Below are 144,179 nucleotides of genomic sequence, written 5' to 3' on the forward strand. Positions count from 1 at the left end.
TTTCTGAGAGCAATGATGATTATGCCACTACACTGCTCATTGATGGATCTGTTTGATCCATTAACGAGCAAATTCCATAGAATAATCCACCATTCTGTATTAAAGTCCGACTCACAATTTCCTCAATTATCACTTCATTACACAAAAAACTCAAGCTATGATCGTTTGAGAGCATTACACCTTATCACACAAAAATACTAAGAATGGATAATTTTGGGATAGACTCACATACAAAAGGGGAGGGGGAGGACATACTTCACTGAATAGCCAAGGGTCCCGTCTTACAAAGAGATATGATTGATCCAATCAACCTCAACTACATGTATATGGAAATTCACCAACGTCATAATTTTTTCTACAGGAAATTTACACAATGTCCTTTGTGAACAAAGAGAAGCACACTGAATTTTCATGAAAACTATCAATGCATAAAAATCTAGAAAATATTTTGAACAAGCATGTGTTTTAGATGTTGAAGTTGCTGGCTTTCCATAGTTGTGGTTGATTGGATCATTATAACTCTTTGTAAGATGGGGCCAAGATCTTTCCATTCTACTTGTGTAATTAGATCATATGGTCCCATCTATTTTCTATTTCATTCGACATCAAATGGTACGAGGTTGAACAAAACATCATCATTATCATGCTTACATTCACCTCCATATCCTCATACTTATCTTCTATACTGGCCAAGATGTAAAAAAAGAGTGTTCATAGTTGTGTCCAAAGTCGGTTGGATTACTCTCATTGGTTTGGCTCCAAGGTCTCGGTGCTAATGACAAAAATGTTCATGACAAATATCTAAGCATGACACTTATACTAGAGCTTGCCAGTTGGGAAGAGGTTGTAATGTCGTTCCACAGTACAAGTGTATCAACTCAATCCAGAGTTACACTTGCGTAACCCCACTTTGCCTTCAATATGAAAATGGCTTGAAGTCACACTTCACTCTTGTGGAAACACACCCCAACATACAGTCTTCTGGATAACATCCTTGATTGCTTCAGTCATACTGGATTGCCCACACCATTCTGTAGATCAAAGCAATCTAGATAAACCCAGTGTTGTCTTCTCGATTAGATCGCTCAAGCCATTCACACATCCACCGGGCTGCCCCCCTCCCCCTCCCTCAACCATCCAGACTGATCTTTCAAGGATCAAGCCCGCTCAAGAAAAGGACACTGAACCGAGCCTGAGACATTCCATTGCATTGATACCCTGTTTTTAACCAGGGCCTTTGGAGTGAAACTTACCAACCATCACAGTAACTTGGCTATAGAGTGGTCATGACCAACGCTTCACATCAGCCAAGCCAAACCAAAGGATATCACTGAAGTAATATACACTGGATGGTGAAGGATTTCTATGCAACCAGGGTGAGATGGATCTGAGAACTAAGAGCTGTTTCAGTATCATTATGCATTGAAGACTACGGATGCATTGGAAGGGACTGCACTTCCTGAGAGTGGATGATGGTGTTGATGATGATGATGATGATGATGTGGGTGGTTAGAGTGTGGAGGGTTGTAGCTGCTCTCTCCTCTTCTGCTACCAGGGACCTGGAAAATGAGAGTAACAAAGATTTTGATATTAAAGGACAAGTCCACCCCAACCTAAAGTACATGTATATTTGAATAAAAAGAGAAAAATCCAACAAGTACAACACTGAAAATTTTATCAAAATCGGATGTCATATACAAGAAAGTGATGACATTTTAAAATATTGCTGAATTTAAAAAAACAATTGATGTCATCCACTCTGTATTTCTTTTGTATTTTAGTATATGAAATATTCTAATTTTCTTCTCATTATCAAGTGAAACAACATTAATTCCTCCCTGAACATGTGGAATTAGCTTAGTTTTATACTATACAATACAATCAAGTTGGTCCTTATTGTCAAATCAGTAAAAAATGAAATATTTTGTATTTCAAACAATAAAAACAAAAGGAATTGTGAGTGAGTGATATCACAGATTGTCTCATTTGCATATCACTGTTTTGTGAAAAATAAGCAAAACTTTAAAACTTCATAACTTTCTTATTTTATGTCCGATTTTGATGAAATTTTCAGCGATATGCTAGTTTGATTTTTCTTTTTCTATTCAAATCTACATTTTTCTGGGGTGGACTTGAGGGGACTGTTTCATACAGGACTTGCAACTGTTGTAACTTTGCCATTACAGCAATTACCATGGAAACCTTGATTATGATTGGCTGCTGAGCCCTGTTACCATGGTAGTTGCCATAATGGCAAAGTTAAAATAGTTGCAAGTCCTTTATGAAACGGGCCCCTGGTGTGTCAGTTTTCATGGGGATTTTGATTTCTATTTACCACTCCACACATTTAAGCGCCAAATGTGCATAAAAATCGAAATGTCAATAATAGAGCTTTGTGTCACATTTGGCTTACTATAGCTTAACCAAAACTTATGAGTGTATGATAAACAAAACTTCACAATACAGGCCAAAGCATCTTAGTAAACATATCCCCAGATTTGAAATTAAAATCGATTTAAAAATAATATAATTCTTATGATAAACTCATAAAATACAAAAAAACACAGCATGAAAACCCCCATGTTCATCATATGATGCAGGTAATGAGGAATTCATCTCACAAATAAAATTTAATGGGTCACCTTGGCATATCATTACTAATTTTTGTAAAACAAGTACTTATACCGGTATTATGGTAATTGACTTGAATATAATTGATACTATTTTGATATGTAATTTTAATTTCAAAGTGATATGGAATAACTTGAATTTAATCATATATCAAAGATGCAATATAGACTATATATCAATGAAACCATATTAAGACAATTGATATAATGAAAAAAATAAATAATAATTGGATTTATATAGTGCTTTTTCTAGAGGATACAAAGCGATGTTGATGGCATAAGACAAGCTAAGGTTTATGGTTATATAAGAGTGTTTTGAGCTGTTTTTTTGAAGAGGTCAAGAGAAGAGAGGTTTCGGAGAGATGGAGGGAGTTTGTTCCAAAGACGGGGCAAGAGATTGAAAAGAGTTGAAACCGGCATGATTTACTTACTTTCCATATATAGTCTCTGATTGTTTGGAAGTAGTTCTCACAATGCCACGTCTCGTTGTGTGTCCCTCCGGTAAAACAATACATTGACTTCTTTGGAGCTCTACATCGCTGTACAACAAAAGAGAAGGGTTTCAGGTCAGATGATCAAGGTCAGAGGTCATTCAAAATATTGTAACTACACTGCTGGGATCTGCTAAATGACATTTGGTGGAAGGGTTGGGATCAATTACGTAATTACATTTTTGGGGTACATGTAATTGTATTTGAAATTTTAAAAGGGAAAGTAATCACAATTGAAAAAAATGATTTCAATTACTGTAAATTACTTTCAATTCCATTACTTTACAATACTCTTAACTGATTTATGATTCATAAATTTCATGACTTTTTTCATGTCAACTGCTTCAGCATCAAAGAGTGTAGGCAGAATCTGTGCTCTTTAACATAAACATTCATCTTATCGGTTTCTATGTAACTTAGAATTATGTTGAAAAAGGTGGTGCTAGTATATACAGAATACTAATTGATTTCATTTAAAGGACAAGTCCACCCCAACAAAAACTTGATTTGAATAAAAAGAGAAAAATTCAACAAGCATAACACTGAAAATTTCATCAAAATCGGATGTAAAATAAGAAAGTTATGACATTTCGAAGTTTCGCTTCATTTCACAAAACAGTTATATGCACATCTCGGTCGGTATGCAAATGAGGGAACTGATGACATCACTCACTCACTATTTCTTTTGTATTTTATTATATGAAATATTTTGATTTTCTCGTCATTATGTGAAATGAGGTTTCATTCCTCCCTGAACACATGGAATTCCATTATTTTAACATTTTGTGCTTCAGGCAAGGAGGTCCTAATCGTCAAATTCGTAAAAATTGAAATATTGTGTAATTCAAACAATAAAAAACAAAAGAAATAGTGAGTGACATCATTGACTCTCTCATTTGGATGTAACTGGCTTGTTCATATCACTATTCTGTTAAAAATAAGCGAAACTTTGAAATGTCATAACTTTCTTATTTTACATCCGATTGTGATGAAATTTTCAGCATTGTGCTTGTCTGATTTTTCTCTATTGATTCAAATCAACATTTTTCTGAGGTGGACTTGACCTTTAAGACTTTTTAAAGTAATTGTAATTGATAAAAGTAATTGGTAATTGTAATTGAAAAATGTAATTTTATTGAAAAGCAATTGTAATTGAAAATTTCTTCAATTATGTAATTGTAATTGAAGAAATTAATTGAGCTGACATTGGACACCAGTACTGCAATTACAATATAAAAATTTGCTAATAAAGTTAGAAACCATGTATAGTATTGAGTTATGCTGAAGTGTCATGATTTGAGTCAAAACTTGACCCAGGACCGAACTGCCGGTCATTTCAAATAGCTTCGGCCCATCTCAATTTTTCCCTGGTTCTTGTTTCATCAAGAACTTTGTCAGTTACGGATCACTTTACGTACAACCCGTGGCCCGTTGTACCGAAAGAAATACATGTACCTCATTCTGTTTGTGGGAGTGGATTTCCTATACCAAAGTGAGATGTCATCAATGTTGATTTTCCGAATTTCAGCATTTTTCTGACCATATTATTTTTATAGCATGATAAAAAATCTCCATCGCAGCTTTGAGACTGTGAGTGACCACAATATACATGTGTAGCTGAAACAGCAAAAGGAGCTACATGTATATAGTTATGTATAAAGTACTAAAAAAAAAACTGAAAATAGCTGAAAAAAATCCATATACCAAATATTACATTAATTGATTCATGGTGGTCCAAGAGATGGCCTAATGAATAATAGCTTTGCATCTTCAAATTTTGATGGTATGAAGAAGATGTAGCCTACTCTTTCAGATTAATTCAATTATTAGTTCTTGAAAACCAAAGCTATTATTTTAGCTATCTACAGATAACCTTCCCTGGTGACTTATTCAGGCCTGTGAGTGGGGTTTCAAATAAATAGCGGAAAAATCTGAAAATTTATCTTACTACCGCCAAGCCGCTGCATTTGCCCATCACGATTCACGGTGTATTCTAGACCAAAAGCTTCAGTCTCTGTATTTTGGTTGTTCCGCTGAACTGCGTTGGCTCACTCACCAATACATAGACTGAAGAGCTTGGAGGCCCGTACGTACAGACAACGTATTTTAGCAGTAACGTTAGATCTAACAGTGGAAACCCGATTTTCCGATCGTTTTTTTGTACATAAAATGTCACATTATGAAAAAGAAATCACATCCATATTTACGAAAAAATGTTTTAAATTAAGAAATATCGTACCTTAGACCGCAGTTACCGCTAATTCCTTTGAAATAATGATCGAAACATCGTCATCTTCGATCCTTTCGTTGGTCAACGTAAGTTGCCATCTTGGATGACGTCATCATCCTTACAGACGTATTTACCAGTCGCAAAATATCGCGATTTGAGCCGCTGCTTTGCGCTTGTATGCCAACAACGGCAACGGTGTGATCCGCAGCAGTTTCATATACTAAAAATTCGAAACTTCGCGAAGGCAAAATACAAGGCCCCGTAACGTGTATATTCACAACACACACATTCTGCTCGCATCCATTTACCTAGACTTGTTTTCCAGCCGTTTTGGATAAAATAGCGGAATTTTGACTAAGAAAAAACGGAAATGGAACACAGGAAAAAAGCGGAAATTGAAATCGGTCTTAAAAATGAAAATAGCGGATTTCCGCTAAATAGCGGAGATTTCACAGGCCTGTTTATTGTTGGTTTAAGGGTGGCAGGTTACATGTCTAGATTAAAGAAACATGAAAACAACAAACTGAGAATAATTTCTCTATAAATCATACACAATTTTCTTACCATAAATAATTCTTTCATCATTTTAGGGGGTACTAGCTCATCCACAGTACCGGCTAAGAACATGGTTGATGTGTGTATAGATGCTACTTTCCTATTTGATAAAAACTGGGAAGGAAATAGGTTGAAATTAGTTGACTTAAAATAACAGTCGAGACGGCTGTTCATATACACAACAATAATGCACACGGGGGAAGGGGGAGGGGGGCGTTTCACAAAGATTCAAGTGTGACTTGCGATTGATTGTAAGTCTATTTTCGTTCCTCAAATCAAGCAAATGCCGTGCAATAAGTTGCAAATTTTCGATTGATTGCTAATCTGCTTCATGAAACAAGGAGTGTAATCTGATTTGCGATAGCTAGAAGTGATCAATCAATTGTAAAATTGCAACAGAATATTTGCAATTGATTGCAAATATTTTCTTGCAACACCCCCTTAGAGTCACACTCAATTTCATAGTTGCGTGCAGTATAAAATGATGACGGGTGTTGCGAAGGGGGTGTGGTGTGTATGTGTTTGTGTGTATGGGTGTGATAGTGTGTAAATGTGCAGTGTCATAATACAGGGATTATCTCAGCAATTCAAATTAATCAATTCATAAAAAGTATCTGAGTAATATCTTACTCTACAATAATGTTATTTTCTGCATTATGCATTCATAATCAAGATATTTTGTATATTTTTATTTAGCATTTAATTAGAATTTGTAATTAATTATTTGTATTAACTTACCCATTTGTAATATTACCTAGTAAGATTTATGATTGTTATGTATTATCTATCTATCTATCTAGTTAGCTAGCTATCAAACATCACAATTTTGGTCAGATCATGCTCAGAGGGAAATGCGGTCCTGCATATTAATAATCTTACTAAAACAAAATCGAAAATCTGATTGGGGCAATTACACAATAATATGGGATATTTGATTTTGGTGCTTGGCGCAATAGGCTCTCATACTACACAGGCAATCACGACATTATCACATAGACCAAAACACACATTTTTTATACATTTCTAAACACAACCTATCAAGACATAAAGATAGTAATTTGAAATATCAACTTTGGTAAAAGAAGGTCAAAATATAGCACCATTGTTGTCTTTGTAAATACTATATTCCAGGCTCACTGAAACAGACATTTGCCATGTAGTATGAAGTATGGGTATGAAGTACAGGCGATTCTACAAGCCAACACTCTTTGGGACCACAATAATGTTTGACTAAGATGATTCAACATAGAAGATACAAAATAACACATTTTGCATATTCTGGTCTGAAATGAATTGTTGATAGAATGCAATACCTGGTAATTCAACTTATGAAGAGTTTATTGTATTGCAATTTAAAGGGCATCAAACATTGGTCATGAAATATTGTGTGAGAGAGGAGAAAAATAAGTAAAACAGAATGTGAAAGTTTGAAAGAATTCAGAAAGGCAATAAGAAAGTTATGGCTGTTTTAATATTGGGATCCCTAAGACTATGAAAATTTCAAATTGGCAACTGGATTATGACAAGTGGAAATCAATTATCAGGGTTTGCGGTATTCTCCTATTCTCCTGGGGCAATAATCAAAATATGATGAGGTAGCATATTGTTTAATATTCTCATGAGAGAAAAATATAATTTGAAGTAAACTATTGAAAAAAATAAAAAATCTATTTTAGCCATTTTATTTATGGGAGTAAATATACATCACAAATTTGACCAAGTTTGAAGTCTCCCTAGGTATCTCCCTGATTACCAATTCTTACAACTTTAGAATATTCATAAGTTTCTTATTGTTTGTTCAATATGGTTCAAACTTTCATCTATCTGCTTATCCCATTTTTCTCCTTTTCCTAAAAACAACTTTTAATTTGGATTAAATTCCCCTATAGTTATTGCAAAACTAGCCACTCTTTCTGACACCTGGAGCTGAGCATGCAGAAGCTCCTACTATGTTAACCAACCCACGGAACAAGAGGTAGAGGAAGGCCCACAGATGGACGTGCTGAAGAGGGACATGGGAGTGGCAAGCACCAGCTAGCTGGTGACCTAGATGGGGGACAAGGATGTGTGTAGGACCTATGTGAGATCCTGGCAGAAGCCGCCTTAAGCAAGCAAGTAAGCAAACCCTACCTTATTCTTGACTAAACAAAGCGGGATCCAGCTGACTGCTCCTGCAAATAAGTGGCTACCCATCTCTTGTATTGAGGTGAAGGTGTTTTCTATGATAAGCCCCTTTAACCTCCCCATGTTCATCTTCTGTGATGCTATATGGATTGCAACAGCGCCCCCTAGTGATCGTCCAAAGATGAAGAGTTGTGTTGGGTCAATGTCTCTTCTCGTGTGAAGGTAGTCCAATGCCGACTGGGCGTCTGTGTACAGACCTATAAAAAGAGATTAAAGTTCCAGTTATTAATTCATAGCCCATCAATAAAAAGATCGTAAAAACAATAATACACATATTTAACTCCCATAAAGTACATGTAGAATGAAAGAGTACTTTAGATCCCTAATTGATTTATTTTCTATAAAGGCTTTTCATACAGTAATATGTATGCTAAACATTTCAAGAAAGGGGTATTTGCAAACATTGAAAAATTAAAGGGCTTAATTTCACTATTCTGTAATCAGGGATTCCCAGTTTTGATTTTTCCATTACCATAATACACACACATTGAAGGAGGACATTAGGGTGGATCGGCACTTGATATTGAATAGAAAAACCCCCTGCAGATAGAAAGTATTGATGTGTTTTTTTCCATACCTGATTCTGATGGAGTTCCTTCACTTCTACCATACCCTCTGTAGTCAAGTAATAGGATATTACAATGGCACACTGTATAGAGCATCTTAGCATTAAATAATCTGTCAACAAAAATGAGAGAATTAAAATCAGTGACTTTAGTGTGATCCGCTACAAATATCAGCACACTATATTACCAGGGGGCCGTTTCATAAAGCTGTTCGTAGGCTAAGAGTGACTTTAAGAATGACTAGTGATCCTTTCTTGTGTAAATGGTATAACACCAAAACATTCATTGGCAAGGGTTTTGCACGTAAGAAAGGATCACCAGTCGTTCTTAAAGTCACTCTTAACTTACGAACAGCTTAATGAAACACCCACCTGGCATACTTTACAAATGTTATCAAAACATATAATTATTTTTTGGTGTGTCAAATGTCTGTGTTTCATTCCAGCGAAAGTATCGATTGTCACCAAGCACAGATACAGTGCATTCATGATATCTTACAAGGAATAATTTTCCTGGTATCGCATCGCCATTTGCTAAACATTTTTTAAAGTCTGCTATGCATTAAGTCTTTTGTATAGCATATTTTTTTTTACATAGAGGACTGTATATTACTTAGTTGAGAGCTTATGACCAAAATGCTATTCAAATTTGTAAAGAATTATTCCCTGTTGTATTGTCCAAACAAACCTCTGACAACACTGTACAAGATACCTAGACAAAAAAAATATAGTTGAGACAATGCATTGTGATGTTTTTGTAAACATTAAACTTATAAATTTCTAAACAAGCTGTCCAAATTGATGTGAATAAATGTCTAAAGTTCATAATTTTTTTTTCATTAAAGTTTAAAGCTTATTAAAGGTCAAGTCCACCTCAGAAAAATGTTGATTTGAATCAATAGAGAAAAATCAGACAAGCACAATGCTGAAGATTTCATCAAAATCGGATGTAAAATAAGAAAGTTATGACATTTCAAAGTTTCGCTTATTTTTAACAAAATAGTTATATGAACGAGCCAGTTACATCCAAATTAGAGAGTTGATGATGTCACTCACTCACTCACTATTTCTTTTGTTTTTTATTGTTTGAATTATACAATATTTCAATTTCTACGAATTTGACGATTAGGACCTCCTTGCCTGAAGCACAAAATGTTAAAATAATGGAATTCCACGTGTTCAGGGAGGAATGAAACTTCATTTCACATGACAATGACGAGAAAATCAAAATATTTAATATTTCAAACAATAAAAAACAAAAGAAATAGTGAGTGAATGACATCATCGACTCTCTCATTTGGATGTAGCTGGCTCGTTCATATAACTGTTTTTGTGAAATGAAGCGAAATTTTGAAATGTCATAACTTTACATCCGATTTTGATGAAATTTTCAGTGTCATGCTTGTTGAATTTTTCTCTTTTCATTCAAATCAATTTTTTGTTGGGGTGGACTTGTCATCATCAAATAAGGAAAGTTTCTGATGTAACAATGATATTGAAGGATTGATTTTGTCAATGTACATATTTTCAATAAAATCCTGAGCTTGAAAGTAGGCCTAACGAGGATTGCGGGCTGCACACAAGGCATCATCATATGCCGTGTACCCATCAATCAGACATTGTGTTAAATAACATGTGCTTATTGGCGTTAAACAGGGACTCGGTTTTATAATTATGAGGGGAGCAATAAAAAGCTCTCTTAGAACTTTTAAGGAGAGCAGTAGAGGAGCACTGCAAAAACCTCTTCTTCAACATACAAGGGGAGCATTTTGTCTAATTAACAAAACCAATGGAGGAAATATACTTACTAAGTTACAATAAACTATTCTTGAAATATAATTGTTTTACAATGTATTGTAATTAGATTGTGTGTTATAAAACCTGTTTGAGTGAGGTTTTGACTTTGGCTAAAGTCATTGACAAAATATTTTATTTTTCAGGGGCTTAATTTTAAATTTTTTGTCAAATTTTGGGGGCTCCTTTTTGCATTTGGGGGCTCTTTTAAATGCTACTTTTTTATATTTTAAGGAATACCTGTTCACTTATTAATGAATTGATACTTTTTGTTTAATATTGTATGATTTTTTAAATTATTTTTTTCATGCTTAGAATCTTGGATGTGGGTGTGTGTGTGTGACTATGAGTTGGACTTGGATAGAAATGAATTCAATATCTAATTTCTACTCCGTCTATTCCAGTACAATACCCTGTACTCGGCCATGTACATGTAATAAAGGCCCACATACCCAACTTTTCCTGAAGTTCTTTGAAAACGCAGATCTCCATGAAAATTGCATCTCTCTAAGAGGGAGTCTAAATTCGGTGAGAATGTATTCATTAAGAACTTAAATACATGACAATGAAGAAATTATCAAACTTTATTGGCAGTTTTGAATAATATACCTGAAATGTAAACTCTGTCTGAAACAGAAAATCACCATCATTGAGGCCTTTACTGAGCAAATTGTCCCCCAGAGCTCTGGCAGAGAGACAGAGCTCAGACTGGCTAGCTAGTACAAGCGCCAATGCGTGCGTGCGTGCGTGAGCCTGCCGCCGGCCTTGTAAAATACATGGACCTTTGTTTGATGATTTATTGTCTGATATTTACCTCATCCCCTAGAAAAAGAAAGCAAATGATTTTTTAATTATAATTAATAAATAAGGTAACATATTTTGGATGTTAATAGGCCGTTTTGAAAAGCAAAGCCGAATGACAACCTACCAATGCTAGGTTACTAGACTCTGGGATTTACAACATGTATTTTCTATGTAATTCGAAATAGTAAATGGTGATAGTCATAATGGACCCCTATACATGCAACTTGATTTTTTTTCTATACCTGGTAATATGTGTATGGAAATACGTGGTACAGAAAAAAAGAGTCAACTTCGGAATTTAAAACTGCGCTCCTCGCTATTTTCAAGGCTTATTCGTGATTTTGAATGTGGATTTTGCATGATTTGAAATGGTATGCGGAGTCAAGCATATGGCGCTAGAGGGCCGTTGAGTGGTTATCACTCGGCAATAATTTCGGGGGCGACATTATGATTTTACGTCGCCCCGGAAGCATGATTTGGGTGATTTCCAGGGCAACTTTAGGATTTCCGCTCAGCGATCGCGAGGCGCGCTATTAATCACGCTACCTCAGATGGATTAAGGCAAGCATGTAGCACGCAATCGCTCTCGTGCCCCTTAAAATTGAGTCCCTGGTTTAAGCGTTTGAGAAACCACCCCCAGGTCTGAGTTTGTACCAAACTTTCCTTTGGACTCTGAAACACCAGACTAATTATGAAGCATTTGTTCCACTATTAGCATTACCTATGTCCAAGGTTTCCAGCATTGCCATGGAGAAACAGAATTGTAGGTGATCTCGCCGCTCTGTCTGGAGGCTGCTTGAGTAAAACTCCACTAATTTTGACCCAGTCCGATGTCTTTATAGTTAGATTCTCGTATGGAAGTTCCAAGATGGCTGCTGATGGGACGAAGACAGTTGACATCTTGGGGTTGTCAGGGAAGTACAGGAGGAAGTCTTGCATATTGTATACCACAGCTGTAAATGGGAGAGAAGTTGGTAGCCACTATCAATGTGTTCTGAATCGGAACTCAATTCCAGGGAATGAGAAATTTAAGAGTTTTCTATTTATCATAATTTTTACCCACCCCCCCAAAAAAAAGGAGAAAAGCTAACAATTTAATCATCAAAGGTTGCCCTGAAAACTTTGGGCATTTTAAAAAAGGATTTTTTATCAAGAATCTTATAGAATTTAATGAAAAGATTACCAAAAATTTGATTGTACCAATTAAATGAATTGTTTTGGCAAAAACCAGTCATGAGAATGAACACAAATAACCAAGAAACAGTCACAATGGAAGGGTCATGGCTAAGTTCTTCACAACTGTATGCATGACTGGTGACTCTTTTTCTGTACATGTACTAGATAAAATTCTCAACAATTTGAAATTTGACCTTTTGCAATCATTTTTTTTTATTTTAAGGATTTGATTACAAAGTTTATTATTTGTCAATATTTGACAATAATTATAGAAAGTTGACTTTCATTACATTAAAACGGGAAAATTTGATGCACCCTTTTCACCATACCTACAATGTAAAGGGTCATCAGTCATAAATAAAGTCATGCATAACTTATGAATGGCCCCATGAAACTGTTCCCTGGACTTACAATTTCATGGAAAGGAGATGATGGTCCCGTAACACAAAGGTTAGCGATTAATCATACGCTTGATTTCTACGATTTATTGTACAATGTAACCAATGGAATCAATCATAGAAAAATGTTCTACGATCATAAGCTAAGCTTTGTGTTACGGGCCACAAAATATGATTATGAGATATTTTTATCTCTTGAACTTAGAATCACTAATCCTGAAGACTGTCAGGTCAAAAACGATTTTCTTTCCATTTTTCAAAGGCAATTTCTGGTCGGAATCCACAATTTCCAATTGAAGTAATCATTGAGGAAGAAGACTTACTAAGAAGAGCTGCAATCATAAGGAAGAAAACAATGATCCCTCCATACATCCAGAAGACCAAGACTACAATCAAGAGTTCAGCGACACACACCTTCCAGAAACGGAGACACACTCTCAGCAGCAACAAGATAAAAAAACGCAGGATGGAGGCAGCGTTAGACATTGCACTAGAGCGTCTTGACGATGCCACTGGTTGATGCGTGGTGGTGTTGCCGTTGGCTTCGGTCTGAGTATCTTCCAGCAGAGTACTGGTGGGATCCTCGCTACCGTTGATTTCTACTTCTTCATACCTGCCTCCATCATTCTCAGTCATAATGCACAGCCAAGTTCTGTGGTCTCTTTCTTATCATGGCCTCTTTTAATAGATTTGAACGCTGGGATGTCGAAAGATGCCAGTTAAATCCACAATGATTGCCTCTGCTCAAGTACAATTCTATTGAAACTGTTCCTGCACAAAAATTAAAACCTGTAATATATAATAAATATGTACATTTGAGAAAAAGGGAGAGTAATTTTCTTAGTAACAGTAAATTGGAAATCTACCAACTGTACAGCAGTATTTGGTAATTCCATCAGGGTAAGTCCAAAAATTACAAGATTTCCATGTTACATAAGTATCAGCTATTCTTTCTCACATTGAAGATGCGGCTAAGCATGCTAAGTTTTTTTTTTACTTCTCATATTTCAATGTAAGGTTTTTTCAAATAATAATTATTTACAATCAATATTTATCTTTTTTAATAAAAATTATTTTTAATATACAAATTTTTCTTCAAAACAGCACTTTGTAATACAGCTCATCGAAGCTACGTACATGTATGTCATATCAAAGCAGGTTCAAGGGTCAAGCCTATTGTATTGTTTACATTATGGATACTTGACATTGGTCTGGCAAGAAACCTCTCATATTTTTTTTTTCTTTTTGGGGGGGAAGTATCATATCTTTATACGCATTAGTTGTATAAAGGTACGCAATTTAATAAAATTTTTGATCTATATATGGACCGCTAGTTCTAATGTTAAATATGAAGGGAATTCCCTTCTGGACTACGATCTTCTCCACAGTGGCATTGGCTGCCTTGTCGAGGATCCGTGATCAAATGACAATATAAAAATCATTAAAAAATATGATCAGAGTCCTCTAGCCTAGGCGAGGTTGTTCTGCTGAACTCTGTTGGCTCCACTCACCAAATACAGAGACCGAAGTTCTAGCTCGATCTGTACAAGGACTCAATGGCCATATGTTTATGTATTAAGTTCGGATAAAACAGGGAAGTGAAGTTACGCGACAGCTGAAGTACATCACCGTTCTTTTCATATATTTTCATGAAATAAAGACAAAAGTCGATGAGACCCGTTGAGGGGATTTTGCATTGTTTACCCCCTAACGCAGGCCGGCGCCCAGGAGCTCACCGTGTATTTACCAATACTCAAGGGACAAAGGTAGATTATGGTCAAAATATGTAGCAAGATAAATTATGAAAACAGAAATTATGCACTTACCACGATTATATGGATGATGGTCTCACGAGTGGTAGTATCCTGACATCAAGGCACAGACTGGAACCTCAAAAAAATGAAAAGTTCTCTCCTTTTACCCGAGTCTCAATCGGCCATTTTTGTTATGAATCATAACAAAATGGCCGATCGAGACTGGGGTAGGAGAACTTTTCATTTTTTTGAGGTTCCAGTCTGTGCCTTAATGTCGGAATAGTACCACTCGTTAGACCATCATCCATAAGTGCATAATTTCTGTTTTCATAACTTATCTTGCTAGATATTTTGACCATAATCTACCCTTGTCCTGTGAGTATGGGTAAATACACGGTGACCTCCTGGGCACGGGCGGGCCGGTGCTCCCTGGGTTAACCTTAATGTAGTCTTATTCAATTGACTTAATTTTCATGACAGAAATGACTTTATAAACCCTTCCTTGTGGGGAGGGAGCTGAAATCATTTCTGCCCGATATTTATGCACTTTATCTAAGTCTAACATTGCCATGGGGCGAGTCTCTATTAATGATTATCGTAGGCCTATGTCAGAGTCCCCGGGGAGTATTTCTGCTCGTTCCCCCTTTTGAGATTTATAGTAAATATTTTGGCATTAAAATATGTTATTCATACTAGTTATGTGCCCCACCCCCCTCCTAATGAGAATCACAGCATTATTTGTAATGGGGATATTTCGTTCACATTCTTGTCTCTTTTTTGCCTTTTTCTTTTGTTTGTCAAATTTTCCTGGGAACAAATTAACAATATGACTTTCTATGCATCACTTTTAGGGACAAACTTTTTTTGGGTTGGGGGCTTGCCAAATATAACGGTGGAAACAAATGACCTTCTTTTTTTTAGTGACAACTTAAAAAAAAATTGTCAAATTTTATGCGAGACAAAATGACCTTTGATCATTATTAGTTAAAAACCATTTTCCGTTTTTTTTTTTTGGGGGGGCCTGGCAAAATTTTACGTTGGAGAAAACGACCTTCATTTTCAGCCCAGCTACTAAAGCCGGGGTAATAATTGCAGGGCCCGCTGGGAGAACAGTTTTCGGAACTGAGTGGTATACCCTGGGTTAATATACCTCTATTTGTTAATATTATTACAATTTTTCAGTGACAACCTTTTTTTTCTTTGTCATATTTTATGCAAGACAAAATGACCTTCGATCCTTATAACAGTTAAAACATTTTTAAATTTTTTTTTTTTGGGGGGGGGCTTGCCATATTTTATGCGGGACAACTTAATGGAATTCATTTTTTTGTGACAACCTTTTTTTTATTTGTCAAATTTTCACCTTTGATCATTATTTGTTAAAAGCCATTTTCCTTTTTTTCGGAGGGGAGGGGTTTGCCAAATTTTACGTGGAAAAAAATTACCTTCATTTTTTTTTTAGTGACAATCTTTTTTTTTTCATTTGTCAAATTTTACGCGAGACAAAATTACCTTCCATCATTTCTATAATTAAAACCTTTTTTTGGGGGGGGGTTAACAAATATCACTTACACAAACTGGCTTTCCCTTTTCTTATTTTATTTAATTTTTTTTTTTTTGGGGGGGGCTTGCCGAATATTACGCGAACAAAATGACTTTCATTTTGAGTGACCATTTTTTTTTTACTTGCCAAACTTTACGTGAGACAAAATGACCGTTTTTTTTTTTTTTTAGTGAGAACCTTTTTTGGGAGTTGTCAAATTTTACTTGAGAAAATTCACCCCGGCCCCCCTAATTTGGAAAATCATGGATTCACCTCTAGTTTGAATCATAATGAAAATTAAGATCATACCACGGCAGAGGCGTAAACCGCCGCAGGGGCATGCAGGCCCATGCAGGCTGGCCCTTGATCCCCAGTGGATTTCACCGGAAAAAAAATCAGGATAAGAGAAATGGAAGAAAGGAAGGAAGGAAGGGAGGAAGGAAGGAAGGAAGGAAGAAAGAAAGAAAGAAAGAAATAGAGAGGGGGAGAAAAAGGGAAGACTGGGAAATAACCGGCCATAAAAAAGCAAAGGAAAAAAAATCATGTGAGAATCATCCCGAATGTTTTGTCAAAATCTATCACAAAATTGATATTTGTATTAAGTGACAAAAGTTTTGCTCGCTCGCATCTTTATTTGGTAGGCGCGTAGCTAGGGTGGTTCTTCCCCCCGAAAGCCCCCCCCCAAAAAAAAAGGAGGAAAAAGAGAGAAGAAAAAGCGAAATCAGTAAATGGGGTGTATATTATAACTTAGTTTATAATTGTTTTTCCTTCTTTTTTTTGGGGGGGGTCAAAACAATAAAAATCTTACCGAAATGTTTTTCGATAATTATAGCTCTTCCCTCGCGATTTAATAAAAAATGGTAGCCATCTATAAGTTTTAAAATTGCTAAATATCCAGAGATATCAATACCCACCTGCTGATATAGCACTGGGGGTACACGATCAGGGTTAGGCCCAGTGCATGGCCCCCGATGTACAACCAAGATAAAAAAGAAATGAAGGGAATTAAAGAAACCAAAATTAGGAAAAGTGTAAGGTAAGATATCTGTCTCGAATTTAGATTTGCACGAAGGTTTTTTCTCGCTTGCTTCACTCGCTTGGAACATATAAAGTAACTTTATCCCGCATGCCATATGCTGTACATTAATTGGAACTCTTTCTTTCTATTATTTTTTTACTCGTCACGCTCCTGCCACACAGGGGTTTGCCCATGTAACTGGGAATCTTTTTTACTCTACCCCCCCCGCCTCGATCCCTGTATCGATTTTGACTTGACAGGGGCCTATGCCTGAATTTGCTGGTATTTGCTTCAATATAAAATCATAGCGGATAGAACGCCTTGAATACAGGCCACAAAGCCTAACGACATTTCTTTTTCTGTCATCTCCATCCCGCTTGCATACTAGTAGGCCTATATAGCAAATTGTTAGCAATAGCCCTGGTTTTAATTTGTGAGACACACCTACTCGACTTTAAATCCTAGTATCCTAAAAAAAAAAAAAAAGAAAGAAATTAAAAAAAAAAAAGCATAGAAAAGAAAAAGAAAAAAGAAAGGAAAAAGAAATATTTGAATTTTACTTTTTTCCATTTTAAGAAAGCAAACGTTAAAAATATGATATATACTATGGCGAAAATAGTCAAATTGACTGGTTGCCAAATAAAAATAAGAACCCCCCCATTCAGTATAAGACGAGGATGTGTACAACCCTATGGCGACAAATTTTGCCGCAGAATTTGAGCAAGTTCCGGACAAAAAGGCTTCAATACCCCAAGAAAAGAACATGCGAGTACTATTTATACATTATATCCTACAAGTAGTATCTAGGGACCAATTATATATTAAATTTATTAATGGAGTTCCATGTTAGATCTAGTAATTTAAATCCAACTTCTAATTCGCGTGCACTCACTTTTTCTACACAGGAATTAATATAATAGGCACGGTGCCTAGAGTCACTTGTTCACTGCTACCATCCTGCCTGTGGGGAATCTACAGGTAGGACTAAGGTATGGCAATGTTGTACACAGCACACACTTTAAAAATCATTAAAATATCACTTTTGTGACCGAAATTACTAATTTCCATAGTTTCAATTTATTTTTAATTAGTAACTTGGGAATAATTTTTGTATTCACAAGAGCGCTCAAAAACTTGAATTTTGGGCATATTTTTTTGTACGCCCTCTAGTGGTGGAAAGTAATATGGCAAGAAAATTTTCATTTTTTGATCTCTATTTTTGATTACGAAAAAATAATTTAAAGAATTAAATTTAAATAAGAGTAAAGTTGTATGAATAATAGGTGTAATGGAAACTGTCAGTGTAAAAAAAATCAAGCATTTTCCCCAAAGAAAAAGAGAAAATAAGCCAAACATTGCCACCCTTATTTTGCCACACATGGAGATACAAGTGAGAACAAGGTTATATCATAACCTTGTTCATTGAATGAGTGCCTAGGCTAGAGTGTTGTTTTCCAGCCGTTTTGGATATAGGCCTAGCGGAATTTTGAGTAAGAAAAACCGGAAATGGAACACAGGATAAAGCGGAAATTGAAATCGGTCTAAAAAATGAAAATAGCGGAGATTTCACAGGCCTGTTAACGTTTCTGAACTTTCTCCTTTGAAATTCTTCCAGCACGACACAGAAGACAATATGTGGGGCAACGTTATGAAAGTGCCATTGGCACAGTCACAGAGCTGGAGTGGAGAGGAACATAATCATGATAATCACAAGCATAGGCTTATCCTAAGTTATTTTGATGTAATACTCCAGTATAAGATATTTAATGGAAATTTGAATTACTTACGAAAACGGAGGAAGCTGCTGATCAACGACAATCGGTGATTTACAACCAACATAACCAAGTCCAAGAGAACTTGTTTCTGATCATCCAATTGCTGTCCACGGAAATCCTCAGATTAAAGGTTGTCTCCCTCTCTAGCTCGAGTAGCGTAAGGATTTGGCCAAAATCGTACAGCACTCACTCGAAATAAATTAAAGCTAGTCACAGATCCAATCCCGGGGGGCCACTTCCATTCACGAGTGGATACCATGCGCGACCATGGGGTCTCGAAAAGCACCCTAAACACGTAATTTCCATATTCTGAAAATGCACCCCTTAACAAGTATTGGCGTGTGAAACCCTACCCTTACCAAGTATTGGAAACAAAACGATACTCTTGGCAAATATTCCCTGAAATGAACCCCTAAACAAGTACAGGAATGTTTTATTGTTACAGGTCCTTCGATCGTCGGCTTAATCTTATTTGGTTTAGTACGACCCCAACCTTCTACACCTCGCGCAAATCGAACTCTAAACACGTAGTGTTGGGGCAAAAAGGACATCCTTTATAAAAACATTTAATTTTGTATTATCATCCACCCAAATTTGACCCTAAACACGTAATTTTCCTAGCGAAATAGATACCCTTTTTTCATTATTTTTGTGTTTTTGACACCCTTATCACGTTACGTACGTAACGTGCCCTATCATGAAAAGATATCATTTTTACGTGTTTTTTTGGTCGCGCATGGTATCCACTCGTCAATGTAAGTGGCCCCCCGGGTCTTTTTGATACTTATATTTCTGTGTCTGACAAGTGTAAGCACTGTGACATTTTTGTGTAAAGCGCATATATAAATAACAATTATTATTGTTATTAAAATTAGGAACAAATTTACGAGATCGACCGTCCTCATCTGTACATTCGTAAAAATTACATTTCCTCTTAATTAACTATAGTGGCACATTTTGTATCACACACATTTGTTTTTTTAATTTGAACTCAGGAATATTTCTATGATATGAAGCATAGGCGTATGGGGGGGGGGGGGTTAGCTCGGGGTGAGGCCGGGTAGGCCAAAAAGGGGGCGCCAAAAGAGGAGGGAAAGAATAGGGGGAGAAAAAAAAGGAAAGAAGAGAAAGAGGAAAAAAGGGGGAAAGAAAGAGAGATGGGTTAAAAATGAAGATGGAAGGGGGAGGGGCGCCTGAACCCATGTTTGACATAGGGAGGGCCGGGGCGCCGAATTGATGTTCAACCGGGGGGGGGGGAGGGCACCGTATTGATGTTCAACTGGGGGAGGGGAGGGCGCCGAATTGATGTTATAACAAGCAGCGACGAATTGATGTTAGACATAAGTGGCGCCGTTCGAATGTTTGTTCGATTTATGGGCGCCGTTCATTGATTTCACATGACCTTTGACCTTGATCATGTGACCTGAAACTTGCACAGTGATACTTGATTACTCTTATGTCCAAGTTTCAAAAGTCAGATCAATACACCTGCAAAGTTATGATGGTAATTCAACAGATACCCCCATTATGGCCAAAGTTCATTGACCTTTGACCTTGGTCATGTGACCTAAAATGCGCACAGGATGTTCAGTGATACTTGATTACTCTTATGTCCAAGTTTTATGAACTAGACCAACATATTTCAAAAGTTATGATGGTAATTTAACAAATGCCCCCAATTCGGCCATTGACCCTAAATGACCTTTGACCTTGATCATGTGACCTGAAACTTGCACAGGATGTTCAGTGATACTTGATTACTATTATGTCCAAGTTTCATTAATCAGATCCAAAAACTTTTAAAGTTTTGATTGTAATTCAACAGATACCCCCAAATCGGCCAAAGTTCATTGACCCTAAATGACCTTTGACCTTGGTCATGTGACGTGAAACTCATGCAGGATGTTTTGTGATACTTGATTAACCTTATGTCCAAGTTTAATGAACTTGGTCCATATATTTTCTAAGTTATGATGACATTTCAAAAACTTAACCTCAGGTTAAGATTTTGATGTTGATTCCCCCAACATGGTCTAAGTTCATTGACCCTAAATGAGCTTTGACCTTGGTCATGTGACATAAAACTCATGCAGGATGTTCAGTAATACTTGATTAAGCTTATAGCCAAGTTTCATGAACTAGGTCCATATACTTTCTATGTTAATGATGTCATTTCAAAAACTTAACCTTAGGTTAAGATTTGATGTCGACGCCGCCGCCGCCGTCGGAAAGCGGCGCCTATAGTCTCACTCTGCTATGCATGTGAGACAAAAATTGTCAGCTCGCCCTTCGCGCTCGCATAAATGTTGAAACAGATGCCCATCCTTTTCATGGTTAAAAAAATTTCTTAGAATGTCAATTTTGTTAGTCGGAATATCAACAAGTGGAATGCCTCTGGCCGTCTCACCTGCATCACGCAGTTCAATATAGCAGCAGTGCTGACTTTGAAAACTACTCTAACTCGCACAAGATGTTCAGTGATACATGGTTACTATTATGTCCACTTTTTATGAACTAGACCAATAAACTTACAGAGATATGATGGTTATTCAACAAAAACCCCAACATGGCCAAAGTTCATTGACCTTACATGACCTTTGACCTTGATCATGTGACCTGAAACTCGCACAGGATGTTCAGTGATACTTGATTACTCTTATGTCCAAGTTTCATGAATCAGATCCATAAACTTTCAAAGTTATGATGGTAATTTAACAGATACACCCAATTCGGCCATAGTTCATTGACCTTTGACCTTGGTCATGTGACCTGAAATGCGCACAGGATGTTCAGTGATACTTGATTACTCTAATGTCTAAGTTTCATGAATCAGATCCATAAACTTTCAAAGTTATGATGGTAATTCAACAGATACCCCCAATTCGGCCAAAGTTCATTGACCCTAAATGACCTTTGACCTTAATCATGAGACCTGAAACTTGCACAAAATGTTCAGTGATGCTTGATTACTAATATGTCCAAGTTTCATGAATCAGATCCATAAACTTTCAAAGTTATGATGGGAATCCAACAGATACCCCCAATTCGGCCAAAGTTCATTGACCCTAAATGACCTTTGACCTTGGTCATGTGACATAAAACTCATGCAGGATGTTCAGTAATACTTGATTAACCTTATGGCCAAGTTTTATGAACTAGGTCCATATACTTTCTAAGTTATGATGTCATTTCAAAAACTTAACCTCAGGTTAAGATTTGATGTTGACGCCGCCGCCGCCGTCGGAAAAGCGGCGCCTATAGTCTCACTCTGCTATGCAGGTGAGACAAAAATGTTAAGCTAGCACTTTGCGCTCGCATAAACATTATAAAGTTATTTGTTATATACCCATCATGTTAATGATTACCAATAGCGCTCAGAATATGTCAAAATTTAGGTCAGAATATCAAAAGTTTTCAGCTCGCATTTCGCGCCTGCATCAATTATTTAGGTAGAATCCCATCCTGTTCATGGTTATAAAAAGTGCTTAAAATGTCAGGTTTTGGGTCGGAAATTCGAAAATTGTCAGCTAGCTTGCCCTTTGCGCTCTCATAAAATGTTGAGATAGATACCCATCTTTTTCATGATTACAAAATGTGCTTAGAATGTCAAGTTTTTTGGTCGGAATATCGAACACTTTTTTTTGAGCACACGGTTTGCGCTCGCATAAGGTTATTTGTTAGATACCCATCCGGTTCATTTAGTGTTTAGAATGTCAAAATTTTCACAGGGACCCCAAAATTAGGTCCGGCCCACCGGGTTGCAAAATCTTGGATATGCGTCTATGAAGGATAGGCCTAGGCCTATATGGCACAGGGCCCAGCTATCATTCACTCCTATTTAATTTCTTGAATTTAAAACTCGGGAAACAAGCATCTTTATCATCATTCATTATTGCACTGTATATAGTCTGGTTTTCTTTCCCTTTTCTTACGAAGCCTCCATCAATTTCAAGCTATACAAGCTTAAGAGTTTGTATACATGTTTCATTTTTTTAAAGAGAAAATTGTCCATGTATGATTCATATCTGATTTAGAACGATGCTATGTTTATCCTTATGTTATTATTATGTTTGTTGTTTTGAAAAGATGTTAAATCATAATATATTATTAAAATGTGGAAATCAACTCAAATTATTCTTCATAATCAGCATTTTATAAAAATACTAAAAAACTCGTTTTTATGGTTAGAGAAAGCTTAGACCCAAAGTTATAAGCCATATAATTTATACATTTTTTTAAAATAAAAAGCAGGCCCAAATAACTTTCGCGGCGCCTGCAAACAACCGAATCAAATTTAAGAGATTGCTTAGAAAAACAGCCAGAAAAAGAGGTTGATAAAACCAAATCATAAAAGATTTTGAATGTAAGTATATAACATTCAAATTTTGTATATAGGTAATTAGTGTAAGACAGAAAATCATAAATTTCAGATCCTTGTATTACAGGCCTAAATGATACATAGACATATTTCTATAAAAGGGGAGGCTTGATTGCATGTTGTTTGGGCCTAGCATTACAAGTTAGGCATTTTTTGTAAACCTAGAAAGGGAACGCTGTTGCGATGAAAACATTGGCGTATATGGGTCATGGGGTGGGGGGGGGGGTAGGTGATTAGGAAAAAAAGAAAGGTCTCTTACTTATTTACTAAGCGCTTTGAGAATTTCATTTTGTTATGACGGTGAATCGTTTATTAATAGCCTATCTTTATTATTGTTGTCATCAGGAGTATTATCTTTATCATTATTGATCATTGTTATTGTTTTTGTCATTATTGTTATTATTATGATTATGATTATGTGTATTATTTTGTTATTGAAATTTCTATTATCATCATCGACATCATCGTCATCATCGTCATCATCATCATCATCATCAACATCATCATCATCTTCATCATCATCATCATGAATTTTGATTATTGTGCAAAATGTAATAACTAGGTTTTCCATCATATATCTTTCCAATAATGGACATGTCCGTGAGACTAAGACAAATCTATGACTTGATCGCATTGGGATTATACAAGACGAAATCTCTCACATTTTATAAACCAACCCGAACAGTCACTAGCGTAAATTTGATCGGAGCAGGGGGGCGGGGGTGATGAAAACAATATATTGACCTGAAAATTATAAATTTGGGGGACACCCCCACTCCTAAGGCTATGTATACGCAGGAGCGGCGGAACGTATTTTCGTTCGGGGGGAGGGGTAAAGCCAAAAAAGGGTACTTATATTATATGCCAAAAAGGGCATTATGGTGCAAACAGATATTTTTACTGTGAGATCATCTGTTTGAAGAAGTTGTGTGTTTTGTAGTAATTAAGTTAAGCAAAGATTTCTTTGAAGTATTTCTGATTGATAACGGATATATATATTTAAGCTTTACTTCTTTGCGAGCGAGCGGTTTAAAGGTTTCAAATCTGAAGTTGTAAAACTCACTTTTTGGTCAATTATGGACCTAATTACTTGCGAGCGAGAATCACGAACTCAAACTTTCGGAAATTTAATGTAATAAAGCATAAAATTTAACATTTCAAGCAGTTTTTGTTTTCCTAAAAAAAGTGATATTTCAACCTGAAAACTGGACATTCTAAGCATTTTTTTTTATGAACAGGATGGGTATCTTACTAAACAATGATTAATGCGAGCGCGAAGCGCGAGCCAGAAAATAGTGATTTTCTCACCTGAAAACTGGATATTCTAAGCACTGTTTGTTACCAGGAACAGAATAATAATAAACAATAATAGATGCGAGCGCGAAACAGGAGCCAAAATGTATGATATTCCAACCTGTAAATTGGACTTTCTATGCATTCTTGTAACCATGAACAGGACGAATAATTTTTGTGATTTTAAACCTGAAATGGATTATGTTTTACTTAAAAACGGGTAATACATTTTGAAAAAGGGCATATTTCATTTTGAAAAAAAAGGCATTTGCCATTTTGAAAAAAGACATTTTTTCCTAGGGGATTATTATCGTAATGATTATCATTATTCTTATTACTTATTTTTTTTAATCTTTTATTTATTTATTTATTTATTCATTTATTTATTTATTTAGTTACTTACGATTTATTATCATTTTTTTAGGGGGGCACTTGCCCCCTACCCCCCCGTTTCGCCACCCCTGTGTATAAGGGGGAATATAAACGTGTACACAATCCTTTATCTTTCAATTAAAGGCCTCTTAGGATTTTTTAATGGCTATAATAATGGCTTTGTTGTGTTATACTGAACTACAGTTAATATCCAAATGCGAGCGATTAAATTTTAAGTAGTTGGAAGACATGATAACAAAAATCGTCTTTCATGAGGTGTGATTGTCGGATAATGTGGCGAGTGAGCATTTTTTCAGTAGGTGGAAGAAAGAAAGTTGCCCCCAAACCTCTTTCAAGTGGTGTGTGATTATCACATCACGGGTTACATGTACAGGGATACATCACTGTGAGCATTATACTATTATCTTTCACTTGAAGGACTATCACAATGATGGTTATATTGTAATGGATTTGTTGTGACATAAACTACTGGATTACAGTTAGCATCCAAATGAAATTTTCTATAGTTGGAAGAAACATTACTAAAAAGTGAAGTATACGCTCAAACCAGTGGGGGGGGGGGCTCTAATTATGTATTATGATTATGGCTTTTGTATATACTAAACTCCCGTGATGCAGGGGATGTAATCTTTGCAATAAGCTTGTACATAGGGATTTGTCACGGCCAAATTCACAGTAGTATTGTCCATTTGATGATTAAAAACAATATTTTAAGCGATTTAGAATGGGGGGGGGGGGGGTCTCCTCCTATCCCCCGGGATTCACGCCCGTGCGAACAATGACCCTTGACCAACCCGAACAAAGACCCTTGGATATGCAGTCATCAATTTAAGTTTTATGATTCAATAAAATTATATTGTGTGTATTGCCCGAGTACATCAAGTAGAAATGCCGTGGCGGAGTGGTCTAGGCCATTTAATCGAAAATGAATTTGTATCCTACATTCAAATAAATGAAACATGCTATACGCTTTCTTGGTAATAATGTGTTCGCTTGTTTGAAAGAAATAATTGGTTGCTTCGCGTACATGTACTGCATGAGTTGAATGCCCTCTCTCGGCTTGTTTACATTGACCTCCTTTATTGAATGAATAATTGATTGTAACAGAGCAGAAAAAAGAAGGTAGAGGCGCCGGAAGCTGGGGCTGTCACCTTTTTCTAAAAGGTTGGAAGTGCAAACGGCACTTTATTCCCGACTCTTAAACAGGGAGGAGAAAGAGAAATGAAGGAAAATACGAAGAAAAAGAAGGAATATAAGAAGAAGAATGGAGTGGAAATGAGTATCTTTCACTCACGTCGCGCTTCGCGCACGAGTAAATCATCAAATGGGCTCTTCACAGGGAGAATTAAATTCAGTTCCACATCCGAGACACAGAATAAATCTTCTAAACAGATCCTCCTTCGACTGCACATCCATCTGCGTTTGCGTATAATTTTTAATTTATGAAATTTTTATTGATTAATTTATTGATTTATTCATTTATTAATGTATGCATGTACTTATGTATATATTTATTAATTCATATATTTATTTATTTATCTATTTATTCATTTATTTATGGGTATATGCATATACATAAACATATAAAAATTGACCAGCAGCAAGGGGGCATTTTACAAATTAATGAATTACAAAGCAAACAATAATAAAAAACATTACAGTACTGAATCAAAACTTAAAAGCTACTTGCAAGATAATTTTCATGACATGGGAGAAAGTAGTGAAAGAGTGATAATAACGGCCACGCGGCCACGTTCCAACCATAATTATTCTTATAACCTCAATTAGCAAACGACACCCCCTTTCATGGGCGGAAATCCCAGGGGGACAGGGGGGACGTGTCCCCCAACTCAAAATAATAGGGGGGACACGATATCAAATGTCCCCCTACTATTTTTATGATAGTAAGAAATACATCATTCAAAATCGAAATAAAACATGCATTTTTGGACGATAATACCTTACTTTTGGGGCGATAACCCTTTTTTTTGCTTGTCAAATTTATTTTCGTCGAAATGACCTTAAATTTTGGATGAATAAACCTTTTTTTTGCTTGTCAATTTTTCCACCCCCTTGTCCCTCCTTCCTTTTGGGAGAGATTTCCGCCCCTGCCCCCTTTAAACTCCATCCAATCTTGTGCTACTGCCCATCCCGCCCTTCCAACTTTTTCGTACACACGTCCGAAGTTCGCCTTAATATCGTGGTTATTCTAAATTTAGTTGCTTGTTTATTACGTTGATGTTCAACTCTCGGGTAAGAAATCTAAACCTTTTAATTGTTTCGAGTGAAAAGTTTGATTAAATTTTTTCTTTCCAGTTGATTATTTAGTAAGAATCAAATTATGTTTTATTTCTTGCTATGTTGAAGTATAATTGTAATGTATATACAGTATGATGAGAATTTTAGAAATGTGATTTATTATGTATGTATTTATTTTATACAAGTTTTCTGATATAGGTGTGAAACGTGTACGGCAGCTTTGTTCGGAACAGAGAACAGTAGCCCAAATCAAAGTTCCCCATAGGTCTCCGTTAAAAAAAGAGAAAGAGAGAAAGGGATAGCTGTGAGGGACTTTGAATTTAGCTATATATACGCCTGCCATTTTTCTATTGATGATCTTACAGAATAACTAAACACAAAATCTATAGACTTTTCAGAATAAAAATTTGAAATAGAAATGATGAAAACTGTAAAATTGGAATAGAATAAATATACAGGAAACTTATACAGTATTACGAATTACGAGGACGGATAGTCATAAACAACATATTCCCGCTGCATTGTGGTTAATAAATTGATTTATGGACCATTCAGTCAAAATCACACCAGCTCTATTCCAATGATTCCTGTATGATAATGTTCATCCAGGGTTAGAGTATACTCTATTCGGAAAATTAAATCGGAAACTGAGGCGAAAATGGCACATTTAGGACTGTAAATGTGCACATGACTGATCTGTACGTAGGCAAAAATAGGGGATGCCCAATATTGCCGTAAGCCTATATATTGACATGATTGGCATAGAAGAATAGATTTTGGAAATCAACCACTTTACGACGTCATTGTAAAATACCTACTGTCCATATCATTTGACGCCGACTGTACTTCGATCATGTATTATGTTTATATATTTCCTACCACGTGGTTTATAGCATCTCCTGACTCTCCTCAGTCTAGAAGGGCAAATCTTGTACTAAAAATGTTGGCACTTATAAAAGGCAACACAGTAACCGTAATAGCTGTAATAACAAAACTGAATATCAAAGTGTTTACGACTTCTGATAAAAAAAACTAAAAATCAAATCAAAGTTACTTTACACATAGCGAGCCATGTTATGGAACTGCTCTATCATTGGGCCCCGATTATGTGGTGCCATTGGGACTGGGCCACCCCCCCAAAAAAAGGAGGAATGAAACATGATATTATTTTGTAAAAATCTATAAGAAAAGGCCATCATTGATTTTCAGAAATTTTTGCCCCATACGTCATAGTCAGGAAGCATATGTCATGATTTACCGGCTACTTCGAAAAATTGGCTAAGTCTGATTTTTCACTTTTATGTGATTAGTTACATCACAAGGAACAACTTTCAACTTGGTGACAAATTTCTAATGGTCATCTTGACCATGTTAGGGGTCAATTTTTTATATTGCCCCAATTCTGTCAAATGACACATCAAATTGTTTGTCTTCTTATACTGAACAAAAAAGTGTACACAACCATATACTCTTGACCCCCCGTTTAAAAGTTATGACCGGAAATGTCAAAGGTCAACGAACTTTCGTTAAATGGCAAATTACACTGAAGGTGTTAAGAAAGCTATTTTTTTCCCGTGTTTTTATGCATGTGTAATTTTTTTTCATTTTCGATTTTGATAATTCCATCGTCAGAAGTCCTTATCCAGAAGATATAAAGGGTCAAGACAAGGTCAGGGAAAGGTCAACAAACTTTGATTGGAAGCCAGAATACACGTCTAATAGAGGTTAGAAGTTTAGAAGTCTTATTTTTCGTGGGTTCTTTATTTTGAGTCTATATCTAAGAAGACATTTTATATATGAAGGGGTCAAATGTGCTTATTTAGGAAAAAAATAGATAAACAGAGATAGACGTCGTATGCATTCAGTGTGGTATTGCGAGAATACCTTGAAAAGACTTGACAAACCCTTACGCCCTTAAAATCTTATCATCTTCAAGATGTGATCAGTGCAACCAGGGAGTTTTTTTTATTTAGGAATTCAATTCAAGTTCAGTTCATTTTCAATTTACTCATCTTTGATATGTAAAGAAGTATTTCCTTCATTTGCTTTGTCAGAATATCTTAATTACCAGAAATTATTGTAATGTATTGGGGTACAAGTATAATACTATGTTAACAGAATAAACACATCGATTGATCAGTGCTCCCAGCTCCTAAGAAAGATGCCTAATATTTTCATTTGGATTATCTTGCAAATAAGATAATGAGGTTACGATTGAGGGTGATAAGTTGGGCTCCAATTGCTCCTCAATTAATTCTAATGTATGACGGTTATATTATTTCTGACAAAGAAGCAACATCGTGTAGGCATGCTCATTGTAATCATGGATGTCCATTATGCTGATGTGATATATTCTGACCATTACTCGATCTCTGGAGTCGAGAAGGACTACACATTTATGGTTCATGTGCTGTTCTAAGCTTATCATTGGGCCCTTTTGCATTTTGTAAAGTGAAAATTTATAAGGATTTCGTGCATACTTTTGGTCAATTATATTTATTTTTTGTAAAAATGCAAGTCTTCACAATTTCTGGGGGCAGCTGCCCCCCCCTTCCCGCTGCGGTATGGCCGTGGTTTACTTCAATTATATAATTATTCTTTTTAGTAACATCCAGGTAATTCAGCAAGTAGGAAAAAGCAAGAACGACAAAAGAACAAAAACAAAATCTGCATCTGGTATTAAATTTAGTTTCACGTTGTATGCTCTGGAAAAGCACACTTGATAAAATAGTACAAGCCGTGTTAATGTCAGCACATAATCAGGAATGTGTAGTCGTTGGCTCCAGAGATCGAGTAATGGTCAGAACATATCACATCAGCATGATGGACACCAATGACTGACTACAATGAGCATGCATGAACGATGTTGCCTCTTTGTCAGAAATAAATAACAGTCACACATTAGAATTAATAGCAATTTGAGTCCAACTTATCATATCATCCTCATTCCTTACCTCATCTTATTCGTAAGTTAATCCAAATAAGATGTTAGGCATCTTTTTTAGGAGCTGGGAGCACTGATCAAGCGATGTGTCTGTTAACATACATGTAGTGCACATAATTATATACCCCAATACATTACAATACTTTCTGTTGATTAAAATATTATGTACAAAGCAAACGGACTAAATGTATCTTTACATATCAAAGACTAGTAAATTGACAATGAATTGAACTTGAATTGAATTCCTAAATCAAGAAAATCAAGAAACTCGGAAAGAGCTGGTTGCATTTATAAGTACATCATGAAGATGATACGACTTTTAAGGGCATTATAGGGTTTGTCAAGTGGTTTCAAAGTATTCCTGCAGTACCATACCACACTGAATGTATTCGACGTCTATCTCTGTTGATCTATCTTGTTCCTAAATAAGCATATTTGACCCCTTTATATATAAAATATCTTCTGAGATATAGACTCAAAATAAAGAACCCACGAAAAATAAGATTTCTAAACTTCTAACCGCTATTAGACGTGTATTTTTGGCCTCCAATGAAAGTTTGTTGACCTTTTGACCTTTCCCTGACCTTGTCTTGACCCTTTATATCTTCTGGATAAGGACTTCTGACGATGGACTTATCAAAATCGAAAATAAAAAAGTACACACATGCATAAAAACACGGAATAAATGAGCTTTCTTAAGACCTTCGGTGTAATTTGCCATTTAACGAAAGTTCGTTGACCTTTGACATTTCTGGTCATAACTTTTTAACGGGAGGTCAAGAGTATATAATTGTGTACACTTTTTTGTTCAGTATAACAAGACAAACAATTTGATGTGTCATTTGAGAGAATTGGGGCAATTTAAAAAATTGACCCCCATTGACCTTATTTTGACCCCCAACATGGTCAAGATGACCATTAGAAATTTGTCACCAAGTTGGAAGTTGTTCCTTGTGATGTCACCAATCACATAAAAGTGAAAAATCAGACTTAGCCAATTTGTCGAAGTAAATGACATATGCTGCCTGACTATCGTGTCTGCCCCTAAATAATTATGCTACTACGCTTAAGAAATAGGTTGTCTCTACTTAAAATACTGAACACAAAGCTATAAGACAGGAGGTCTTATTTTTACAAGTGAATAAAGCAATAGATGAATGACATTTTTCTCCTTTTTTCATTTTCATAGAATTACAAAAATGGAAATTCTTCACCTGATCGTAATCGTTTGCATAGCACTGTCCTGCGGGATCGGTACTGGAGTTCTGATCGGGTGGTTTTCGGGTCCCGAAAGAGTTCCGGATGTCTACGAGTATTCCCGACGTGAAGCCGATTCCGGAGTATCAACCCAACTGATTAATGAAATGAAAGCTGATAATGTCCGAGATTTTTTGTGGTATGAGAGAATCATTTCACCATGGCATCGACAGATCATGTCTAGAATTTGTAGGCCAAACACCATCACCTTTTTAATCTTTCGCTTCCATATTTAAACCCCCATTCCACAGAGAGCAAAAAAGACCTTTGAAAGACCTTTGAAAGACCATGAATTTTGGTCGATCTTACAGAGGTCTCTCAATGAACCTACAATGGTCTTGGAGGTCTACATGAGTCCTGACCGATCTTTCAGTGGTCTTCGTGGTCTTCATGGGCTCCAAAACATTTTGAAACGGTTCAAAACAGTCTTACAACGGTCTTACAGGAAAATGGTCTTTCAGTGGTCTTTCAGCAGTCTTTCAGCGGTCTTTCGATGAACTTTCAAAGGTCTTCATAGTCTTTTAATGATCTTTCGGCAGTCTCTCAAGATTTTTGCGGAGATCACTGTAAGACTCATGAGAGATCATTGAAAGATCATTGAAAGACCAGGCAAAGTCCATCGAAAGAATTCTGAAAGATCACTTGTTGCATAAAAGATCTCTGAAAGACCATTGAAAGATCTATATAGGACTACTCTACGACCAGTAAGACAAGAAATGTCCATCAGTTTTTCAGAGTTCTTTGAGGAGTGTTTCTGAGCCATTCCATAGAGATGACAAATTTCAGTGATCTTGAAGACCGCTGTAAGACCTCACCAATTTTAAGTCTTTCAGTGGTCTTACAATGGTCTCCGTTCTGTGGAATGGGGGCCTTACGGATAATGATGATAGTTTTGTTGTAGTAAAAGTAATGATAGTAGTAAAGTAGTAGCAGTAGCAGTAGTAGTAGTAGTAGTAGTAAAAGTAGTAAAAGTAGTAGTAGTAGAAGTAGTAGTAGTATTAATAGTAGTAGTAGTAGTAGTAGTAGTGGTAGTAGTACTATTAGTAGAAGTATAGTAGTAGTAATAGTAGTAGTAAAGTAGTAGTAGAAGTAGAAGTAGTAGCAAAGGTGGGATGATGGTGGCTGTGGTAACAATGATAGTAACAGTGGTGGTGGTGGTGGTAGTACTACAGTAGTAGTAGTAGAAGTAGTAGTAGTAGTAGTAGTAGAACTAGAATGGTAGGAGTGTGATAGTAATAGCAGCAGTAGTAGCATAGTAGTAGAAGTAGTAGTAGTAGTAATATTAGTGGTGACGGAGATGGCAGTATAGTAGAAATGGCAATAGTATTACTAGTAGTAACAGAACTATAGTAGTAGTAATGTTGTTACTGTGGTGGTATACGGCCTTGATGGTGCTATCATAGTAATGTTGTTACAGTGGTAATTCGTGGTGGTGCAGGTGATGGTAATAGTAGCAGTAGTAGTGGTGGTGGTTTTGGTTATATTAATGGTGATTAAGGTACGTGGTGGTGGTGGTAGTAGTAGTAGAAGTAGTAGCAGCAGCAGCAGTAGCAGCAGCAGTAGTAGTAATAGCAGCAACAGTAGTAATAGCAGCAGCAGCAGAAGTAGTAGTAGCAGCAGCAGTAGCAGCAGAAGAAGGCAGTTTATTTCAGTATTCTCCCGACCCACTTTTTTTCAGGGAACTCACCCAGAACCCACATGTTGCTGGCACACAGCAGAACAAGGATCTGGCAGATCAGATTCATGGAAACTGGACCGAATATGGTTTCCAATCATCCATGCATTCCTACAAAGTACTACTGTCCTTCCCATCTAAAGAAGCAGGAGAAGATAATAAGGTATATCACAGTTTACTACCAATAAGATCATCTCTTCATTGTGTCCGTCTAGAAATCTATCTTGTGTCAAATGGGATATAATGTATCCATGGCCCTGGGAAGCAGGGATGTTGGTTCATCAACATTTTTGTCCGAAAAGTTGTCAGGTCCGACATCTTTCCTGGATTTTGATTGGCTGGGAGGCACTGTTCCTGTGGCAAGTGTCGGATAAAAGAGGACTTGTAGGATGAAACGTCCGTCTTTTCATGAAACACTCCCCGGATTGACAAGCAAAAAGAAAAAAGGGGGTTATTCCTTCCAAATGCAAGGGCGGAAATCTCTCCCCATAGGTAGGGTGGAGCACAGAGGCTGGAAATTTGACAAGGAAAAAAAAGATGGTAATCACCTAAATAGTAAGGTCATTTCGACCAAAATAAATTAGAAAAAGAAAAAAAAGGTAAAAAAGTAACGTCATCTCGTTAAAAATATCTGTTTTATTTCGATTTTGAATGATGTATCTATTTCTACCAAAAATAGTCGGGGGACATTTGATATTGTGTCCCACTACTATTTTGGGAAGGGGGACGCTTCCCACGCCCCCTGAGATTTCCGCTCATGCCCAAGTGACGGTGAATTGGGCAATATCTTCCAGTCAATAACCTAGACCTAGATTTAAAAATGTAAAAACAATTGTGAATATAATATAATGCAAGGTGATGGTGTAAATCACTGCTAATGTACACCTACATGTTAATGCAATGTGTCATTACAAACATTTGTGATGAAGCCTTTCACATTTCCCTTACGAAGCGGCGGCCGTACGGCGAGTCGAAAGCAGCTGTTTTTATCAATATTTATTCAAACCACCTATAATTGTAGCTGGTTAAAAAATGTCGAAACGTCCGTTTTCAACTCGCCGTTCGGGCGCCGAAGGGGAAATGTGACTGTGTACCAAAAGATACGAAATATCAACTACGAGAGACGGTATCCTGCATTATTCCTTTGTTATGTCTCCGTCATTGAAATTGACGCAAATCTATGCAAATTTACGCAGAATTTTCCTCTAATGAATGAAAACAGGTGGAAATACTGAACGGCGATGGCTCAGTAAATTTTACGTCTCAGCTAAAAGAAAAACCTCTGGATAATCACTCGAAGGAAAAGGAAGACCTTGTCCTACCACCTTTCAATGCCTACTCCGCTCAGGGGGTTATAACAGTAAGTGCTATCATAGTCATACTTCAGCTTTCCCAAACTCCTACCTGAAAAAGGGGATTACATTTGTAGAAAGCTTTGTATGTCGGGGGCCGTTTCATAAAGCTGTTCGTAAGTTAAGAGCGACTTTAAGAACGACTGGTGGATCTTTCTTACGCGCTAAACCATCGCCAATGTATATACCATTTACAACAAGAAAGGATCACCATTCGTTCTTAAAGTCACTCTTTAACTTTAACGAACAGCTTTATGAAACAGAAACACCCACCTGACTTGTCAACTTGAGGTGTGCTGCTTGGCTCGGGTTACGACTCGACTTGCTAAATGCTCAAATGGCACTCGACTTGGACTTGCAAAAAATGACTTGGGAGGTGACTTGGACTCGCAAGAAAATAAATCGCATATAACTCTGTTGGATATTATAAGCAGTATAAATATTTCGACTAATAATTGATAAAAATAAAAAAATCTAAAGATAGAGTAACCTAGAACGTGCCAAAAAGAGCATAAATGCGTCCAAAATACAAACCTCATGAATCGGGTGTGTCTTAAAAAGTTTAAAACAAAAAAGTAAATCAGTGATTAGATGAGGTATCTGAAAGTATCACAAATTAATATTAAATATTATAAAGAAATTCGTACATTATTAATGAAGATAAACAGAATAATCACTGCGATGTTTAAGCCTACAGGAGGAAGTTAATCAAATTGCAAAGAAAGTTTATAACTTTTTTATAATTACATTACTTTTCTTTTACAATTTCATATTTTTTGTAGAACGACTTGGTGTACGTTAACTACGCGAGGGTGGAAGACTTTCAGTTTCTCGAAGAAAAAGGAATAAACCTCACTGGCAAAATAGCAATCGCACGATATGGAGTCATCTTTCGAGGGGATAAGGTTTGGATAATCAGAAATATTTTAGAGGGAACCAACTCAGAAATTATTGGGTTCAAAATACGAGTCCCCATGGGTTGGTACAATAGCAGCACCCTAAGGGTGCCAATGAGTGTAATTTTGCCTAAAGGGTGCAATCACTATGTACATTAAGCACCCTAAAGAATGCAGAGATGAACCATTTAATGGAGTTTCAAATTTGAACCCTTTCTAAACGCAGAATATCACGTACCCTAAAAGGGGCAAAGTTGTACGTTTCAGGATGGAACCAAGCATTTTGTGGTGCAAATGATAGTCAAAAAGTGCATTTCAGAGCCTTTTACCAATTAGGGTGCAATGTTACACCCTAAACAGTGCCGTTGGTGTTTTATAGGGTGCAAACGTTAATCTTTGCTGAATGTTTCTCTAAGTACACCTCACAAAACAGGAATTGAAGAAAGTTTTGTAAGGTTGGGATAAGAGACAAACGTTATTATTCTCGGCCTCGTGGGAAGACCCCATTTTCGATATGAGAAATGGAAAAGTAAATAGTGATCGTTGCTATGGAAACGTATTTGCGGAATATTGATCGTGGCGATGAAAAGCCTATAAGGGACTGAGGCGTGAACAACGACGATAGTGATTTTGTAGATAAGTGATGATATTGACAAGATGATTATGCTGATGATAATAGTAATAATAGTAATAATGATAATGATAATAATGATGATGATTATGATTATATAATGACATTAGGACTACAATTACAGTGATGACATGAACCACCTTTTCACAATATCTTTCATTAGTCTTCGTAAGAAAAATCAATCATATTTTCTCTTAATGTATGCCTACTGTTTCTGCATTTTATGCGCTCACCGAACATTCCTAATAAGACTATATACAATGCCAAGAAAATAAAATCCTCAGAGGTGAATTAACAAAAGTGACTTCTCACGCTTTTCAGGCTAAATTTGCTGTTCAAGCCGGTGTTGCGGGGCTGATTCTGTATTCCGATCCAAAGGATTATGCAATACCAGGGGGCCAAACTTACCCTGATGGGTACTTTCTACCAGGCACTGGGGTGCAGAGAGGTACCTGCATGTTTGCTAATGGGGATCCTGAAACACCGGGTTATCCCTCGGTTGGTAAGTGTCTTTTACGTCATACCATCCGTTGTTTTAAAATTATAAATATTCAATTTATTGTCACAAGTATCATTCTTCGGCACGTAGAGAGTTAACGGGCCGAACAAAGAATTGAATGTTGAAAAAAGTTGAAAAAAGTCATGATTCGATTCACACGTTTTGATCTTAAAGGAAACCAAAACACAAGGAGAAAACCTATCTAATCAGAAAGAATAAAACGAGAGGAGCAATCTAAAACTTGTTTTTTTTTATCAAAATCGTTTATAGAATAGGCGAGCTAAGGAAGTTTGAAAACTATATTGTTGTAATTTTTATGGGGATCTTCAAATTGGCAAACATGTTTCAAAATGGCTGATTTGTGGACAACTCTCCCTTTGTTTTGTACAAAATTCTTCAGATTTTCCTCATTATCTTTCAAATTGCATCTTGACTCCTTCTGAGCATAGCATATGTCATGGGAAAATAGCATGCACACCAGATATGTCAAGGTCAGGAGGATATGATGTAAAATATGTAAAATAAAGGGGAAAATCTAAAAATTTGTGTACAAAACAAATGGATAGTTGTTTACAAAATCAGCTATTTTGAAGCACGTTTGCCAATTTGAGGATCCATAAAGATAATACAACAAGACTTTTAAACGTCCATAACTTGCTTATTTCATAACCGATTTTAATGAAACTTGTTTTAAATTGTTCGTCTCATTTTATTCTTTCCACGAAGATTGCTTCACTTCTTGGGTTTTAGTTCCCTTTAAGGATGGTTAATGGGTGTGGGAGTGAAACGTAACCATTCTCAAGGATGTTCATAAAGACTTGACAATCATTATTAGTAATAATACAATTATGAGGCGCCGATTATCTAGTTGCTATTCGATGGCGTCAGTAGCCCCAGCTGCTGATGACGCTTTCACAATCACCTCAAGTTGGTTGAGTGCAGTACAATGCGGGTATATCTCATAAAAGTTATGGTTAATTTAGATATATGTACAATAATGAATTTGTGATCAAATAATAATTGATAGAATATCTGTTTATGTATTTACTCCCCTGTCTCCCCATGCAGAACAATATTCACTTTGACAAAGTGTAGGCCTCGTGTGACATTTGCAGATGATAATACATTGTAGGAACTATGAATAAATGAAATGAAATTGAATTAAATAACTGGCACTCCATAAAATAATGACTAGAAAAGTTTTATGATCCACCATTAAAACACGGGGAAAGAGCATGTTAACAACAACAATTTTTTGATATAAAACCTTTGACATTTTCGCCTTCCCAAAATTTTAGCACAGGTAGCACATAACAGATCGTCCATAGAGTTCAAATAGACTTCAGATTATGCTTATATATACAGCATTAACATTTAGGAAAGACGAGCAACTTTTTAAGTGGGGGGGGGGGGGAAAAAAAAGCAGACACCCTGGCTTCGTCCTTTGAATACAGGTGGGTGTTTAAAGCTGTTGGTAAGTTAAGGGCGACTTTAAGAACGTCATGTGATCCTTTCATCATATTCATAATTGTTCATTGGTCACTATCTAGAGAGTTAAGAAAGGTTCACCAGTCGTTTTGAAAGTCGCTCTTAACTTACGAACAGCTTTATTAAACGGCATCAGGTGGGTGTTTCATAAACCTACTCATAAAGTTACGGACAACTTTAATTACGAACGACTGGAACATGTTATTATGTCCTAGACAAATGACATAGGGATGTATCATTTATTACAAGAAGGGTCAACAATCATGCGTTAAGTCATTCGTATCTTGCGATCAGCTTTATGAAACGCCAACAGGAATGTTTGAACAAAATACAATTGATCACATATCTAATGTTCGGTTAAACTGCTCTCCAATTATGGGAGAGATCATGAGGAAGAATACAATCGCATCGACCGCTGCGATGAACATAAATGAAGCGTTGAAGGACCCCGTCACGTCTGCCACGTAACCTGAATAAAAAACAAAGAATATTTAAAATCATGTATATGACTGATCAATTATCTTTTCACGAATTGTTATAATCAGTAAAGGAAAGCCTCCACCAAATAAGTGTGATAGACATGAATTTCGTTAATAGGTTAAGTTATAGTCTGAAGGGGATCGAGTATATCGTGTGTCTGTTGTATAAAACCATCGAAATGAAATAAATAGGATATAATATAGCTACAACGAACTCTTTTGAGGCAACCGAAAACAATAAAAAGTACCCAAAATGTCAAGCGCGCACAAAGTTTTACACTTTTTTGTTTTTGATATGGCTCCATATACTGTTATTTGTGTCATGGAGTTCATTTCTTGTATCTATAGTGTTTGCGGAAGCATACAGCGAAATCATCTATCCATTTCCTAAATATCAATGTTAAAGAATACGAGAGGGATATCTTACCACATAAGAAAGATCCGAGGAAAGTTCCCACCCCATACACAATCTCATATGAAGCAAGTATGACGGGAAACTTGGACTGAGGAGCCCGATCCTTGCAAATGACCAATACCAGAATGTTCCTCTCGGCAATCGTTAGTGACGTTGTAAAAGAAGTTACGATCTTTATCGCAAAACTAGCGACACAGATATCCACAAGAAGTGACGCTATGTTGAGAAATGTCAGGAAAAGAAACAAGAATTGCCCTGATAGGCGTTTATATTTTAAAAGTACTCCGCTGAAGCAGCGTCCTATAAAGGCTGCGACGGCCGCCGAGTAAGCTATGCATAAAGCCTTTGAGGTAGGAATACCGAGTGCCACCGCGCGTGGGATGAGAAAGGAGTACCAACCACCATTCAAAATGGCGTACACCATGGCAACTAGCATTAAAAGGATCATCCAACGATCCTGATTGTAAATGGAGTCGGTAAAGATTTGGCATCCGGCAGTGTACAATTTGGAGCAATCTATTCGACCAATGACGTGGAGACCGGCCCCCGACTCATCACCTATTGAAATAATCTGCTGTTCAGAAGTGGATTCCAGCATTAAAGCTGTTTCGTCATGTGCCTTTTCGTTGATGTCTTCCTGCTTGTAGCTCGTGCTTCCATCTGCACTTTTATCACTTATTGGCCAAACGTTGGTATAAACGTTGTTTGCTGGCTCCCTATCCATTTGTCGACGCGATGCTCTCTGATATCTCGATTCACCACACGTCGATTCTTCACTGTTTGTATCCAAGAGCTCGTCCGTCCTCCGATCATGGCTATGTGGGTTTCCATGATTAACCATTTCGTCGTTCACTTCCTTGAAGTCCACTATCAAGGTCAGTGGTATCAGATGCCCCATGATACCTCCAATGATCATCAAGGAACCTCTCCAACCATATATGTCCCTCAGGTAATCAGTCAGCAGTGGCACAAGGGCCATGCCGAAGGCATATCCTGATTTACCAATGCCGTAGAAGATTCCAAAATCATCGCCAGACTGGTTGTTCAGGTTTATTACCATAGAAATTGACAGGATGTTGGAACCTAGACCTGCCAAAAAATACACACACAATGAGACAACTAGCCTAAACACAGAATAGGATGCCAGAGATATTGAAAAAGCGAGAGGTAATATTTTACAAATCAAAGATCGTAATATTGGTCCTATCGAGTGGAATATGTCTGGTTTTCCATGAATAAAGATATCCAATATGATTATTACTATCCGCCCCCAAAATAATTGAACAAGTTATGTCTCTTGCCACAGTCAATTTACATAGCCTCACTTCAGAGGATCAATTTGATCATAGAAGTTCGAGTTACGCCATTTATTATCATTGCGCTCTATGTTTCGCATCGCAAGGCATTGATTATAATTGATCACGTGATATGGGTCACGAATTCGGGGCGCACAAAAAAGAAGAGAAAAACAGGTAAAAAATATTTTGACCCAACACCAAGGAAGCAAATTGTGAAAGGGTGTAAATACAGCGCTCGCCTGTCGTTAGACATTCAAAGATGTAGTCTTAAAATAGAAATAAATATTATTCCATTTCTTCTCGAAACTAATAGCGCGGATTAGATTACGGTAAATGATACTCCATTTTATCAAGAATCATGAACATACCGACAGCCGAAAGGCAGAGAGATAACTGAACAGCATTATTAACCATTGATACCAGAAGGAGTCCTAACGTTGCGAACAATGCACCTGTCGCCAAAAGATATCTTCGTTTGGTCCCATGGAGTCGCTGATACAGGTACGTCACAACTGGACCTGTAAGTTTATGGAAAATTAAGAATTGCCTTGAAAGTCAGGTTCATACAGCATGACTTTTTCTCCCCCACCCCAAACAATGTCACCATGGCTGTGTTCCACCTGTCGGAATCGACGAGGATCATCCATGTCAGGTCAATCCGCATTAGGAAGATTATGACACATGGGTTGGCAGAATGAAGGCATCTCGGGTCCGTTTCATAAATAACTTGCAAGTGTTGTAACTTTGCCATTATGGTAACCTTGATCCTGATCGGCTGCTGAGCCCTGTTACCATGGTAGTTGCCATTATGGCAAAGTTACCAAAGTTGCAAGTTCTTTATGAAACGGACCCCTGGCAAAGTTTCTCCGGATGGCATAGCACGGCGTTGACCTCACTATAATTAACAGCAGTACGAAAGTGCATACTGTCCATACATATGATCGTGTCCAATGCATTCCGTCGGTGCCCATCGAAAATGATACTGTTTCAACATCTTATGGGGCAGGTTGGTGCATAATGTAGTCTAGTGGCTTACCGGCCTTTGAAACAGAAGAAATATGTACTGGGCGACAGAAAGTAATGTTTCAAAAAGCTGTGAGCACCGAAATCAGCATATGGTTTAAATGGGTCTCCATCAAACACTGGATGCAGGGGGGGGGGGGGTTCTTGGGGGCTATGCCCCTATCCCCACAGGAAATGGGAGAGGGTGAAACATGGCATTCTTTTCAGAAATTCAGATTTTCGTATAAAATATTTTCATGCTCAATTCGCTCGCTCGCAACTTTTCAAAATATTGCCCCATATATTTGGCCATATCTTACATCATCATTGAAAATATTTCAATAATCACGCTCCAAAGAAGATACGTTCAGTGGTACTGAGACTCCATACTCCGTGGTTTACGAGCAGCATTCATGTTACCATGCAGAAAATACGTCGCTTGTGGAGAAACTCTGGACTTGAGACTCATCGGTAGAAGTATACATCTCAGAAGCAGAAGTTCAATTGATTGTAACTTGTCGGTTTTTTTAAGAGGAGGATGAGATACGACTCATTGTATTGTCTTTAACACAAAAATCATGTGATCTTGATCCGGTCCCAACTGTAATCCCCAAATCCTGTTCTACCTTGATCCCTTCTGTGACATCGGTCATTACATTCTCTACAATCTGGAGATGTTTGAAAGTTGCACAAGTTCATCCAGTGCTGAAGATGTCGAAACTTGATCCATGAGCAACTATCGTCCGCTCTCCAACCTTAACTTCTTGAGCAAGACATTCAAACGCGTCGTGATGAACCGGCTGAGTCCCTAAATCATAGATAATTCTCTCCATGGTACATTTCAGGTCGCATATTGTGCTAACCATAGTGTCGAGACAGCAGTCCAGAATGCTCTCCTGTCTGCCAAGGATCAAAAGAAGATATCTCTCCTAGTCCTACTGGATCTTTCAGCAGCTTTCGACACTGTGGACCATGACATTCATTACTATCGACTTAGTGACCAATATGGAATCAGAGGAGTTGAACCACAGTGGTTTCGATCATACTTGACAGATGAGCTGTGTTTCTGTTGACGGTGCCAGATCAACACCGAGGTGTGGTGTTCCTCAAGGCTCCGTCAAAGGCCCGAAGTTGTTCTGCATCTATATTTACTTCACCAATATCTCACATCATCAAGAGTCATGGAATCCAGTACCATCAATATGCAGATGTACGCAGATCTAATGTACCGTCAACTCATCTCAAACTGAGGTCAATTTAAGACAGATCAAAGGCAACAGAGAATTGCCAATAAACTTGGCGTTCTCGTATTTAAAGCGCTTAACGATAAATCTCTAACCTACAGAGCTGCTATCTCAGAGCAAGCCAACAAGCAGTCTCCAAATTTAACTTTAAGTCTTACATGAAGACCTTTCTCTTCCTACTCCAACATCATTGCAAGAATAACATTACTGTAATACTACTAAGACAATATTTGAACTGAATGAAGATTGTAAGCACTGTTTGAAGACACTGAAATTTGTGAAACAGTTCCTATTTTCGAGCAAGCGCCAAAGCTCCCAGCAGAGGCGGATACCGGTGCTATACAAAAACCCTCCACCATCATCATTATTATCATCATCGTCATCATCATCATCATCATCACCACCACCATCTTCATCACCAACATCCTCTTAAAATTTATGTTAGGTGAAGTATCTCAAAATAACAGGATACCACGGGTTTAAGGGACTGATAAAATTATAGGACAGTTTCTTACTTTGTATTAATTTTTTGTTCAGTTTTGTCAATTTTGTCAGATTTGTATAATGCTGATTTTTTTTCCTCTGAGTCTCCGTGATGGCTTTTAATGAACGGTAAGAAGGAAAGTCAAGTTCACACAGGCCCAATGTTGTCATGCAGAGTGATCCAGGTGCGGCGGAGCCAAGTTGAAAGTGGGGGGGGGACACAAGAAAAAAGGGCACCTTTTCTTTTGAAAAGGGCACAATCTTAAAGGAAAGAAAAAATGACTAGAGTGGCGTAATGGGGCAACAATTTTGAGCTGGCTAGATTTGTCGTATCACGTAAATTTATAAGAAGCTGCGAGTGAAGCGATCGAGCAAAAATTTTGACATTTTCATAACGAAAATCAATTTTTTTTCTTGGTCATGAAAAATTTGGGGAGGGGGCAAAAGCACCCAATCTATACGCCTCTGTTTATCCACTCAAATCACAAGACTCATGAAGCTTAAGGCACGTATGATCATCCTTACAGGTTTTGTAGTAATATATATAAATGAGAATAATTTATTCTTGTTTCAAAGGGGCACTCCTTTACACTTAAAATGGGTCCTTCACAAGTGGAAGGTGTTCAGAGCACGTTCGTGAGGGGGCACTTTTCTTGGGTAAAGGGGGGGGGGGTGGGGACTGATACGAGATAGGGCCCTTACAACAAGGCAAGGGGTCACTTTTTCACACATAAAACGGGTCCATCTCAAGGGGCACAGAACACGTTCTTGTGGGCACCTTTTGGGGGCACTGATTCGAGAAAAGGCACATGCAAAAGGGAAGGGGCACTTGCTTACACATAAGCAGGGTCCTTCTGATTAGAGAGGGGCACAGAACAAGATCGAGGGGGAACATTTTTGCTTAACAAATATAAGCACTTATGCGAGAAAGGACACTTGGTGTACGGGTCCTCCTCAGGTGAAAAGGGCACTTTTTCAGTCCTTCAGAAAGTGTGTGTGTGTCCGGTGTGTGTGTGGGGGGGATGGCAATGTGGCACCCTGGGGCCCGTTTCTCAACACCTGGACAAGTTAATTATATCTTTATCTACCAACCACAGAGCTAGTTCCAATCTTAAAAAACTTATTTAACGAAAGGCTTCCTAACTAGTATACCTTGATATTGATATTATCGGTAAGAAGAGCAGACGAGACGTAGCCTTAGTCACAAAAAAGCATAATTTTCAAAAAGAAATATTATGAAAAAATTTGAAATATTGTGATGAATTGGGAAATACATCATTTCAAAATAATAGCACAGGTAAATTATGCATTATACATACATGTACTTTGAAGACTGGAGCATTTAATTGCTGAGAAAATGGAATTATGAATTATTTATTTCATGACTAAAAAATCACATGTGGACGTTGAGATAGGTACCCCTGGGATATCTAATTTTAATAGTTTACGAAAGTAAACCATCACGGTTTTCTTAGTAAAATTATAATAATTAGGCGGTCTTGTACGATTCCAAACATCCTTGAAATAAAGTTTAACAATTTTAAAAAAAATCTAAATTAGAGATAGAATTTATCCAAATGTTAATAGGGGTCAGAAAACGACAAATACGAATCTAGTTATGGATGGCCTGACGTGGTAGAATCTTCATCGATTAAATTATTTTACTATTTCAAAATGAATGGTTTTTGTGGCGTTTTACCGACAGCTTTTACAGTTTCTTTGTAAATGATCATTGAATGCATTACCCCACTTGTTTGAGATGTAATTTCAACCTCTATGATTGATTACGTAAGATTATAATTTTCAAATTTCTAGGCACTTTTGCATGTCATAGTCTACCGACGTGATGCTACTACGTGAAGTTATGACAGGTTTGGAGGTGTCCTAAATATTTAGTGAGGTTGATGTACCCGATCTTGGTAAAGAAGGCTTCGTGAAACGGTTAGCGGACAAGTAGCTCACTATCTCCGATTTAGTCAAGAAGACTTCTAACGGTGTTGAGAAACGGGCCCCAGGATCGCCGCCCCTGCAGTGATCAATTTATCAAGATATGTTTTCCCACATAAGATGAACTTTACGTTAACAAAGCACAGGGCCTGAGGCTATATGATGCATGATTTCGCAGTCAAATATCATTAGACACCTAATATAAGTTATTCACACCGTGTATTTGTCAATCATCATGCACCCAAACAAATATAAATTACATCCCGTGGCCGAAGTGCATCAATGGCTCTGTGAAATCAAAGTTAACTGAATATGTTTAGAAATAGAATTGAATAGGCAATACATATAATGTCGCGAGTATGTATTGGAATGCAAATCATTATAAAGGTGAGCATTGAATGAGACTTTTGACAATATAGAATTCATGAGATAAAAAGATTTGCTGCGCCCCTTGAATGGTTGTGTACGCCTTTTTGATTCGGAGGTTAGGGGGTAGCGGGGTAGTGATAATTATAATAGATAGGATATCATTTGGCTGCAGAGACGACCCGCCATTGAACTACACCAATTTATTTATTTATCTATATATTTATCTATTATTTATTTATTCATTCATTCATTTATTCATTTCTGATATTTATACAGGGTAGCACATATCACAAACTTGTTGGTCTTTCACTTGGCATTGTTAATGAAGTACACAAAAAACAAAAGCAAAGAATAGTAATTTAAGTAATAATAGGCATGTAATAAACTAGACATAATACAGTACTAAACAAGTTATACAAATATGTAAAGAAGGATTATTGGTATCCTTGTGAATTATAATCATATAATAATAATCTACTTTGTGTTTTGAATTTGAATTAACAACAGAAAATAACAGAGAAATTATATAAAGTAAATTTGAATAAAAAACATATAGACTGGGAGAAGTACTACCAGTCAACACGGGATACCAACAATTTGAATATACATATTTACCCTATTTTCACTAAACATTGATTGCTCATAAAACCGATGAAAATTGATATATTGACGTGGAACGTGTCTGAAAATAAGATATGTTAAGTAGTTTCCATTAAAATTTAATATGTACTTGGAATTAATTTACACCTCATGTGCAATGACAACAGCGCCTGTGTGAATATGCTCATGATGATTTGATTTTGGCGGATGGGTTAAAATTGTGTAGTAAAAAAAGGAGAAAAACAAGAGGAAGAAAGGAAAGAAAGAAGAGCAGAAGCAGAGTCAGTGTATTGTTCTTCTTGATTTCTACGAGTTATAAATATGATTGGGGCCCAGTTACATTAAGGGTTAAAACTATGATACCTTTGACATTATTTATTTATTTATGTTTTCTTTAGACAGGGTGGTCTCTTCAGAACATAAAAACTGCTTTTCGAGAGAGCCCTGTACATATAAAAACTACATGTAACAATTACAATACAGTAGCGAACAATTACATAATTAATTAAAAAGAAAATCTACATGCAATATAAAAGAAAAGAAATTGAAAAGCATACATATCGAACTAACAATACATAATATATACATAGAGTGATCGAAATGTAACAATAAAATGGCGAACTACATAAAATGAAAATAAAAGGAAATAACAATTTAGGATTATATACAGTAAACATGTGTATTATGCTTACCGGGGCCAAATGCAAAGGCATCGAATAAACCCAGTGATAGACCAGCGCTGGTTGGGTTCATTTTTAAATTCTGTTCCATGTCTGGTAAACAGACACCAATGGCTTTGATCGTTCCAAGGAGATAGCACGTTTGCAGAAAGAGAACCGGGATGGATTTTAGGGATCTTGTATTGTGTAAAATCGAACAAATTTCCATGATAAATTTCCGCTAGTTAACCACATAGAAACAAGGATTTTGAGGGCTGAGCCTTGGAAATGCACTTAACATATAAATCTTAATGTGTCTTGTAAGATTTTTGCCCGCGTAGTAATATACAAATAATGCACGTATATAAGCGCGTGCATACAGGGCCACATAATGAACGATGTGCGAGAAGAGCCAATGGATATCCCGCACCGAGGTCCGCAGAACCGAGTGCGGTATATCCATTTGGCGAGTCAATCACAGAGTTCATTATTTAGGTCCTCTCTTCACAAGAATGCGTACATTTTTTGTTTTTTACAACCCCTCCCAAATGTTACATGGTTGCCCCGAATGCTATTTTTGATCTAAATTCTACATAATTATAGACCTCGCACTATCCTGCACTCTGACGTCAGAGTGAAGGATAGAGCATTTAGTATGACGTCAGAGTGCAGGATATTTAATTTAGTATGATATCAGAGTGCAGGATAGTGCATTTTTAGTGCCATAGTGCAATTCGCTGAATATCATGTGATCCGATTTGGACCAATCAGATTACAGAACATTCTTGGGAGTTATATAATGGCCCGAATGCGTTCGGCTTATACTTTAAGGGTGGGTGACGGCGCATCGCGTCGCAGTAAGGGGATCCCACCCTTCGTACACCCCCACCGGTTTTGCCGAGAATATGCGCTGGGACTTTATGTTTAAAATACGCCCCTTCCCTTTAAGCTTCACCCGGTTTGAATTTAATTTTCAAGTACGTTTTTAGTTTTGTTAAATACCCAATGATTTATCTATTACTATCACCACTGGTTATTAGACCAACGGGTTATTAGACCAACGGTTATTAGACTGAATAATGTTGGAATGACAAGACCAACTGGCTGTATACGAAGGGATTATAAACGATAGCCTCTTTGAGATTGCTGCGTGAAGGTTAAATACAAATTAAAACTCGGTGTAACTGCTTGGAATTGCTGGCGGATCTTAAAAATAAAATCCCAAGCATCCTTTCAGCAAAACCGGGGATCGAGGGGGGGGGGGGGAGGGGCTTTGGACCACAGGCGGCGGAAGCAGGGGGACCTGTCCCTCTCTAAATTCACGTGGCCCCCCTAAAATGTTTGTGGTCCCCCATAAAATTTAGGTTGTTGACCTTTTTTTTGCTTGCTTGTCAAAAAATTTCACGATCCCCTCCTATTATTTAGGTTGATAACCTTTTTTTTTTTTTTTTGGGGGGGGGGGTTGTCAAATTTGTTCCCTGTGTCCATCCAAAAAATTCAGGTGGGCCCCCCAAAAATTTTTCGGCTCCCGCCGCCAATGCTCTGGACAAAGGTAGAGTTCCCCTTTAAACGACGCGACATACCGTCACCTATCAAGCCGAATCACTTATACCTTAATGTTATTGTTTAATGACTTGGCAACTTGATCACAGACAAAAATGTAACATAAATAATCTTAGGCATTTCCAACTCGGTGATACAACCGAGCATTAAAACAAATATTCTAATTGAGTGAAAAATCTTACACAAAAAAAGAACATGAAAAATGCCTACATTACCTTATAACTCATTGTTAAAGTTGTTTTTAAATCGATTAATATTAGGCTACTACTCAAAATAGAATACATTACCATCGTCAAGTGTATATCTCCTTGACATAGCCCACCTTAATTTTACATTGTATTTCTCTCCCAATTGATCTCTACTCAACATCCGCAATGTTTAGAGGGTGCATATCGCATAGACGTGAGCAAGACTGTAGATATTCTCCCATCCATTCCAATACATCCAATCGGTTACGATGACGCTTCACAGCTCCTCAGGTGAGTGCAAAGGCGAAGATTTCTTGACATTTTAGTCTATCAAAGGGCTTATTATTATTTTTATAAATAAGCAGACTACACAGTAAAATATCACGCTGTTTAAACCATGCAGTCACTCTAAAAAGTTGATTAACCTTTTACACAATTGTAAATTGAAGGGGGGGGGGGAGACGCCCTCTGTCGTACTTATAGGCTGCTGTTTAAAATCTGAAAATCAGAGAGGAGGAAGGGGGGGGGGGGGGTACACGTCCCCCATCTCAAGAGATCGCCTCCAATGGATGAGTGGTATCTTTGGAATACCAACATAACAAACAATGGTTGAAGATTCCTGGCGAAAGCCAGGATATATTTACAAGGCGATACTAAGGTGCTGTCATCATTCTTAATGGATAACGAGTAATAATATATATAATAAAATAGATGTATATGTATATTTGATATCGTCTCCTTTTCTTTTTCTTCACCTTTTAATTCAATAAGTGATCTTTTAAAAACACTACATTATAACACGGATGGGGGCAGTCATCCATGTCTCCCTGTAGCACCGCGCGCCCGTGTATGCTCACATATTAGGTAGATTTCATACATCTAGTGCAGTCGACAGTGTATTTAAAACGCCGTATTTGTAGATGTAACTCACTAATCTTAATCGCATTGGATACAATACGTTTATTTCGATTACAGAGTGAGCCCTTGTGTAGACTAATTTCTTCTAATATCAGGCGTTTCATATATCTTGCTATTCGTGTTCTGTAATTTTCTGTTAACATATTGGGCTATGCTATTTGAGTTCGTTATGACTATTTATTATGCACTTTTGTATGTGTTCGATTATTTTTTTTTTTTGGCTGGCCAGACTACTCTTTAGCGGAGAAATAATAATGAATGGATAAATAACTGAATAGATATAAAAGTTAATGCTTTGCGCACTGACGGAAAGTACGATTTCGCCATGATCCCATACACTCTATTGGTTGAATGTTACTTGTATCTTTTGTATCACCCCCTTTTTTTCAAATTTACTACACTTTTATGGTAACAGTAACTATATATTTTTTAAAGACGTATGGGAGGAGAGGAGGTACAGAGTGACTGGGCAGGGAGTCTTCCTCTAGAGAATGGTTATCGATACGGACCTGGATTTGCTGATCAGCATTCTAACATGTAAGAATGGTTTCAATTTAAGAAGCTGATTAACCGTTGTTGTTTTCATAAAACAGATATGAAGCGTTTAAAGCGTGTGAGTGTTGGTATGGATTATATATATATATATATATATGTGTGTGTGTGTGTAAATACATAGATACATGTACTTACAAATTCAAAGGGGAAAAAACACTTTTTGTTGAATACGTGTGTGCCAGTCAGGAAGTTGAATATACATGTATTTGGAAGGGAAATGGGATGGTCGGGGTCGGGGCGCTGTCCCATAAAGTTTGTCGCCATTAAGTAGTTGCAATTCTCCTATAGTTACCATAGTAGCAGCCGGAAACGAGTGCTTCCCAGCTTATCAAAACCACGGATGTCAAAACTTACAACTTTCATTGAAAATGCTTGGATGCATCATATTTCAATACCTGTTTTTTTTAATTCTGATATAGGTCTGTTAAGATATCTGTGTTCACAAAGAATGTTCAAGGTTATGCATGGAATGTTATCGGTGTTATTCCCGGAAGTATCGAACCGGGTAAGTAATTTTCGACCTATTTGAGTGTATTTTACTTATATGCAGTCCATGCTGTTCCCATGATGACACGACATTTGCACCGACGACAATTGATTCGGGCTTTATTTTATTTTATTTTTTATTATACATGGTTAGTATTTTGGTTGCAATAGGGTTTTATGTTATGGTTAGGTTTAGGTGTAAAATAGGGACGTGTAAACACCCCCAGTTCGCAGCACCCCTGAAAAGTCTTGGTGGGTGCTGCAGCACCCCCGCTTTCCAGGGCCATGCCGTTTTCTCAGACTTTAGAACAAATTACGATGCTTGGTCACGAAGTGTGTGTGTATAAATATATATATATGCATGGATATATCCCACTTATCAAAGAAGTTTGGGTCCCGTGATGATTGTCATCCCCCAATGTAATATGCATTCTAAATTCAAGAGATTTAAAATAAATTAACATTGGTTGTGAATAGTGACAAGTAGAGTGAGATTTAGATTCAAAGCTTGTGGATTCTTAATATAAATCTACAAGATTTGAAGGAAAATCTCTTGAGATTTGAGAGTTTATCAGTTAATCATTGTTAAGATTAAAAGTAAAAAAAAATATTTCAAATCCTTGGAATTTAGAGTGTATACATGAATTTATCATGAATGATTGTTTCGTTGTAGATCGCTACGTGTTGGTTGGTAACCATCGTGACGCGTGGGCGTTCGGTGCCCTAGATCCGTCTAGCGGTACCGCTTGCATGCTAGAACTCAGTAGAGCTGTTGGCGTCCTCGTCAACAACGGTGAGATTACTTTCATGCGTATTTACTTTTAAACTCTTGTTTTATGATAAAAATGATGAATGGATTAACTGCAGGAAGGGGGGGGGGGGGTACAGGGGGCACACGCCTCCATCGGCTGGTTGGAAACTTAGGGGGAAAAAGAGAAGAAGGGGAACGAAAGAAAAATACACATTGTGAGAAAAGGGGAAAATTGATTTTCCAAAATTAATAAGAATGAATAGAGAAATGATAATGAAAAACGAAAATAAGAATAAAATAGGAAGGAAAAGTTTGAAATTGAATAAAAGTTCACTCGCACTCTGCAGTCTTATATGACGTTAAACGTCGTAATAATGTGATATTATTCAAATAATTCATTTTTATTCATGTGAATGTTTGGTAGGATGGAAGCCTCGTCGTAGTATCATGTTCTGTAGCTGGGGTGCGGAGGAACAAGGATTGATTGGATCTCATGAATGGGTTGAGGTATGACCGCCATCATGATTTTAGAAAATAGTATTTCTGAGAGAAAACGGACCGTCACTGTGTAAAAAAGCTACCTTTATAGTCTAACAAGTGGAATGCCTCTGGCCGTCTCACCTGCATCACGCGGTTCAATATAGCAGCAGTGCTGACTTTGAATACTACTCTAACTCGCACAAGATGTTCAGTGATACATGGTTACTCTTATGTCCACTTTTTATGAACTAGACCAATAAACTTACAGAGATATGATGGTTATTCTACAAAAAACCCCAACATGGCCAAAGTTCATTGACCTTACATGACCTTTGACCTTGATCATGTGACCTGAAACTCGAACAGGATATTCAGTGATACTTGATTACTCTTATGTACAAGTTTCATGAATCAGATCCATAAACTTTCAAAGTTATGATGGTAATTCAACAGATACACCCAATTCAGCCAAAGTTCATTGACCTTTGACCTTGGTCATGTGACCTGAAACGCGCACAGGATGTTCAGTGATACTTGATTACTCTAATGTCCAAGTTTAATGAACTAGACCAATAAACTTTCAAAGTTATGATGGTAATTCAACAGATACCCTCGATTCGGCCAAAGTTCATTGACCCTAAGTGACCTTTGACCTTAATCATGAGACCTGAAACTTGCACAAAATTTTCAGTGATGCTTGATTACTATTATGTCCAAGTTACATGAATCAGATCCATAAACTTTTAAAGTTATGATGGGAATTCAACAGATATCCCCAATTCGGCCAAAGTTCATTGACCCTAAATGACCTTTGACCTTGGTCATGTGACGTGAAACTCATGCAGGATGTTCAGTGATACTTGATTAATCTTATGTCCAAGTTTCATGAACTAGGTCCATATATTTTCTAAGTTATGATGACATTTCAAAAACTTAACCTCAGGTTAAGATTTCGATATTGATTCCTCCAACATGGTCTAAGTTCATTGACCCTAAATGACCTTTGACCTTGGTCATGTGACATGAAACTCTAATAGGATGTTTAGTAATACTTGATTAACCTTATGGCCAAGTTTTATTAACTAGGTCCATATACTTTCTAAGTTATGACGTCATTTCAAAAACTTAACCTCAGGTTAAGATTTGATGTTGACGCCGCCGCCGCCGCCGCCGTCGGAAAGCGGCGCCTATAGTCTCACTTTGCTTCGCAGGTGAGACAAAAATATACTTTTTGAGTTAACTGAAATTCATAAATGAATTTGAATAAATGAATAAAAGATGATACATTGAGAAATAGACGATGTGCTAAAGTGAAATTATATAATTCAAACCAATACATGTATATGATGATGATGGTTATAACAATAATATATATATATATGTATATATAATAGATTATATACAAGTATATCCATATAAATAACATCCCCGTGACTCTATGTTTTTACATTGTCATCTTTTCAGGAGTTTACCAAGACACTTGGTATACGAGTTGTTGCTTACATTAACGTGGATGTATCTTTGTATGGTGAGTTGTTAAAGACTGGTTGCAATAATGTATACTGTGATTGAGAGGTAATGCACTTTATTTTATTTTGAATGCTCCATTACACAATATAGTATACATTGAGGATGTACTAGTTGCAAATGAAGTCAACGCAGTGAAGTCATTGTAAGCGACAGGCATTCAAAATAACATCTATATGATTGCCATAAAACAACCATTGGTTGTTTAATAAAGAGGAGTGGTTTTAATGTCGATCATCTAGATCTATAAAAACAATTCAATCAAATTGACTACATCAGTACATCAGCTGGGTGTTACTGATATGTCGAGTCACATTTCTGACGTACATTCTAGTCAGAAAAAAACTCTTTTCTTGTACAATACAACTAGAAATTAGTGAAATATGACTAGAATAACAATTGCACCCAGCTGATTCGATTAACTAGTCATTTTTGACTGATTTATTTAAAGAGTAATACATGTACACGGGCGACATTCATAGTAGGTTAGTATTCAATTCCCCTCGATATGCTCCCAGTCCTAGATTACTGTATATTATTATTCAGATGTAGGGTTTTAGAGGCGCAGATATCTTTGACGTCTTGCGAGGGTGTTTTAAAGAGACAAAATATTAAAACTGATTTTTAACTTGCATGCCTATGAAAACCATCCAATATTGAAAATATTGGATGAAATGACTATATTGCAACGCCTACAAAATTCAAATGCGCATGCACTTTACACTAGCGCATCTTTATATGCTCATGCTTTACAGGATTGACAATACTGAGAAAAATACATTTTTTTCTTTATTGTTTAACTTACTTTGTGGAGGTATCTTCGTGGGATGCGTATGAATATTTATCTAGAGGAATATCTTCCGATTATGATCTTACCATATCCTTTCCCACCCTCATTTTCACATTCTTCTGATCATAGGGACCTGGGTACCTGACATTGTTGCTACACCCAATCTTGCCCGTCTGATACGAGAAGCATCTAAAGTGGTATAACATCTTTTTTCTCCAGGAAACGCTTAGAGTTGTATTAAAAGATCAAAAGAAGAGCTTAACTTCAACGGGAGCTAAATCGATTTTCACCCGAACAGATTTATATATATATACATACAGTGCGTATCAAAAAAGTTTACACTCCTGTAAAATTATACATTTGTATTATCTTGAAGATATTTCCACATTTTAATATTGGTACAGATCCATTAAAGCAAATGACGATAACTGTCGAAAAATATTTCCGATTGAGTGAGCACCACTTACTTTTGAATAGTTAGTGAAAAATGATTTGTGCAGAACTTTCAAATAGTTATGCGAATAAAAAAAGACCTTAATCAAGAAAAACACGTGGAATTTAGCTAGTAAAATTGATTTGAAGATATTTTTTTTTACATTATTTAACCTGTTTCATTGTCCAAAACACTTTGAAGAGTTCATCGCACCCCACCCCACTCCCCAACACACCGAGGCCATAGTGATGATATTTGCTTAACACTGAACTGTGATTCACGTTAAATGGCTTAGGCTTGATTTTCATTTCGTTAATCATTGTCAAGCTTGGAAAAGTGTGGAGAAACAAGTATTGAATAAATATGAAATGTAAACCCACTTGAAATGATAAAAAGTTAGTGAAAAAATGCTGAAGATGTCTGATATAAACTTTTGTTCAGACGTGGAAATCTAAATGTACCATATTGCATTTCAAAATATTTGGGAGAAGGATAGCAAAAATTGATTTCAAATTTGAATTTATCTTCAAAAGGAGATGAATCCAAAAGGTATTATTCCAAAAATGAGCTAAATCCACTATATTGTAATTTAAGGACTAATAGAATGCTATCCTCGACGTATTCATGCACCTGAAAAAAAAAGCTTGTTACCAGACATCAAGTTAAAACTAATTTGCTCTTGGTCTAGGATAAGTTTTAGTGGGGTCCATAATTGCTCTTTTGCATTTAGGGAGTATTAAGCAACAATTTCCCGAATTAAATTCCAATTAGCCAAGAGTCGGACTTGGGCCATTCTTATATTTATTTGTGTCTAGATACCTGATCCTGATCCTGAAGGCAATCGTCAAACTGTTTATGATACCTGGAAAGCACGAGGTACACTGAATGAGGACGATGAGCCATAGTGAGTATCAACCCCGAATTCTGGGCCCCGTCTAACAAAGAATTACGATTGATCCAATAAACCACAACTATGGAAAGTCAGCAATGTCATAATCTTAAAAGCGTGTTTGTTCAACACATTTTCTAGATACAGATGTTGATGTCCATTCATAGATTTATGGTTGTTTGAATATTCAATGTGCTTATCTTTGATTACATAGGGCAAGTGCAATTTTCCTGAGGAAAAATTATGACCCTCCGCCTTCTTGAGGTGTTTACAATATGGTATCAACATGATAGTTCCTTGTAAAATTCGAAATTCCTCACTTTGCCAAAACTCCATAGAGATGCGTGTTGTAAGATAGATTTCAGTGGAAAATCAATATGATATTTCTTAAGTAAAATTCGAAATTCCTAATGTCTCCTGGGTAAAATTCAAACTTTGAAAAAACAAACAAACTCATAGACATACGTGTTATAAGACAGATTTTGGTTTGAAAAAACTGAAGTCAGAACCTTTGTACACGATTCAATTAGAAAACGATTGAGTATGTGAAAAAGACGTACATAAACTCTATGCCTGTCCCGAGAGTCACTGCTATTACTACTACTTGTATGTGTGTATTAATACTTTCAGTATCGGTACTCCCGGGTCAGGATCAGACCATGGTTCTCTCTTGCACATGCTTGGAGTATCTGCATTGGATGCTTTGTATGACTTTAATCGTGTGAGTATATCTACTCTAGGTCCGATTCCATAACATTTTCTCCGGCGACAATTGCTCTGATGGAAAATCTGCACGTTTATAATTTCAAACATAAAATCTAACTAAACCAACGCTGTTCCTTTACATTATCTTTATATTATTCTGAACCAGAAACTCTATTACATTCCAACACTTTGCCGTCTGGGATATTAAGACCGGAGCAAAATCGCAGGAGCAAATGTCGTTTCACCTTTGGTCCTCACAATGTGACTATCATATTAGTTTTACCAATAAACGAAATCTTTCAAACAAAAATAATAAATATTGTTGTTTGTGTACACGAAGTTTCATTCCCCAACCAAAAAAGACTACATTGTTGATTGATGTACGTAATATATATAGAGGAAAATACAAGAAATTTTACCCCGGGGTAAAATTTTGGGTGTACACCTTTGTTGGTAATTTTCCACTCTTTAATGTTACTTGTGTTTTTGTCTCACCTGCGAAGCAAAGTGAGACTATAGGCGCCGTTTTTCCGACGGCGGCGGCGACGGCGGCGGCGGCGGCGGCGGCGTCAACATCAAATTTTAACCTGAGGTTAAGTTTTTGAAATGACATCATAACTTAGAAAGTATATGGACCTAGTTCATGAAACTTGGCCATAAGGTTAATCAAGTATTACTGAACATCCTATTAGAGTTTCATGTCACATGACCAAGGTCAAAGGTCATTTAGGGTCAATGAACTTAGACCATGTTGGAGGAATCAACATCGAAATCTTAACCTGTGGTTAAGTTTTTGAAATGTCATCATAACTTAGAAAATATATGGACCTAGTTCATGAAACTTGGACATAAGGTTAATCAAGTATCACTGAACATCCTGCATGAGTTTCACGTCACATGACCAAGGTCAAAGGTCATTTAGGGTCAATGAACTTTGGCCGAATTGGGGATATCTGTTGAATTCCCATCATAACTTTGAAAGTTTATGGATCTGATTCATGAAACTTGGACATAATAGTAATCAAGCATCACTGAAAATTTTGTGCAAGTTTCAGGTCTCATGACCAAGGTCAAAGGTCAATGAACTTTGGCCGAATTGGGTGTATCTGTTGAATTACCATCATAACTTTGAAAGTTTATGGATCTGATTCATGAAACTTGTACATAAGAGTAATCAAGTATCACTGAATATCCTGTTTGAGTTTCAGGTCACATGATCAAGGTCAAAGGTCATGTAAGGTCAATGAACTTTGGCCATGTTGGGTTTTTTTTGGTGAATAACCATCATATCTCTGTAAGTTTATTGGTCTAGTTCATAAAAAGTGGACATAAGAGTAACCATGTATCACTGAACATCTTGTGCGAGTTAGAGTAGTATTCAAAGTCAGCACTGCTGCTATATTGAACCGCGTGATGCAGGTGAGACGGCCAGAGGCATTCCACTTGTTGTTCAATGAATGCCCTCAGGGATAACTTAATTGCTTCTTATTACGGGCAAAAAAAAACCATACACAAAACACCAAACAAACCGACAACCTCTGAGAAAGAAAACATATACATATATTATTACTTTGTGGTTTAATAGTATATTGAAATAAGTGGCGCGTGTATACAATATTTTTAGAAATCTATGCGCTTTTTTATATGTATATTTTATCGAATCACAAAGTCATAATCAAGGTAAAATCAGCACTTGGTATGAAGTCATCAGCATGATCAGACTATTAAGTGTTTTGTCTGTTTTGCTTGTTATATTTTACCCCGATTTCTCTTCTATCATATCCATGGTGGACTGGTGATAGGTGACATTTGACATCTAATTTTTGCTTTGCACATCCCCCCCTGGATCCGCCCTGCATATGACCATGATAAAGGCCCATCTCATTTTCTTATTTTCTCATTTTCTCAATATCTTAGGAAGAAGTCCCTATTCGAGGGTATCCTATGTACCACTCTGTGTATGAGACGTTCGACCTCGTATCGAAGTATTACGACCCATCGTTCAAGTACATGCTCGCTGTTGGTCAACTCATCGGCGAGGTCATGAGGCAACTCGCCGATACCGTCATCATACCCATGGACGTCGCCGACTACGCCAGCGCGGTGGAGAAATATTTCATCCAGCTAAGAGATGGGGATATTGGATCAAGGATGACTCAACAAGGGTTATCCTTTGGTAAATCTAATGATGGGTTATTTCATGAAATATGATTGTCAAACGTCTGATTTGTATGACGGGCTGTTCATGCCATAAGCCGTCATTCATTCATTCATTCATTCATTCAATCACTCAAGCAAGTAAAAGCTTTGTACGTATTTTACCATCACTCACTCGCTAGAGTGAATGATTACACAGTTTTATCCAATCATAGAGCCGGCATTGGTTTTGCGGCCCCCGTCACTCGAGTGGATGTGCAACCACTTCAGTGAATGGGGTCTCGATAACGATTCTAGTTCTCTGATTGGATAAAACTATTCAATCAACTACTCTCTCGAGTGAGTGATGGTAAAACACGTACAGATCATTCACTCACTCGACATGCTCGAATGAGTGAATGAATGCGGATTATGGCGTGAACGGCCCGTCATAGATTTGCAGATAGCACTTTTCGTAAGTTCACTTGGCGAGATATATCGTCGCTATGTTCATATACCACATTTCTTAAGTTGACTTGGCGAGATATAATATATCTTGCTACGTTCACATACCACTTTTTTAAAGTTGACTTGTGAAGATAATAATGTATGTCGCCATGTTGACGTAAGAGTTTTCTTAAGTTGACTTGGTGAGATAACGTATTTTGCCACCGCGGCATGTCGATCGATGACACTTTAAAGCTTCCGTGGTGGCGGGACCGTCCTGGAGTTATGATTATTTTTTTTCTCTATTTTATAGTTCTTATATCATGATAATTTGTATTAGGGCCTACTTTCGAACGATCATGACCTGAGCAGTTCATGAACTATTACTAGGATGGAGTTATATGCGGATCAGACGTATAAAAAAATGATTATTTTATTCAATTGCCCTTTTATGACTGGAAAATACACCATGAATGAGGCCAGTATACGGGCGGACATATTTTTCTTCGGAAAAGAAAATTATATAATTCGACAGAAAGAGAAAATTTGGAAATTAGCTAATGTTCTCATGTTTCACCACTATTAATCAAGAAGGCATTAGTTCGATATAAGTTGAGTTTATAGTTATTATACACAAGACAGGTAACAAATTTATCTCTACAATATATTATATAAAATATAAATAAGGTTAAACAGTTTTTTGGCTCAGCCTCTATTGAAGTGCATGGCTCCATTCGCGCCGGAATTTTTGTCACCTCTCTTTGTTCGCTATTCAAATTGAAAAGGAGAAAAAACAAGAAAATGGATATAGTCTTATGCCAACTACAAATCATTTCTTATGTTCATGACAACCATTAGATAAAACTTTTGACTGTATTGTGCAAATTTATTTGACTGTACTCGAATGTTACTCAAAGGTAAACTTAGACTGTATCTATTCGTTATTCTCAGAGTACATGGAGTCGGCAGTAAATAATCTGACTATTGAGGCATATGCATTCAAAGAGAGATTAAACCATCTTGATCTGAACGAGTAAGTATGAAATCTCAAGAAATATAAAGTTACATGTCTTTTCATTCATGACTCGATTCATACTTGAAATGATCTTATCGGAAAGGGACAAATGTAAATTAGAAAATTATTTGAAGGATATTGTATTAAAATTCGATTTTCATTTTAGATGTCGAATTTCTTACTAGCTTGCTTTGCTTTCTTTATCCCACCCTAATTTTCTACTCATTACGTCTCTACCGGTGCTTAAATTGTTCCTTTCCAAATAAATGACGATAAAATGGCCACACAGACCGCTCTAATCATGCTGATCAAACTAACTTTAACACATGAAAGATTACTATTTCTTGACAGGTTTACCTCTGCTTATATGTTATTGTTATCCTTGATTTCATATAGGCCTAGCCTTGAAATAGTTCATGTATATTGTTGAGACGTAAACATATGAAAACAAACAATGGCGCATTTCTCTGATTTCTATCTTATTTCTTTCCCTTTCTTTCGCAATTTCTATGGATGAATTTTTATTTTACTCTGTTCCATGTTTAAACACATTCATCCGACATTGCCGTTTCTTACTCTATTTTCCCCCTTATTTATTTTAACATGCTAAGTATATTAGCGGTCCGAACTGTGAATGACCAGATAATGTATTTGGATAGAATGTTCATCGATCCCATGGGTCTCAGCGCGGAAAGAAAATATGAAAAGTAAGTCACAAACAAACCTGGATACTGGCGTGCAGATGGATGGAGGGGGGGGGGGGTTGGGTAGGCCATGGAGCCTAAAATGTTTCACGAAAATGAAAAAAAGGACGGGAAGAAAAGCGAGGGGGGGGGGCGAAATAAAAAAAAATGGTGAAACATTAATACTATTATAATCTATCACGAAGTTAGACTTTTGGATTAAAAAGAAATGTTTTCCAAGAAATCTTAAAAAACTATACCCTAAATTGCACGGATTTAAGATAAATCCAGATTGACTGTATTGATTATTGTTATTGTCAATCTGTAGTTAATTCAAATCCATGTAATTTAAATCATGGAATTCGACTTTTACAAGTATAAATTTCATTTTTCGTATCATTAGCATTATATCATTATCATCATTATTGATATTATTATTGTCATTACTATTCACATCATTATCATCATTATCATGGTCATGATGATCATAATAATCATTATCGTCATTATCATTATCACTATTATCATTATTATTATTGTTATTATATTACATTACGCCAATATACTTTTATTGTTTTTAATTGATATGGGTTTCCATTATCACAAGTATCATCTGAGCTGTTCTGCTATTTTTATTTTTTATTTCTATGTACCCACATCCGTTGTCTTTATCTCTCACCATTTTCACTCTATTTTTGTTATTTTTTGACAGACATGTCATCCTCGCTCCCAGCAGCAAGAACTCGTACGCCGGAGAAAAGTTTGCCGGTATCGTGGACGCCATGTTTGAAATTGATACCAATCCCGATCCTGAAAAATGGGATTATGTCAAAATGGAGTTGGCTCAGGTCACCTATTTCATCCAATCAGCAGCGTACATGTTGCAACCCGTTTGATAATGAGTAAATGTTTTTTTTTACTGCATTGTCATACATTATGTTTTAAAAATGTTTACACACTGCAAAAACTCCGGTGTTGATTTAACACCAGCCCGGAATCTATATACACCAGAGAAGTATTAAAACAACACCAGTTTGGAATCGAACTGATGCTGTTTTAACACTAATTGGTGCTGTATAAACACCTAACTGGTGTTAGACCATAACGATGCTGTGTGTTCAACACTTCTCTGGTGCATATAAATCCCGGGTTGGTTTTAAATCAATACCAGCGTTTTTGCAGTGCATGTACGCTTTGAAATAATCCCATAAAATGATCTGTTTATAATATCTTGCAATTTTTTTTGCACATTTATGCATTGTTACAGGCCTCTTTAAGCAAATGACGATATGACCGTCCACATTATATTACCACTTGAGTGGGCACCACTTACTTTCAAAAGGTTCGTCAAAAATGATTTGCGCAAAATATGAAAACAGATGAATACAAGTAGATGTTTATCATAAAGAGAGCATGGACTTTAGCTAAGAAGATTTATTTTAAGATTTTTTGGCATTTTAACATGTTTCCTTGCCCAAAACATTCCTTCGAGCGTCGATTCACCCCCTCTCCGTTCCACACAGCCAACATCATGATGATATATGCTTTACAGTCATGTAGCAGTGATTCGCATGAAATGGCCTAGGCTTGCTTTTACTTTTGTTAATCATTGTCATGCTTGGGAAAGGTGTGGAGAAATAAATGTATCATGAAAATATCTTTAAATGAAAAAAAAAACTTAATAAAAGACAATTCTGGAATTGTGTGAAATAAACACATTGTTTCGTTCCATGTTCTGAATTCCAGCTAACAAGAAAAGGTAATAGCTGTGCTACCTAATGGTTAAAATGTTGATTTGGTAGAAATGTTGTTTCTAAAAATAAAATGTTTGTACAGCACGGTCAGTTCGTTTTTCGAACTTTTTTTCCACATGTCAGAGCGTGAAATTTAGCATTATTCGAGCAAAGCGATTTCTGCGAGCTTTACAAGAAATAGAACATTCTGTCAACATTTTTACTTCCATTTAAAAGATTTTTAAAAAATGAATGTATGGAAATACATCATATCTAGAAAATATTTCGAACAAATTTGCATTTTAGATGTTGACGTTGCTGGCCATCTATAGCTTTGGTTGATCGAATCAATCGGAACTCTTTGAAAGACAGGGCCCAACTATTCAAGGTGCTAGACATAACCATTACAATAATCAATATTGCAAGGGTGTCATCTGTCATCGCTGTTTTTCCTGTAATTTTGTTATCACTCATTTCTTCTCATTATATATGAGAGTTTGTTACATTTTACTAGATTTTTTTTTGTTTATCTGTACATTGATGTCTAATTTAGGTTGCTTATGCAGGTCGACTAACATTTTTTAATTTAGAATTAAATGATTATTGCACTGGGTGTTTACATTCATTGATACCGACAACAATGGGAAACAATTCCGTACACGGCACAAATATAATTTTTCCACTCGACATCCATTCATCAAAGAGTTGAGTATAATTTTGAAAATGTTTATAGTGAAGAAATGAGAGAAAAAATGTATGCATTTGCTTAATATCGTGGATATCAGTACGACAACATTGTAAAAACGCAGTTAAAATATTTTAACACGTTGTTTAAGCCAACCACTATAACAGCAAGTTGTTCAAATTTGTGAAAAATTGATAAATGAGTAGTGTTGGAAATTATCACATTTTTGTCGTGTGCGGAAAATAATATTCCCTTTTTGTTGGAATCAATGAATGTTTAAAATGATAAAAACTTTTAACAACTTGCTTAAAACTCTAAACAATATTTTGTTAGATTGACGGGTTTACACAGAATACTATAAACTTTTAAACGGTGTATTTACTAAGTACTGTTGCAATTTTATCATTATCATCGTTATCGTTATAGATACCATGTTTATTCCTCTAATCAGGATCACATCCTTTTTTTTTCTTGAAAAGTTACTTAAAGAAAAAAAAGGAAATTCAAGGGAATTTATCTTTTACTGTTTAACCCTAAACAAGAGTGTCGCTAAGGCGAGCACAAAATACACCCGCCTCTTACGCGGAAAATAGAGTTATTGGTCAAGCAAGAAAAGTGGAAGGGCACCTTTGACCTTGTGACCTCAAAATCAATAGAATTGCTGGGATCTATGCTAGTATCATACACACCATATTATATGATCCTAGATTTAGTTAAACTAAAGTTATCGCGTTTACAAGGACTGCAGAAGGGTAAGATGGAAACATGTCAGTGTGACCTTGACCTTTCGACCTTAAAATCTATAGGCTTCCTGGGATTTATACTAGTATCATACACACCATATCATATGAGCCTAGGTTGAGTCAAACTGAAGTTATCGCGTTTACAAGGAAAAGTTAGCGGACGGACACCAAGCTTGGTACCATAATACGTCCTGTCTAGGACGGACGTATAAAAAATACATGATAGCACCAACGCAATGCAATGAAGAGCTTGTAGGTGACGATGATAAACAAAATTTATATAGCGTCATTTATCTGTTAAAAAATGTTACGAAATGTAACATCATTTGTCCCTTTGACAATTTGTCAGCGAATAAACCACAATTACAGACTGAGAAAGGGTTTATTCATAATCATCGTTTTTATTATCGAAAATGCATCATTAATATACAGAAAGTAAAGATAAGTTTAATTTCATTTCGTCATTCAAATTCATCATTTTAGTCATTTGTTCATTTTTCCAAATACACATGAAAGCTTAATTACATGCATGGACAAGCAATTAGTAAACGTGTAGGATTAAGTGTTTGGTGGGATGGTTGGTATATAACCGCAACATCAAAGATGGATTCTATTTAGAAAAAAAATCCGCTTAAATACTGTTTATGTATATTAAATTCATTTTTTTCTGAAACAAAACAACGATGAAATTGAATAAAGTAAACGTTGTATGGTTACTGTGAACTTGATATAAAACATTTATTTGTACGGACATTGTAAATAACATTAAATTCTGGACAAAATGTGTTTTAACCTTTTACAAGACACTTAGATGAAGATGAATTTAAATAACCCGGTTTCCAACTTGGTAAAAGAAATAGGGGACTAATGTTTGTTTCCTATACAGACAATCTATACCCACATCCCCATAAATCATATATATATATATATACAGATAATCCTTTCCAAAATAAACCAATTTGTAGATTTGATTTACGTACTGCTTACTGTATTGCTTTACTGTACACTGCACATACACGGCAAAACGCTTTGCTACGTCAAATACTATTTGTAAAGTGTTATACCTTTTGCTAACGACTTCTGTAAAACGGGTTCAAGGATGTATAGCCAATTGTGAGCGCGTATACAAGTCACGTGTTCGTGCTTTAACTTCACACAACCTCCAAGCCGAGCATTTTTTTTAATGCAGCACTATTCATTTTTTGCAGCATCTTTTCACTACAAAGTTATAACGCTCACCCGTTTTATAAAGCAAATATGCATATTTTAAAATTCCTGGTGTTATTTGCGATGCAGGTATCTCAGGTATTCGCAGTAACATGTAAAAACCCTCGAACGCACAGCATCTTCAAAACACATTCATAAATGTGCATTTTGTAAAATATATCATTTGGAGTACGTCGATATGATCGTTCGCGTTAATCAAGTACACAAAACTACAGACCTAGCCCCATGCGTCAGTCATGCAACGCGAAACGCACAAATCAATATGCTTTATTTTTGTTCTGATAACAAAATCTCTATAAAAGAGAAATAGTGGAGAATGATTCTGAATGGAAAAAAAAATAAAAACAATACACTATTGCCCGTAATCTGAAGTCCAGTTTAACTTGGTCATGGTCTAACTCTGAAAAAAATTATGAGGAGCCAAAATGTAAAAAAAATTGATTTCATTGAATATTTTTGTGTGTGTGTGTTTACCCACTCTTTCCCTCATTCTTTAATGGTGAATACATCTATCCTATTATATTTCGCAATACGTTATGAATAACTTTACTGTCAAATGAGCTGAAAGTCAATCTGTACTGTTAGATATTGTGTCACAATTGGCTATCCATATCAAATCCATAACTTTAAACCAGAGTTTGAATTAAACCCGACTGCAGAAAACGGGCCCATGTGTCCGTGTGAATATCTAGCGGTGGCTCATAGCTGTAGCACTAAGACTAGTCCAGGGCCCCGTCTTACAAAGAGTTACGATAATTCCAATCAATCGTAACTCTATGGAAATCCATCAGTGCCATGATTTTTTTCTATAGGAAATTTGCAACATGTCCTTTGTAAACAAAGAAAAACACACCAAATTGTCAAGAAATCAATGAATTCTTGGATACATTCATATCCAGAAAATCTTTCGAGCAAACATGCATTTTATATGTTGACTTTGCTGGCTTTCCATAGTTGCGATTGATCGGATCAATTGCAACTCCATGTAAGATGGGCCCCAGGTGGGTGTTTCACAAAGATGTTCATAAAATAAGAATGACTTGAAGACGGACTGAAAACCCTTTCTTACGTCATAATCACCAGGGAATATTTTGTGGTGAATATCACCACATGAAAAAAAGGATCACTGGTCGTTCTAAAATTTGTTCTTATCTTACGAACAGCTTTACGAAACGGCACCTGATTGGACTTTGATGTAAGGAAGGTCTATGTCCAAAAGCTAACAGAGGAATCCTAACTCCCAATTCCCTAACCCAGTGTCAATCCGAATGGATGCATCAAAGTCCAATATGGTTTACTTTCAGACATGCGCCGATTTATTTTTCATGGTTCCCCAAGTTATCATCTTCTCATCATAGGTCCAAAAAACAGGAAAGCTACCAAATAATGCAGCGATGACGACCTTCCAGATTTTTTTAAAATCCTATTTTGAGTAATATCTTTTTAGCAACAAAGAGCGAATTGGTCGCCGACCCAAAGGACTAAATGGTAGCAAAATGTATTCTGATAAATATTCCGTTTGCATGACACTGTGAAAGTAATTTAACGAGTTGGCCGCTTTAATACTGGGGCTGAAACGCAACCGGTTTCAAAGAGTCGGCCGCTGACTGCACTAAGTACGTGACGATGGAGAGTTCTTTTTTGACGAGTTCCCATTGCTCCTGATCGGCGGGGAGATCTTGAATGTTGTACATGGCATCGACAATGCTGGCGAATTTTTCGCCTGCGTAAGCGTTGGCACTGCTGGGTGCAAATACAACGTGTCTGGAAATAAAAAGAAACAGTGACAGTGTTGAAATACTAGTTTTCGTTGATTAAAACATTTTTTTCTCCAAACTTTGTTTTTTTCACCCATTCCATATGCGCGCGAATTATATTTATAATTAATTTCTCCCCGAAAGTGTATATAACCGTGGAAATTCGTCATTTCTCTTCATCCGTCTTTTATTTCGAGGGAGGAAAACTGGGATCTCCATGTTCTTAAAAATGCTTCCAAATTTCTACAGAACTCTCTGTTCAATAAACAGAAACAGTGAGGATATTCTGTTCAGACTAAGATCCTGTAATATTGGCTTAAATTCAGATCCAGATGAAGTATATCTATTTGAAAGAATCACCATCAAAATGTGACCTATGCAATATCCCTGAAACAATTGTCTACTACTTTGAACCAAAAACTTGAAAAGTGTGATCCGACTTTTTGTCAGGCGCTCGACTTTTCTAGAATGGAGAAGGGCAATGATACAATTATGTTTATGCAGGATCCGTTTGAAAATCAGTGAGTTGAAGAGGCTATATACCCACACTGGATAAATAAGAGTTATTGTGACTTACTTGGTTGTTGGTCTTCCAGTCAGACCCATAGGATCAATAAAGGCTCTCTCAAGGTACATCAACTGATCATTCACTCGACGTACTGCTAACAGACTAGTAAGGACAGGTAAAAGAAAAAAAAATATTGATGGGTGATGCGTGACCGATTTGACTGACGCTAATACTATTATGCATTGGGTATGCATAATGATAAAAACAATCCAATACACACTGGATTGACTAGTTCGTTCACAATATAAGTATAAGAATTAGAATTATCAGAATTATCAGATCTCCCTATATGACGCTATTGATCTTTGGGCCTTATAACATCGTCGGCTTCCCTCAAGCAGGGGCTTGGGGATTTTTAAAGATTTCTTTCTTTCTTTCAAATATTGAGAGAGGACGTCGTTGGATATCCAATGATACAAAAACTAATTCGAAATTTCAAGTAAAACTCGAATATTTGCAGCAAATGAACAGGGAAGAAATACCCCAAAAAAGAATTTTAAAAATTACTCACACAAGAAGTCCCTTCTTGTGTGAATCTGACATTATTCTTTTACCGGGTTTGTGCTTAAAGTCTTTACATTTTGTCAGCATTGTGTCTTAAATCTGAAGAAAACAAAAAATTATAGTCTTGACATTAGACCAGGGGCCGCGCACTAGACAGCTTAATAAGTAAAGTCTACTTACTCATCTTTATTGATATTCTCAAGCTGAGCGTTGAAATCTGTTGCGGCCGAGGTAAAGTTGCCCACTGCCGAAAGCATATAGGCTAATAAGATAGAGAGAGAGAGAGAAGGTGGAATAATAATGATGATAATGAACTCAGCAATTGTAACTATAAATAATAATACTAATAATAGTAATAGTAGTGATTATGATAACTATAATAATGTTGATAATTATAATAACTATAATAATGTTGAAAATAACAATAATAATGGTAATAGTAAGTATTATTATTGTCATAGGAAAAGGTATTAATGAAAATAATATATCAATAAAAGAGCAAGATACAGAATTCTTGTTTCATAACAGCATAAATTATTGGTATAATTTTGTTTAGTTTGCTTCCGTAAATCCTGAATACTGCTATCACTACTGAAGCATCAAGAGCTATATTGATAAAGGTAAAGGTCAAATACTCCTCAACAAAATTATGAAAACAATAATAAATCAATAAAAGAGCAAGACACAGAATTCTTGTTTCATAACAGCATAAATTATTGGTATAATTTTGTTTAGTTTGCTTCCGTAAATCCTGAATACTGCTATCACTACTGAAGCATCAAGAGCTATACTGATACTGGTATAGGTCAAATAAACAAAATTATCTGAACATCCAGAAGAATTGAACATCTACTTGTATGCATATATATATATACATAATGAAAAAAATCGAAAATCCAAACAACGCAAGCCCGAACTTCAAAGCTATCCCTAGCTGCGATTGATTTACTTGTTTTTTTTATTTTAAATGAACCATTTTGAATTGAATTGAATTAATCCTAATATATAATTTCGATCAAGAGCATTAGTACAGCCCTAACGCTCACTTAATTTTTTCAAAGAAATCAATGGAGATGTATATTGTGAAGGTTTAAATGTCGCGATACCTTGGGAGTGTTTCACAACAGTTTTCTCCGACATGCAGATCTGAAATTTTTCCTTGAATTTGATTGGCTGAGAGGCACTGTTACTATGGTAACTGTCGGATAAAACATGATTTGTCGGATAAAACGTCTGACAAGTCCTTCATGAAACACTCCCCTGAACAATAGCCATACAATAATTATTGTACCAAACAATTAAACAACTTGCAAACTTTAAAGTTTAAATTCTCAACTATCAGCTTTTAAGCAGCTGTTACCATGGTTACTGTATTATGATTATTTCTTATGTTTTCATTGTATCATTGCATAACACAATGTTCATGTTAAGTGAACGAAGTTTACTAATTCACAGCATTTGTATAATAATCCAATAACTCACTGAAATCGATGCCGTTTGCTTCCATCTGCTCACCGATGCTTCCTGTTTGGAGGCTGTCCCAGTATCCAGCCACTGTCTTAGCGTAATCTAACGGATCCATAGGAAGAATGACATTATCTGCGAGTTGTCTCATCATCTCGCCGTAGAGACGACCAGCCGCCAGGATGTACCTGAACTGCGAGTCGTAGTAATTGTCGACGAGTTCGAAGGTCTCGTAGACGGAGTGATAGCAGGGATACGATGCCACGGGTGTTTCTTCCTGCAACCAGAAACAATAATTTGATCGGTGGCATCGACAGTTATAGACCCCCAAGGCTAGTCTCTACGTGGCAGTTACTTTTGGACATTCGTTTCAGATCAGGGCCCGTTTCATAAAACAGTTTAAAGCTACTGAAATTCTCGATTTGACTGGTTGACAGTTAAACTTGTTATAGAAATTGTGCATGTGTTTTCATAACAAGTCTTTGTGAAACAGGACCCTGATGGTGATAGGTCATGTACCATTTTACACGGACGACTGCTATATAGGGCTTAATAATAATAATTATATATAAAAAATAACTTGGCGAAGCTAGTTACTTATCAGAAAATCAAAAGCATGAACATATTAAAGGATTCCAAACCTTTCATCATAACCTGAAAAGAGAAGATAAACGCTTCTAATTATTTCATAAAGCTGTTCGCAAGTTAAGAGCGACTTTAATGAACAACTGTTGATCCTTTCTTTCGAGCTAAGTAATCACCAATAAACATCTAATGGTGACTAACATTTACCACAAGATAGGGTCACCAGTCGTTCCTAAGGTCGCTCTTAACTTACGATCAGCTTTAAGAAACGGCCCCCTGGTAGTAAGAAATTGGTCAACTAATATCTCTCAAGAAATGTATACTCACACTATTGTATGTGTACGTGAAGTCCATTGCTGATATTCCAGCTATCTGTAAGAATGGTGCATAATCAGAGCCAGATCCAAGAGTACCAATACTAATAAAATAGATGAGAAACGGTTTTCAAAGTTATTCTCAAGATTATTGGCAAAATTGATCTTACTTTGGGAAATTACGGAATAATCTTCAGAACATTTTTTTTTCTAATATTTAAGATCTGATGTTGCTATCATAATATGACGAAAAAGCGTCCATTGCATACATATAGTCTGGAGAGGTGCAGGAGAACTGGTAATATGAATCTACCAGTTCACCCTCTTAAATTGTTTTGTACAGCAACAATCAACATCGCAGCATGAACTCGTAACTCATTTATACACACATTATTTTGGAAAACATCACAAACTGATCACTTTCGTACCAGTTGATCCACCATGGTTCGTCATCGTACTAGTGGACTCATGTTATGACTCACCTTGGTTTGCCATCCGTAGTTGACCCTTGTTCTTATCTCACCTTGGCTGTCGATTGGTGCCAGTTGGCCCAAGTTCTTAACTCAACTTTTTCGCCATTTGTACCAGTGGGACCAGTTGACTCTTGGTCTTAACTCACCTTGGTTCTCCATCGGTGCCAGTTGCCCCACGTTCTTTCCACAGATCATACATCGTTTTTGTGTCATCGTCGGGAGCAGGGATCTGAAAACAAAACAAACCAAAACAAACATGCAATAAGGATAGTAATGATGTTGACATCAATAATGTTGTAATACAGCATTGCCAATGCAAGAGACCCAAACAGTTACACAACACAATTCTACCAAAAAAAATACCCTTTGAGGACACTACGAATGGACGGACCTTTAAATGATTTTATTGTCCCATTACCAAAGAACCTATTATTACAATGGCAACGTAGAATATAATGGCCTATATTCTTACTCGGCCTTAATTAAAACTCTGGTCCAAAGACGTGGTGCCATTATGGATAGCGAATTGTGAACTGTACAGTTTCATTTGTCAGCTCATTTGACACTCAAATCATTCCTGACCATGATGAAAGTTTTAGAATAATCATGGAAATATTTCACTTTATCATATAAAACCGAATAAAGAGCCAATTAAAGACAGGGAAATATGTGTTCGTATGTTCATAAATATGCATGTCTTGAAGCAAAATCCACGACAGTTTTCCTGACATATAATTGTTTTTCTTTTTTAAGACGTGAATAATTCAAGGCAAAAAAGTCCCTTTGCATTTGGAAATCGGTCAAATGATATATGGCTCGAAAAACGAAGTTGGAAACAAAAGTAAATATAATGAACAAATTAATCAAGCTAGTACTACATTGGAGATCGTGATGTATGATTCGTGATATGTCTCGTGCCTACCTTCTTCATTGCTTCATAAATCAGTCTATTCAGATTCGGGGTGGAAGCTATATCAGGGACATACGTACCTAAGTTTAGGAAAGAAAATCATTACAAAATGACGAAAATGATGGTTATATTTAATTGTGTCAATGTGAAATACAAGTAATAAATCAAAGTCAAATTTTGTAAGAACATATATCTCTTAAAAAGACAATATGAAATAAGAAAATATTTAAATCAAAGATTGAAACAAACCGCTTCCCTTGGTCAGAGATAGGTAAATGCATTGCGGCTCAACAAAAATCAATAAACCTCCAACAAATAAACCAAGAATGATTCTTTGCATTTATTGACACAATACCTTAATAACGATGTAATTAAAATTATCAATCAAGCAATAATAAACTCTATCAATGGAAATTCTAAATGTAAGTTGGTTTGAAATTGTTTGAAAGTTACTTTATGCATAAATATCTTTTTCTTAAAAGTATTTATCTTTTACAATAAACATGGTGTATTCATTTATATGACAGCGACTGATATCTAGCCCCCCCCCAAAAAAAAAGACATCGTACTATTTGAACACCTGATAAAACAATAGTATTTTGTATTTTAAAAAATGATAACTCACCATCCATAGCAACATCAAGATTTAAATAAGCGACAGCTCTTATCCCCAAATTCTTAGCGAATTCCTGATGGGAAAAAAGCCCAAGAACGAAAATGTCGAATTAATGATTAATCAATTTTCCAGCGGGTCTTGCTTAAACATCCCATGGACTTGTCATTATCACCTATCTACGTTCTCACATGCCCAACACCTAGCTAGATTGTAGGCCAGGGATCTACCCCACGACCCCCCGTTCATGAACCACCACGACCGGTTAAATTCGGGGAAATATATTTCATTGAATAGGACAAAAAGAATAGTAGGAATGCATTGAGCATTGGCTACACTGTTAGAAAATTTATCCTGCAGCAGAGCCTCGAGAACACCTGTAATCTCACCTGGGGCCTGTTGCATAAAACTTTTTACCTGAGAAAACTCTGGTAAAAACTGGAAACTAAGGTTAGTCTGATTTCTGCCATTGACTTTAACACAGGGCAAAAACTCCGGTAAAAACAACCTGAGTTTTCTCAGGTAAAAAGTTTTATGCAACGGGCCCCAGATTGCGTAATCTTACAGGAAATTGATATTTGGTGTATGGTATCTTACAAATCTCCTTAAATAAAACACCCTTTTCCTCTCTTCTTTTCACCTGTTCTACTAAATTTCAGGAAAAAAAAATCACGTTTTATGAATTTACAGAATGATTGTGTTATTGCTTTCTGCAAAATCTTCCTTTTTTCTGTAAAATCACGTTTTTTCTAACAGTGTATAAATGCTAAGCAACACTATAGAAGATTGATGTTGATTAAATCAAGTATCTCTCATGTATAGCAAATGTTTAAATTGGCGACGTCATCATGTCTTTACTGGTTATGGAATCATGTAGACTTACCTCAACCCATTCTGTTGACCCAATCAAGCCTTGTTCTTCGGCACCCCAGCTACAGAACATGATGCTACGACGAGGTCTCCAGCCTACCGACAAAGCAACCATAAACTCTGCATCATCTCATTTTCAGAATGAGTTTATTCTCCCTTTCTCTACAGATGAACGAAAGGTCTCTAGGACACGACTGGTATGCATTGAATACGATACTGGATGGCTTTTTGCATCAAATAGAGGACATTCTCAATGTTTTATGTGAAACTAGACTTCATATTATACCCCTTTCATATTGCGAATTTTCACCGGCGAAGTTCGCCAGCGAAGGGGAAAGTGTCCAGTATGAAAGGTACACAGGAGAACTTCACCGGTGAAGTTCGCCGGCGAACTTCTCCACCTCTAGAGGTGGAGAACTTCGCCGGTGAAACAGCCAGTATGAAAGCAAACCGGAGAACTTCTCCTCTTTAATAACGTCAGAGGTCAATTTTTTCTCTCCCAAAGACCCCTGTACCGAGATTCCGCGCGCGATAAGTTGCAAGCTCAGCTGAATGCTATGGCCAAGTATATACCCTCGAAAATATTTTTTTTTTACTAACAATATTTATTTAAAAGCACTTTTTACATGTATAAAATGCGCTAAAATATAAAAACAAGGTGATATTGTTTGTTTTTCTCGTAATACTTCCAAAATATGTTGTAATTAATTTTTTGATACCTTTTTGTAAAAGGTAAGAAGTAATGTTTACAATTTTCTTTCGTTTTGTTCTGCAATCGCCCGTTGACTTTCGCCGGGGAAGAAATGTCAGTGCGAAAGGGTACATTTTTTTTTCGCCGGTGAAGTGAGGAATGCGAGGCGGAGAAGTTCGCCGGTGAAAAATGTAAAGGGCAATATGAAAGGGGTATCACTCCAGTGTAATATTTGATAATAAAAGTATACCCAGCTAATAGACTCTGAACTTTGATGGCTAACATTGGTTTACATAAAAATAAAATCCTGGGTGTAAGATGATTGTGTATTGCATTCATCCATAAAAATACGGGGGTGGTAGTATTGGGGTCATGGGGGTTGCTGGACTATTTTTGATTTTTCATTTTAAGTAGTAAGAAAAAAAGAGGAAAAGAAAAAAAAAAGGAAATGTAAGAAATAAGATGATGATAATAATTATTAGTATTATTGTTATATTTGTTATCATTACTATCATTATTGTTAATTATGAAAATTGTAAGAATTATTTATCATGATTCATATTAATCATTATCACAGATTATTATATCATTATTATTATTCAATGTTATTTTCATTGATTATTAGTGTTATTAAAATACCATGCTTCCCTGACCAGTGATATAGTTACCTTCTTCTACGAGTACACTCATGGCCCTGCTGATCTCAAGCATGGCAGTTGTACCGCTACCAGCATCAATGGCACCAAAACCCCATGCATCACGATGGTTACCAATCAATACATAACGATCTGGAAAAATGAGAGATTGTTTTATCAATGACAAAAGCGATTCGATGAATAAAAGGAACTTATATAGTTATGTGTAAGTTATATAGTTTCCCTCCGTCCCTCTGCTCATCACCAAAAGGAGCAGCAGCAGCAGTAGTTCTAAAAGAAGTAGCTCGAGTAGTAGTAGTTCTGGTAGTAGTAGAAGTAGTAGTAGCAGTAGTATTAGTAGTTGAAGATCTAGTAGTAGTAGTTCTAGTACCAACAGTAGTAGTAGCAGCAGTAGCATCAGCAGTAGTAGAAGTAGAAGAAGTAGTAGACACGTAATCTTAGTATAAGAGTTCTAGTAGTAGTAGTAGCAGTAGCAGTAGTAGTACTAGCAGTAATAGTAGAAAGAGAACTAATTGTGGTGACAGAGGCGGAGATAATAGAATAGTTGGTAGTGATAGTAAGTGGTAGAAGTCATGGTAGTAGTAGTATTAGCAGCAGCAGTAGTAGTAGTAGAAGTAGTAGTAGAAGGAGTAGAAGTATTAGTAGTAGTAGATAAGTAGTCGTAGTATTAGAGTTCTAGTAGTAGTAGCAGTAATAGTAGTAGTAGACAAGTAGTCGTAGTATTAGAGTTCTAGTAGTAGTAGCAGTAATAGTAAGAGTAGGAGGAGAAGTAATACTGGTTATGACCAGTGACGGTTGTGGTGACGGAGATAATAGAAGAGTTGGTAGTAAGAAGTACAAGTCATGGTACTACAAGTAGTAGTAGTAGTAGTAGTAGTAGTAGTAGGTAGTAGTATTAGTATTAGTAGCAGTAGTAGTAGTAGTATTAGAAAAAGTAGTAGTAGTAGTAGTAGTAGTAGTAGTAGTAGTAGTAGTAGTAGTAGTAGTGGTGGTAGTAGTAGTAGTAGTAATAATAGTAGTAGTAGTGGTGGTAGTAGTAGTAGTAGTAGTAGTAGTAGTAATAGTAGTAGTAGGAGCAGCAGTAGTGGTGGTAGTAGTAGTAGTAGAAGAAGCAGCAGTAGTAGTGGTAGTAGTAGTAGTAGCAGCAGCAGCAGTAGTAGTAGTAGTAATAGGCCTAGTAGTTGTAGTAGTAATAGTAGTTGTAGTAGTAGTAGTAATAGTAGTAGTAGTAGTAATAGTAGTAGTAGTAGTAGTAGTAGTAGTAGTAGTAGTAGTAGTAGTAGTAGTAGTAGTAGTAGTAGTAGTAGTAGTAGTAGTAGTAGTAGTAGTAGTAGTAGTAGTAGTAGTAGTAGGTAGTGTTTGTGGTAGTGGTGGAAGGAGTACTCTACACTCGCGTTACCCGTTTTAATAATGAGAGATAGGATTACATTGAATCGTTCTAAAGTCAATATGAAAAAGTAGTAGTTCAGTTCGAATTTTTATTCGCCCTTTAATTAGTTGATTTTTGAAAGTAAAAACAAAACGCTTAAAATATTCGTTTTCAGGCCAATGTATCTACTTAAATTTAAGCATTTCAAGTCTGCATCATATATCTTATGATATACATATCGTAGGTATTCACGTTTTCAATAGGATTGTTAAAGTCAATATACCAAAAACGTTTTAGGTCGTGCTTCGCGATTGGTATATTATAGTTGAATGTATCTCCTTCACTGTCAGAAAATAATGCTTAAAATGCACCGTTTTCAGGTCAGCACATCAACAAATTTTATTTCCCGCTTCGTGCTCTAAATATATGTTTATTCATATGGTAATCATGCAAATGGTAATCGAAACTTTCGGGTAAGCACATTAAAAAATAAATTACTTTGTGAGTGCATTATTTCATCAGTGTTACCACGCTTATGAATTCATACACTGCTTAAAATGTTCCATTTTCAGGTCAGCATAATAATATGCATATCAACACTTTATGCTTGCTCGCAAATCAGTAAATCAAAATAGCCCGATACGCGTCCCAAAATCTGCTGTCCTAACTGGTAGTAGTAGCAGCGGCAGCAATAGCAGTAGCAGAAACAGCAGCAGGAGCAGCAGTTCGGTATGTCCTAGAGTCCCGCTAACAGTACACGATCCGTTTGCTATCCGATTTTGGAATCAGGGAGAAAAATAGCCTTGCTCTCTCCCATCCAATATGGCTTCCCTCTTTTGACATGTTTGAGTGAACTAAGTGGGCAATGTTTTCTTACCTGGTTCAACGCTTCCTCTGATCACTCCAATCACATCCCATCCATATGCCATCTGGTTTTCGGTGTAGATACTCATTTCCACCTCCCTTCAAAGTATTGAATTTCACCAAAATTTTAAAAGATAAAGAAAGTGTGCATCTGATTCCAACTTGGTGGAATTATAGTTTGACTTGCAAATGAGAACGCTTTAAAAATTGTTTCTCAAACAGGATGGATCCTCGATTTGCTCGCGGTCACCAGAGGCGTCGATCCTGGGGGGCAGGGGGGCAATCGCCCCACCAATGAAAATATTGAGGGGGGGGGCAAAACGATATGTTTGCCCCCCTCAATATTTTCATTAGTTCCGGATGTACAAAAATAAAATAAGATTGTAATGTTCAGCAAGCGAAATTGAAATACACAAATCGTACTTTATTTTAAATCGTGCTTAAAATACTTTTCATGATTAAATAGGTGAAAATGTCCCGTTTTCAGTTGTAAACCTCAAAGGAACTCTCACTTCGATTTTCAATAATCTTTTGTTGGATAAATATCTTCTTTTTTTTAAATCAAAAACGTCCATTAAACTGTCATTGTTTTCAGATCGAAATAACAAAGTTTTCAGCTCGCGCTTTGCGCACGCATCTATTGTTCATGTAGATACCAATCTTAATCATTGCTACCAAAATGCTTACAATATCAAGCTTTCAGATCAGAATATAAAGAAATTTCAGCTTACTCTAGGAACTCGCATTATCTGTTTAGTGAAATATGTATCCTCCTCATGAATTACTACAAACAGTCCTAAACATGTACACTTTTTCCTGTTTTAAGGTCAGTATACTGACGTAAGATACTTGTCTGTATCTCATGAGTCATATTTATATATGCCTCTGTGTGTATGTGTGTGTGTGTGTGTGTGTGTGTGTGTGTGTGTGTGTGTGTGGGGGGGGGGTGTTTTGTACGATCGAGCGCCTTTGGAACATTGATTCATGATTTTGCCGCCCAAATCTGAAAAAATGGATCGACGCCTCTGGCGGTCACACTTTATGCCTCCCCCATTGCGAATGAGATCAATAATATGTTACACAACTAACTTCTGAAATTTAAAAAAAAATCTTCTGACTTCATAACCTCCAAAATCTAGTCTAGATTTAATCTAAAATATATCCATTCCAATATGCATACATCATCCATGTATGATTCGATCGAAGATATTGTATATGAGGAATTGATCAGTTGGCCTGAAATTCACGATCGGCTTCACTTGAATACCATTCATGCCCTATTTCATGAAGTAGGTCAAATATTTTCTAAATTATGATGGCAATTAAAATACTGACATTGATTAAGATATCAGTACACGTAAGTCATAGACGTCTATTTTGTTGAAAAAAGTCAGTAACCATAAGTTGTTGACATTACTGGAATATTAGTTTGTCAGAAAAGCATCGTGGTACACCGTGTTTTGAAATAAACATTTTGAATTTGACGAACCACGCTTTTTATTGAAATTTTTCACCTGTGCGAATGTTAGAATCCAACATTTTTTTTTAATTTATCCATCGACAAAATAAGTAGCCACAAGTAGCCATGTTTCAACTTACATTTGTTCGTATTCATCTCTAAATCCTGGGCCATATCTGTAGGTCAAGTCTAGACCACCTTCCCAGTCCTCTCCTACGGGCACTCCATCCATATTCCTGAAGAAAGACATGATACAAAGACGCGACTGATATCGTTATTATTTTTTTTAATAAACACTTGCCTACGATTATCACATTATAGATAATTATAGTGGAACAGCACTATTGGATATGTAAATTCAGGACATAATCATTGCCGGAACGATTGATCCAATCAAGAAATTGACGAGAGATATCCTGAAGGTTGGTTTTGTGTGTAGGGGATTCATAATTGTGATATGCACTATACAAGAACTATTTTTATTATTAATATTAGGGGATGTGTGTGTTTATAATAGATCTGACAACGGACAGCAAGCGAGTATGCATGTCTCCTTTATGTCTTAGTAATGTTATAAAAAATATGAAAACGGGATACTACAGCCTTTGAGCATGCGCAGGAGTGTTCTTCGGAATCAGGTTGGCGATTCCTTCACATCTGCCAGTCCGTCGGGATATTGTCACAAAGCTTCCCGCGTTGATAGCAATCTTTCGGCACCACAATACGTTCAAAACGTTGTTTGAGTCCTGGGTGTCGTTTCATAAAGCTGTTCGTAAGAGCGACTATAGGATCGACTGGTGATCCTTTCTTACGCGCTAAACCATCGCCAATATACCATTTACCACAAGAAAGGATTATCAATCGTTCTTAACTTATGAACAGCTTTATGAAACACCTACAAGGAACAATACTCACTCAAGCAATATTTTGGCATCGTCGTATCCAATGGGATGGATTGGGATGGTGGGGAGCATGGTGGACTTCTCGATAGGTAAACGATAGGCACTGTCTGTCGGATAAAGGAAATCACAAACCACTATGAGCCAATATGGAGGTAAATGCGACTCCATCCACACAACATATCCCCAAAGCGCAAACTCATCAGTCACATATTCGCCCACACACATGCCTCGACATCGCACACCCACACCACACCACATTCATGTCGCTTAAAAATATATCATGATCAGACATCGCACATTAACAACATATGTCTGCCTTTCCCAAACCAAATAATCAGACCTCGCACACCACATGTCTGCATCTCCCAAATCTATGAGTATCAAACATCACCCATCCACACCACATTTCTGCATCTCCAAACCAAACCCATAATAGTCAGACGTCGCACATCCACACAACACGTCTGCTTCTACCAAACCTATGAGAATCATACATCACACACCCACGCCACATGTCTGCTTCTACCAAACCTATGAGAATCATATATCAAACACCCACACCACATGACTGCCTCTACCAAACCCATGAGAATCAAATATCAAACACCCACGCCACATGACTGCCTCTATATATTACCAAACCTATGAGAATCATATATCAAACACCCACACCACATGACTGCCTCTACCAAACCCATGAGAATCATATATCACACACCCACGCCACATGACTGCCTCTATATACTACCAAACCTATGAGAATCATATATCAAACACCCACACCACATGACTGCTTCTACCAAACCTATGAGAATCATATATCAAACACCCACACCACATGACTGCCATTACCGAACCCATGAGAATCATATATCAAGCACCCACGCCACATGACTGCCTCTATATACTACCAAACCTATGAGAATCATATATCAAACACCCACACCACATGACTGCCTCGACCAAACCCATGAAAATCATATATCAAACACCCACGCCACATGTCTGCTTCTACCAAACCCATGAGAATCATATATCAAACACCCACACCACATAACTGCCTCTATATACTACCAAACCCATGAGAATCATTTATCAAACACCCTCACAACATGATTGCCTCTAGCTACCAAACATATGAGAATCATATATCAAACACCCACACCACATGACTGCTTCTAGCTACCAAACCTATGAGAATCATATATCAAACACCCACACCACATGACTGCTTCTAGCTACCAAACCTATGAGAATCATATATCAAACACCCACACCACATGACTGCTTCTAGCTACCAAACCTATGAGAATCATATATCAAACACCCACACCACATGACTGCCTCTACCAAACCTATGAGAATCATATATATAACACCCACACCACATAACTGCCTCTATATACTACCAAACCCATGAGAATCATTTATCAAACACCCTCACAACATGATTGCCTCTAGCTACCAAACATGAGAATCATATATCGAACACCCACACCACATGACTGCCTCTATCAAACCTATAAGATATTATATCAAACACCCACACCACATGACTACTTCTAGCTACCAAACCCATGAGAATCATATATCACACACCCACACCACACATCTGCCTCTCCCGAAAATTGATAAGATATTACACATACACCCCCACACACGCCCACACCCATACATACACGCCCACATTCACACACACCCAATACCTCCCTAACCTACTGAATTTTACACGTACACATAAACGCATCCACATAAACGTATACTCACTTCTAAACGCACACAGATCTCACACCCACTTTTCCTCCTCCCAACACTCACATAACCATAATCTAAGCGAAACGTACGTACCTATAGCAGGATAGCTTTGGGTTAGAGGGTCACCGTTACCATCTAAGCAGCTACCCCTCTGTGTTCCAGTTCCAGGTAGGTATAAGCCATCAGGATAGGTTTCAGCACCCTCAACGGCATAATCCTTGGGGTCGGAATACAGGATCAAACCTGCTGCTCCAAACTGTGCAGCGAACTTAGCCTGGATGGAATTTATTTAGAAAGCAATCGTATTTTGTGTGTGATGATTAACAACAATAGATGTATATACACAAATGTATCAAATCACTATTCATGATTATATACAGTTGTGCTAAAAAAATTGGTGAACCCCACCACAAAATGCATTAATTAATGAATTAATCAATCAATTAATTCATTCATGCCGAGTGTTGAAGGTAAACAGCACTAAAAATGTTCGGCGAGATCAGAGAAAAAAAATTATATTGAATGTAATACATTATCACCTGACTTTACAACTAAATATCTAAAACATTTGGCAGAACCTGACTACTTTAAATATTGAGTACCACTGTGTACAATCTTGAGATAATCCATGTTTTAATTGTGTGTGTGTGTGTGTGTGGGGGGGGGCTCATTTATCTAACAGCAGACATGATTACCAAAAGAGAGGGCGCATAATTTTCTCACTCCAAAAACCGGAGCCTGATGCAATGACTGATATCTGATCATCATATTCACCAGTAATGACTATAAGAACTCGAGTAATTCAACTACATGTACGTATGGCAAACTGTGACACAAATCTTTACCGACACCGATTTAACTTTATGCTCATTATGATAACCGATCATTCATAATTGATTACTGTTTGGGATTGATGACTCAAATAGTTTTCTCAACCATTAAACATTTAGAAAGGATAAAGTAAACTTAAGGAATATACAATGTAAGAAAAAATATTGACCTTTTCAGCTTGCCATAATTTTTGCTGATAAATAAACCATTGCCTAAAATAAATTTGACTTTAGAATACCGGCATATGATGATTTCTACCATAAAACGAAATGATACTTCTATCAATATTTTGTTTATAGTTTAACATGGTAGCATACTACTACGTGTGTTGATGCCCAAGCAAATGTGTGTAATATACCAAATAATTTATATTGGATTACATGCATTGAACATGTTGAAATGCCTACTATTGTTGGGGGAGTTTGAAATGAAAGCTTTCAATATTCCTTATGGAGGATAATCTTGCAACCTTGCAGAAGAGTGAGAAAATAAAACCTCTCGTTGATTGATAACTACTCCACAGCCATTCCATCGTGACTCGAGTGACATTCACACAAAATTTCAACTTCTTAAGATTAATTACTTGAAAATTGTATATTGCAGACTTGTGGTAGTTGGAGTACATAAAAACTAGCACGAGTATCTCTTAAATGTAGAGAAATGATGATACGATATATTTCCGGAGAGGGTAAAAACATATATACACCATATAACTACCATTTAGAGCAATTGTTATTAACGACATTTGCATTAAGATATGGTGATTATGAATACATGATTTATGACTAAATGTATGAATACATGAAGGAACAAATAAATATGCCTAAGGACATCAAACAATGAATTTATAAATGAGATAACAAGAATGCACAAATGAATACATCAAACAGATGATAACAAAATTGCTTTAAATCGGATAATCCATGTAATCAGGATCGTACACTGCAAAAACTCCGGTGTTCATTTAACACCAGCCCGGAATCTCTGCATGTCCACACCAGAGGTGTATTGAAACAACACCAGTTTGGAATCAAACCGATGCTCTTTTAATACTAATTGCTGTTGTATAAACACCTATCTGGTGTGAGAACAAAACGAAACTGGTGTTGTTTAACACTTCTCTGGTGTGGACATATAGAGATTCTAGGCTGGTGTTAAATCAACAACCGGAGTTTTTGCACTGTATTAAATTGAACTTACCTTGTCTCCTCTGTATAATTTCCCATATCTTGCAATAGCGATCTTGCCAGTAAGGTTGATGGGAGGATCAAGGTCTTGCAGAAATTCAAAGTCTGCGAGTCTAGCATAATTCACATACACAAGATCGCCCTGAAACCGATATAAAAATACACTAAACATAGAAATAAGGATAAATATTAAAGATAATAAGGATTAAAATAATGGCATTCTTTGTTCTAATTTCATTGACGATGTCTGAAATAGTTTCGTTTCTTTCATGCTCTATACATGTATGTATACTCCAACGACGGAGTGATTTTTTTCAATATGTTTCCAGAACTGCTTGAATTTAATAAAACATTGAACCGAATTGAATTGAAAGTCTTATGGTATATAATGGGGAACTTTATTATTGTTATAATGTCATCGTCATTATTATTATCATTGTAATTATAATTAATATAATTATTATTAGTATCATCATCACCACCACCACCACCACCACCACCACTACCACCACCACCACCATCATCATCATCATCGTCATCATCTTCATCATCATCATCACCATAATCATGATCATTACCGTCACCATCACTATCGTCATCATTGCCATTACCACCACCACCACCATCACCACCACCACCACAACCATCATCATCACCACCATCATAATTTCATAATCATCATTATTCTCCTCATCACCATGACAACGTAACCATACCGAGTGTACGCCCGAGGCAGAATAAGCGTTGAAGGGAGGTAGAATAAGGTCCTCTTTTTCCCGGGATAGATCGTCTAGTGGAGCCTCTTTTAACTGACTCTCGAAGATCACATCGCTCCCGTTCAAGACTCGGATCTGTATGGGATGACGAGTTGTAGATATGTATTTATTCCATGAGTACAGATCTTAATATACATGAACGTATATAGCTGAATCCATATCTATGAATTCATATAAAAAAGGACTGGAAAAAGTACAGAAAATGTAATGCTGTTGTGAAGAAATTTTGAATTTTATAAAGACACTTTAGGGAATTAGCAAATGAATGAATTAGTACATGTATGTTTAAATGAATAAAATAGTTAAACTGAATCATAAAAACTCAATTCAAATTAAAGAACGAGAATGAATGAATAAGAAATAAATAAATGGATGGATGAATAAATAAAATTGATGAATCAATAAAACAACAATTGGTAGCCAGATAAATTTCAACACTGCTATATTGAATCGATATACAAATAATGAATCGATATACAAATTAATCAAAACTGAATCCAAGAATGAATAAAACTGAGGATCATCACTGATTTATCCTAACCTAATAATAAAAGACACCTTTTTTTATTATTTTAAAGTTTGCATCTCCTCTTTTGTTCAGTATAATAGTTTTCAGTCCACGTACGATTGAGAAAAACAACTTTAAAAAGTCTCTTAGATTTGGAAGAAAAGACATACCACGTTGTCTTCTCCCTCTACCGTTGATGGAAATGAGAGTAAGACGTTGTAAGCGTATATATTCGCTTCAAATCCATAGCTTGTCCAATTAGCCAGGATGTCATCAGCTAGTTTCTTGTTCTGTGGCGTTCCTGCAACGTGGGGGTCTCGTGTCAGTGCCCTTTTGTATAAAACAGATAGGTAAAAAAAAACATGAAAAGAGACATTGTCGAATTCAGGAACTTGAAGGGGGAGGGAGAAGGAGAGATAAAGTTAGGATGCGGGGTACAATAATTACACAAAACAAACCGCGGTGTTAGATAATTGGGTATTTTCGCAATCACTACGTAGACGCCTTCTATAACGCAGAATCCTTTTGTCAAAATCCCTAAAAGTACAAAACAGCAGTGTCATCCTTGACTCTAGACAAAGGACATATTTGCATTTTTTTCGTCCGGTCCGAATCCTCGGACGATCTGCTGTCCCGGTCCACCAACTTTCGACTAAAACCTCCCAGCTGTCCACGGTGTTTTGAATTGTATTTTCAAAGGAATTGGTGCGTTGTAGAACGCGTCTGCGTTGTGATTGCAAAATGATGCCAATTAAAGTAGTTTGAGTAAACACTGATTGCATCATGTGATCGTCTGTAAAGGTTAATTGTCACCTTAGATCTAGAGTAGATGTGGAACACTTACATTGATTGAACTCTGTGAAACCATGATAGATTTAAGCTGAAAAGCAATTATACCGAAGATCACCGACATGAATAAGCACAGAGAGGTGGGACATTGTACTGAAATTGTTTGGAAAAAAACACACGACATCGGGCTGGGAATTCATACTTGGTTTTGCTGATTGCTTAGCATAAAAGAAATTCTTTCAGAATCCTTTGGCACATATTTTTTTTATTTCACGAAGACCCCCCATATACATACAATTGGATGGTCATTTGATTGGATTCTCTACACACCCATTTTGAAAAGATTACCACAAGTACCATTTATCTTTAACACCAGCCCGTCAGCTATATATCCATGCAGTAAATCAAAAGGGAAACGTTGAAACATCGGTTTGTGTAGCTTATGAGCTCACACACGTTCAACATGTTTAAACAACACTAGTCAGTGTTAAACAACTCCTGACTGGTTATAAACTGGTGTTTTAACAGCGACAGAGGGAATGAAAAAAGGGACGATAATGTCGAGTTCAGTTTATTATTCCATCTCTAAAAACAAGGAGTATAAATATGTATGTACAGATATATAATCTTAATGATAATAATAGGAAATTATATTGCGCCAACTCTCGAGAAATAATCTATTTAGAGTTGCCTTGTTATTACCATTGCCCCAATTTTAGCTCAAGCAGCCTTCCAGCGCTCAGTGCATTTTCAAGGTAGTGATCATGCTGGGTACCAATATTTTGAATATTGCGATCACTAATGCTAGGGAGATCCTCAAATTGGCAATGCGGCAAAGATGTGTGATGTCACTTGTGAACAACTCTCCCCATTACTTCAATTGTCTCTTCTATCACATCTATCCGTAGATTATGTGTTCTTTCTAATACAGAATTTTAAAGAATACATCATGGATAAAGACTTTGTATCACCATAAGAAAAAGCAAAAAGAGACATTTTAGGGGTATTTTATAGTCCATTAAAGGGAAAGTTGTTCACATGTGACATCACACATCCTTCTCGCATTGCTAATTGGAGGATCTCCATAGCATTAGTGATTGCAATATTCAAATGCTCATAACTTTCTCATTATCTGTCCGATTTTTCTCAAACTTTCTTTGTTCTTATTCTTTTATTTTTCTGTTTCGACACGACCCTACTTGTTCCAAAGGTTTCATTCCCCTTTAAGAAGGGCAACAAGAGTACTTGACAATTCATTTCAAGTTTGATAATGGGAGATGCACAATGATAGAGACACCACATTATGTGTTTCATGCCTAATTACAACAATAATGCATTCTTAATTTCATTCATTTTTTATCATTATCAAATGGGCTCAAATGAATTCACTGTACCTTTTTGAAAGAAAAAATATCAATTTTCACAAGTAATGTTCGCTTTCGCAAAGTGTGATACACTTGTGGTTTGCTCTTCATTGTTCAGCTAATTGTACTTATACATCATTCATATTATTAAAACATTAACCATTAAAACAATCATTTTTTATGGTTAGTACCCTTCTGCACATGCTCAAGTTTATGATTTGATGAGCCTGGATTGGTCAGGGAAATGCTCAAATCCTCGAGGGTAAAGTGCCGGGGTTAACGTGTTAAAGAAAATGCAGAAATACAGCAGTGTTGCAAACTTCGAATTGCACCACTTGAAATGCACCTGAAATGCACCACTTTTGCGTAACAGGGTGTGTATTCAAAACCGCTGAAGCGAGACCAATGAAATTTTGAAGGAAGTTAGATAATGAAATAACCTTTCTGCTCACGTGCATTTGATTGAAAATACTACATTTTGGTATTACTACAGCCATATGTCAGTGGGCATTTTTCTTGGACGCACTGTATAGCTGTCAAATTTCCGTTTTTATTGTCATATCATCTTGACTATAACAATAATGTTACATCGTAACAATTTATATGTCATGTCAATGGATGCATACTGTTCATGTTAATGTTACTTTTTTTAAAATAAAATTGAATGAAATGAACTGTATCATTATCATCAACAAAGAATTGAAGTCACTGGGATACATTAAGAATTCAATGAGTGTGGACAAAATGAATAAAAAAATAAACTTTAACAGGTTTTCTGTAATATCTACATTACCTACCATAACACGTCCTTGCAATTCTGACCATTCATTTCGTTTATGAGCTTACTCGATATTGCTTCATTGGCCTCTCTTCGGGCATTCTCGTATGTATTGGTCACTCGATCGGGACCCGAGTACCACCCGATTAGAACACCGACTCCGATTCCCACGGCAATCGCTGCACTCACAGCGACTGCTAAGACCACTCTCTCGTTTCCCATCCTTGTCTGTGCTTCCTATTGAGACGATAACTAGGAAAAACAACAACACAAAGAGAGTACAGGGGTTAAGTTATTAATTATAATGCATTAAGTCGAAATATATAATACTATTTGGGAGGGCAAAATCCCCATATCACTTTATAGTTGCATGAGGCAATATTTTATCACAAGGCATGCGAATATTAAAGATCAAGTCCACCCCAGAAAAATGCTGACTTAAATAGAGAGAAAAAAAAACTAGCAAGCATAGTGCTGAAAATTTCATCAAAATCGGATGTTAAATAAGAAAGTTATGACATTTTAAACTTTCGCTTATTTTCACAAAAGAGTGATAATGCACAACTAGGTGAGTCAGTCGATAATGTCCATCACTCACTATTTCTTTTGTTTTTCATTGTTTTAATTATACAATATTTAATATTTTTTACAGATTTGACAATAAGAACCAACTTGACAGAACCATATAGTATCAAACAATGCTAATTCCACATGTTCAGGTAGGAATTAATCGTTGTATTACTTGACAATGAGGAGAAAATAAGAATATTTCATATTTCATATCATAAAATACAAAATAAAGATTGAGTGGATGATGTCATAGTCTCCTCATTTGCACACCAGCCAGGATGTGCGTACTGTTTTGTGAAATTAAGCGAAACTTAAAAATGTCAAAACTTTCTTATTTTACATCCGATTTTGATGAAATTTTCAGTGTTATGCTTGTTGGAATTTTTTCTTTTTATTTTGTCCAAATCAACTTTTTGTTGGGCTGGACTTGTCCTTTAAGACGGAGAAGATATAGACGTAGTGGAATGTTTTATAATTTTGGGGGGTCTTTTTCCATATAAGTAGTTCACTTTGGGGGAGAAGGCAAAACTTCAGTTTTTGCTATGTAAAACCAGTGTCGATTTGTCACCGAAATAAAATAAAGGACAACCCTAAAAGTAATGGAAACGATTATTTGAAAATAAATATGTTTGATTATTTCACGACTCTTTGATATCCTATCCTATTCTGATTGAAATTTTCACATTTGATAGGCTGTTTGATTTGTATTCTCAAGTAAAAAGCACTATATTAATCCAGCTATTACTATTATCATCATCATCATCACCATCATTGATTTCTATTATTTCATCTAAATCATCCCATTTTGAAGGGGTGAAATTCTTCTCTTTATACTTACATGGGTCTTACCCTAATCAGTACGAATGACCCTTCACCGAATTTTAAGAAATTGACTCTCTTTATGACCATTTTCCAATATCACTACAATGTCATAAAAAGTAGTTTTATTGTGAGTTATTTGGGTTTCTCATTTTTGTGTTCGACACATCACTTTTGTATTCAAGCCTTTAAAAAAAAAGTTGTTTATTTTCCTCTCCTCGGCGACTGATTTAACAGACATGTCGCAAAAACTTGAATGTATTCCCATTGATACAATTATGATTGAAACTCATCATCAACTTTATACACTATTTTGAAGAATGCACGTAAAGACGTGATAAGATTGGGATCGGCTGTTTGGTTCATTTAGGCCGCCTTGAGAATGATACAGCCTCTTCTTTTATATTAGTATTTCACGAATTATATAAACCGGTTGAACCCAGATGATTTCTAACATTATACAGTATAGTTATATTGTCGGACATTACCCCTGATCATATGTCATGAACTATTAATGACAACATTATTGATATTGACGTCATATTTGGAGTTGTCTGGACAATGACCGGGAATATACACGCAGATAAGTAGTTTGACCAAATGAATTTTACAGGCGTTGTATTCAAATCCAGCAATATCATACCACAGCAAAGATACAATGATGACATACCTTTGGACTAATGGATCTACATTTATTGTCTAATCATGTATGTTAGGTACAAAATACAGGGGTCAGGATGGAATGGTCAATATTATATAAAGTGCTGGAATCCGACATTGATATTTCAGGTTTTTAATATGAAGAAAAAAAAAACGAATAGCGAACGTTTGAAGTAACCAAGAATAAGGAAGTTATGAGTTAAGAATAATAAGATCTCCACGAGATTATTAATCACGAATTGGTGAGCAGGCTGTGTAACGTTCCAAGGACTGCTCTTTGGAGCAATAAAACAACTTCTCATTGATTTTGAGTTCCTCTTTCTTTAAATTCCCCCAGAAACAAAATTAAATAATTAAAAAAAAATGCTAACTTTTGTTGTTCCCATTCTGTAGTTCTTTTTTAAGTGAATTTGATTCGGACTGCGTTCAGTATATCAAACATTACAATTCTGCCATCGATATTTCGTTCCAAGCAACATAACGGATGTCTGTACATATACTGTTTGCTTAATATGATAAGTAATGTATATATACTTGAGGTTTTTTTTCAATATAGAACCGGGTTTAAAATGTTGTTACTGATACTATAATACTGTGGAGCGTCGTGGCCCAGTGGATTAGTCTCCGGACTTTGAAACAGAAGGTCGTGGGTTCAAATCACAGCGATGGCGTAATAATTTCCTTCAGCAAGGAATTCATCCACAGTGTGCTGCACTCGGCCCAGGTGAGGTAAATGGGTACCGGCAGGAAGTAATTCCTCAAAAAGCTGTGTGCACCTGAATAGGTAGCCTAGCTTAGCCGGGTATTAATAATAGCAGGGCCCGCTGGGAGAACGGTTTTCGGAACTGAAGTAAACTGGGTAAATATACCATTATCAACATTATACTATAATGAATGGAGAAGTAAAATCAATCTCAGTTTTCTCATTTATGTAATTTATAATGTCACATGGCGAATGAGGGAGCTGCTCGCATATTACTTCACAAAAGAAAGATTTTTAAAAATCCACAAAAAAATGTATTCATATTCATTTCCTTTCTTCCTTCCTTCGTTTGGTTTACATTAGACCAATATCATGCTAGGATGAATTTTCCTTTAATAATTGTGGTGGTCCGCAGACCTCCTCCGCTTTACCGGACCATGACACATAGGTTAGCGATTGATTTCTAATTTGAAAGAGCAATTTTGATTGGTTCCTTGTCAGTCTACTGAACGAAATGCACATACAAGGATGATCTTGATAGGCCATTTCATTTAGCGATCAATCGCTAACTTTTTTTTTATACGAGAGCCTGATGCACAATTGAATGATAATGGCCTCATGATTATGGCGCATTCGATTTCAATGATTCTTAAATAAATCAAGATCGGCTGTGAATAGTGATCAGTCAAAAATTGAATTTAGCCTTAAACAATTGTATAGATTTGAATTTAAAGCCAAATTAGTTTAATTTAAGCCAACATATTTTATTTGAGATGCAAAAGATAATCCTTAGGATTAGAAATACATCGAATGTTCTGCTGGTCATTATAAATTGCCGATGTAGATTTATGACAAATCCTTGAAATTGTGTAATATCCAAAATTAATCTAACGTTATATTACTTGAGTCACTGCAGCTGCACGATGTTGTAGTTAGAAAATATGATTAATAATTAAACATACGTAATAGGAAGAGCAAAATTAGGCTGACAAAGAAATGATTAATGCGAGCATGAAATGGTTACGTTGATATTAGGTGTCACTTGACCTTTATCATAGCGTCTATTTTCAAGTTTAGGTTCCTTGATAGATTACAAGGAGGATGCCATTCGCATTTCAGTTTAATCAATGCGATTCAAGACTTGGACATTCATATTCCACCCATGTGATCACGCTAAGACAAATAGAAACAAACCAGGTGGGAAATAATCATTTTCAAAAGCGCCAGGAAATGTCTAATGCTGGTGTATAATATAATCTTAATGCCCATCTGACTAATTTCCTTCAAAAGTTAAGTGAAATTTTAATATAATGGTATCATACTCGTTATTTTCTATTTTACTGTAATTCTATCATCTAGTATCATAGTTAAACCTTTCTAGTTTCACCGATTCCTCGTAAATTTATCATGTTATGTTGAAAGATTTATTTAACTCAAATTTTTCCGATTTTAACGTAGTCAATTCATTACATCTGTAGAACCTGACTTATATCTTTTATACTGTTGTTATTTTTATGTTATCAGGACCATGGTGAAGACAGTTAATCTGAGCATCTTTTCCTGCAAAAAGATATTTTAATAACAAATAAAGAAATGAAGAAAAAGAAAGAAATATATAAAGTAATAAATGAAAAAATAAATGAATGAATAAATAAATCAAATGAATAAATAAAATTTAGGTTAAAATTGTGGTGAATATTCAATAATACTGGGAGTACATTTCAACATTCCAATGTTACAGAATCGCCGACAGGATGGGGTACTTGCATGGCGCCGATCGAGGAGGGGGGGGGGCAGCTTGGATTCCCCAAAAATACACAGCCGAGAAAGAGGACAAATAAAGACAAGGAAAGGAATAAAGATGAGATATATTATTTAATTTCTTGAAATCTATCACAAATATTTTCCTTTTGTATAAACGAGGTCGAATTTCTTCTCGGTCGTTTTTTTTTATTCCGCCATACGCCATATCTGGCTCCCTCAAATTTTTTGTCCAATACGTCACTGGCCAAAACAAATTTTTCGAGGCAAGGCATCACTCGTACTCTCTGTAAGATATTGCGTCCGTGATCGTGGAATGATCACGGTTCCCTCAGTGGCGTACAGTTAAGGGGGATGGGCCTAAGGGACGCCGGACGCTTACCCCCATCCTCCCAAAAGAGGTAACAATAAAGACCAAGAAAAGAAAAGAAAAGAGAGAAGGGTGTAATATGTTATTTTCTAAAGATTATGTAAAATCTATCACAAACTTGAATATTTGTAATAAAAATCTCAAAAATTTGTCTTGCTTAAAACTTAAATTTTTTTTCGCCCGATACGTCATATCTGGCCTCCTCAACTTATTTGGCTCATTACGCAAGGGTTCAATTGAAATGTTTTAACGGATTGAATCAAAATGACACACATTTGTAGTGTGTTGTATTCAAAAGGCTTATTTAGATCATTTTACAAGGTTGAACTCAGTGGCTCAACTATGGGAGGGGAAGCACGTGCCCCCTCCCTCCCCAGCGACCGGCAAAAAAAAAGGAACAGAAGAGAGCGCGGGGGGGGGGGGGGGGTTTAAAGATGAAATACTAGAAAGATTTTTTTCACAATTTAATGAAAAATACATTTTGCTTATAACCAATGTGTAAACCCCCTCCTGTATTTATCTCTCACTATGAGTGTTCAAGATGACAAACATATTTACTGATGCAAACACATTCATTTATAATGTAAATGCTTGCTCAGTTGTAAATGATTGTTACTAAAGTATGATAACGTGCTACAAAAAAACCCCTTAAAAACATAGACGATGTGGATCCAGAATGCAGGGGAGGGAAACCAAGAATTGCCTGTTTAATGAGAAATACAATCCTTTTCAAGACGATACAATGGGACTGAAAACATTACGCTTTCAAAATGATATACAAATAACAAGATTTCTACTAACACTTCCAAGCATCATGACTCTATTTTATTGAGATACGTGAATAGGCATGATAAAAAGTGCTTAATGATATTTCCCTTTTCTGGTCTGAATATATATTCAACAATGTTATCCTGTACAAGGTTATACACTATAAAAAGTACCTAGAAATTCCCGTTTTAGGTATAAATCTTATGAAATTTCAGCTCGCACTTGATTATTTCCGGAGGTACGTATCCCCTTCATCACTTTCAAACATGTAAACAAAGTTTAAAACCTCTCCATTGAAAAAAACATGTTTATTAAGCATGCGCTTTGCTCTCGCGTTTTTGAGTCAGTGAGATAGACATCATCTTCATAAATTCCTACAGCAATCCTTAAATTGTCGATGTTTCGGGTCAGTATAATTGGTTATCACAGCGCGCTCTGCGCGTTCAGTAAGTAATTTCCAATTTTAGTTCGTGCCCCACCCATGCTACGAGCCAGGTTACACTGGCTTAGCTAAATTGATCGGGAGGCACCGGATTTCCTAAAATTTTCAAGAAATCGAAAAAGGGCAAAAAAGAAAAAAAGGGGAGAGATAAGAAAAACAACAGACTCATAGAGCAGGAAGAATGATTGCATTTTAGCGTTATCATCGGATTATCAATTATGGCAATTAGAACTTATTCAATGACAAAGCATCGAGGATTTCAACACAAAACAAATATGAATATCTTGGAATAGATCCGAGTTGTGGCGTAACGGTCAAAGGTTTTGAGGGTCACCGTGGCGTAATGGTATAAGTCGCCAGCGAGCAAAAAAAAATCAATTCTAATTTAAGGTAGATTTCAACATATTAAGAATAAAATCATACTTTTCATTCCCTCGTTTTTCCTTTTCTCCTTCCCTTTCCTTTATCTTGTCTTCTTGGTCAAGGATTATTTTTCTCGTGGGGAGGTAAGGGGGGGGGGGGGCAGAGCCCCAGTACCCCTTCTACATGTGTATTACTTTATCTTGAAAATCCTTCCGTATCAACATGATATAGCACCACTGTTGTACGCACTTCGACTTAACGATCAATATATTTGCAATAGAGATAACACAATCAGTCGATGGCCTATCCACTCGAGGTGACTAAATTCTCTCCGATATGACTGAAGTGTCCACACCCGTGATGATAAATCAGATAGGAAATGTGTTTCTGAATATTGGTCGCAAGTGATAGCGTAATGTACCAAAATGAGTGGGTCAGACATGGCGTATGGGGGAATATACTGCGAGCGAGGAATTGTTCGAGCTCGATACAAAAATCTGTTCCTATCCTATATTTCTCTTTTTCTTAATGTGAAACTTTTTTTGGTTTCGGGGGGGGGGGGGGGGGGGGGGGAGTCTTTTGGCCCCTAGCCTCCATCAATACGCCAGTGGTGGTAGTAGCTAGTGCTCTTGATCAAATAAATGAAATAAGAAAACAAAAATCATCATCGTCCCATCATTAAAAGAGATGTGATGTCTGACCTGACGGTGGGTGTGGTTTAATAACAGCAGGAAAATTTAGAGAAATAATAAATTTGGTGAACACCTATCAAATATTAACAGATTAACAGACCTGCAACAGGTTCTCAATGCGTATACTCCGATCATAAAGCTTTGTTCAAGTTCTAGGCAGGTGTTTATCCTCTAATTGTATAAAACTGATTAATATTATTATCATTTTTATCATTATCATAATTGTGATTTTCATTACTATCACTATTATTGATATTATTGCTATTATTCATTTCGTATATTTCCACATACAACAAACATATTTAATTCAAGTAACATAGTACGCATAGTTCAAAGCAATAAAATTAATAAAACAATGAGTTCACAATGAACACACGATACAGCCGCCAGTTTATACATGTTTAACATGTTATTATGTAGAAGACTGCCCAAAAGAAGTCATTGTCATTATTATAATTATCATTATCATCCAATCTTGAGCAAATGTATTCTTTTCTTGATACTTGGACCTCTAAAAAGGAACTTGTAAGATGAGCTTTCATGGTTCTAATCATCGTCTCAAGCTGTAGCTTGCCTCTCTAGATTTAGAAGAAAAAAAATCTTGCAAAAGTGTATTTTTACAAAAGATATGTATATATTTTAAAAAAGATCATCCGCAAGACAATTCTTACAAATGGAGTTCAATACATACTTTATTTTAACTTCGAAATCGCGCCGTTTTGAAAGCAATGGTGCCATTTAACGATACTACAAATGAAGAGACATTCATTATCCAATAACTGATTCTTTAACCAACTTTTCTGAAGGTTTCGATTTATACATTTAAAGAGACTGATCACACCCTCATAAAACATGTACAATCTCTGTTTGTACATGTAATTTGCACGTTATACATCTGGGTTTGAACTTATAGTCGGAAGTGAGGAGGTCATCGCATGCAACCGTTTATCCTTTTTACAGGCCTATGAACATGTGCGTTTATATGGTCTATATCGATGTGAAAATCATCGTCACATGCAGACAATCAAGAACTCATATTTCCCCATGTTCACGCCCATATTATTCGCCTGACAGCCAACTGTTTTAAAAACACATTCCTCCAGATTGACAGCGAAGATATAATGGAAGACCTGTCGTGGTTGCGAATAAGGCGTTAAATCCCAGCCTTTTGTAACACATCATTAACGTATTTTTAGCATCCACTTCCGAGACGCTTTCTGCAACGTTAATAATCTATTGAAATACCCATCAAATCACTATGGACAGATAAGAGGTTATTGTCGAAGGTTGGTGGACTGGGACAGCACATCGTCTGACGATTCAGACCGTACCAACAAAATGCAAATATTTATTTATTTATTTATTCATTTATTTATTATTTTATTTATCTATTTATTCTAATATTTCATTTATTTATTCATTTGTTTGTTTATTTATTTATTCATTTATTAATTAATTAATTAATTTATTCATTTATTATTTTGTTTATTTATCTATTATTTCATTAATTGATTAATTAATTCATTTATTTATTTGAACAGATTCCTATAAATCGGACGCATTCATTGAATATGGTGCGTTCATACAGATACAAAGAAAACAATACATGTACAATCAATAAAAATAAGCAATTAAAACAGCCTAAAAAAACAAAGGATCAATCCCTTTACACAGATTGTAACCCTATTCAAACTAGGCTCGAACAGAGAAGGGGACAGCACGCAAATCGGCAATGGAGCCCCCCCCCCATTCGACTGTGGGAAGTTGCAGCTCAACGAAATCCCTTTACGTGACATAACTACCATGTGAGAAGAAGAAGAAGTGGAAGAAGAATAAGTAGAAGAAGTAGAAGAAGAAAAAGAAAAAGAAGAAGAAGAAGGGGGGGGGGGTCCAGGACGACACCGCTATTTTGATACACCGATTATCGACAAAGGCTGCTTTGTTGTGAAGAGCTTTTGACGAAAGATTCCCTGCTTCATAGAAAGCGACTGCGATGTGAAAGCTAAAATGTCCTAATTACCGATAACACTCCGGTACTTTCATTCAGGACGGAAACTTTTATTTACCTCAAGCAGAAAAAAAGGCCTACGTTAGAGTTCAAGGCCAGGGATCCGCTACAGAAACAGTTACGATCAATCGTAACGAAAACAATCTAACGTAGTTTGCTTTTCTACCAATGACACATGCGCGTGTTAAGAACTTGCGCTTGACTTCTTGAGTTGCGTTTAAATGCAAATGCCTATGCAACGAGACCTAGATGGATTGTAATCACTGCAAGATCCACTGTGACATGCCCATGGGAAACAGTGCTAAACTGAGCGTTTTATAATCAATCCATTGAATGAAATCAAGTTTCCAAAATCTATTCAACGGAGAACTTCAACAAAACACAATTCATATCGATTTTTTTATTCAAAAATAGCGAGCAATAAATCTAACAAAATAAATTTGCTTACGCTAACTGAATATATAGATATATACATGACTAAGACCTGTCCAAATTTAGACTTAGATTATTGATCCAAGGGCGAACTTTGATTTCTATATTCAAAGATATGCAAAAATGAAATTGATGATTTTGTAACACCAAACGTAGAGTACTCATTACTACTTTGCTAGAGAAAAAAGGGAAATGGGCTTTGAATATAAATAAAACAAGACTGTATATTCATGATGGTAGACTTAAGATATCTAATTATACATTCACCATCTGTGTGGCTTTACCTGGCAAAGATTATCAAGAGAGGCAAAAATTCCATGAAAAATCTGTCACCCCGACCCCTCAAGTAGGCTTGTGTTCAATATTTCATTGAATTCCGTCATATTTGGTCAAACTCATTGCTAGCTGGTACACAATACAGTTTATCATCCCTCCCAACTCCCTAAAAAGACCCCGATAACAAAGGGAAGATCAGTATTGCTATAAATTATTGGGATATGTTGAATTCACGTCTTCCGGTAGATACTACGTGTTCCGGTGCTCTACCTTGACAATCTACTCCAAAGTATTCCTACAAGGGCCTCGATTCTTTAATTTTCTCAAGACACCTTCCGCAGATATCATTTGAGACCTCAGACAAGTGTAATAGAGAAAACATATCTTTCGAAATCATAAAGAATACATAAAATGTAAAGAAAAAAACAAGATTCGATTTTTCTCATCACCATTACAACATTTAATTAAGCAATGAAAATTTTGACTTACCCAATAATTACGCAGGCTATAGGTTAGCCTGAAAGGTAGCCAGAAATAAGCTTCTGGTGATCGAATCCTATTAGAGTAAGGTGTAGAGCACTGAAATGCAAGGTAGGTAATGATAAACCTTATTGTGTTATTTGCCGCGCGTTGATCGGCTGCGTACTTTGAGCGGAGAAAGCTAGGATGGGGTGGAGACGTTACACTATTTATTAGGGTCTAAAGGTTAATCGAGTTTATGTTCCTCAGTTCAGATTCATAGAGAAAAAATACCCCACGTTTCGTTCCATGGCTTTGAAAAAAGAGGGTGTTGTCATGCATCTGCAAGGGGATATGGATATAAAATGATATAAAAGAAAAAAGGATACAGACATAAAAAAACATTGTTTGTCGTTATAAACCATAATTGCCTCGATAAATTTATTAAGATTAAAGCATGGATGATAATTAGATTGCCCACCATGAAAGGATATACTGGAATAAGTAAGCAAACGTCCGAGACAATAGGCACTGAATTGAACACATTATGAAGGTAGCTAATACTTGGGCCCCATATGAGATGACGAACACCCAGACAGTGGATCCTCCTTAATGGTGGTGTCACACCTTGGCGTTTTAGACAGCGTATGCCCGACGTATCAAAATTTCTCTAAAACGTCGGCATACGCTGAACTTTGATTTTTTTTTCAACTCTGGGCGTATACTTAGCGTATTCATAACGAGTTGGACGTATACATAACGTATTAGTAACTTATATCGAACGCTTCGTTAACTTATAAGTAACGTATTCCAACGAATGCTTAGCGTATTGCTGGCGTACACAAATTATGCCCTACGATAGCCTAAAGGCGCTGTCACACCTTGGCGTTTTAGACAGCGTATACCCGACGTATGAGGAATTTGGCGAATACGCTGGCGTACGTCGAATACGTTACGGGTAAGTTTTGCATACGTTAAGAGTACGCTAAAACACGCTGGTATACGTCGTCATACGGCGAGGTCGTCGAAAATTTTTGTGCAAGCACAAAATTTTTCGACGTATGCCAGCGTATGGCTCATACGTCCCACATACGCGGGCCATAAGTTGTAGGCAAGTTACGCGATCGTTGATACACGTTGACACACGTTACTCGTAAGTTACTCATAAGTCGATGTACGTCGAGATAATGTCCAGCGTACCCTAAAACTTACTTCTAACCTATTAGTAACGTGCTTTGAACGTATGTGTTAGAAGTAAGTTTTAGGGTACGCTGGACATAATCTCGACGTACATCGACTTATGAGTAACTTACGAGGAACGTGTGTCAACGTGTATCAACGATCGCGTAACTTGCCTACAACTTATGGCCTGCGTATGCCAGCGTATGGCTCATACGTCCCGCATACGCAGGCCATAAGTTGTAGGCAAGTTACGCGATCGTTGATACACGTTACTCGTAAGTTAGGCGATGTACGTCGAGATAATGTCCAGCGTACCCTAAAACTTACTTCTAACCTATTAGTAACGTGCTTTGAACGTATGTGTTACTTAACTCCAACGTATATTGACGTATGAAGACGTATGAAGACGTGCTCCGGACGACCACAAAACTTACTGAACGTGTTTATAACTTACAGCTACCGTATAATGGCGTATTGACAACGTTTATAGGAATTGGTATATAAAGGTGGGGTTCACAGGAGTTTTCTATGGCATGGCGGTGGTGTTGATACGGTGATGTATCGTGCGGTTATGATTTGAATATGTGTGTGTGTGTGTGTATTTGAGTTTCGTCAGACGTGTATCAATCAATAGTCGAGCGGCAGCCTTTTTATAGGCTACGACACGTGTTCGTCAGCGATACGCTGCCGCGCGCTATGCGTAAGTTAGGCTATCGTAGGGCATAATTTGTGTACGCCAGCAATACGCTAAGCATTCGTTGGAATACGTTACTTATAAGATACGCTAAGTATACGTCCAGAGTTGAAAAAAATTCAAAGTTCAGCGTATGCCGACGTTTTAGAGAAATTTTGATATGTCGGGCATACGCTGTCTAAAACGCCAAGGTGTGACACCACCATTAGGGATATCCCAAACTATCCAAGAGTCACGTAGTGTTGAGTGACGTGTAGGCACTGATAATGTACTGGAATTTATCTTGATTAGATGACGTGCAAAATGCGATTTAGATAGGATTTACTTACATGGTGTTGTATGTGCATTGCCATCTAGTTTACAATCGTTAATATCGTGATCTAAAGGCAATAGATTATAATATGAGGTACAACGGTCTCTAATACCCCCCCCCCATTTTAAAGTGATTAGGGTTGTGGGAGGGTTATTGTTATCACACTTGTGCTTCCTGTGTCATTAATGTTGTGTAGGAAAAAAAACTGCAAAACCTAAAAAAAGGGTATGATGATGAAACGGAGCAAAATATTTAACATCGTGGTGAAATTAGAACCGAAACTTAGCTATTCTACCTCTAATTAATTGATTTTAATTATTACCAGATCTAATCTTCAAGTATATTTACAGACAAGTATGGGGAAGTGGGGGTAAATATGGACACTTGTTCGCTTTTAGCTCACTGCTAAAGAATGGTAGGGTCAAATGGCTTATTGTTTGAGACAGTTCCTGAGCACAGATTTTGATAGAGAACGTCTCACAGCCCAGTGCACATGACCAGGAGGAGCACAAACCCAGCAACACCTTAAAATAAAAATTTTGAAAGTAGCATTATATTGCCAATTTAGAGAGGCGAGGACTGTACCTACCCAGTAGTGTGTATTAACTTTTATCTTAGTTTACTTGTGTAAGGTATTATTGTGCATGCCAGAACTGTAGTAATAAATGTCACCACTTTCCCTCTCTTTTCTGACTGGATGTCTATGAACTGAATACGTCCGATGGGGCAAAATGAGGCCCCGGATTAATACATAATGAAAACTCTATAGTTACATCTTACTATAGGCATCACCACACTTGATTATATATAATGTATGTGTAAACTATCAATAAAACACGTAGATACACGATGATGTAACTGTGACATCAGAAAACACAATCCGAGAATCTTTTTTCCCCCATAATATTGGATAGGATTAACAAATTATTCCTAAAATGGGGGTCATTTGGTAAATAACTAAATGTTAATAATATGATTGTTACTAGTAAATGTTTAGTAATTGTATCAAACCAACTGAACTATTTTTACTTCGAAAACAGCAACATATAGAATAGGTTTTAATCAGGCGGCCTCATTTGCCCCACTAGGTAGGGCAAATATGGCCATCCGGCATAAATGATTAGTAATGACTTATTAATATGCAAATAAGGCTGATTAGTTCTACCATTTACAATGGATAATTTCAGTATAATCTAGATTTAGTAATTGACATCTAATCATGTTTCTACTGCTTTACATTAAAAATATATAATTGGAATTATATAAAAAAAGGCGGCCTTATTTACCCCACTCCCCATATGCCAAAAGAAAAATAAATGAGCAAATGCTGATCGAGGTTAGCCTGAAATAATTACAATTTCAGTTATCACGAAGCTATATATCAGGAGCAGGTGGCTTTCTGTACGTCCGCTACACCCCCAAATGAATAAATATTTTCTATAAAAAAAAATTGTATTCGCATATTTACTCCTTGTGTCTCGTTCGTTCATACCTAAAAACGGGGAGATAAAATCGATAGCATACTCATCAGACATGCAATGAAAAAGAAGGTCATGTCTTATATGAATATGAATACTATTTTTATTATCTTCAGAATAAACAGTGGCTTCGCTATCGTTGTTTGGTTCCATTCAACGAGTCATGAAAGGTGACTCTATATCGAGATTATGCAAACATTGAGGTGCCGTGGCCGGTGGTCTAAGGCGCCTGGCTATACATGAAGAAGTACGGGGTTCGATCCCCGGCCGCGGCAGCTATGCCCGTGAGCAAGGCATTAAATCTACCATGCTCTTGTATCCGGCTTTGAAAAAAATGGAAATATGCTACAGGTATATGCATTATTGGTAACTGGGCGTGATCTTGTTTTTTTTTTAACAGGGGGAATTAACCAATTTCCCAACTGTTAAAAACATACAAAATGTTTTGCAAACTAATCATGAACTAGTTTCAGGATACCCGTTACCATGGTTACGTATTTATTTTGAATGCTTAAAATTTGCATTAATTCTATAATGTAGACCAATTCTATGTATTGCATGTATCCTATGAATATATTACATATAACAATTCCGTTGTGGGAGAATACGGGAACGCATAATTTGCACACCTTCTTGAATGACTGATAAAGAAAACCTGCCCTTCTACCCAACTTTTTCACTGATTCGAGGTCCTGGGATTAAGTAAATGATTTTCTATAGAAACCATGTGCATAATTGTAATATTAACCACTTTTTTTAATGCAAATTTGATTGACATAAGGCGAAACACGTCAATATTGTGTCTCACTTCATTCGATAGATCAATAACATAGCTCATTTGCCATGAAGCCTTAGACAGATAGTAGTTAAAAAGAGAATATCATTTAAGAAAGATTGTTAAAAGGAGACAAACAACGTAGGTATCAATCTTGTGTTTGTAGTGTTAACAATGCTGGCACGAGTCATATCATTTGAACTTTCTAAAACAGTATAAAGCACACATGTCTTTTATATCAATTCAATTGAAACACCAATTGAATATGGGAACAGTTGGAAATTTTCCCTAAAATCTTGATCATCGCATCATACAGATGCAATCTGGTTTATCATGGGATATGCGTGCGATAAACAAACTTAAAAACGATATGCTTGCGGTAAACAAACATTTAATTGTCCGAAGATGCTTCATTTGGTTTTCGAATCAGTATTAAGCTTCAAGCCCTTAATTCTACATGCAAAAAGATTACAATAACATTTAGTCGAAGTGTACCTCAGTTCAGATCTTTTCTCAATATACAGTGTGCCCTACAAAAAAGGAAACCCGTTTTCAGAGATATATTTCACAATTATTGAATATCTTTTTTTATAGATTTGATACTCATGGCACGAGTGGAATCTCATCTTTAATTTGAAACCAACAGCATAGCAATTTGTTCACGCATTGCAGATTACAAACAATAAATATTGAGGCATATGATCAGAAACGATTTGAGCAGAAACTTACGTGTGAATCTGAATCCACTCTCATTTCAGGGATTAGTGAGAGAAGCGTAACAAAAAAAATACAAAAGAATAAGCCAATAATATGATAATACAAAATAATAAGCCAATCGTCGAATATGCACGGTCGTCGGATCACGAACCAATCTCGTCCATTTTTTCTGCACAACCTGGTTTTAACATTAAAATTTCAAACTCGTCTTGCTCATTAATGCATAAAACTTTTTTTCTCATATTAGGTATCGACATAAATTTTGAATTATATGATTATAGATATAGATTATAGATAATCTATTTGCCTTTGAATTAAAAAAGACATGGGAATTCCGGTTTCCTTTTTTTTTTCTGGGACGCACTGTATAGCTAAATACCCCTCTTAATCGAAAATAATTCATTTACTGTAATGATTATAACCCTTATCGCAGGTAATGGAAGTGAATTAAACACACAGAACCTTTGGACCAGTTCTCGAAAACCCATTGATCGAATTGGATACGTTTGGTTAACAAATAAATGCTCTTGTGATCAAGCTTATTTTTCGTGCTGTGTGACAATAAAGAATGTATACACATTCGATGCGGATGCTGTACTATTCAAACGTGAGTCGATCTATCAATTCAAATGGTTGAACAAAAAGTTTGAGTGTGATGTATACTAAAAACACGCCCCTGAGGTACTAAGCCGTTTGTGGCGCAGAAGAGGAATAGGGGGGGGGGGGGGCGGAAATCCCAGGGAGGACAGGGGGACGTGCCCCCTACTCAAAATAGTAGGGGGGACACGATATCAAATAACCCCTACTATTTTTGTTTTTTTATGATGGTAAGAAATACATCATTCAAAATCGAAATAAAACATGTATTTTTGGACGAGATGACCTTACTCTTGCTTGTCTGACCTTAACTTTGAGGTGGTAACCCTTTTATATTTTTGCTTGTCAAATTTTCCAGCCCCTTGTCCCCCCTACCTTTTGGGAGAGATATCCGCCCCTGGGTGGCAGATATGACAGACATGAGATACGTAAGCTCTTCATAAGTTTCCTCTTTGTCGGACTGCTGTAACATTCTTTTTTTGATCAGAGCATTCAGGTCACATTTCGTGCTCGCATTACTGTTAATTGAGTTAAGCATCCTGTCTGTTATTACGAAAGGTTATTAGAATGTCCCCCTTTTTACGTTAGAATGTCAATATTGTTTTAGCATTATTTGATTAGTGAGACATAATATTGATGAGTTCATGCAAAGATGTTATTTTCAGGTCAGCGGAGTCGAATTCTTTTGCTCGCGCTTCGCGCTCACATTTTTAGTCTACGTTACACGAGATATATATTTTTATAAATACAAATAAATTCACATTCTTGGCGTTATTGAATGGAAAAATATACAAAAAATAAATTATGTGGGGTGAATAACAATATGACAGCAAAACTATAAAAAAAAATAGGTACGTGAAAGGAAAGAACTATAATGGTAGCAAATCCCCGAGATGTAATCAAAATTGATAAATTGATCATTATAACGCTGATAAATATGCACTTTTACTATGTCTAGTTTCATATATATTATGGAGAGAGAGAGACAGAAACAGAGAGGGGGAGAGAGATGTAGTGGTGGAAAAGGGGAGTGGTATGGGATAATTCCCCTCCAAAATCTTGGGAAAAAATTGAGAAAAGATGTTGAAGAGTAATCCATCCATTCTCGTCCCCCCAAAACCCTTTTCCTGGTGCTGCTACTGACCATGCTGACAGGCGATTGAACAGTGGGGAAATGTGTCGTCTCCCATACGTTTTACTGTTAAACTGGAGAAAATTAGCCACATACTGCTTTACAAGCTATTGGATATTCACGTGCACGTGTAAAAATATACTTTTCCAATTTGCGACCTTGAATAATTTGACCCCCCCCCTCAAGCTCTTGTTTTCTATTATTGCTGAAACATCAAGCATATCACAGTTGAATGTTATACAAGTCAATAAATGTTTTCATTATTCATTTAACATATGTGTCTATGGTTTGCTCTTCCAGATTTAACAGTTTGGAAAAATGTCGAAATTCTCGATTTTGCACCAGCCTGCCTAAAATTCTGAAAAAATGATTAAAGTGGTGTCAATTTGTAGGAAATGTAATGTTGATTCTCACTATAGAGTATTTACTTACTAAGATTCTTTACTGCACTCAATACAGGGTAGGCTATCGGCGGGTAGACGTCAAGCCTTCCTGTTCAGGTCTGGTCTTACTCTATCTGTCGACTTCTGCTGTTTCGAGGACGACCTCTCTGTCCTAATAATAATGGATAATGAATGCAAAATAAAAAATACAAATGAGTCAAAATGGGGTCTTTCATTTTAAGTCATCTTGATATTGAGGTATTCCGAAACAGGGACAGACCTACTTTATGATAATGGTCTTCTGGTTTAAATAAAGTTGGATTAACAGGCTTAATGAAACGTATATTTATTTTACTTTAAATTCAATTTTCAAGAAATCTTTATTATGTATCTCTGTAATGAAATGCATTTGACCATAGCCTTTATTCACATTGATATTATTTTGTCTGTTAAGAACATAAAGGATTAAAATTGTATATGCTTTTTAAGTAGCTGGAAATGCAACAGATATCTGCCCCCCCTGCGGCTCAAGTTCGGAGCGAAGTCAATGATAACAGCTGAAGGTGTAGAAATGACGGAATTCATCTTATCCTTAAGGATTTAAATATGACGAGGTCCGAGATATCTTTATCTGAGCTTGGCACTTTTATAATATACAGTGCGTCCCAGAAAAAACGAAACCGAGATTTAGCGATCATTTATCATTACTTAATCATAAATAGAATAGACAAATGACCTACCAATTTAAAGCTTAGGATCTCCTCTTTCATCTGATATTACTTAGGTTATTTTTTATTCACGCATGAGTGAGCAAAAACAATTTGAAGAAAGGATACCAAAAACTCATTTGGCGGGGGGTATCTGGGTTTCAAAAAGAAAACCACATTTCTGAAAAGTTCAATATCTGCTCTTTAATTTGGTACCTAAATTACAGAAAATGGTCAAGAAATAAAAAAGTTCTGGTCATTTGAAATAAGGCTTGAATTTTAATAATTTCATAAAATGAAGAGGTTCTCCAGGCTGGCTTTCAAACTCACTCGACACTCTGTTGTGTTGACGATCAGCCATGCATTAAATCTTTTGTTCACCATGCGAAAGCTTCTGTGGGAAACCGGTGAAAACACGTTTATCTCATGAAATTATGGAAATACAAGCCTTATTTCAAATGACCAGAACTTTTTTTTTTCTTGACCATTTTCTGTAATTTAGGTACCAAATTAAAGAGCAGATATTGAACTTTTCAGAAATGTGGTTTTCTTTTTGAAACCCAGATACCCCCCGCCAAATGAGTTTTTGGTATCCTTTCTTCAAATTGTTTTTGCTCACTCATGCGTGAATAAAAAATAACCTAAGTAATATCAGATGAAAGAGGAGATCCTAAGCTTTAAATTGGTAGGTCATTTGTCTATTCTATTTATGATTAAGTTATGATAAATGATCGCTAAATCTCGGTTTCGTTTATTCTGGGACGCACTGTACAGTTCGCTGAAGTGCTGTGAAATGAGTTTGAATTTTAATAAGAAACATGAAAAAAAAAAGAAATGGATAAAAAGTCAATCACGTTAATGGCTGCTTTAGTTGCTCAAGGACGTCACCAGATTTTGTGCAATAACTCATGCATCTGGATGAGTATTCTGTTTTTAGACAATTTCAATTTATGATTCTTTGTATTGTGTTTATGTAAACAAATAAAATCTTCATATGCCTGTGGGCAAATACTAGTTGACTTTACCCTTTCATAAACCCAATTATGCGGCTAATAGCAGCATAATTTGGTCGTAAAATCGGAGGAGGACCAGAGTTATCCGCATTATTTTGATGCTGCTATTATCCGCATATTAGCAGCATCGGGACCAGATTTTGAGTTTATGAACGCATTTCCAAATAATGCGGATAATTGCCATGGTGCGGTCACACGGTCACCCTTTTCCAACACCACCGCATCGGAGGGGGCGTGTCCAGTTGTCATGACGATTATCCGCCTTTTTTCAGGACGGGCGCTCGTAAAAATAATGCGGATTATTTTCGGAGTTTGTGAACGCAATTTAGGATGGGTTTATGAAAATAGTTGTCTACCTCTGGCATCCACCAAGATGGTATTACTAGTGACGCCCTTGCACATAACAGAGTCACCACGTGAAGGTAGCAGCATGACCCCGGGTTAGTAAAAAAAAGGTGATCCAAAATAAAAATGAAGAACAAAAGTATGTAATGAAAAATAAAGTTAATTAAAAAAAACCCCAATGAATGGATAGCGAATAAAGAAGTAATACATGTATAGCAAATTTCACAAACATATTTATAAATGCACAATTATACACAAATATACACAAATATGCACTGACGGGCACAAATAGGCACTGACGGGCACAAATAGGCACAGCTACGCACACATATAAACATTTAAGCAACAGACAGACACATGTATACAAAAATATTCACAAATATACACAAACATTTATGTACTAGTACATAAAAATGATTAAAAACATGATAGGCGAAAACACGAAATAATTCGGAGCAAGCAAATCGGCGGGCACAGCGGAAGCGCCGCTGCGACGAGAGAATGCATGCCATGGGGGGGGGGGGACAAGAGCAAAGGCAACCGGCGAAAAGGCCTTTATCATGTCGGTGACTTGCAGATCATGCAGGCCGAAGACAGCAGGCGAACACGGCTGAGGGTGAATGCCTGTATGCTGAAAAGGGAGATAAAAACAATTAGTTGTTCAATTACAATATTTAATCAGGAAACATGTCAAACGATGCTGACCTCCATTATGTCACTGGATGTCTGTAAAACAAACGCAAAAATGAACAGTAGCACGCAAAATAATGATCAAAACGATATTAAAGTCAAAAGAGAACAAATACTAACAGGAAGGTACACTTGGTTCAAACTAGCCAGAGCAGCCACCAAAATCTCTGCTTATAAGGTAAAAACAGAGCTTGGGGACTGACAAAAAGCTAAAATGAGTAAAGAATGGTTATTAAGGATGAAAGTATAATTATATTTAATGAGGCCAGATGGAAGGCCACCATTAGAAACCGACTTGGACATCCTTCAGAAAATGAAAATAATGACCGTGACGTACTTGTTATCATGGTTATGTTTAGCAGGATCGGCTGGGTGCGTTGACTACCAGTAAAACACGACTGTTTACCTTAGGTGAATTCATTCATTATTTTAGGAAATCAAATTATATGTTCAGCAATTAGGCATGCTGGAAGACTGCGAATGAATGCCGAAAAGTACCTAGCCTGGATTTGGTGCGGATATAAAAATAGAATTATAAAGTCGTTATGAACTAGGACACAAAATAATCAAACAGTGGCTAGCGAACTCAACTGGAAGACCGCTAGAGGCTGAATTGTCTATCCTCGCTAAAAAAAAAATCCATTTTTTTTTTTAAATCATAAACACATGAAGCAGAGCCCTCGCACGACCGCTACCTAAATTCAAAGTGAATATCCGGATAATTAAGGACCTTTATCATTAACAATTTAAATTTGTTCGTCGGCTGAAATCCAGATAGTAAGCAAGATGTTTACCCTGCATCAAATCAAAAGAAAATGTATATGTTATTGGACCCGTTTGGAATGCTGCTATCATGGGGATTCATGATATTGCGGTGAAAGAAAATATTTCAACGAAATGAGTAAAAAAAAATGCATTACAAAATTACCCAGGACAACTATACATTTCAGTGATATCGCATTATATGGTATTAAACCGGTTGTCTGTGTATCACACTATCTGATTTTAAAAATGAAAACGAAAATAAGAAACAGGGAAAAGGGATATATTAGAAGACCTTCGGTAAAACGGAACGGCTCCCCTGGAGAAAGAGGGGTCATAATTAAGAATGAAATCATTTTGAATTCCGTTAGCAATACAGCTGGAAGGTCGCCAATGAAAATCTGAAGTGGCTCCCTGAGAAAAATAAGGGTCACTTTTAACAGGAATAAAAAAAAATGTCATTGGGATGTCGCCTAGATTTAAAGTCACAGTTGGTGAAAAGGTGATAAAAAAATACATAACGGTAGGGCAAAAAGAAATGAAGTACTATGGACAAACATTCAACAAAGCCTGCTCGGCGACTGCTACTGGCTGGAATTGATTCCTTTATGATAACCTTTATGGATAATGACTTAATTTTGTGAAAGGTAAGTACGCAGAACGCCCGAGAGTAAACACTGAAGTCGCAACAGGTCATTTGCGTTAAGGGTACCCAATCCTGAATAAATCGAGAATAAAATTTTACATTTCAAGAAGTATATTGAATCATATGACGTTGAAATGGATCTTTTTGTCTCCTTACCACCCTCCAAAATGACAAGGAGAAATGATCATGTTAATCTCCATTAGAAAATCACAAAAACCCATGGTGGCTAATTAAAGAAGAAAATACGTTTCATTTTGTTACTAATACAGCTAGGAGATCGCCAACGAATATCCGAAGTGGCCACTTTATAAAAGATAGTGTTACTCTTTAACTGGAAAAAAAAATAATGTTAAGCAGGGCCTGGTGAAAAACGGTCAAGAACACCTCGAGGTGCCTTCCTGGGGGAAAAAGACATCGATATGTTTAAGTCGCAACCTGCCTGAAAAGAGAACAATGATCACAATTTACATGGAATTCCACATAATACTCATCAAAGTAGGACCTCTGCCTTAAAATATTGCAGTGTCATTGAGTTGCAGCCTGAAATGGCAAAGCTGCGACATTGGGTAAATAAAAGCCATCATAATCAAGCAATATAGCACATTACTGGCCAATTAGAAGTCAACCGACAATAGAAAGCTAGAATGGGTACTCGGGACAAAAATTAAGTAGAGCCCGGTTGCACTAGCTGTAGTGGATTCCCTCTGTAAATAAGAACCTTTTTAAACAATGGTAATTATTATAGTTTGTGAAAGGCGAGTACGCTCAAAGTCCAGTAGTAAACCTGCATCCCTAAAATGTCTTTAAGAAGAGCGTGTTTAAGTGCTGCCACCAACGGTGATTAATTGCACTGCGTTAAAGGTATGCAATCCTGAAAGAGAATGAGATTTCGGTGTAAAAGTGTAAAAGAAAATGAAATGACGATTATCCAGGATGATTTTACACTTCAATAAGTATACTGCACCAGATGGAATTAAAATGGGGCTTTCTGTCTTTTTTATCACCATGTCCGCTTTATAAGAATGAAAAAAAAATTATTAACATTAGAAACCACCTTTAATACTCGAAGTGGCTTCAAACCTAGGATAAATAAGAGTTCTAGAGTAATGAACAAAACAAGTGGAAGATCTCCAACAAAACCACGGAGAGGCTAACTTGGGTAAATAAGAATCACTATATACGGGAAATAACTTAATGCCTAACAGGACCATCTGAAAGACTAACAAAGGCTAGAGTGCCTATCCCGGGCAAATGAGAAAGACACACTTATGATGTTTAAAACGCATCCAGCCTGAAAAGAAAATGATGATTATGCCATTGAAGTCCACATAATAAAATTCGAATGTTTTTTTTTCTTAAACGTGCCACTGCCTTTTTATGATGCAGTATCACTTGATGTCGGCTAAAATTCAAGTTGCTATTAAACTAGGCAATTGAAAGTTTGTTAGAGCCACTGGAAGACCTGCAGTAAAGCCTAACTGGCTACTACTTGATTGATATGAGCCATGATGAATATCATACTCATCCAGCCTGAAAAAAGAAATGTATCAGAAGCTATGAGAAACGGAAATGCAAGCGAATTACAGCTGAAATAGCATCCAATTATACCATTGAAATACATGTTTTGAAATCGGACTTCTGTCTTTTCTCAGCAACTCTCCTTTCGAAAGCTGAGCTGGCTATCAGAGGGGAAAAGGACGTAATTGAATTAATAATAAAGGATACAAAACAAAAATATCCAAAGCCGATCCACTCTCGAGGAAGATTGCAAATAATGCTGGAGTGAAGTGGTTACCATTGGTAGATAAGAATTATTATTAGGTTCAGTCACATCTAGCCTGTAAAAAGAATGATGTATCAGAATGAAATATAAATTTAGCTCTTGAAACTTTTAAAGGATATTTTCTGTACATCAATATTTTCAGTGGCCATGGTCGCCATCATACCAAATATGTTGTCACTATTAAAAGCTCCCCTGAATAAAAATATTGTAAAATTTATGAAACATTAAAAAGTGATTATATATGAATCGTATTCTATCTGCTAAATAAGCATCAAATAACATATATATATATATGTAGGCATTTTCATTGTAAATTGGCCCGACCAAATATAATAATAATAATAATACCCAATTTTTATAAAGCGCTTTTCCCAGAATGACCCAAAGCGCGTTACAGCATATTATTACCCCGGTCATTGGATTCATTTCAATCCCGCACGATTTTTTTGATCTTCCTTCCAAAATCAGGGACTAAACTTAATAAATGAAATGTTAATGACAATACTTAAACTTTCTCATTCAAATTTGAAATATCTGAGGATGCATTCAAATTTACTGAAACGTGAAAGATTTTACTTTTTCATCTAATATCATTTCGTTCCTGCTCATATTTGTTGAAAATTGACATCATTGAACAAGTTAAATATGTGTTTAATATGTTGTACTCTTTTATAGATTTCATTGTCAAACCAAGATGTATCGTTCAAAACTATCAATTATAACATACCTGTTTCACTAGAGGAAGGATGGCACGATGCTCTTTGACAAAAGGGTGACGAAGGGCGACTTGATATTCTTTTTAAAAAAGGGTGACGAAAAGAGACTTGGTGCTCTATGATTAAAGGATGCCGGAAGTGAATGGATGCTCTCTTATGATGAAAGGGTGACGAAAGTGAATTGTTGCTATTTGATGAAAGGGTGACGAAAAGTGACTCGATGCTCTTTGATGAAAGGAAGATGAAGAGTTGTAAAAAAGCAACTTGATGATCTTTGATGTAAGGGAGACGAAAAGAGACTTAATGCTCTTTCGTGAATGGGAGACGAAAATGACTTTATCATATTTGATGAAGAGGTAACGAAGGGCGACTTGATGCTCTTCGATGACCGGTAAACGAAAGGAGACTTGATGCTCTTTTATGACAGGGGGCGAAACCAGACTTTATGCTTTTTTTAGGAAAGGGTGACGAAAATGACTTGGTGCTCTTATATGATATGAAAGGGTGACGAAAAGCGGCAAAGTGTGACTCGTTGCTCTTTGATGAAAGGGGGATAAAGGGCGATGTGATGCTCTTTGATGAAAGGGAGACGAAGAGTGATAAAGAAAGCGACTTGATCTTTGATGAAAGGGTGACGAAAATGACTTGATCATCTTGATGAAAGGCTGACGAAGGGTGACGAAGAGTAACTTTATGCTATTTGATGAAAGGGTGACGAAGGGTGATTTGTGCTTTTTTATGAAAGGTCGGCGAAAAGTGATACTTGATGCTCCTCTAAGAAAGGGTGATGAAAATGACTTGGTGCTCTTATATGAAAATGTGACGAAGGCGGCGAAGAGTGACTCGTTGCTCTTTGATGAAAGGGTGATGAAGAGTGAAGAGGAGTAACTTTATGCTCTTTGATGAAAGAGTGACGAAGGGTGGCTTGATGCTCTCTTATGAAAGGGAGACGAAGAGTGGTAAGGAAAGCGACCTGATGATCTTTTTATGAAATGGTGGCAAAAGTGAATTGATGCTCTTTGATGTAAGGGAGATGAAGAGTGATAAATAAAAAGCGACTTTATGATCTTTGATGAAATAGAGACGAAAACTGACATGTTGCTATTTGATGAAAGGATGACGAAAACTGACTTGATGCTCTTTGATGAAAGGGTGACGAATTGCGACTTAGTGCTCTTTTAATGACTGGGGGACGAAAAATGACTTGGTGCTCTTCTATGAAAGGATGACGAACGGCGACGAAGTGACTCGATGATCTTTGATGAGTGACGAAGGGCGACTTGATGCTTTATTTTAAAGGGTGGCGAAAAGTGAATTGATGCTCTTTGATGTATGGGAGATGAAGAGTATAGATGAAAAGTGACTTGATGTTCTTTTATGAAAGGATGACGAAGGGCAACAAAGAGTAACTTTATGCTCCTTGATGAAAGGGAGAGGAAAACTGACATGCTGCTCTTTGATGGAATGGTGACGAAAAGAGTCCTGATGCTTTTCTTACGAAAGGGTGACGCAAATGACTTGATCATTTCGATGAACGGGTGACGAAGAGTGAAGAGTAATTTTATGCCCTTTGATGAAAGGGTGACGAAGGGCGACTTGATGCTCTTTTTATGAAATGATGGCGAAAGGTGAATTGATGCTCTTTGATGTAAGGAATCAAGGTACATGCGGATAATTCGTTTTTCTGTTTCCGAAACGGAAAAAGCAAAAACAGAATATTGAGTGAAAACCGTTTCTATTTTCATTGTTACAAACAGAAAAACGGTCGTTTTTTTATAATTTGGGTCAGAAATGAAAATATAAAAATAAAAATATTGAGAAACAAACTGTTTTTTCATTTTACTGTTTTCTTTAAATTGTTTTTCCCGATTTTTTTCTTGCAAATTGAAAAATAAGTAACTTTTATCAATTCAGTTTATCGTTTTGTCATGTGAAAATTAAGAAATTAAATTAAACATTTTAAAATTTTGTTTTGTGTTTCACAAATTGAGAATTAAACACCTTTTCTGAATTCGTTTTTCCGTTTTATGCTTTGGAAATCGAAAATTGAACACATTTTCTGATTTAGTTTTTTCGTTTTCGCTTTCACAAATTGAAAATTGAATGCGCTTTCTGATTTCGTTTTTCCCAATTGAAAATCAGAAAATTGAAGAATGTCCTCGACATTTAATGAAAGGGTGATGAAAATGAATTAATCATTTTGAGGAAAGATTGACGAAGAGTGAAAAAGAGTAACTTTATGCCCTTTGATGAAAGGGTGACGAAGGGCGACTTGATGCTCTCTTTATGAAAGGGTGGCGAAAGGTGAACTGATGCTCTTTGATGCAAGGGAGATGAAGAGTGGTAAATATAAAGCGACTTGGTGATCTTTGATGAAAGGGAGACGAAAACTGACTTTATGCTATTTGATGAAAGGTTGACGAAGAGTGACTTGATGCTCTTTTATGAAAGGGTGACGAAGGGTGACCTTATGCTCTTTGATGACGGGATACAAAATAGTCTTTGATACTTTTTCTTACAAAAGGGTGACGAAAATGACTTGATCATCTTTTATGAAAGGGTGACGAAGGGTAACTTTATGCTCTTTGATGAAAGCTTTTTATGAAAGGGTGACGAAAATGACTTGATCATCTTTGATGAAAGGGTGACGAAGAGTAACCTTATGCTCTTTGTTGAAAAGGTGACAAGGGTAACTTGATGCTCTTTTATGACCGGGGACAAAACGAAACTTGATGCTCTTCTATGAAAGGATGACGAAGAGTGACTTGATGATCTTTGATGAAAGGGTGACGAAGGGAGACTTGATGCTTTTTTTTGAAAGGGTGGCGAAAACTGTTTTGATGATGGGATACAAAAAGAGTCTTCATGACCGGGGGACAAAACGAGACTTGATGCTCTTCTATGAAAGGATGACAAAAATGATTTGATCATCTTTGATGAAAGGGTGACGAAGAGTAACTTTATGTTGAAAGGGTGACGAAGTGCGACTTGATGCTCTCTTATGAAAGGGAGACGAAAATTACTTGATCATCTTTGATGAAAGGGTGACGAAAGGTGACGAAGAGTAACTTGATGCTCTTTGATGAAAGAGTGACGAAGGTCGACTTGATGCTCTCTTATGAAAGGGATACGAAGAGTGGTAAAGGAAGCGACTTGATCTTTATATGTAAGGGTGGCAAAAAGTGAATTGATGCACTTTGATGTAAGGGAGATGAAGAGTGGTAAATAAAAAGCGAATTGATGATCTTTGATGAAAGGGAGACGAAAACTGACATGTTGCTATTTGATGAAAGGGTGACGAAGGGCGGCGAAGAGTGACTCGTTGTTCTTTGATGAAAGGGTGAGAAAGGGTGACGAAGGGCGGTTTGATGCTCATTGATGAAAGGGAGACGAACGGGGACTCGATGCTCTTTGATGAAAGGGAGATGATGAAGAGTGGTAAAAAAGGCGACTTGATCTTTGATGAAAGGGAGACGAAAACTGACGTTATGCTATTTGATAAAAGGTTGACGAATAGTGACTAGATGCTCTTTTATGAAAGGGTGACGAAGGGTGATTTTATGCTCTTTGATGACGGGATACAAAAAGAGTCTTGATGCTTTTTTAATGAAAGGGTGACCTGATCATCTTTGATGAAAGGGTGGCGAAGGGTGACTAAGAGAAACTTTATGCTATTTAATGAAAGGATGACGAAGACTTGATGCTCTTTTATGAAAGGGTGACGAAGGGTGACTTTATGCTCTTTGATGACGGGATACAAAAATAATCTTGATGTTCTTTTATGAAAGGATGACGAATGGCAACAAAGAGTGACTTGGTGCTCCTTGATGAAGGGAGAGGAAAATGACCTGATCATCTTTGATGAAAGGGTGGCGAAGGGTGACGAAGAGAAACTTTATGCTATTTAAAAAAGGATGACGAAGACTTGATGCTCTTTTATGAAAGGGTGACGAAGAGCGACTTGATGCTCTCTTATGAAAGGGAGACGAAGAGTGGTAAAGAAAGCGACTTGATCTTTTTATGATAGGGTGGCAAAAGTGAATTGATGCTCTTTGATGTGAGGGATATGAAGAGTGGTAAATAAAAAGCGACTTGATGCTCTTTGATGAAAGGAAGACAAAAACTGACATGTTGCTATTTGATGAAAGGGTGACAAAGGTGACGAAGGGCGACTTGATGCCTTTTATGAAAGGGTATAAAGGGTGATTTGATGCCTTTTGATGAAAAGGAGACAACGGGACTCGATGCTCTTTGATGAAAGGGAGACAAAGAGTGGTAAAAAAGGCGACTTGATGATCTTTGGTGAAAAGGAGACGAAGGTGTCGAAGAATGAAGAGGAGTTCCTTTATGCTCTTTGATGAAAGGGTGACGAAAAGTGAATTGATGCTCTTTGATGTAAGGGAGATGAAGAGTGGTAAATAAAAAGCGACTTGATGATCTTTGATGAAGGGGAGACGAAAACTGACATGTTGCTATTTAATGAAAGGGTGACGAAGAGTGACTTGATGCTCTTTTATGAAAGGGTGACGAAGGGTGGCTTTATGCTCTTTGATGACGGGATACAAAAAGAGTTTTGAAGCTTTTTTACACAAGGGTGACGAAAATGACTTGATTATCTTTGATGAGAGGGTGACGAAGGGCAATTTGTTGCTCTTTTTATGAAAGGGTGGCGAAATGTGATACTTGATGCTCCTCTAAGGGTGATGAAAATGACTTGGTGCTCTTTGATGAAAGGGAGACAAAAACAAAACTGACATGTTGCTATTTGATGAAAGGGTGACAAAGGGTGGCGAAGAGTGACTCGTTGCTCTTTGATGAAAGGGGGAGAAAGGGTGACGAAAGGTGACGAAGAGTGAAGGAGTAACTTTATGCTCTTTGATGAAAGGGTGACGAAGGGCGACCTGATGCTCTATTTTTATGAAAGAGTGGCGAAAGGTGACTTGATGCTCTTTGATGTAAGGTAGATGAAGAGTAGTATAAAAGCGACTTGATATTTGATGAAAGGGAGACGAAAACTGACATGTTGCTATTTAATGAAAGGGTGACGAAGAGTGATTTGATGCTCTCTGATGAAAGGGTGAGAAAGGGTGATGAAGGGCGACTTGATGCTTTTTGTTGAAAGGGTGACGTAGGGCGACGAAAGTGAATTGATGCTCTCTTATGAAAGGGTGACGAAAATGAATTAATGCTCTTTGATGAAAGGGGGATGAAGGGCGACTTGATGCTCTAGTTATGAAAGGGTGGCGAAAAGTGACTTGATGCTCTTTGATGTAAGGGAGATGAAGAGTAGTATAAAATCGACTTGAGGATCTTTGATGAAGGGGGGGGGACAAAAACTGACATGTTGCTATTTGATGAAAGGTTGACGAAGGGTGACTTGGTGCTCTTTGATGAAAGGGTGACGAAGGTGACTTCGTGCTCTTTGATGAAAGGGTGACAAAGGGTGACTTCGTGCTCTTTGATGAAAGGGTGACGAAGGGCGACTTGATGCTATTTTTATGAATGTGGGCGAAAAGTGAATTGATGCTCTTTGATGTAAGGGAGATGAAGAGTGGTAAATAAAAAGCGACTTGATGATCTTTTATGAAAGGAAGACGAAAACTGACATGTTGCTATTTAATGAAAGGGTGACGAAGAGTGACTTGATGCTCTTTTATGAAAGGGTGACGAAGGTGGCTTTATGCTCTTTGATGACGGGATACAAAAAGAGTTTTGAAGCTTTTTTACACAAGCGTGACGAAAATGACTTGATTATCTTTAATGAAAGGGTGACGAAGGGTGACTTCATGCTCTTTGATGAAAGGGTGACGAAGGGCGACTTTATGTTCTTTGATGAAAGGGTGACGAAAGGTGATAGTGTTTTTATGAAAGGGTGACGAAAAGTTACGATGCTCGTTGATGAAAGGTTGAAGAGGAGTGACTTGATATTCTTTGGTGAAAGGTTGACAAAGGGTGACTTTGATGCTCTTTGATGATAGCCCGACGAATAGACTTGATGCTTATGATGAAAGGGTGACGAAAAGTGACTCGATGCTCTTTGGTGAAAGGTTACGAAAAGTGAATTGATGATCGTTGATGAAAGGGAGATATGAAAGGGAGATTGGTGGCTTGATGCTCTATGAGGAAAGGGTGATAAGAGTGGTAGATGAAAGGTGAATTGTTGTTTTGTGATGAAAAGGAGACAAAGAGTGATAGATATTTGATGAAAGTTTGATTCAGATTTGTAGATGAAAGGCCCGTTGCTTTATGAAGAAAGGACGACAAAGAATTGTAGATGAAATGTCCCGGTTACTCTATGATGAAAGGGCGACGAAGAAAGGTGACTAGTTTCTACAAGGTATAAAACAAAATAATCAGTATATCATGTGTTCTATCATGTTGAACAAAATAAATAACCTAATTTCAACCATACTCTAAATGTAATGTAGTTGCTTTACTTAATACCCTTATTTCTAATTCATCTTGAAATATTTCATAAAATGTTCAGTTATATGAGCGTTGCTGTGACATTCCTTTTTTTGTTCCATGGGCATGTGGCTTGCGCAGAGCTTGGTTTATATTTACGAGGGTTTTTCCTAGTCAACATTGTTGCGGAATCTTCTCTCCAAAACTGCGCTAAGATGTGTTTATCTTCCATTACATATCTGTAACAAGAACATAAATATTTTTTCTGATGAGTGGCATTTTGATTATACTTGAATTATAATTACATATACCATATAGATCTAAAATGTAAAATAATCTTTCATAGAATGTTGTCAGTTGATGTTTTCTAGGCCTACTCGTTATTTCTATTTGTAAAATAGATCTGATATCAAATCAAGACAAAGTTTTTACTATCATAGTTTCATAATGACCATTATAAAATTGATTACATTGTATAACTATTATAAAATTTAAAAAAGCTTTAGCATTTAACGATTTTAAGAACAATGTCTCCATCACTACATTATATGTATGCGCATGAGAATGTTCTACATAAAAATTAAGATAAAATTTACGAAAATTCGAATAACAGCAATGAATCAATAAATATATATACTTATAGCAGTAATCGGTGCTTATAAGCAAAATTAAAAAAAACTCACCATGATCATTCCAACGAACGAGACGATCGATGATTTATGATGTGCTTATCGAGTTGAGGATGATTAAAAGCGAGAAACATACGATTGCACGAAAAGAATCAACGATTGAACGATTGTTAACAGCGGAATTTTGCTTATAGATAGTCTACCGTCATAAGCTAAAAAACCGCTTAAGACATTCAACGTTTACTCAAAAAGTCTTTCCAATCAAATTGAAAATAAGCAACCGTTTGGTAACATTACAGCAATCTTCTTGACATGAAATAATAAATCCTAACGAGCTAGTTTAAGAACAAGCTTGAACTGTCAGGCGCCTACTGGGGACCTAATGTATGAATTTTGCCTAGAAATCCCGACACTAAACTTGACCTCAACAAACAAGCTCGATAAAATTCAAAGTTTCATTAAGATCATGAAGTGATATTACTGTATTGTTTTCCAGTTAACTTATTTTTGCTCATGTATGATGTTTAAAATGTTTACTCAGGTCTACAGGCCGATAATATAAGCAACGATCTTTTTTTTTACAATATAGCGGACGCCTCTTGCATCATGTAAATATTTTGAGCATTACATACCTGCAACATAAACACAAAAATATCAATGTTAATGAAAAGCTTGGTTCTGATAATGGTTTCTTAATCTAATAAATAGATTATGCACTAGATCTAGAATATAAAGCAAACTTCAGTGTTATTTTCATTTGACAATGATCATAATTATCACTTTTATGTTCCTAATCACTATAAACCTGTTTATTTCAGCAAGGTTTGTTTTCAGTTAGTTTCTAAATAACCGAAAAAGCTTTTGTCGGGTAAGCTATTACTTTTATCATTTTCCCACTGTATGGGCCTATGGCTCTTTCCTATCATGCCTATTCAACATGGCAACGGCCTCTAAAATCCATTTCTTCATTACGAGTGTGGGACTGCGCGTGGTACTGTTGTTATAACTTCAAACTATCGAATAAGAATGACAAGAATTTCCACGTGAGCATATTATTGAGAAAAAATCTAGATGTAAAGTACATTAAGTTGTGGAATTCTGAACAAATATTGTAATAATCCATCGTTTGATGGTGAATATTGTATCTTCCATCACTTGCAAGTATCATCTATTATCATATTAATGTTATACTAGCTCTAGTTTTATCATCCAGTTCAGCGCTTTGTATATAACTAGTTGTTCTGAAGGCCTTTTCATATTTATAAGATTTAAGATAATTTTACTAAGAACTGTTTCCATCACATCATTACACGTACGTGCATTAGAATGTTGCTCTACATAAACATGTTACATCTAAATTACGAAAGTTGAATTACAACAATAAGTCAATAATAGAAAAATATATCAGTAAAAAGATTTTCAAAGAGTGGTAATGATGTTAAACTTACCGCGATCATTCAAACGTACGAGACGATCGATGATTTATGATGTGCATATTGAGAATGACCATTAAAAGCGAGAAACATAAGATCGCACGAAGAGAATTAACGAATCAGCGACTTTTTAAATAACTTTTGCTAATCAAATGTATAACGTCACAACGCAAAAAAGATAACGATAGTTTGGCCTAAACAAGGCACAACCTCAACACCTTTTTTTCAAAACAGTCGAACTATCCAAATCACGTTAAAAATAAGCAACCTTTAGTTGACATTACAGCAATCTTCTTGACATGAAATAATAAATCTTAACGAGCTAGTTTAAGAACAAGCTTAAAATGTCAGGCGCCTAATGGGGACCTAATGTATGAATTTTACCTACAAATCCCGACACTAAACTTGACCTTAACAAACCAGCTCGATAAAATTCATAGTTTCATTAAGATCATGAAGTGATATTACTGTATTGTTCTCCAGGTAACTTATGTTTGCTCACGTATGATGTTTACCATGTTTACTCAGGTCGACAGGCCGATAATATAAGCAACGATCCTTTTTTTTACAATCTAGCGGACGCCTCTTGCATCATGTAAATATTTTGAACATTCCATACCTGCAACATAAACACAAAAATGTCAATGTTAATGAAAATCTTGGTTCTGATAATGGTTTCTTAATCTAATAAATAGATTATGCACTAAATCTAGAATATAAAGCAAAATTCAGTGTTATTTTTAGTTGACAATGATCATCTTTACCACTTTCATCATAAACCTTTCTTTTCAGTTAGTTTCTAAATAACCAAAAAAGTAACTGTACTGGCCATGGCCCTTTACTATCATGCCTATTCACCATGGCAACGGTCTCTAAACTACATTTCTTCATTTCGTGTGTGGGACTGTTGCTATAACTTCAAACTGTCGAATAAGAATTATAAGAATTTCCATCTGAGCATGTCAAGAAAAGATCTAGGCCTAAAGCATATGAAGTTGTGGAATTCTGAACAAATATTGTCCTAATCCGTCGTTTGATGGTGAATAATGTATCTTCCATCACCTGCAAGTATCATCTTTTATCATATTAATGTTGCTACTAGCTCTACTTTTATCATTATCAAATTCAGCGCTTTATAACAGTTGTTCTGAAGGCCTTTTCATATTTATAAGATTGAAGATAATTTTACTAAGAACTGTTTCAATCACATCATTACACGTACGTGCATTGGAATGTTGCTCTACATAAACATGTTACATCTAAATTACGAAAGTTGGATTACAACAATAAGTCAATAATAGAAATATATATCAGTAAAGAGATTTTCAAAGAGTGGTAATGATTTTAAACTTACCGCGATCATTCAAACGAACGAGACGATCGATGATTTATAATGGGCATATTGAGATTGAGAATGACCATTAAAAGCGAGAATCATACGATCACACGAAGAGAATTAACGAATCAGCGACTTTTTAAATAACTTTTGCTAATCAAATGTATAACGTCACAACGCAAAAAAAGATAACGATAGTTTGGCCTAAACAAGGCACAACCTCAACACCTTTTTTTCAAAACAGTCGAACTATCCCAATCACGTTGAAAATAAGCAACCTTTAGGTGACATTACAGCAATCTTCTTGACATGAAACAATAAATCTTAACGAGCTAGTTTAAGAACAAGCTTAAAATGTCAGGCGCCTAATGGGGACCTAATGTATGAATTTTACCTACAATTCCCGACACTAAACTTGGCCTTAACAAACCAGCTCGATAAAATTCATAGTTTCATTAAGATCATGAAGTGATATTAATGTACTGTTCTCCACGTATGATGTTTACCATGTTTACTCAGGTCGACAGGCCGATAATATAAGCAACGATCCTTTTTTTACAATCTAGCGGACGCCTCTTGCATCATGTAAATATTTTGAACATTCCATACCTGCAACATAAACACAAAAATGTCAATGTTAATGAAAATCTTGGTTCTGATAATGGTTTCTTAATCTAATAAATAGATTATGCACTAGATCTAGAATATAAAGCAAACTTCAGTGTTATTTTTAGTTGACAATGATCATCTTTACCACTTTCATCATAAACCTTTGTTTCAACAAGGTTTCTTTTCAGTTAGTTAGTTTCTAAATAACCAAAAAAGTAACTGTACTGGCCAATGGCCCTTTACTATCATGCCTATTCACCATGGCAACGGTCTCTAAAATACATTTCTTCATTACGTGTGTGGGACTGCGCGTGGGACTGTTGCTATAACTTCAAACTGTCGAATAAGAATTATAAGAATTTCCATCTGAGCATGTCAAGAAAAGATCTAGGCCTAAAGCATATGAAGTTGTGGAATTCTGAACAAATATTGTCCTAATCCATCGTTTGATGGTGAATAATGTATCTTCCATCACCTGCAAGTATCATCTTTTATCATATTAATGTTGCTACCAGCTCTACTTTTATCATTATCAAATTCAGCGCTTTGTATATAACTAGTTGTTCTGAAGGCCTTTTCATATTTATAAGATTTAAGATAATTTTACTAAGAACTGTTTCCATCACATCATTACACGTACGTGCATTAGAATGTTGCTCTACATAAACATGTTACATCTAAATTACGAAAGTTGGATTACAACAATAAGTCAATAATAGAAAAATATATCAGTAAAGAGATTTTCAAAGAGTGGTAATGATTTTAAACTTACCGCGATCATTCAAACGAACGAGACGATCGATGATTTATAATGTGCATATTGAGATGGAGAATGACCATTAAAAGCGAGAAACATAAGATCGCACGAAGAGAATTAACGAATCAGCGACTTTTTACATAAATTTTGCTAATCAAAAGTATAACGTCACAACGCAAAAAGCTAACGATAGTTTGGCCTAAACAAGGAACAACCTCAACATCTTCTTTTTTCAAAACAGTCGAACTATCCCAATCACGTTGAAAATAAGCAACCTTCAAGTGACATTACAGCAATCTTCTTGACATGAAATAATAAATCTTAACGAGCTAGTTTAAGAACAAGCTTGAACTGTCAGGCGCCTAATGGGGACCTAATGTGTAAATTTTGCCTAGAAATCCCGACACTAAACTTGACCTTGACAAACCAGCTCGATAAAATTCATAGTTTCATTAAGATCATTAAGTGATATTACTGTATTGTTCTACAGGTAAATGATTCTTGCAGAATTTTGCTCACGTTCATGGTGTTAACTCGGGTCAACATTCCGAAAAGATATGCAACGATTTTTTTTACAATCTTAATGTCTCCTATACACGTGTCAGTGTATCATGTCGATATTTTGAGCATTCCATACCTGAAACATAAACACACAATAAGAACAAGGTTAATGAAATAGCTTGATTTTGATAATTGTTCATCTAGTAAATGACTTATGCACTAGATGTAGCACATAAAACACACTTCTTTGTCTTATATTTAGGAAAGATCATTATCACTTTTATAATCATCACAGAACTCTTTGTTTCAGCGTGGACCTTAGTAGTAGATCCACAGTTTCAGCAAGGTTCTAAATAAAATTCATTGTCCTTTACAATAGATAATAATCATGATCATAATCATGATAAACTCGTTTAATTAGCAAGGTTTTCTGTATCAGATAGATTTTAAATAAAGCTCAAAGTATGTCATATTTTACAATGATTATCATTACTTTTAAAATAACCATCTGAAACCTTTCATCATAACCCTTCTTAAACAAGGTTTTCTGTATCAGATAGATTCTAAATACCGCGATCATTTTTGTTTTAGCAATGGTTTTCTGTTTGTTAGATTATGAATAAACTTAATTTTATTTCATATTTGACAATCATTATAATAACTTTCATCATCATTATCAAACATTTTCGTTTCAGCAAGGCTTTCTGTTTCAGTTATATTCTAAACACACTACATCGTCTTTCATATATGGCAATATCATTATTTTTTTATAATAATCAAAACTTTTTGTCTTAACAGGTTTTCTGTCACTTCATAATCATCATAAACTTATTCGTTTCAGCAAGGTTTTCTGTTTCAGTTAGATTCTAAATACACTACATTGTCTTTCATATTTGGCAATTAACATCAATTTACAATATGTACTATAATCAAACATTTTTGTTTCAAGGTTTTCTCTTTCAGTTAGATTCTAAATACAATACTTTTTCTTTTATATTTGGAATTGATCAATACTTTTATTATAATCATAAACCATTGTTTAAGCAAAGTTTTTGGTCATTTCATATTCACCATCATAAACCATTGTTTAAGCAAAGTTTTTTGGTCATTTCATATTCACCCTCATAAACCATTGTTTAAGCAAAGTTTTTTGGTCATTTCATATTCACCATCATAAACCTATTCGTTTCAGCAAATGTTTACTGTTTCAGTTAGAATAGAATCTAAATACATTACTGTACATTGTCTTTTATACTTGGCTATGATCATTTTTATAATAAACTTTTGTTTCATCCAAGTTTTTTGTATCATATAGATTCTAAATAAACTTCATTTTCCATATTTGATAACATTATCAGTGTAATCGCTTTCATACCCATCATCACAAACATTTTTTTTTGTTTCAGCGAGAATTTCTGTGTCAGTTAGATTCTAAATAAACTTAATTTTCATTAATTTTCATAATAATCATCATAAACCTTTTTGTTTCAGCAAGTTTAAGTTCTAATAAAAAACCGAAAGAAATTTAGGTAAGTAGTCTATCATTATCATCATCACCTACCCCACTTTAGGCACCCATTACCCTTCCCATCCACGATCCTTTGAGTTAAAACCATGGTAACGATCTCTAGATCTATTTCTATTATTACGTGTGTGGGACTGTGCTTGGGACTGTTGTCGAACAAGAACTACGGAAATCTCCATCAGAGCATAAATTAACAAAAAATTATAGGTTCTAACATTTATCAGTTTGTGGAATTCTGAACTTCTATTGCCCTTTTCCACCTTTTGACGATGATTATTGGATCTTTGTGACTCATTTAGGTATCATTTAATAAACTATCCATCTCACTTATACCTGACTTATTGAGGATTACCGAAATCATTCTGTATGGTCTTATATTTTTGGGACTGTGCACTGCACCATTTAATTGTTAATGAAGAAATGCATTAATCAAAATGTAACGAATATACTTGCCATGCCCGATTGAGATATACGGAATTAGAAAAAGAACAATTAAATGAAACTCACCTTTTAATCATACGGAACGGATATGAACAAACGAGATGTCCAGTTTCGGATGCGAAATCGATTTAACGCCCGAAATTTCGAATATCGTTAATTGTTTTTACGTAAATTTCACTAGCCAATATATGGCATGTGAAAGTATTTTTTCATTCAGGAGCGGTGTCAGGGTATTGGGGCAAGACTAACAAAACGGTGACAGTATTATTTTATCAATTTAATGGTAGGGGTCTTTAGAGTTTAACGACCCAAAACTTGAATACTGTAATATTTTTCTTGTTTTTCACCCCTCTTTTGTGTGTTTTTTTTTTCGTGGGTGAGGCCCTCTGCCCATCGCTCTGGAAAGCGGGGGTGCTGCGTGTGTTCTTCGTCAAAGGCAGCACCCCTAGAAATCTGGTAGGTAAGCTAAATAACAAATTTAATCCAAATATCCTTCCTTTTGTAGCGAAACCTTTTTTTTTGCTTGTCAAATTTAAATCGGAACATCCTGTTCGAAAATCGTTCCAGAGCCTAGGCTAGGTGCCCCCACCAAGTGGAACCGCCCCTGAATTAATACGCCAATGAACAATTCTATGAGAATTGTCAGGAAAGGTTAAAAGCCTTACCACTTTTTTGTAAAAAAAAAAGTTGTAAAGCTTTCGGCGGACAAACATTCAATAAAATTTCATTACCAGTAGGTGACAACACAGCAATCTTCTTGACATGACACATTAAATTTTATGGAAAAGGGCTAAAGAATTGGTTTCGGCCAGGCGCCTATTCTACACCTACGGGGGGGGGGGGCTACATAAACTTACACTACGAATCCTGGAACCAAAACCTAAACTTAACCAATTTCCATAGATTTTAAAGTTTCATTAAGACCATTAAGTGATATTGCTGTATTGTTCTACGGGTAATAGGACTCACCCATACAGCAACGTTTGATCAATCTCGGCATGTTCATCTGTCCTCTCTTTGACGGAGTCGTCAGGCATCCATGATCCAACAAACACATATTCAGCAACTTCACAGTTTTTCATATGATCCAATAAAGAAATATTTCTCGAAAGCTCCATAATTATGTCTGTCCGTTGATAGTCACAAAATTTATATCAAGTTCAAATTCATAAATCAAGGGCAGAACAACCGTCTTGAGACCCATCAACAAACCCCCCGTGACTGATCTGAGCTGGAGCTGAAGTTCGGATTAGCCTCGGCGAAGCTCTGCCGTGAAAATAATTGTCTAGTCCGCACATTACAATTGAAGAGTTTCTGTCCAAGATTATGTTCTTAAAGTGATCCTGTATCTCAAGTTCTTTCTGTTGATATTCCAAATGGATGAATATTCGCCGACTACCAAAGATATCTCCTTAAATATAAATTACATCCCGTTTGAGTAGCTTCTGTATTGTTGGATCCGTCGTGCCTGTCCGTACTCGGGGAGAAAGGATTCTGCTCGATCACATGACTTAAAATATGATGCATTAATTTTGGTGAGCTGGATGCAGTTGGCGCCAATAGCGTAACATGCACATGTGCAGTAGATCAAGGAATGTTTCGCAAAGAATGTTACTAACAAGTTCCCTGTTCTTCGTTTACATAGTCTACAAATGCAACCTTCTTATCTGAAGCCACCAGGTCTCCCCGGCTGCACTTCTCACTAATGTTACGGCATTGGAGGAGGTGTGGTATTTTGGCTGTGAAGTCGACAATGTATGAATTAGAACACAGGCCAAGTCTTCATTCCAACTTCATTTCCAACTTTTTAAGCGAATTCTAAATAACTTGCGAGCTCCCCAAATCCGTAAAAGCTGTGGAATTGAATAAAACACGCAAAAAGGATTGTGAATACCAGAACAATATTGATTACAAACATAATTAAAATTAGTTATCGGCATCATGATGCAAAAAAATTGTACTATCCTGAAATAAAGGAGTGCTACAGGCTGAAAAAATGATTTTAACGGATAAAGAAAAAAATTGAGACGGACAAAACACTAAAGATTTGATCAAAATTGGACAAGGAATATCGAATTCATGACGCGATAAAGATCTGCATTTATTTCGGTGAATAAGTTCAATGCATTTCTTTGATATTTGATAAGCAAATTAATGTCATATCCCCACTTCTTTTACATTTTATTGTATGAAATAAATTATTTGATTTATTATGTTTATTCAAATTTTGTTTCCCAAGAATAAAGCACAATGATACGATAGCTGAATCATTGCATTCGGATATTTTTGCTGATTTCATTATGAAGGAAACATATCATACACACACACATATTAAAATGTGAAATAATTATGATCTCATGTAATGACATAAGGAGAAAGTAGGGACATCACATTAACTCACTTAATGAATATTTGTGACGAATTCATAGAACTATTGTCGGAAAATTATTGCCAATCTTTAAATTTGAGTAACTTAATTTTTTCAGATTTTGATGAAATTTTCAGCATTTTGCTGTGAATTTTACTCTTGTTTATATCAAACAAAATTTATGAAATAGTTCTAATAATATGGAATAGAGTAAAAAGTGAAAATGGGTGTTTAATATAATTCAATTTTTTTATAAACGCATATTCACGACAGATTGCATATTAGGCCTTGTGTATTCAATACCAACATTCTGTTGTCAGAATGTCATCAAATTTTCAATTCAACTTTTATTTCATCTTATGTAATTTACACATAATCTAAATGTAGGACAGTTGACTGAAATCATTCAACCTTCGCAAACTGAATTAATTACTTGGTCCTTGTTACTTATATCTTTCCAATGAAACCAGTTGTCAATCTTGGTTTAACATTATTGAAGGAAAATGTTAAAAAATATACTTTCATAATAAAAAAAATACAAAATATATATGCATGAGATGACATCAGCTAAGTTAGCTCCTTGTATATTAAAAAAGATATTATAAAATGATATTAATAAAAAGACATGCTTATAATTGTTTTAAAATAACGCGACAATTCTAGATAACTTCAAATTCGTTGTTCATCATGTGATGTCGATCAAATATTCAGTGTTTTAATTTTATTCAATAAAGTTTTTTATTTTCAGCCTGAGGGGCCATTTCACGAAAGGACTTGTCTGACGTTTTATCCAACAAAACCCATTTTATCCGACAGTAACCATAGTAACTGTGCTTTCTAGCCAATCAAAATAAAGGGAAGTTGTTTGATTAGGCAACTTGTCGACGAAAATGTTGATAAAAATGTTGATAAAACGCTCCACTGGATTATCCCATTGAGAAATTGGAAAAGAGGTATTTGGTGGAATCATGGTTTTAAAGTCAGTGTTTGACATGCCTGCGTAAACTGATATGACAGTCCGCACGTGCCGCACACACTTTATCCGTCAACATGGCCAAGCGGTCGGGAAATTTACGTCTTGAGCGCGTGCTAGCATCCGTGAAATGTACAAAATTCTGTGGTCGAACGCACAATTGAAATACCTCGCTTGTTATTTCATATATTTACTGGCACCTAACGCGTCTGCCCGTCGAACCAAAGATCGTGGGTTCGAGTCCACCCCGGGCGGATGACTGAAGCCAGTGCGTTGTGTGTAAACGTCTCTCCCATGTTTCAAAGATGCAGGCTATGTTACAATGGAAAACATTCCGTCCCTAGGATAGAACGTTAAATGGAGGCGCCGTGTAAAGGAGGGTCACCATCTTTGCACGTTAAGAACCCACTGCACTATTCGTATAAGAGTAGGGGGGGGGGGGGAAACCCCGGTGTAGTGGTCCACCTGCATTCCCCCAATCAGTTATATCGGCAGGAGAGACTCGCGGGTCATAGTGATTCAGTTCGCTTGTCGCCTCCCAGGCACAGGTGACGCCAAAACAAATGATAGATAATTTGCGTAATAGTGAGATAGAAGAAAGTGAAAGGGAGAAAAAAAAGAGAGCGGGATGGGCAGTGGCGGCAACCAAGTGAGGGGCCCCCCTCAGAAATTTGTAAAAATTAGAAAAAATAGATGTAAAGTAAATCCATCCTCATTTACCTTCAATTCCCGCGCCCCAGCTTAAATAAATAAATTTCATACCTTCCCCTTTTTACTCTGTCATACTAGAGCAATTTAAAACACAAAATAGCTTACGAGCTACTGGATTTTCGCGTGCAAGTGTAAAAAGTCTGATATTCATGTAATTTTGTTCTCTCAAAATCAAGACCTTAAATGATTTAAGCCCCCTAAAAATATGCTGATTTTTGCTGAATCCTCAAGCACATAATAGAACAGTTGACTTTTTAAAGGTGGTTACAAGTCAATACATGTTTTGATTATCCTTTTATTATTCCAGGTTGTGCCATTTTTTGGGGAAAATGTCAAAATTCACCAAATTCTAAAAGGATATAAAAGTGGCATCAAGTTGGAGAAAATGCTTCCATTATAAAATATTAACTTACCAAGATCTTCCACTGCTCTAAGTACAGGATGTCCGATTGGCTATCGGCAGGAAGATATCTTTCTGTTCTCGGCTGATCTTGCAATATCTGTCAAGTTGCTTCCTCGTCTCAAATTATTTAGTATCTCTGTTCGAGGACGACCGATCCAAATAAAAAAATACAAATGGCCTGTCAAAATGGGAGTCTATATATTTTTTTAATGTCTAACCATTTTTGTTAGGGGCAGATATCTTAAATCTTGTGTCTTATCAGATATGATTTAAAAAACTTTTGTCCTATTTTTTTTAATTTATCGGAGTGGACATCTTTTCTTTTTCTGGTTGACATTGTCTTCTGGTTAAACTTGGATTCAAAGTCTTACTGTTTCGCACAATTTTAAGCTCCGCCTTCAGTTTTAATCCAACGCAAACGGGTAAATTAATCATGACATTTAAATTCAGCCTTCAAGAAATAAGATTCAGTATCTATCTTTACTATTCAATGGAAATGTAAAATACATTTGACCATAGCCTTCACATGCGTATATGCCCTTTACATGAACAAACATTTTGTCTTTGTCAAGTAACAAAAAGGATTGAAAATTTACTTCATGCCTTATAATATTTCATGAAATAAAATCTTTAAATAATAAACTAACCTCTTTGCTTGCCTTTCCGATGACATTAATTGTCTAAATTTGAAGGATGAAACTGATAAACGTGGAATTTTAGACCTCATCCAAACATGCGACAATTGAACTGAAGAGGAGCTGAAAAGGCGCGGATTAATTCATCTTCGCATTCAGAGCATGCGGTCTTCTTGGTGGTCACTAATGGCGGGTACTGCATTTCATAAATGGGGGAGGGGCATGAAACAATTGCTAATTATTTCTTCTAGATATCCCAAATATTAAGAATTACATAATTTTCTTCATTTTAAGGGGCAGATCGCCCCCACTTAATCAGATAGGACGAGAGAGAGAGAGCAAGAATTGACTCGAGACAGCACGACGTTGGTGTTTCATCAGTATCAAGATATTCCCTTTTTATCTAATTTCAGTAAAATAAAAAAAATCGAAATTAGCACTTTGTCTGCATTGATGACTGATGGAGATCACAATAATCTTAACCCCTTGTATTTTGTTAAACTATTGATTAAAAATAATCTTCGGGGCTACCCCCCCCCCCACCCTTCAGCCCCCAACCAATGTGGCATCGTCCCCAGGGCGTGGTCCATGCACTTTTTGTTCAATCGGATAAATAAATTCGAATTGAGTAAAACGGTCAGTTGAATAGGCAACACCACCAAAGAATTTGTTTGACGACGAAGTATTCTATTCACCTGGATTTTCACTGGTCATTACCAAGGCGGGGGGGGGGGGTAATCAGGGGGTGGAAACTCCGCTTCTGCATCCGGTCAGAATTGAAGAAAATTTTGGAGGGTCAAAAGTGCACACTGCTCCCATTTTACATGTACAAGCCTATGGACACCGCCACTGCTTTGGTACACCAGCGAAATGGAGGCGTGGCCATTTAACGTCCTTCGCGCAAAGCGTAAAAATATGTAAATGAGCATTTGGTCACTAATTAGCATAATGAGCGACCTGATTTAATATCGTTTGTGATTATAACATCATTACACTCATTCATAAGTACATGTAAATAAAATCTTATTTTTATTGATCTATTTGATCTTGCCTGTCACGATTATTACTGCACCTTTGATTTATTTTAGCTGCAAGTTGCCAGGATCTTTGCGAAAGCAATAACTGGAAACTTTATGGGAGGGAATTTAATTGAGCTTGATTTGCCCTCTTTTCATATAATTTTCTTTCTACTAATTACATTCACTATTACCATTACAGAAGAAGATCCCAAAGAAAATGTTGCCATAATATTTTTCCCTTAAATTGTGTAAGTGTTCCTCGGTTGACAATAATGGTTGAATGTCATTACGATGGCATCTCTTTATGTTTCTGAAGCCCTTATTTGAAGAGCTCACTTGCAAAAGGGGTTAGGTCCATTTTTCATCAAATTTGATTTTTTTTCGCAATGTATAGATTTTTAGTAGCTCTATAAGATGGTACCAAAGAAAATGTGAAATTCACATGAAAACGTGAATAAAAGTGGCAAAGAAAAATCACTTTTTAAATCAAAATTGATTGGATTCATTTCAGTATAGTTGCAGAAGGCTTTAGGTCCAAAATGATGTTTTAAAGAATATATAGAAAAAAATTGAAAACAGGTAGATTTCTTTTATACCCGGCCAATTTTATGTTCACATGATAGGCTAGTACATGACAATTTAGTTGAGTAATGCAATAGGTGAGAATAAAAAACATGGATTTTCTCGGAATGGTAAAAAGTGGACCTTTTGCAACCAAACTCTTTTCTTTTTATTTTTGATTACAGAAAACAAAATGAAACTTTATTTCATAATTTTAAAAAATAATAAGAACAAATCAAATACTTTTACATAATTATTGTAGTCCCCAATATAGGTCCTATTATGAATAGCAGTCGGGAGCACTTAATTTTAAATGGCGACTTCTATGTCATTATCATATCAATAACCATGACCTAGGTACAATATTTTAGGGGGATTCTCAAAACTATCTAGGCAGGAGAGCAAACCGATCGTAGGGTATAGGATAGGCCTACTTATTTTTTATTTTCAACTGGAAATGAATCTGGTATAATTTTTATATGGAAAGAAAAATACATTAAATACATGTTCCAAATTTTGTAGAAATAATTCCCCTCCCCGTATACCCATCATGAACAGTAAGGTCTTATGATTGCTTCTTCTAAAACAAACAACTTTCTCTAACTGCCCCCATCTCCTGCCCCTTCTCTCTCTTTTTTTTCTCTCTCAGAAACTGACACACACAAATATATGCATAAAGGCAAATAATTCTCCTGTCATTTTACATACTTTCCCACTCTTATCCTTAGTTCTCTTGAAGAATATTTTGATTAACTGCTGTTTGCTCTCATGATGTCACAGTAGTATCACATTTGAGTACAAGGTGCAACATCTTGTGCCATTTGTGCATAAAAAATTTTGGTAGCACTACATCATCACAAATTGGTGATTAATAAATGAAAATGACCAAGATCAGATAATTTAATTCAAAATCAACATGTTTATTAAGAAATCCATTTTCTGAAACATTGAAAATAACATAACTAGAGTCTACAAGCATTAAATTAGATTTTAAAAAAATAAAGGATTTAGTACATTTTCTACACTTAAGTCAAAATATACAATGTTTATTAAAATTTCACTCAAAAGATGTTGATGAGCCTAATAATTAATATGAGGGATGCATCCAAGATTTCATAAAAAGAGCATAAAAATCTGAAATATTCTGTTTATTCTTTCCACACAAGTTTGTCACTCAAAAAAGGGGTAAATTCCTTCCAAATTTCCTGACAAGAAATATTCTACTAATGTGAGAGCACTCCACATAAAAAAAAGGGGGGGGGGGCATAATTCAAGAATCTCCCTAAACAGTGCCTTTCCAAGTCAGTGAATCACTAACAAAATTTGATATTGTCTACTGTCGCTGTGGGTAGAATTCAATCTATTTTCAAAAATATGGTCTATTTATATATTTTTGCAGAGGAAACCCATTTCAAAACTTTGAGTAAGATAACAATAAATGCAATTTAATCTCCCTACATAATTATTGAGCCATTATATGACAACTTGCAATTATGTTAACTTTGTCCAAGCCCATTGCAGCTACCATAAAGACCTTGATTTCTTGCTCAGCTCTGTTACCATGGTAATTGTCATAGTGACAAGATTACAATAGTAATAACTTGTTTATGGAATGAGGTCCAGGAGTGATACTAAAATTATTTCTTAATCCTCTGATCACCTTTATTAACATTTATCTATGCATGATTTTTATTTCAAAATATATTTTTGTCTAGTCCTTTAAACTGGAAATTATATTTAATTTCACAAAAACTTCTAAGAACTAGTAGACATATTAAATATTAATAAAAGGTGATACATTTGCCCATTGGAAAAAAAATATTTCTTTCTTGTATTTTGTGTGAAATTTTGTATACTTTAATGTCATTGCCCGCTGAGGAACCTAACTCTTTTCTACAGATGTGCAGTTTAAAGAACGTTCAATGCTTTGTTGATATATCTATTCAAATTAATTTGAAGTAACTACTTATTAGCTTGGCCTTCATATATCTTCCATCTTGGTACTTGTTGTGATACTAGTACTAATACAGCTTGGGCAGTGGGAAACCTGCATTGTAAAAAATAGAGAAAGAACAAAATGAGCTGCTGATGTAAATTATTTTTACTCATCTAGTCCAGTTTTATTAAGATTTAAACTCTATTTAATACTTTTGTCACTTTTGTCCTACATCCAGATAAATTGATATATCAATATAACTATTTACAGTATGTTTTGATAATAAAGAGTCCAAATTAATTCAAATATTTATCAGATAACTGTTAATACCATGTTTTTATGTACATGTAAATAGACAGAAGGTATGGTTGGTGAAAATGGAAATACTGGTGAATCTGAATTCAAGCAAATTAACTATCAATGGAGCTTTAATTGTACATGATATCTTATCTTGATTCAGCTCAATTATCCATACCCCCTCCCCCCAAAAGAGGGAATATTTATTCATTTAGATTTAGACTTTAGCTTAGATACAGCCTGTATTATTATTAAAACAACAAGCATACCTTGCATTTTTCCAATTCAGATATCCTGTTCCTCATTAGAGTGTAACCCACACTTGCCGATCTGCATGGTTCTCAATTTTGTCCCTCTGACCGGTGTGAACTGCTAAAATCTTGGTCCTATTGGATCTGCAATAAACATTTTTTTTTAAAGTTTGAGAGTACGGTATTTGAGATAAATAAACTAACCCAATAACTACTCTTCTTAAACAATATTTCAAAAAATTTCAAGCTGCTTATATCATTTGCCTATGAATATTTCAAAATTAATTATCTGGTTGGTCCAAAAACCTCAATCTCTCTCTCTATCATAAAGTTTCACAGAGAAGCATACGTATGTTACCAGGGGACCGTTTCATAAAGCTGTTCGCAACTTAAGAGCAACTTTAAGAACGACTGGTGAACCTTTCTTACGCGCTTGACCATTGCCCATGAATGTACCATCTCCCACAAGAAAGGATCACCAGTCGTTCTTAAAGTCGCCCTTAACTTACGAACAGCTTTATGAAACACCCACCAGGTACCAAACTGTTTATTAAAGTAAAATGATTCCAACCAATATTGCTCCAGCTGTATAGCTGAATCAGGACCTGGTCTATACTGGTCCTGTATATAACTAAAGAATCACAACACATTTGAATGAAGTAAACACTAAGAACTTTTCAGAATACCACCCCAGGCCAGGCCCAGGGCATCCTGTTCAAATGGAAACTTGATTTGCGTCTAAGACATTTCATTCAAATCTAACACTAAATCAATTGGATTTCATTCATGATTACTCTGAAGTAAAAAGTTTTTGAATATAAGAAGCTGCTGAGAATTATACTTATTCATATGAAGATGAAATAGCGTGGACGGACTAGACCTAAACTTCAACTTTCTAGCTTGAACTTGAAGTTTGGGCCTAGTCCGTCCCCGCTATTTACATACCCCATGACTACATCGACAATCTCGCTAGCCGGCTAGCACCGGCGATATCGAGACCGGATCCCGCTCTGACCAAAATCGACAGTTTCTGACTTTCTCGTTACTAAAACAGGAGGTCGGAAACAAGTCCACATCTACCCCTGATAATTGACAATAAAACTGAAATACAGGTTTACTTTTTGCCTACATGAAGGATTCCGATGAAGGTCTAGATCTACGACAAATGGTAAGTTAGGCCTATTTTTTTAGAAACTCAAATGACAGATGATTTATTTGGAAGTCAGGCAAAAGACATGGGAGTCGAGTGTATGGAAATGGAGGTTTACGTAGTAAAGTAATACGGGATAGGCCCGAACCCCGGCAAACACATCACCATTGCAAGTGAGATCAAAACATGAAAATTAACGTAACTTACTTTTATTCTCATGAAATGTCAGTAGATTATTATTGATGTTCCCTCCAAGATTTTCTGCTCCAATGAAGTTCACTCAAAAGTCACGATTTCGAACATAAATTCTATAAACAGATGATTAGTCGAGCTATTTCGTTGTAGAAACTGGAAATTCGCACAGTCCAAAAGAACAACACTTCGCACACATCTCGTGGGGAATTTGTGGGAAGGAAAAAACGCGTTTAATTCATAAGATATGAATAAAACATTAGCGTCTTAGCCAATCATGGAAGTGTATTTTGCGTAATTTGACGTCATTTCATGAATTAAACATTGACCCTCCAAAATCAACCTTCAAATTGTCCGCAGGCAGCCATGTTGGCTGTGTACAAAACCTATGGGAAAAGAAAACGCGCGAAAAGAGTTACCTCTCTAGCTCCCTTCGGGAGCTTACGTATACGTAAGATCGTATCCCTGGGGGGGTAATTCATGAAACAAGTAGTCAATGAGTTTCAGTGAATAATTGGCTCTGAGCCAATGAGGTTCGTAGATTTTAGTAGCTTATCACAATAGTCCGTGAAATAATTTGTGTCGTGAAATGCTCCCCTGATCACTGAAACATACATTGTTGTTGGCATAGACAAAATACTTTCTGACCCATCACAGTACCTTGTAACAGGTGTGTAGCGTTCCTTAAGTCAAGACGTTTTGTTCGCTCTCGGCTAATACCTTGGTCACATTTGTTCTACGGCAGCCGTATGGCCAGTCGAAAACAGCCGTTTTATTAATTTCAAGGCAAACCACCTACTAGTATATAAAGTTGGAAAAAAAATGTTAAAACGGCTGTTCTCGACTCGCCGTACGGCCGCCGTAGAACAAATGTGACCAAGGTATAACTTGCCAGAACGAATTCATCAATTGATTTGGATCCCTTGCTATGTAGTTTATTCATTGGTTATGAGACGGATTAAAAGTTTCAATAGAGGTATAATATGGCCAGTGAGCACAATGTTACAGTTAAAGGGAACAGTGGAGGAATTGAAAGAAAATATTAAACATAGAAAAGCGTAAAATTCACCGAGGCTTTTGGATCGTTTGTATCCAAATTCGATTGAGAAAACTGACGTCATCTTTTAGGTCCTCTGACTGCCCCCTCCCCTTATAAAGATATCCTTGTTAGTCCCTATCATACCCACCCCACGGGTAGTAGATTCAGGATTGGTCAGGGAGCAGTAGCGTTTGAAATCATGGTATCAAACAAACAATCCCACCCCCCCCCCCAAAAAAAAAGGTCGGGGAGTGGCAAGGTCCCCCTCGCTCATCAATCCCCTTCATGATCACAGTAATCTTATCATCATTATCGTTGTCATCATCATCAACAACATCATTATCGTCATCATCATCATCATTATCATCGTCATCATCATCATCATCATCATCACCATCATCATTATCATCATCATCACCACCACCAACATCATCTTCGTCGTTAACTCTATAATCACCATCATCATCATCTTATCATCATAATTTTATCATCATAATCATCATCAACTCTTCATTACTATCATCATCATCATCATCTTCGTCATTAATTAACTCATATTCATCATCATCATCATCACCATCATCATCATCATCATCATCACCACCACCACCACCACCATCACAATCATTATCGGCTGAAAAAAAAAGATATGACTGACTCAAGGATAATGATGTAGGAAGAAAGAATCGGACATTCACAATTTAACCTTTGCTCTTTGACTCATTAGTATTGAGCATGATGTTGTCATCGCTAATTTAAAAATACACATGTATGCAAACTATATGGCGCATAAACATGATAAATACACAGAGAAAAAGAAATGTTGAGGGACATGTGAGACAGAGAAACACACACAAAGCGGAAGAGAGTGTGCATCACTGTCATAATGATGGGTGAGGAGAGCTTGGGGGCATGTTCCCAAATATTTTCACGTCCAGAGCGGGGGGGGGGGGGGGGGGATAAAGGAAAATAGTGAAATCTAATGTTTTCTGAATATCCTGTTACAATTAAAATATCTATGTTTTTGTATTAAAAATGTTAGCATTTTTGCTCGTTTGCATCTTTATAGATTTTATTGCTCCATCTGCCATATCTGGCCCACGTATAGTTTGTTTGGGTGGGTGGGGGATAACAGGGATGGAGAGAGACAGAAAGACAGAGGGGGGGGGGCAGAAAGAAACAGAGTGAGAGAGAGATACCTCAAGAACCGATGTTAAATTCATCTGGCATGAGACATATTTTCACCACACCACAGTACAACCTCTTTGTTTTTACCCTTTGCTCGCCACCACTTGAAACTCAGAAGTGTTTTTCATGTCATTCACTTGAGTGGCAAAATAGTAATATCCCAAAGACAAGCACTAAACAAGCTTTCAATGAAAAAGATAAGGAGTGTTTAAAAGGGAGATAAACTGGGGCAGATATACTTGGCCTATAACTAGTGATGATAAAATTTGAATGGATTTATTTGCCAAAGTTAACATTATTGTGTAAGGAAGGTCAGGAAAAAAATACATGCACGGTGAATGGGTTACCCGGCCGGATTATTTCCCTGGAATGAATAAGCACTTTTTAAGCAGCCGATGCTAAAGCGAAAGATAACATACAGCCTAGGAATAGTAACCATACAGTGCGAAATTTATTGGTGCGTCATGAATTCCATCATGCATTTTGTCTTAGCAGTGAGTGTGCAAAAACAAAGTTCATTAATTGGCGCAATATACTTGTATACATATATGTGTATATTCAGTTTCCTTTTCTTCTGTATATCAGATTAGATGTAATCAAAATTTGCATGAAATTGATAGTCGAACTGTCAAAAGGGGGAAATTAAATGAAAGTAATCAAACAAAATCAACCGGACTATACTTTCATTCACTTATGAATAAAATAAACAAAACAGTGATTTATTGTTGTTAATATGAATGTTATATCATTGTATTGGAGCAAAAATTGCTTCAGTCCCTGGTCTTTTAATGGGGATGGTAGGGTAAAAGTCTTAGGGTTTTTAGATATTGTAGTTGCCAGTGGAGTACTTTGGAGAACTTCTCAGGAGGGGCAACAAATGGGCAGTTGAATTGCACTCAAAGATACATAGTAAAACAACACAACACATCACCCCTCCTCCCACACACGATGAATTCCAAAGATCAAAGGCTTAGAGCATTTTTAAATTCATTTATTCCAAGTCTCTTAAAAACGGTACATTTACTGAAAATCACGGTACATCTATTGAAAATACAGATATTCGGTGAACATTCTTTCAGCTATTGAAGAAATTATGTAAAATTGCAACTTTCGGTTCCATGACGGCTTTTGCTACAATAGAAAATTTGCATGTTTAGCCAAACATAAAATCTTAGCTCCAACACTATATAAAAGACCCTCATCATTATCTTTGCATTATTCTGAACCAACAGTTCTATTACAATCCTAACTCTAACCATACATGTATGCCCTCTGAGATATGAAGACGGGAGCAGATTTCACAGGAGCAAATGTGGTATCATCAGCATTTCAAGATAATTAACACACATTTATAAGTAAAATGGACAGATTCTCATTTGTATACAGTAGCTGATCACCAAATTTGGACATCTGAAAATTGTTACTAAATTGGAAACCCATTCAAACCTATTCATTAATGAGATTGCATATTTAATATATAATCTGCTAGTAATGTGCACATTGGCACTAAAGCATGACTTTTTGTCAGCTTTAAATCTTTGTGAAACATCCCTTGGGTCTTACAAAGAGTTGTGATAATAATGATGCAGTTCTTGTATAGCGCACAACACATTATGTCCCCATGTGCTTCCAAATGCATGGCCCTAGGGGTGCTAATAGGCAGCACCACTAGGTATTCTGGAAGATGTGTAATAATGGAAAATGTAACTAAAGTGACCTTCATTTTGTAGTGAAAACCTTTCTTCTTCATTTTTTTTTTGCATTTCAAATCTCTCTGGACCAATATGATCACCATTTTGTAGTGAAAACCTTTTTTTTGTTGTTGTGGGGGGAGGGGGGCTTTTTCAAATTTACATTGGCACCCCGAGTTGGTCCAAGGGTACTTAGATATTATTACCTTGGCTTTAGCCCTGCAACCTTTTTAAAGTGTGAAAGCATTTCAAGGAATAAATTCCTGCCAGGTACCCATTTACTTCACCTGGGTCGGGTGCAGCACTAAATGTGGATAAATTTCTTGCCGAAGGAAATTACGCCATGGCTGGTATTCGAACCTAAGACCCTCTGTTTCAAAGTCAGAAGTCTAATCCATTGGGCCACAACATGCCACAAGATTAAAATCAAACTCAAATTGTTATTGATCTTAATTACACAAAATTAAATCAGTTGCAAAGTGACTTTGATGGAATCAATCACAACTCTTCGTAAGATGGACAGAGTCTGGATCTACACTATTCCTGAACATACAACAGTCCAATTCAGTTTGCAATTTACATCATTATATTCCTGATCTCTTTGATCACCCGTTTTTTTTTTTCATAATCATTAAAATCATCATCATAAACATATATAATGAATGCATTCAATCTCTGTTATAATTTATAGTCACATTAATTCAACTGTTTTATTAAACCATACCAAATATAAAAAGGCAAACTTTATAGAAAGTGATGTCATCTTTCATTATCATTGTAACATGATTGACAAGTAAACCCTTTAATTTCACATTTATCATGAATTCTAAAGGGGTACCCCAGCCTGAAAATCATGTGTTTTGATTTGTAAAATCTGACAAACAAAACAGTGAAAATTTCATCATAATTGGACAAGCAATAAAGTTTTTGCATTTTTTCGGTAAAAAAGTTCTAGATGATTTTCCGCCCGGAGTACCCCTTTAATAATTTTTCATCCATACCAAAAAAAGAAAAAGAAAAACAATTAAAAAAAGCTTGTGTTGGGGACAAAAATATAAAAAAAAGAAATAATCTCTTCATTCATTTGTCTAGATGACACAAATGAGATGTTAGACCTACATGCATAATCTCCCAAATATCATGGCTGACACCTCATACTTGACCTCAACCCTGTCAATATTTGCTATACATTGTTGTGAATTGTGATGTACAACTGTAATAAAAGCAACAGGGCCTGTAATACAAAACTTAGCAATGATTGTATAACATTTTTCTACAACTGATTGCATTGACTACAATGTACAATCCATCATGAAAATCAACTGTACGATCAATCGCTAACCTTTGTGTTACGGGACCCAGATGTGAATAATCATGTTTGGATATCACCAGCAAATGAGTAACCATTATGACCCATTTTCTGAAGTCCATTTAACTTTATAAGCCATGGTTTAACTCTGGGCTAAACTTGTGGGAAGCAGAAAATATCGAAAATTTGTTTACTTTGTATATTTCTAATATTTACTATGCTTTAATGATGAAGAAAACACCATATATCTTTCTTGGGCAAGTGTTGGTCCTGAAAAGGACCACCCAATCTCGATGTTTCGACAAGTGTGTTCTTGTCGACCTCAGTAGAATGAGCAAAGTTTGTAATAGCAGGCCTTATATACTCTGTCGAAGTGCCGTATGCACGGTACCTTGCAGGGTACATGTCTCTGATTGGCTAGATAAGTCAAATGACATCTACATCTCCGGACGTGGGTGACAACACCCTTTGCCATGGAAACCTTCAGAAGCTATATTGACAGATAGTTATCAACCATTTGAGTGTCAAATTAGCAGATAAATTGAACTTGTATCATCAGAGATTATTTCTCTTTTGGCCATCCATAGTTAAAACTACATCTTGAGACCAGACTTTGAATTAAACCCGACTTCAGAATAAAGGCCTACAAGCCAAGATATTATCCAATTGATACATGGTCCTACAATTTTTTAAAACTGTTTTTCCCATCACCTTAACAAGACCCAGAATGTCTGTGACACTTCATGCAATATAAAGTGCAAATACGATGTTCCTGCAAAGTTTCAAATGTCTTTTTTTACTTTCAAATATCACACGACTTCCGAGACCAAATTTGCCATGCCCAGGTAGCTCTGAAGATACGTTTGGTGTCACACCTGCATGTCAAACCAAAATGGTTTTTAGAATGGCTTTGTATGGATGATGACACAGACACGATCATGCAGTCAACCCCACCACTCCCGCTATGATCTACCAAAAACGGGCTTGTCATGTTTTGAAGGTTAATTCATACTCACACATAACACATGGGGTAATGAAATATTCTTCATGCAATATGAATATAAAATAGGGAAGGGGTGTGTATACAAGGAGCAGAATTGATTGTCAATTTGGAAACTTCCTTCCACCGGGCAAAAAGTCTGTACAAGGACTCTGCTATCCCTTTTGTGCTGGTCTAGTCTGTTTTTTAAAGAGTTCACCCAAGGCTCTGTAGATACATATAAATACCTCTTTCAGCTGCACATCCCCAGAGAGCATCTGTATTGGAAGACCATGGGTTCAAGTCCTTGTTGAAGCATACCAAAGAATTACAGGTAAGAAAATGTGACCCACTGCCTTCTAACTAGGTGACTAGCAAATTAGACTGAAGGAGGGTACAATATGAAGGACCCAATAGTAAAGCTTTTCGTAAGTAGTGTCTACCCTAGGAAACAAATATTGACACAAATGACGATAATTAAAATGCCAAATTTGGAATAAAGAATAATATTCTGATTTCCATTTCTAAATTCAGGTGTATCCTGACCGTCTGTTCCCATATCTCTGTCTTGTTGACTGTCAGCATCGAATTATTCCTTTTCTTCCATTCTGTCTTACAGTGCATTGTTCTCATTGGTCAGCTGTGTCATCTCACCAATTCAATGGGCGGTGGCCTTGTAGGTACTTTCCCTAAAGTGAATATCGGTGCTTCAAACTGTTCCTTCTCTTCAGGAGTCAATGATGCCATTGGGGTGTAAGTCCTAGACTCTGCCTTCTGTTGCTGGGGATCTACAGTTGGAGTCGATGGTCCTTTACCAAACAAACCTGTACCGGATCCTACAGAGGTCTGTGACCCCGATCCGAAGACCGATGAAGCGGAAGAAGCACTACTGGATGGCGCTGATCCAAAGGCAGGGGCTGGTGTATCTGATTTCCCAACTGCACCACCAAAGACAGGTTGGGTGGGACCTTGAGTTCTGTTAAAGAGTGAAGAGCTACTTGGCGCAGCAGGTGCGCTTTCTGCTGCCCCAGGTGAGACACCTAGAAGAGATGAACCTGTTGATGGTTGCTTCCCAAACATTGTTCCTGTACTTGTGCTGGAATCTGACGCCACTTTGATGTTGGCAAGGCTGGAAGGGAAATTAGTTAAAGGAGAATGAAATCATTGTACCACTTGAATTCAAGATCAAGGCAAGATCAGGTGTTCATTTTTTATGAGAGGACATGTCATAGATTTTTCACAATATTACATCATGAATTGTATGTAAAGTCATCAAAATAGGCAAAAAAGAGATGTTTTGGGGTATAGCTTCAGTGTCCAATAGGGGAGAGTAGTTGTACATGGATGACCTCATAGATCTTGTTTACATCACCAATAGGAGGATCTCCATAGCAGTGGTGATTACAAAATTCAAATGCTCATAAATTTCTTATTGCTCATTAAATGATACTCAAACTTTTATTGATTTTGTTTCCGCTTTCAACCCAGCCAAAAATTCATGAATTTTAGCTGGGAATAAAAAGATTTGAATATAAAATCATGCTTTGGAGCAATTTTTTGAGATATGCAATATTTTGCAAAAACAGTTATATGCATGTCATTATGAACATGCAACAGATGGGCTGATGATCCAATGTCCCCACTTTGCTTATCTTATGTCATTACATGAAATAATCATATCATATATTTCATATAAAATGTGTGTATGATTTAGATTGCAGCAATGTTTATCTTTACACATTAAATCAGTAGTCAATCCAATGTCTTGGAATTCTTGGGAGGAAAAATGTGAATAAAAATAATTCAATAATTCATATAATACAATACAAAGAATAAGTGAGATATGACATTATTAGCTTGCTCATTGCATATTCATGATTTGATGTATAATGCAAAACTTTAAAATGTCATAACTCTGTTATTCCTTGTCCACTTTTGATAACATTTTTAGTGTTCTGTCAGTCTGACTTTACTTAATCTGTTCAAATCAAATAATTTTCAGCCTGGAGTAACCCTTTAAGGTGCCGGCCAAAGACTGCATTTCCAATCATTGAAACTTCTGACAGGTAGCTGAACATTCCAGGTTCGAAGGTCATTTCTAGTACTTGAAGCCCTCAAGATACATGTAATAATATCACACACCTATAGTACAGTGTTACTACTCTGATCATGGATTGCAGGTGAATGAACAAACAATGAAAGTTAATTACATTGTTTCTTGACTTTTTCTTTCTTTTTAATCTTGTGCAATAACACTAATAATGTACAGTGCATATCACACACCATTTAACATCTCTCTGCCCTTCCAAAGGGATGTTGGAAATTGTTCGCCTGTCTTCAGCCCGGCAAGCCTTTTACAGCGCACTAGCATTTAAAGCGATAAATTCCTGCCAGGTACCCATTTTATACCAAATCTGAGATAACTGGTAAAATAATTTGAATTCATGAACAAATCTAACACAAATTCTTTTTCTTATTTCAAAATTCATTAATATCTCATCATTGTTACTTTCACTGATGAAACTAAATTGAATATGTTGCTTAATATCAAAGGTGTTGCTGATGATTTTCATTGAAAAAAGTAGAAAAAAAGAAATACATGTATGGAATATTAAAAAAAATATATATCTATACAAAAAAATGTTGCAACCAACTTTGTTAAGTCCATTCAATCAGAATCCTACAAATTGAATTAGCATTATCAATTGGTTATAAGATTTTTTTAAAGAATTAAGTTTTCACATTATGAAAGTTATGTTGAGGGCAACATGCATTGTGATCAGATGCTAAAAAATTTTGGAATGAATTTTATAATTTCTTTTAAAGTAATAACTGGGGTGATATTTCATTCAATATCGTGTTGCTACCTGATAATTTTGGAAAAAGCAAATCATGATAGAAACTTTCAATTACTTTAGGTTTCATGGAATAATGATTTAAACAAAAATCTATCAATATAAAAGTGATTGTTCCATAACAAATCAACACACGTTTCCCATTCTTCGAGTACGTAACTGGTATATTTTTTCGAAGCATTTCATTTCATTCCCTGTTTACCTAATCTTTCTACAAACTTGAACGCATACGATACTCACTTGGCACCGAAGATGTCAGTTAGGGACGGGACACTGTTACCAAAGATATTAGTTGGGTTGGCTTCTGCAAA

At 36.3% G+C, this 144,179-nt stretch overlaps 6 protein-coding genes across 8 annotated transcripts in view; 2 read left to right on the forward strand and 4 right to left on the reverse strand.

The window, feature by feature from the left end:
• Positions 1-751: 751 nt before the first annotated feature.
• On the reverse strand, positions 752-18,961 carry LOC121418281 (protein ABHD13-like). The gene is made up of 8 exons (XM_041612064.1): positions 18,930-18,961; positions 13,151-13,616; positions 11,975-12,206; positions 8,668-8,768; positions 8,037-8,287; positions 5,916-6,020; positions 3,062-3,169; positions 752-1,559 (listed from the first exon to the last, which is right to left on the reverse strand). The coding sequence occupies exons 2-8, from the start codon at positions 13,461-13,463 to the stop codon at positions 1,416-1,418; spliced, it is 1,254 nt and encodes a 417-aa protein (XP_041467998.1). The 5' UTR covers positions 13,464-13,616; positions 18,930-18,961; the 3' UTR covers positions 752-1,415.
• Positions 18,962-31,383: 12,422 nt separating this feature from the next.
• On the forward strand, positions 31,384-37,579 carry LOC121431154 (glutamate carboxypeptidase 2-like). The gene is made up of 6 exons (XM_041628661.1): positions 31,384-31,580; positions 33,120-33,279; positions 34,339-34,476; positions 35,251-35,373; positions 36,317-36,497; positions 37,563-37,579. The coding sequence occupies exons 1-6, from the start codon at positions 31,384-31,386 to the stop codon at positions 37,577-37,579; spliced, it is 816 nt and encodes a 271-aa protein (XP_041484595.1).
• A 550-nt stretch (positions 37,580-38,129) lies between these two features.
• LOC121406486 lies at positions 38,130-46,757 on the reverse strand. Its single transcript, XM_041597497.1, has 4 exons — positions 46,512-46,757; positions 40,543-40,692; positions 38,889-39,965; positions 38,130-38,451 (listed from the first exon to the last, which is right to left on the reverse strand). The coding sequence occupies exons 1-4, from the start codon at positions 46,705-46,707 to the stop codon at positions 38,321-38,323; spliced, it is 1,554 nt and encodes a 517-aa protein (XP_041453431.1). The 5' UTR covers positions 46,708-46,757; the 3' UTR covers positions 38,130-38,320.
• A 2,829-nt stretch (positions 46,758-49,586) lies between these two features.
• On the forward strand, positions 49,587-60,984 carry LOC121431163 (putative N-acetylated-alpha-linked acidic dipeptidase). The gene is made up of 12 exons (XM_041628671.1): positions 49,587-49,684; positions 50,122-50,207; positions 50,862-50,981; positions 51,364-51,446; positions 52,884-52,947; positions 53,866-53,933; positions 54,985-55,073; positions 55,689-55,779; positions 57,681-57,939; positions 59,298-59,379; positions 59,973-60,068; positions 60,757-60,984. The coding sequence occupies exons 1-12, from the start codon at positions 49,587-49,589 to the stop codon at positions 60,938-60,940; spliced, it is 1,320 nt and encodes a 439-aa protein (XP_041484605.1). The 3' UTR covers positions 60,941-60,984.
• Positions 60,985-65,766: 4,782 nt separating this feature from the next.
• On the reverse strand, positions 65,767-96,911 carry LOC121418290 (N-acetylated-alpha-linked acidic dipeptidase 2-like). 2 transcript variants are annotated; one of them, XM_041612074.1, is made up of 19 exons: positions 96,773-96,911; positions 86,439-86,671; positions 83,659-83,818; positions 82,921-83,055; positions 82,218-82,346; positions 80,280-80,460; positions 78,445-78,538; positions 77,670-77,765; positions 76,084-76,169; positions 73,850-73,969; positions 72,504-72,586; positions 71,633-71,696; positions 71,020-71,087; positions 70,244-70,326; positions 69,638-69,728; positions 68,744-69,002; positions 67,442-67,523; positions 66,767-66,859; positions 65,767-66,196 (listed from the first exon to the last, which is right to left on the reverse strand). In XM_041612074.1, the coding sequence occupies exons 2-19, from the start codon at positions 86,639-86,641 to the stop codon at positions 65,992-65,994; spliced, it is 2,232 nt and encodes a 743-aa protein (XP_041468008.1). In that variant the 5' UTR covers positions 86,642-86,671; positions 96,773-96,911; the 3' UTR covers positions 65,767-65,991. The 2 variants fall into 2 exon arrangements, with proteins under 2 accessions (XP_041468008.1, XP_041468016.1); XM_041612082.1 differs by having other exon boundaries at positions 86,439-86,681.
• A 43,821-nt stretch (positions 96,912-140,732) lies between these two features.
• The window catches only part of LOC121418305 (nucleoporin NUP42-like), a 9,982-nt gene continuing 6,535 nt past the window's right edge, over positions 140,733-144,179 (reverse strand). For both annotated transcript variants that reach the window (XM_041612104.1, XM_041612095.1), the window contains 2 exons: positions 144,109-144,179; positions 140,733-142,142 (listed from right to left, as the gene is read on the reverse strand). The exon at positions 144,109-144,179 is cut by the window's right edge and continues 36 nt beyond it. In XM_041612104.1, coding sequence (XP_041468038.1) covers positions 141,659-142,142; positions 144,109-144,179 — 555 coding nt within the window. In that variant the 3' untranslated portion in view covers positions 140,733-141,658. The remainder of the gene's footprint in view (positions 142,143-144,108) is intronic.

The sequence above is a fragment of the Lytechinus variegatus genome, chromosome 1 (assembly GCF_018143015.1).
Source record: "Lytechinus variegatus isolate NC3 chromosome 1, Lvar_3.0, whole genome shotgun sequence".
In the NCBI taxonomy this organism is placed as follows: domain Eukaryota; kingdom Metazoa; phylum Echinodermata; class Echinoidea; order Temnopleuroida; family Toxopneustidae; genus Lytechinus; species Lytechinus variegatus.

Coding starts and splice junctions, on each gene's coding strand:
- LOC121418281 (XM_041612064.1), bottom strand. CDS start 13,463: ATGACTGAGAATGATGGAGGCAGGTATGAAGAAGTAGAAATCAACGGT. Junction 3,170..5,915: donor TGATGAAAGAATTATTTATG/GTAAGAAAATTG, acceptor TTTGTTGTACAG/CGATGTAGAGCTCCAAAGAA. Junction 1,560..3,061: donor TCAGAGACTATATATGGAAA/GTAAGTAAATCA, acceptor CTCATTTTCCAG/GTCCCTGGTAGCAGAAGAGG.
- LOC121406486 (XM_041597497.1), bottom strand. CDS start 46,707: ATGGAAATTTGTTCGATTTTACACAATACAAGATCCCTAAAATCCATC. Junction 40,693..46,511: donor TGCCTTTGCATTTGGCCCCG/GTAAGCATAATA, acceptor ATAAACTTACAG/GTCCAGTTGTGACGTACCTG. Junction 38,452..38,888: donor CCTCGGATCTTTCTTATGTG/GTAAGATATCCC, acceptor TTTTTTATTCAG/GTTACGTGGCAGACGTGACG.
- LOC121431154 (XM_041628661.1), top strand. CDS start 31,384: ATGGAAATTCTTCACCTGATCGTAATCGTTTGCATAGCACTGTCCTGC. Junction 31,581..33,119: donor AATGTCCGAGATTTTTTGTG/GTATGAGAGAAT, acceptor ACTTTTTTTCAG/GGAACTCACCCAGAACCCAC. Junction 35,374..36,316: donor TCATCTTTCGAGGGGATAAG/GTTTGGATAATC, acceptor CACGCTTTTCAG/GCTAAATTTGCTGTTCAAGC.
- LOC121418290 (XM_041612074.1), bottom strand. CDS start 86,641: ATGGGAAACGAGAGAGTGGTCTTAGCAGTCGCTGTGAGTGCAGCGATT. Junction 77,766..78,444: donor GATGCCAAAATATTGCTTGA/GTGAGTATTGTT, acceptor GTCTTTCTTCAG/GAATATGGATGGAGTGCCCG. Junction 69,729..70,243: donor GGCACCGATGGAGAACCAAG/GTGAGTTAAGAC, acceptor CTATTTTATTAG/TATTGGTACTCTTGGATCTG.
- LOC121431163 (XM_041628671.1), top strand. CDS start 49,587: ATGGGAGGAGAGGAGGTACAGAGTGACTGGGCAGGGAGTCTTCCTCTA. Junction 49,685..50,121: donor GCTGATCAGCATTCTAACAT/GTAAGAATGGTT, acceptor ATTCTGATATAG/GTCTGTTAAGATATCTGTGT. Junction 50,982..51,363: donor TGGCGTCCTCGTCAACAACG/GTGAGATTACTT, acceptor AATGTTTGGTAG/GATGGAAGCCTCGTCGTAGT.